Source organism: Amblyomma mixtum, chromosome 3, assembly GCF_055824585.1.
Source record: "Amblyomma mixtum isolate Tamu chromosome 3, ASM5582458v1, whole genome shotgun sequence".
NCBI lineage: Eukaryota > Metazoa > Arthropoda > Arachnida > Ixodida > Ixodidae > Amblyomma > Amblyomma mixtum.
Genome location: NC_143014.1, coordinates 434,321,373 through 434,465,551, shown reverse-complemented (window position 1 = coordinate 434,465,551; position 144,179 = coordinate 434,321,373). Strand labels below are relative to the sequence as shown.

The 144,179-nt window shown below is 47.1% G+C and overlaps 3 protein-coding genes and 1 long non-coding RNA gene across 4 annotated transcripts; 1 reads left to right on the top strand and 3 right to left on the bottom strand.

Annotated features, from left to right (window-relative positions):
- The first annotated feature begins 6,082 nt into the window (after positions 1–6,082).
- LOC149358178 (uncharacterized) lies at positions 6,083–6,872 on the top strand. Its single transcript, XR_016289950.1, has 2 exons — positions 6,083–6,211; positions 6,728–6,872. It is a non-coding gene; the product is annotated as an uncharacterized LOC149358178 (long non-coding RNA).
- Positions 6,873–39,587: 32,715 nt separating this feature from the next.
- On the bottom strand, positions 39,588–44,243 carry LOC149358177 (myb/SANT-like DNA-binding domain-containing protein 1). Its single transcript, XM_089576741.1, has 4 exons — positions 43,984–44,243; positions 43,077–43,203; positions 42,331–42,462; positions 39,588–39,593 (listed from the first exon to the last, which is right to left on the bottom strand). Exons 1-4 carry the CDS (start codon positions 44,241–44,243, stop codon positions 39,588–39,590), a joined length of 525 nt encoding a protein of 174 aa, XP_089432867.1.
- A 34,656-nt stretch (positions 44,244–78,899) lies between these two features.
- On the bottom strand, positions 78,900–110,799 carry LOC149358176 (tyrosine-protein kinase receptor torso-like). Its single transcript, XM_089576740.1, is given in 20 exon segments — positions 78,900–79,032; positions 81,966–82,103; positions 82,740–82,957; positions 83,651–83,715; positions 84,465–84,564; positions 85,507–85,703; positions 86,776–87,009; positions 87,092–87,213; positions 88,572–88,702; positions 89,571–89,791; positions 92,212–92,380; positions 93,429–93,505; positions 95,490–95,591; positions 97,135–97,261; positions 97,631–97,859; positions 98,820–98,830; positions 99,368–99,415; positions 101,471–101,527; positions 102,995–103,087; positions 110,635–110,799. Coding segments are annotated over 20 exon segments (2,637 nt in total).
- A 4,562-nt stretch (positions 110,800–115,361) lies between these two features.
- LOC149358175 (uncharacterized) lies at positions 115,362–140,550 on the bottom strand. The gene is made up of 14 exons (XM_089585094.1): positions 140,494–140,550; positions 140,247–140,308; positions 139,174–139,300; positions 137,193–137,310; positions 136,284–136,477; positions 134,835–135,154; positions 131,969–132,050; positions 129,666–129,959; positions 127,916–128,070; positions 126,573–126,642; positions 125,200–125,298; positions 124,944–125,020; positions 123,337–123,489; positions 115,362–122,165 (listed from the first exon to the last, which is right to left on the bottom strand). The coding sequence occupies exons 3-14, from the start codon at positions 139,288–139,290 to the stop codon at positions 122,081–122,083; spliced, it is 1,764 nt and encodes a 587-aa protein (XP_089441220.1). The 5' UTR covers positions 139,291–139,300; positions 140,247–140,308; positions 140,494–140,550; the 3' UTR covers positions 115,362–122,080.
- Between the last annotated feature and the right edge of the window lie 3,629 nt (positions 140,551–144,179).

Genomic DNA, 144,179 nt, shown 5'->3' with positions numbered 1-144,179 from the left:
ATGCATTGTCTGTTGCATCATTTGTTGCACCATTTGTTGCATCATCTGTTGTATTTCCGCTTTGAAGTTTGAGCGTTCCTCATCGCTCATCTGCAACGAGGAGTTCGTTTGTGTAGCGTTCGACAGCGGGTGGCAGTTGGATTTTAGGTCTTGAACTATCTTTGTGAGTTCCGCAATTTGGCGTTCCAACTCATTCTGTTTAACGCGAGCAAGTTCTAGTTCGCGCTTAAGTGCTGCTTTCTCTGCGTCTCCATGTTCAAGGTCACGGTTGTTTGTGTTGTTTGTATTGGTGTTGAGTTTGTTATCAGTCCCACCCGAATGTGGAGCAAACCCGGGAGCATCGGCTCTCCAGCTCACCTTGTTGCTGCTTTTCTGGGCGGACCCAGTGTCTTCGTTCTTCCGGTGCTGGTTCCCGGCATTCGTCCCCGCAGGGGGTGGCAGGGGGGGAAACGAATGGGACCGCGAGCGATGCCGTGATGAGCGGGATCCCGAGCGGCTCCGTGATGTCTCTCCCTCCGAGCTGAACCACCGCGGCCGTCTGCTGCGGTCACCGCGGCTGCGGCGTCTGCTGTCGCGTCCGCCGCTGTTGCTGGCGTTTTCACCTGTAGCGTTGCTGAGGGCGGTCTTGGTTTGCTGCCTTCTGACTTCGCGGCAGTCCTTCGACCCGGTAGGGTGGGCCTCACCACAAATCACGCACTTTGGAGTGCAGGAATGTCCAGTCGGCGGGTTTTGCGTTCCGCACTGGCTACACGCGCGCACATTAGGTGTGGGGCACACGTCGGAGCGGTGGCCTTGCTGGAAACACACATAACACACTTGTCTCGTGGGGCGGTACGAGTAGCATGCCGTCTCGCCCCAGTAGTAGATAACATATTTAGGGACAATGGGACCGTCAAAGGTGATGACGGCCGTCTTGGTTTTTCCTAACATCCGGGCGCTGAGTATGGTGACTCCTTGGGTGCGCACTCGTAAATGGGCCTTGAGTTCTTCCGGTGTCGTCCCGGGATCAATTCCATGTATCACGCCACGTTGGACATCGTCCGGCGCGGCCACGTAGGTGTTCATCTCAAATGCGCGTCCCGCAAAGGTGAGGCTGGTAATGCGTCTCACGAGTTGGGCAGCTGATTCATGTGGGGTGCTTACGATAATGATGTTAGATCCTGGCCGGAGCCGTATGATGAAATCTTCGTCTTTGCATTGTTGGTTGCACGCTGCAACTACAGCGCGGGCTACCTGGTGGGTGTGAAGCTGTCTGACAGCAAGTCCTTTCTTCGGTCGAATGATAATTTTGAAATCGTTCTTAGGGAGCGGAGGCAGCCTGCGCCTTGGCTGGTGTCCTGTTCCTTGTCCGTTGGCGTTTCTGCCGGCGGCGGCTGGCCCTCCGTCGGTTGGGGTGAGTTGAGTTGAGTTGTCTTCGCCGGGGTTGTTTTGGGTGGTCGAATTGTTCCCCGCAGCGATCCGTCTGCTTTTCCTCTGGAGTTTCTTCTGGCGTTTGGACAATGCCAATTCCCAGCTGGCGTCGTTGTTGTAAGGGTTGGGCGGCTCCTGTGTGGCGGACGCCGCGTCAGCGTTGCTCACCGGGCTCTCGGAGTCGTCCTCATCCATCTCCTGGGCGTCCGGTAAGTTTTGGGGCAATCCTTCCATGATCTGATCGAATGTGTCGTTCGCAGAGCGGGGTCGATTTCAGGCCGCACCACCGCTGCCTTGTCAGGCCTAGCGGCCCATGTATTCCCGTAGGCGAAGATGCCCTGCCGGTAGGCTCGGCGAGACGCCGTCCGAATCGCAGAGTCAAGTCCGATGAGGAGCCAAAATTTGGTCCTACCGTTCGGAACCTGGTGTCCAGGTGGGGCAGCTTGTGAGTTCTTTCAGCTCCAAATAAAATCTGGTGGCGCTGTGGATCGGTACGGTTCGGAGGCGTAAAACTTTATTTTTGTAATTAAGAAGTTTGTAAATTCGCTGTCGAAACCGCTCCAGCCGCACTCCTTTCTTGTTGCAGTTCATGGTCGCCCGTGTGGAAAGAACGAGGTATTCTTGAAAGGCCAGAGCGGCAACTGCGGCGAGAACATCTGCGGCTATAATCCACATGGCCGCTGCCATAAGGATTCCAACGCTGGATGCTTCTGGAAGAAACCCCACTACTGGAGAAAAGGAGGCGCGAACGGCCCCTGTGTCCTCAAAGAGCAGTGCGGCAATTAGCGCTGCTCACTCAGTGTCTTGCGTGCACTAAAATAAAGCGTGCTTGATAGCCTGCGCATGAATGCTGTTGTGTCTTTTCTTTTGTAGCGTGAGCTACATTGGCCATAGTCTCGCCGTTTCGCGTGCTTCCTCCGTCGACCATACTGCGCATGCGCGAGGAGCAAGTGACGTCACTACGCACAGCTACCGTTCCTCGCCGCGCGCGCTCTCCGCAGGGGGCTACTGCGCATGTGCGAAGAGATTGCGTATTCTCGCGTCGGCGAGCGCGGCTTCGGCCGCTTATCTGTTTTTTCAGCAGCGTCTGTTCCGGCGGACGCAGTTTTACTGCGACGCGCGTCTTCTCTTCTCTTTTCTTTTCTTTTTCTCTTTCCTCTGATCTTTTAACTCTCCTCTATCTGCACGTGGCAGCGGTGGTGGCTTGGCTCAAGCTAGTTGGCAGGCCCGTGCAATTTCCTTTTCATCTTTCTCTCAGTCACAACAACGGCTACAGCGCCGTGTTCCATGGAGGAAAAACGCCAACAGCACTGAACACAATGAACGCCGACGGCCTATGGCTTCAGCGACGCCGACGGCTTATGGCTTCAGCGACGCCGACGGCTTATGGCTTCACCAACGAGGAGAACAAGAGAAACCACAAGAAATAAATAAACGCTTCACAACTGATACTGCACATTGTGTCGTCTTTAATTTAGTCATAATTACACGTTCCGGAATTTCAAGGTTTTGCAGGGGAGAGACCAAGATTATAAAAACAAGCTTAACCAAGATACACCAGTACCTCACGCTACGTATATCCTGGCTTAGCACAGCTGAGCCACTGCTAATTTTTGTTTTTTTGTACACTCTGCTCTTGAAAGGGATTCACCATTGGAAGCAATATTTCATGCTGTTCACAGTTACCGTGCAGAGCTTGGTGCGTTGGAAAGCGAGAGCGCCAATGTGACTGAGTTGTGACAGAGAAACTTGCGCAGCTTTCGGCACAAGAACACTAATACTGTTAACGCCAGTATGCGCTAGCTAAAGAAACAGAGATATTGATGGAAAGACCATCGATTATTTCGCCTTGGCTTGAAAAGGGGGCCCCAGCGCTATGAGGTTCTATCGGCATTCAACGCACCCGCTTGAACGAATCGTTAGGCTGTACGCTTCGGCCGGTAGCACTGCGAAAACAGCACGCAAGGAAAATAATTTTTCTCGACACGTCGCTGATCCTGCTGCGAATTCGCTATTCCGATATTTGTCTCCACTCAGTTTATCGGCCTATTAAAAGCATTTCTTCAAGGGTTTCTACCGTAGCTTTTCCTACTGTTTTGTGAAAAGCAGGTAGATTAATTGTGCCCTGTTTTTTACGTGGGGTTCAGCTGATGAATGCTGTTTCTTTTTCGCTCGACGCTCATATGCTGCTCCTTTTTTGCCCAGGGAGAAAATTATCGACGGAGAAATAAAACCGCAGTATCTTAATGTTACGTTACAAACTAACCAGGTTAATGATCCATGTATAAATTACTAAACGTGGCACGTATTCTTGTGACCAGCACCCGCATATATTTATGAATGCTTAAGTGAGTCCTCAGATATGTGAGTCCTCAGATAGATTAATATCGCCAAATAGTCTATATTTAGTAAAAACAGTGTCTTTGTACTAAATATACTTCAGACTTTACCTCCGCAAAATACCCACGCTCGAAGCAATCTAAAGCATAGAAAAAAATATTTACTTTGAGAGTCGCGTGGCTGAAAAACGAAGCGTGAGCTTTGGAATGACGCTCCACATCACACGACTGCAATTCCCTAAATCTATCTCCAACCGGCCGTCATTTTGGTTTCATTTGGAGGCTTGTATCTTACCGGTATTCACCTATGGGGCAGAAACGTGGAGGCTAACATAGAGGGTTCAGCTTAAGTGAAGGACAACGCAGCGAGCTATGGAAAGGAAAATGATAGGTGTCACGTTAAAGGCGTAGATATAGTCCAACGTAACGCGCGCGCGCGCGCCGGCGGGCGACGTCGGCTACGTTACGCCGGCTACGACGGGCGCGTCGGGAAACCGGCCTGTCTTGAGTCTGGCGCGTCTGACGTACCGAGCGCCTCAGCGCATGCGGAGAACAGGTTTTAAGCATGAAATGCTTTTAGCTCCCGTTGTCGGCAGTGTGGTGACGTCACGCCGAGACCGAGAGCCATCATCCGGGCACTGAAATCCACTCATCCGGGCACTGAATTCCAGTCATCCGGGCACTGAAATCCACTCATCCGGGCACTGAATTCCAGTCATCCGGGCACTGAATTCCAGTCATCCGGGCACTGAAATCCACTCATACGGGCACTGAATTCCAGTCATCCGGGCACTGAAATCCGCTCATCCGGGCACTGAATTCCAGTCATCCGGGCTCTGAAACGAGAACATCCGGGCACCGTACGAGACTTAACGAGATTTAACGAGACTCTCTAAGCCCTCCTACGCGACCGGCATGCAAGCGCCGGTTGGTCTCCAAATGAGACAAAAAATAACTGCTGCCAGTGCCTTCTCAATGTTTATCAAGATATCAGTGGAGCTGTGGGTTTGATAATGCACGGAATTATAATTTCCGATTTCTAATAACGCGTGCAAAAAGCACATAAATGCCACGTTACACTTCGTTGTCATACGTGATCCGGGGGAGAAGCGCTGCGTTCAAAGGGCAAGGCATCGCGCCGAACGGGTGGTGGCGTTCCTCCCTTCCTTTACGGTGCGGTTCGGGTGTCCACCGAGATGGCAGAGAATTACTGCGCCATTTCCTTTCCTCAAAAAACTTTGCGTTCAAATGGCAAGGCATTGCGCTGAACGGGTGGTGGCGTTCCTCCCTTCCTGTACGATGCGGTTCGGGTGTCCACCGAGATGACATTAGGCCCGTAAACATTTCATGCTTACTCTACTCTCGTTTACGGGAGAGGCAGAGATTTTTTAAGCATGAAATGCTTTTAGCTCCCGTTGTCGGCAGTGTGGTGACGTCACGCCGAGACCGAGAGCCATCATCCGGGCACTGAAATCCACTCATCCGGGCACTGAATTCCAGTCATCCGGGCACTGAAATCCACTCATCCGGGCACTGAAATCCACTCATCCGGGCACTGAAATCCACTCATCCGGGCACTGAATTCCAGTCATCCGGGCACTGAATTCCAGTCATCCGGGCTCTGAAACGAGAACATCCGGGCACCGTACGAGACTTAACGAGATTTAACGAGACTCTCTAAGCCCTCCTACGCGACCGGCATGCAAGCGCCGGTTGGTCTCCAAATGAGACAAAAAATAACTGCTGCCAGTGCCTTCTGAATGTTTATCAAGATATCAGTGGAGCGGTGGGTTTGATAATGCACGGAATTATAATTTCCGATTTCTAATAACGCGTGCAAAAAGCACATAAATGCCACGTTACACTTCGTTGTCATACGTGATCCGGGGGAGAAGCGCTGCGTTCAAAGGGCAAGGCATCGCGCCGAACGGGTGGTGGCGTTCCTCCCTTCCTTTACGGTGCGGTTCGGGTGTCCACTGAGATGGCAGAGAATTACTGCGCCATTTCCTTTCCTCAAAAAACCTTGCGTTCAAATGGCAAGGCATTGCGCTGAACGGGTGGTGGCGTTCCTCCCTTCCTGTACGGTGCGGTTCGGGTGTCCACCGAGATGACATTAGGCCCGTAAACATTTCATGCTTACTCTACTCTCGTTTACGGGAGAGGCAGAGATTTTTCTCTTTTTCGCGCTCACCGCGGCCAGGCGAGCACGTTGTTTTTCTGCTGCTACCGCGCAAATTTCACTACTTGCAGAACGCGCAAATTTGTTCTCGCGGTATGCCGTTGACGCACGAGGCGAAAAAGAAACTTGCACCAGCACTGCTAGTGCAGCGTCTTCGGCGCAAACGTAGGCGATCAATGTACATCAGAGAGATATTCGACAAGAGGCCAGACCTTGGCGAGTACCACCACCTGGTACAGGAGCTCCGGCGAGTGGACCCGGAGTACCATTTCAAGTATTTCAGGTAACATAAATAATTTTATACTGCTCCCGCAATACATGTCGTGAAAACGTCAACGCAACAAACGAGGGACAGAGAAGACACATATCAAGTTCACGAGTGCTACTGTGTCATCTCTCCTCTCTCGCGTCCGTTTTTTGCGCTGACTTCTTCACGACATGCATCACCAACTAGTCCTGCAGCTTGCTCTCCTGTCCGCGATACAGTAGCGTTTTCTAAAAGTTCCACGTGTTATATTTACTTTATCGGGTTTCGCGGCAAAGTGATGTGTAGCGACACTTCAGCACTGAGTTTTTCGTCCGTACCCGTGGCGTGCGTCACAAGTAGCTTTATTCAATTTTTTTTTTGTGGTATACGTAGTGCTCAGGTACCAAAGTTACTGAGCGCGCTGTAGCCCTCTTCTGCCATAACCGAAACGGCTTATATGGCCTGACGCAAATTGAAGCAACACGGGCTGTGTGTAATTACCACTGTAAACCGGTAAAGTAGATTTTCAGTACAGTTTGTCTGTTCATGCAGAATGACCAAAGCATCTTTCGACCGCCTGCTGGACCTCATATACTTCAAAATTTTGCATCCTCCCAACCACCGCAGACCGATATCTCCAGGTGAAAGGCTGGCTGTTACACTGAGGTGAGTGTGGTGCTGAAATTAAGGCTGTGTATTTTGAACGGCATGTTACAACCAGAACTCACGAGGTCATCACTGCTTGAGGTGAAAAAAATTTGCTCTGCTTGCCTTGGTTCGCATATTTTGTATTGCTGTGAGCCTGTCACGAAGTCAAACAGCTACTAAAACAAGTCAAAATTCATTTTCTGCGAAACTATGCTCATCATATCGATTTTATGATTGCTGAACATTTATTTTATGACTGCTAAATGCTTACAGGTTCCTCGCCTCAGGCTGCAGCATACAAGACATTGGAATGTCTTACTGCATGCAGACTTCAACAGTGTCGCAAATACTAAGGGAAACTTTGCCAGCAATATGGGACTGCCTGTCACCAGTTGTTTTGAAGCGCCGAACAGCAGCACAGTGGCAGCACATCCAACAAGCTTACAGCACCAAATGGAATTTTCCCAACTCTGTTGGCAGCATAGACGGCAAGCACTTTGCCATGAGATGTCCGGACAACACTGGCTCTGATTACCACAACTACAAGGGATTTTTCTCAATTGTGCTTCTTGGAGTTGTAGATGCCGATTACCGCTTCGTGCTGGTTGACATCGGAGCCGAAGGACGATTTCCAGATGGTGCTATTTTTAGAGAGAGCATCATCAAAGAACAGCTTGAAGACGGAACACTGGGTCTACCTTCTTCAACGTCCAGGTGGCCTCTGTGTATCGTGGGTGACGCAGCTTTCCCTCTGAAGACGTACTTACTTAGGCCTTACCCTGGGAAAAACTTAGAAGAGAAAAAAAAAGTCTTCAACTATCGGTTGTCTAGGGCACGGAGGTGCGTTGAAAATGCCTTTGGCATTTTGGTTGCACGGTGGCGCTCCTTTCTTTCCACTGTGGATGGAGACCCCGAACTCCTAACCAATATGGTAAAAGCAGCAGTGTGCCTACATAATTTGTTAATGCAGGACTCTGCATACTGCCCATCTGGCTATAGTGATACTGTGTGTGGAGAAAATGTGCAAGATGGTGATTGGCACAGAACAGTTATGGAAGTCGGTAGCAGCAGCAACCACTCTACAGTAACAAGTAATCGGTCGACTTCATCGGCCATGGCCCTGAGGGATGAAATCGCTGAATATTTCATATCTCCAGCAGGCTCCCTTCCTTGGCAGCTGAATGTCGTTCGGAGGAGCTAAAAAGTAGCCTAAACCTTTACAAGACGTTGCATGAGCAACCATCTTGTGAATCTTTCTTAAACAGCGAAAGTAATGTAGACTTTCTGCAGTTTTATACCGTTCATTTTGTGTAAGCACCAGACAGACTTCGTTCTGTTCGAGCGCATCACTTCCAAGTCTGTTTTCCATGTCTTTTAGTAGTAATAATAACTCATTTTGTTGTCAAGTGATGCTAAGCCTGTTCTATTCCTTAAATGCTGTCTGTTTTTCAAACGTGCTATTAAACATGACTGACATTTTGTTCTGACTTTACAATTTATTTGCATCACTTGTTTCTACAAGCGCACTTCATACGTTCATATCATGCAGGTAACAGAAAGTTTCTTCTATAGGTGGAAGTAGCACATGGTTCATTTTGGTCTACTTGCGGGGTTTAAAGACTAGTGTTCTTTTGTTTCCTTCTTTCCCATGGAAAAAGCTTTAACAGTCTTCAGCAAGCATTGGCACTAAACCTCGGCCTTTTTGATGTCCTGGCGTGTTGGTCATTTCCAAATTACATGCTTAACAACCTTCCAGTTATTTGGATCTTTTGAAAGATTGAATGGTTAATTTTGCAGTATAACACCACCAAAAAAATGACCTTACATAAATATCTTTATACAATGAGGTGCATCAATAAGATACTGCTTTATTATGTACAAATTACAAAGTCGGTTCCTCACAGTCTCCCTTTATTTGTATACCCGTACAAGTACAGCAATTGAACACTGGTGTTCCATCACTAACATCATGTTTGACTTAAAATCACTTCATTTGGCACATAGCATAAAAAATACACACCTCAAGTCAAGAAATAAGAAAGTAGTGCACGCGAACAACAGCTGCCAATGAAATATAAAACTCTTAAATATCAAGAATCAGCTAAAAGCAGAAGTAATAAAGGTCAGCGATAAAAACATTGAGATATGCACAAGCATTGTTGGAGCTAACATCACAGTTGATTCAGAAATTATATTACAATGCCAAAAGCAGTAGCTAAAATGCACATCTGTGTTTACACTGCAGCAAAGTAATGTAGCTGAACAACAGCTACCAATCAAATATTAAACCTGTAAAACACAATCAGGTACTAGCTGTAGTAGCAATGGGTTGCAATAAAAACCATCCTTTAAATCTGCACAAGCACTGTGTATCCCATCAGTGTTGTAACTGGACTAAGCACAGCATAATTAATGAGCAGAGATGGCACAGGTCAAGCAAACTAAAAATAGGAACATGCTATCACATTTAAAATCACAGAACTAGAGCAGTTTCATATCTTGAGCGAAATAAAATATGAAAGATGCTATCAGATTTAAAATCACAGAACTGGAGCAGTTCCATATCAGAAGCGAAATAAAACATGGAATATGCAGAAGAACCGAAAACTGAGCGAGTTGGTGCATGTTGAAGATGTAAAAAACAGCGCAGCGACGACGGACAAGACAGCAGGAAGAAGAAGGACAAGCGGTGACTAACAACGGAGGTTTATTGAAAAAACACATGTATTAACACCAGGACCCATGCTACCCCGCAATCAGTTCTAATCATAGGAATCAAGATGCTTAATCTCACAGTCATGGAGAAGCACCGAGGCAGTGCTTACACACGTGTCACCATTCACGTGGATGCGATATGCCTCACACAGTTCCCTTGTTAATTTATCTCTATGCCTGCAAACAACTTTCGTCTCACAGAAAAGAGGAGTGCACATTTTCTTATCGGGGCAAACCGAGGTATTATTATTCAGGGGCAGTCTCTGTTATGTAACGCAAGGTTGGACGATGAGGGACCTTTTAACGAGGTATTATGCTGGCGTAGACGGGTGTTCACACAATTTCCGGTTTGGCCGATGTATTTCTTGCCACACGAAAACTCAACGTCATAGACTACCCTTTCAGCACATGGCACGAACTTATTTTGGTGTTTTATCTTGTAGGCTCTACTACCGGTTGTGTTTTGTTTTTTAGCCTTTGCTTTCTTATCTACTCTGGCACATATTTTTCCAATTTTTTTCGGGGCTGAGAACAGCACTTGAATGCCATATCTGAGGCCTACACTCTTTAGTATATGGGACAAAAGATGAACATATGGTATAATCGCATGCCTCTTCATACCAGTCTGCTCAGATGGATGGCAATTCTTAAAAGACTGTAGTTTCCTCAGAAGTTTATTGCATGCAGGCAAGATTATCTCTTCCGGAAAGGCTGCTGATTGTAATCTCCTAATCTGCTGACGAAAAGTATTTGCCATTCCATGCACACAAGATTTTGAAAGTGCTGATCCTAAACATGCAACGGCTATTCCACATTTAACTTGCTTGCATGTACTTGCTTGCATGCAATAAAATTCTGAGGAAACTAAAGTCTTTTAAGAACTGCCATCCATCTGAGCAGACCAGCATGAAGAGGCATGCTCGGTTCGGTTCATGGGGTTTAACGTCCCAAAGCGACTAAGGCTATGAGAGACGCCGTGGTGAAGTGCTCCGGAAATTTCGACCACCTGGGGTTCTTTAACGTGCACTGACAACGCACAGTACACGGGCCTCTAGAATTTCTCCTCCAAAGAAATTCCAGCCGCCGTGGCCGGGATCGAACCCGCGTCTTTCGGGTCCGCAGCCAAGCACCATAACCACTGAGCCACCGCGGCGGCGAAGAGGCATGCGGTTATACCGTATGTTCATCTTTCTTCATAAAGAGTCTAGGCGCCAAATATGGCATTCAAGTGCTGTTCTCAGCCCCGAAAAAACTTGGAAAAATATGTGCCATAGTAGATAGGAAAGCAAAGGCTAAAAAACAAAAAGCAACCGGTAGTAGAGCCTGCAAGATAAAACACCAAAATAAGTTCGTGCCATGTGCTGAGAGGGTAGTCTATGACGCTGAGTTTTCGTGTGGCAAGAAATACATCGGCCAAACCGGAAATTGTGTGAACACCCGTCTATGCCAGCATAATACCTCGTTAAGGGGGGATGAGGGTCTTAAAACTGACCTTTTTATTTGTGGCTAGAATCTGATGAAATTTTGCACACAGATGTGTTTTTCTCTTCTGATTTCAAAAATGTAGTGATAATGGTGGTCTTAGATCAAAAGTTATCTTAAATTCTAGAGTGTAATTAGGTAATTTCTTACGGAGCTTTAATGAACTTTCTCATTGCATTTTGTTGCTTTTAATTACATGAATTGATAGCGATCAAATTCCCATACCCGATGACATTCTTACTTTTTTTGTTTAGGCCATGTATAAATAGCAATTTACAATTAGCTTAACGAGTTGCAGTGTAAAATACTGCAACCCTCGACATAGTATATCAGGATGACACGCGTTTAGAGAGAAACGAAGAATGTCATCGGGTATAGGAACTCTCTGGCTATCAATTCATGTTAATAAAACAACAGAATGCAACGAGAAAGTTCATTAAAGCTGTGTAAGAAATAACTAATTACATTCTAGACTTTGTAAGATCTAAGACCACCAGCTCAATTATTTATTTATTTATTCAATAAACCTCTAAAGGCCCTCAATCGAGGGCATTACATAGGGGGGAGCAATGACACACAACGCAAAATAAGAATTAGCAAGCACCAAGGTGCAATACATAAATACAAAAAGCACATGTTGAAAACAAAACAAGAAACAAACAAAAGCCTGTAGTATGCATTGTAATTTACACGAAAAAGAACAGATAGCGTTTTAGAGGCAATAGCAATCGCAGGAACAAAACAAAATAATAAAACAGCTCAATGCAGCAAGTGGTGCAATCAATTAGTAAAGCTAAACAGACATTTGGGTTAGAAGGTCCTGAAACTTAAGATCCCTTTCAGAAGCGATGTGGGATGGTAGATTATTCCAGTCGACTATAGTATGTGGTACGAAAGAGTTAGCAAAAGAAGTGTGGCATGATATGCGTTTAACTTTCACCGGGTGGTCGCGACGTTGAAAAAAAGATTCAGGTGATTGAAAAAAATCGTTATGGAACAGAACATGATGGTAAAGTTTATGGAAGAGGGTCAAGCGTACATATTTAGAATCAGACGAGAAAAATTCATCTGTGTGCAAAATTTTATGATATTCTAGCCATAAATAAAAAAGTTAGTATTAAGACCCTCGTCCCCCCTTAAAAGGTCCCCCATCGTCCAACCTTGCGTTACATAACAGAGACTGCCCCTGAATAATAATACCTCGGTTTGCCCCGATAAGAAAATGTGCACTCCTCTTTTCTGTGAGACGAAAGTTGTTTGCAGGCATAGAGATAAATTAACAAGGGAACTGTGTGAGGCATATCGCATCCACGTGAATGGTGACACGTGTGTAAGCACTGCCTCGGTGCTTCTCCATGACTGTGAGATTAAGCATCTTGATTCCTATGATTAGAACTGATTGCGGGGTAGCATGGGTCCTGGTGTTAATACATGTGTTTTTTCAATAAACCTCCGTTGTTAGTCACCGCTTGTCCTTCTTCTTCCTGCTGTCTTGTCCGTCGTCGCTGCGCTGTTTTTTACATCTTCAACATGGAGCATGCTATCGCATTTGAATCGTTAAGCCCCCATAAAACATAAACCAAATGCCCTAGCAGCAGTACCAACGTGTGTTACCCGACAACAACAACAAAAAAAAAATCTGCTGCGATTTATCAGCCCTCGCATTCCTCCAGTATCTGCATGATCCGTACCTTGCACCTGGCTGCGGCCTGTCTCCCCATCCTTTCTAATGACAGCCCAACTGATAGGCCAAATGCCTCATTCTCTGACATTTTATGCTGCAGGTCGGACAGTAGCTGCTGTTCAAACACATCAGTACTCCCTTTCCTTTTTTTTGCCACCTGAGCTGATGGCTCTCTAGTTGGCTGGGAGAGGGGTGGTGCCATCCGGCCAGGAGCAGGCTCATTCTCAGGATTAGGCGACTCTGCGGGCACAGGTGCTGCTGGCACATCTCCTGGAATGCTCTCAGCAGGCGATGCTCTGCCGTGCATTATGTCGTTGAAGATAACCTCTGGTGAGGTATCTATGTCCCCTGCCACTGCCGGGAGCTTTTGGAGGTTGCACACAGTTCTGCAACAAAGGAACAAATATACATGTCACTAATTCGACACCATGTTTTAGGATGAAAGAGAAAAATGCAGTACCTGCTGTTAAAACAAAACTTTTCACTGTGCTTAGTGGCAAGTCAGCTTTCCTTCCCAACCCTGACAAGCTATAGACTCCATGCGAGCAAAGAAAAACACGTTAAAAACGCAGGCAGACAGAAGAAATGCCGAGAAGTGATGGGACCACCAAATAATTCTTCGGGAGAGAAAGACAAGTGACATAAGCTGCCGTGCACTTCCCAAGCTACTTCCTTTGATTGCCTCGAAAAGTGGTGCACCTAGTGAGGTCAAGTTAGCATGGCAAACTTTTCAAATGATACATGCATAGCATTTCATTCTGAACCTGAAAAACTTGCTCCTCCCACAACACAGACGTGCAACGAAGAGTGAATGCTATAAATTTTACTGAAGATCACATTTTTTTTCTGTAATGCACACCAGTAACAAGACCTAAACAACATATACAGCACAGCAGTGGAGCTTAGTAATTTTTGCGCACTTTCTAACTTCAACTGAAAACTATAAAAGCGTGATCCAGATCGAGTGCGCTTTTTGTGAGTATTTCTTTTTTTCGCTTGCATTCCCAAACATTTTTAAATTCTTTCCATGTTCCGTGCGGGTCGCGAAACTGTTAAAGTAAATCTAGACACCGCGTTCCAGTACATAAATAAAGTGGTAATCGAGCTATTTCTCGTTATCGCACATTCAGACATACGGTGCACGACTCAGCAGGTGTTTTTCTTGATCTCGCACTCTGATCAACTAATCTAGCTACAAGACATACCGTTCGGTCATTTCCCCCACTGCGTTAAGCACCCGCTAGAAGGCTCACTTTCTTGGACGGCCGCAATTACTGTAAAATTCCATCGCCTCCGAGAATTCCCAGGTGCTCCTTGACACGAAGCCGCTGCCGCTCCGCGTCGCCAGGTCCATTGCCTTCGCCTCCCGAGTGTATCTGTCCCGCAGGCGTTTCCATAGTTTTTGGCAATCTGCCACTGAAAGCAGCACGCATAAGGGAAACAATAAAGACATTACACGTCTTCGATCCGTGCATTAAGACAGGCAGTGCACAGTATGCACTGCAAATGTCGAGTCAATAAGACACTCACCTGTGTCGAGGCCGCAGAGCTTCCGGATCGCTTCCTACGCATCCAAGGGACACGTGGCCTCACTCCGCCACCGCCGATAAATAACGCCCACCAAACGGGCAGATAAGAAGGCTCGGACTTGAGCTGAAAAATAAAAGTTATCTCTCTCTCTCTCTCCCACGCATTTGCTTTCCTTTCCACATCCCTGTAATCCAATCGTTTTGTATCGTAGACGCAGGGATGTGCGCGGATTCCCTCAAGTAGCCGCTCCACAACACTACTTGACGGCTCGGCGCTGTCCATTGTATTCTCGATATACGAGGGCTCGCCGCTTCCCATTCCTCCAAGCCGCTTCCGCTGTAGCTGCACGCCGCCATTGCCTCTCTCTGCCACTGCGCGCAGAGAATGCTGGGATACGTGGCGGACGCTGCCTGCCGTGGTCGGCGAGAAATAGCCGAGAGGCTATTTGCGCGTCGGCGACGTTGGTCTGCGCCGGGTGGCGCTGGTTACGTCCACTGCGTCGTTGCGTTGAAGTATAGACGTCGGCTTTTTGCCAGCGTAACGTCGCGGAGACTGACGCGCGCACGCGCGCGCGCGTTACGTCGGACTATATCTACACCTTAAGAGATCGGAAGAGGGCGGAGTGGGTGAGGGAACAAACGCGGGTTAATGACATCCTAGTTGAAATCAAGAGGAAGAAATGGGCTTGGGCAGGGCATGTAATGCGAAGGCAAGATAACCGCTGGTACTTAAGGGTAACGGAGTGGATTCCCAGAGAAGGCAAGCGTAGCAGGGGGCGGTGAAAGTCAGGTGAGCGGATGAGATTAAGAAGTTTGCGGGGATACGGGGGCCGCGGCTGGTGAAGGACAGGGTTAATTGGAGGGACATGGGAGAGGCCTTTGCCCTGCAGTGGGCGTAGTCAGGCTGATGATGATGATGATGGAGGCTTGTTTCACGCCTTTCATTTGACGCCTTCAGAGGTGGCATCAGAGTAGGTGAGCCAACGCTACCGCCGTTTTCCGAACACACAATTTCCCGCTACTCATTAAGTGCGCACAGACTTCGCGTCTTTATCTTCGTTCGCGGCTTTACAAATGCAGCCTCTTACTGAAGGGCTTTTTCTCTGATTCGCCTCTGGAAATTAAAACAAGCTTGGTATAAATTTATTCGAGAGCAGTAGAACTGCACAGAGATGCTATTTGTACTGGTTTTTGCGTTATACCTATGTTTTAATTATTTGCTTTCCTCAAGATGGGTTTGAAGTAAAAAAGCAACTTTATTACCAAGTTTTCGTTTTACCAACCTTTGCTGACGAATTTCTTCCATAGGCACGACCTTCGTAGAGATTATTAAACTTATCTTATTGTTTTTCTAACTGTCGTTTAGTTTCCTAATGTAAGGTGGGCTTTATTTTGAGAAGCTGCCTAACGGGAGCATGGCCAAACAGTCCGAGATCAGCTAGTCCATCCGGGAGCGTGCACCAGGCGATGGCCGTGCGGCTCACGCGTTTGCCTGTCGTTCGTCGGCGCGCTACCGACGAACTAGGTGCGAGGCTAAGCCGGAAAAAGCTGTATACAAGTGTTTAACATTATGCTTGCATCTAACAGTCACATTGCAGCATATAAACTGTAATTACGCGCAGGAGGAGAAATCAAAGGTCAAACCTATTTATATAGAACATTTCTCGCTTCCAAGATAAAATATGATGGAGTCCCCGAGACAACTGTGTGCATGGCGACGCAGATGTGCCCGGTCATAAGTCTGTGCCTCCTGCTATCGAGTTTTATTAATATCTAGGTGTCGCTACGGCGGACCAATTGCCCCAGAATAATAGCAAGGCTTTAAACAGTATACGTGCACTGAATCAACGTCTAGAAGTTTAACTGAATTCAATCAATAAAAAAAATAATAATTGCTGTATGACCGATGATTTCAACTGATATACTCTAAATTCAGACACTGTACAGAGAATGTCAGGAAGACTGGATTCTTGGTGCCACGATGCCAAAAGGAGAGCCTCACTTTGCTAGCAAGCGTTCCGAAACGATTACTTATCTTCGTCTGAAAGACGTGTCCTCCAAGCGTTGACTAGCGAACTGAGGCTCTTCTCCCACCACTTCTTAAATGTGCTGTAAGTGCCGAAACCGCGCAAGCATATGGAACAAGTCATTCTGTCAGTTCTGCGAGGTGCTGTTAACTTATCATTTGGGAACTTTTTGTGCGGTGATATTGCTTCTTTCTTTGTGCTTTTGATGTTACTGTGTGTCCTACACGTTTACTTATTGCTTCTGTACAAGTGGCAGTGATGTTCTCAGACAGTGATGTTCTCTTAGAGCTTACAGTAGATGCTATCGTCTGCGATACTGAGCGGTAGTAATTTGCGAGCAATCAATTACCGCATTTAAAGATAGGCGGGACGAGTGCGCGATGCCAGTCTTGTGTGCAATGAGTGAGCGTGCCATGACTGCGCAAAAATTGCATTCAAGCAAAATAAAGCCCACTTGTATATTTAAGTAAATTATTTATTTATTTATTTAGCAGCTGATTGAACACTGCAGTCTGCATAGTTCGCAAACAGATCTCCTATTAGGGCTTGAGAGGGAAGAAGGTAGACAGGCGTCAGTGTAGTCGTTGCTAGGCTTTGAAAAAACTAGACTGGAGAAAATAATTGATATGGTTCACTATATTCGGTTTTCATGTCACTATTTGATTGCTAATTTGGATTGCCTTTATTTGCTCTTTCTCTTCACTTAGGTAAAGCCAAAATTTTTGCGGTGACGTTTCGTAAAGCTATTTGTTTGGTTAAAAAAACGGTCTTTCGACTCCTTTTCAGCCGTCTTTAACACCCTTCGTAATTTTCATACTTCAGCGGAGCTACCCGGCTTCTTGCGTATTCGATCTATAATGATTTAATGTGAGTGATAGGTCGATTAGTTTAGGGATTGCGTGATTTTGTCGTCTGTAGTCGAGTGGGAAAAAAGCGCTGCGACAGTTTCTCAGGCAATTGACAATCGCAGACAACTTCGAATTGAGCAAACGGCGACTCTTGAAAATCCAGAATGGACGTAAGATTCACCTGAGTAAGATTCAGGCTTTACTCTGGTGCCTTCTTTGGCGATTTTCTTAAGGTTGTTCCGCAACCTTATTGCATTAGTTTTCACAATTAGCCGTTTCTACGCGGCCAAAACCAAAGGTCCCAGTTAATATTTGGCAAATTAGAATTTTCGGTCATAACTAGTGCAGCGATACTGCCCAGGACGAGATTTGGAGGGATTTGGGGTAAGCTTTTGTCGTGCAGTGAGCCTAATCAGGGCAATCGTGCTGATACGGCCGAAATAATGCATAGGAATATATTCAGTTCATCTGAAAGCTGGGATAAGTTGCAGGTGGCCTTTATCTATTCCCACAAGATATACAGCTTGCAGGTAATTCTGCTCCAAACAATCTCAGGAACAGCACACACAGTCATTACAGCAGCGATGGATTTTTTAACAATAAAAGCAACGCCGCCACTGTCTACTTCTCTATCCCATCTAAAGATTTGGCAGTTTGGGGGCCGTTATACAGCGACTAGCAACAGCGTTGTTGAGCCATGTTTCGCTTATAACTTGCACATGAGGACATTAGCAATACGTAGTCTAACTTGGTTACTTAATTAAAAATACTGCGGGAATTTAGTTATAAGATTTGTAGCTACGACTGGGCTCATTTACAAGAGGAATCGCAGGGACTTTTCTTGGTAGCAGAATCATCATGCGCGCCACTTGTCCTGCGGGTTTTTATTTTTATCTCGATGGTTTCGAAGCGAGCGCCCACTGTTCTTGTGATGAATAGAAAAGCTTGTCGTCAATCCAAAACTCTATTTCGCCCTTCACCCTTTCAGCAGAAGTCCTTGCGCACAATTTTCTTCGTACCTTTGCCGTTTCCTGCTCAAAGCCATTGCTGATGCTAGCATATTTCCTATTGAATTTTCAGCAGTTTTTCAGTATGGGCTCATATAATCTGGGAGAATAAAATTTCATGGCGGATAAAATTTCAAGTCCAACTCTGAATCACTGCTTTCCTATGAAATGCCAGAAACGCACAGATTGTTGCTTCGGCTTCGGTTTTCATACTCGACTACTTTTTCGACCCTTTACCTGAATGTACCCTCAACGTACCCTCAAGAACTGTACCCTAAGGTCCATCTTAGGATCAATGTAAGGGGGGAAAGCAGCTGGTGAGGATCAGGTGAAAGCAGATTTGTTGAAGGATGGAGGGGAGATTGTGCTAAAAAAACTAGCCATCCTGTATACGCAGTGCCTTGTGAACTCGATCCCTCCTGAGGCTTGGAAGAACGTTACGAAGAACGTCTAAGACATCTATAGCGACTGCACAGCTACCATAGCCCTCCATAAAGTCAGCAATAAAATTCCGATAAAGAAGGGTGTCAGGCAGGAAGACGCGATCTCGCCAATGATATTCACCGCATGTTTACAGGAGGCATACTGTAGCCTGAATTGGGAAAAGTTGGTGATAAGCGTTAATGGAAGATACCTCAGTAATCTGCGATTCACTGATGACATTGCCTTGTTAAGCCACTCAGGACATGAACTGCAAAGCACAATCAATGAGTTTGGCGGGCAGAGCAGAACGGTGGGTCTAAAAGTTAACATGCAGAAAACCAAAGTAATGTTCAATAGCCTTCCAAAGGAGCAGCAGTTCGCACTTGGTAGCGAGGTGCTGGAAGTAGTAAGGGAATTCATCTGCTTTGGACAGGTAGTGGCCGCTGATCAGGACCGTGAGAGGAGAATAACTAGAAGAATAAGAATGGGGTGAAGGGCATATGGCAGGTTGTCTCAAATCATGAATAACACTTTATCAATATCCCTTAAGAGAAAAGTATACAACAGCTGTATCTTACCGGTGCTCACCTATGGGGCAGAAACATGGAGGCTAACGAAAAGCGTTCAGCTTAAGTTAAAGGTGCAGTGAAGAGGAATCTGAACTCGTCTTTCTGCCGCGGGAACTCAATCTACACGTTCCGAGCATTCTTAGAAGCTTCGATTTATTGCAATGTGTGGCCAATTTCCCTAATTAAATCGGACTAACGTCCGGCTCCTGCCTTTTTTTTTTTGGGGGGGGGGGGGGGGGAATTCTCCCCGTACGGTGGGCGAAGTCGACCAACGCGTGGAGTGCCTTTCAGCCAGCTCCGTGGAGGCTTGCCGCTCTGCCATCGGCGGAGTAATACGCAGTAATCCGTAGTAGCAAATATTCCGCGCGTATTTTTATTTCTGTGGGCTTATTTAGCGGCTATATTATCTGCGAATGAAACTATTTATTCACGGAAACCTAAAAAAACAAAATAAAGCGAAAGCAAAGCCTCCATGGAGCTGGCTGAAAGGCACTCCACGCGTTTGTCGACTCCGCCCACCGTACGGGGAGAATTAAAGAAAAAAAGGCGGTAGCCGGACGTTAATCCCATTTAATTAGAGGAATCGGCCACAGAGGGCAATAAGTCGAAGCTTCTAAGAATGCTCGGAACGTGCAGATCGAGTTCCCGCGGCAAAAAGACGAGTTCAGATTCCTCTTCAGTGCACCTTTAAGGACAACGCAGCGAGCTATGGAAAGAAAAACGATAGGTGTAACGTTTAGAGATCGAAGCGGGCGGTGTGAATGAGGAAGCAAACGCGGGTTAATGACATCCTAGTCGAACTCAAGAGGAAGAAATGGGCTTCGGCATGGCATGCAATGCGAAAAATACAGCCGCCGGTCCTTAAAGGTAACGGAGTGGATTCCAAGAGAAGGCGAGCGTAGCAGTGGGCGGCAGAAAGTTAGGTAGGCGATTGAAATTAACAATTCTGCCGGGATACGGGGGCCGCAACTGGCGAAGCACAGGGTCAGTTGTAGTGACATGGGAAAGGCCTTTGCCCTGCAGTGGGCGTAGTCAGACTGATGATGATGACCCTCAAGGTATTCAATTTTTTGTTCCTTTCCTGTAGCATCGCAAGAATTTAAATGAGCTTTTTAGTGTCTGTATTAACTGCAGTAACATCCCCGCTGATAGCAATTAATCGGTAATCAGAGGCCACTTGGTTGCTTACAATTGTCTTTAGCGGTTCAAAAGTTTTAGGCCCGCGATTCTCATCAATGCCCTCTGACGTTAACAATAACATCGTGGACAAGCAGTCAATAAGAATGCTACAAAACGTTAGCTCATTCTTTCATTCAAATAAACCAATGATTTGATGACTATGTGAATGAATAAATAAATTCCCGACCGGATGAACTTTCAACGAAAATTTTACAGGAAGCAGCAGATAGGATAACAAATTGCCGCTGGCTGCATCCGAAGCCATGAGCTCCACATGTCAAAAGCAGTACTCTACTTGCGGTACCTGGCGTTTGCCTCGCCTTTTAATTTGGATGCGTTAGTGTTACGTGCTGGCTAGCCTTTAGAATGTATATCAACGCCACCCTGACCAGAGCGGTAAGCGCGGAACGTTCTGCTATACAGTAAATACCGCCTAAACTTGATGGAACCTAGAGGGCAGATAATGTGCGAGAACCCTCGTTTCATACTAATTGCCAGAACCCACACCCTCGACTTGATTTTGAGTAGATCAGAAGGGCAGTGGTATGAGCTGCTCGTTACGATTATTTAAAGAAATAAACCCGCGAGCTTCACAAATCTGCCGACCGAAGAGCCGCGACATGTTGCCTTCAGGGATGCCACGAGTGCCGCCCTTCTAAAATGGTCTATAGGCAGTCTGTAGACTTCTTATTTACTCTGTTGACTTCATATAGATAATTATTTTTGTCTATTCATGTTCTATAGACTGTCTGTAGACAAAAGTCTACTAAAAGTGTGTGGCCATAAATCTATAGATTGTCTATAGACTGTCCTCTAGGATTTGTCTATAGACTGTCGATAGACTTTATAGACAGAAGTATATAGACACTCTATAGACTGTCTAAAACTTTTTTTGTAAGGGCGAAACAGTTATCGCACTCTATGGTAACTCCTCTCGAGGTCTTTGCTGCTTTGTGCGTGCCAGCAGGTCTCAGTAGACCTTCCCTGTTTACTCGAACCGTTTGATGGCGAAATGCCAAACTACTAACCACTCTAGCGATGCCGACAATGGACCGCATCGTATTATGCTGGAATATAGCGGTTTTCGTCTTCCTCGCCTCGAGCTCCCTGCTGCTTTATGCTTCCCGACACGTCTAAGTAAACCGCTTCTGTGTAAGTCAATCGTCTGTCGGCACAAATGCTATGAAATATTCTGCGAATAGCGCACAAAGAGCCCCAATGCCGTAGTTTGACTTCGGAACCCTCTCCTGTATACTTTTCCCGTTGTATTAACTCTGGAAACGTTAAACCTTGATTTAATTTGAACTGTCCGCCCGCAAGGGACGGACAAACACAGCATGTGCTTCTTGTAGTTGGCTTTACGCTGACAAATAACCCCAGGTTGTTTTTGAAACGACCAGAGCAGCTAAAATGCAATTGGATGGGGTATTTACATGGCAGCATTCAAAACTTTCATCGAACTTTATTTCATGCAGTACTCGAGAAGAATGGGTGACACGCAGGCTGATGCAAATAGACGGACGCCACACACCCACACAGATGCCTCCAGAAATGGGCATTTATGTGAAGCGATTTTAAGAAATGACTTGCTTAATGAGACCCCCTCTTCCCCGTTCATGCGCTCTTCACTGTCCGCAAAGTATGGAATTAACTTCTTCATTGCAGGAGGTTTAAATGGCTAGCGAAGAGCTCCGCAAGGAAAAGTGCGATGCTGAAGAGATGGTTAAAACATATATTGTACACAGTGCAGTTCAGGGCAAGCACACAATCGTCTGCGCTAAAACCATTTGCAGCGCTGGGGTTTCGTGGGCATGACGTATCTTTTTTTTTCAGATTTTTTTTTGTGTGGTCATGATGAAACAATTGGCATTAGTGGTCAGGTTTTTTTTTGTTTACTCAAGAGCAATCTATAAGGAAGGCCAAATGAGGAGGACGGGTCTTTATCCTGGAACTTTACCCTGGAATTACGCACTTAGTGAAACAAAAGCCATAAAATAGATTTTCAGTTTTTTGAGAGAGAAGATAGTTTCCATCAATTTAGCTTTATTTAAAAAAAGGCATTTTTTCTGTACCGATTTACTGTCAGGTTTTTATTCATTGCATAATCACTTGACTTTCAGGATAAATGCCAAACTGGAAACATTTGCACACCAGGACCGTTTACAAGTGATTGAATGCGAATTACGAATGGCAGGAAGAACAGCCAGCATTGTCGGCAGCCAGCATTGTCGGCAGACAAAATGTGAGGAGGAATGACCACACGTGCCCTCCATACTCTTTTATGTCTATTGCCTTTGAATGCTACGAACCGCGAGTACATTACAAGGCACCTATTTCTTCATTCTTCTACGGGACACAATGGAATGACAAACAGAAAACCTTTATTGCATGCTGCTCAGTGATGAAGTCGAATTCTTTGAAAACTTTGCGAAGCATGCGTTGCAGCAGACATTTGTGGGTGAGCACAGAAAATGAGGGCAATGGTACTGTATAAGGTTTCTTTTTTTTTTTTGCACAATTGAAAGCGCGCACGTGTTTACGCACTCTCAAATAATAGGAAGGCAGCTCATCCAAAATAAACGAAGTCGTGAAGGCAGCGAATTTTGGACATGTTTTTTCCGTTGGATTTTTGGCGTTGCATTGAGCGTTATGTAATAATGAAGCCAGTTGTGTAGGTGCGAGACTGTCTCGTTTCTTCACACCTGCTCTTGTATGAGCGACCGTATCTGTGAAATGCCCGCGAAACACAACCAGTATGAGAGTGCGGCTCGAAATTTCACATCGGTGTCATGGTGTATCTTGAAGAAGAAAAAGAAAGAGCATGTTCATGCTCGGCATAGGTGCAAGGAGACCTGCTCTGTGCAGAGCATAGCAAGAGGTCTCCACAGACGTTTAATAAAACCTCCAAACGTTCGTTCCTTAATTATTTGCCATTCGCCTCATAATGCTGCAGTCACCAAAACCGTGTCCAATGACGACAGTAATATAGAATCCGAAATAACCCTTTTAGATTTTGTGCCAGAAGGGCTGGCCGGCAGCACGGTAGTGGAGGCGGCGTCACTTTCTCCGTTCGGTCTGGTCCTAAGTCTGTTCTAGTTGACGCCCCTGCATTATAGTTGGCATTAAGTGCAAACTATTCTTCCAACTCTAAGCCACATTGTCTATCAATTGCATAAACTATTCTTACAACTCTAAGCGACATTGTCTATCAATTGCCAGGTTCTTCTGCAATCCAAATGCATTCTTTAAACAGCGTTTACATAAGCATCAGGTCTCCAGTCAAAACTTAGTTACCTCGGGGGATTCCAGTTTTTCCGGAATCTATTAGCCACCGTTATCGATACTAGCGATGACATTACAATACGCATGAAGTGGTAAACATTTATTTTTCATTTCGTTTATCAAAGAAAGTTGATGATTTCACAAGGCTCGCAAAAATACAAGTTGTGATGGTTTAAGCTCGTGTCCTTAAATTTGTCTTCTATCACCGCTTCAAATGTGTGTCCGTCGAAAGTATGTCCGAGTACAAAGCTTTTGTTGTTGCAGTAAATTTCTGTTCCTGAGTCACATTTCATTTATTCCAAGTTTCCTGATTTCAGTAGAGCTAATGAAGTGTGGCTGCATTAAGTTTATCAGACTCATTAGAATCGCTCCAACATAGTAATGTTGATGCTGATTTCATAGCTGCACTTTAAAAAATATTCTTAACGTCTGCATCCAACTTCCTTCCGCTAAAATAAAGCAAGAAGAATCCTAATATTACGTGGATAACAAAAAATACACTGCATTCTTCTTGACGTGTTTGCTGACTACGGGCATTTAAAGGAAATGGCGACCATTTATTTATTGCCCACTTTAACAATGCTAAATATTAACTCAGGGCTGAGGCCAACTCAGCACAATGTTTTTACTGAAGTTAGACTGTACAGGAATTATTAAAATATAACCGCAAATTATTAGGGCATTTATATTACCGCACTGCACTAGACCCAAAAGATTTATTGATGGTGATCCCACCTCTCACTCGCTGTTAGCTACAGCCGTTGCTTTGTGGACATATTTACGATCACTCTTTTATGCGATGAGCATAATTTTCGAGTAATTCGCATAATTCTAGTGAAGATGTTACCATAAGTTGGCAGGGTTTTCTTCATCTGATATTAAAACTGAGTGCAGGAAAAGCATTGGCCCTGGCGATATTCATGACTAATATTTACATTCCATATTAGAGAGAGGGCAGATATACGGGTTTCTTGACAACACGGTGTGATCAAGAGAGGATAGAGCCTCAGGGTGCTAGCCAATATTTCGAGAAAAAGGATTTGCCTTTGAGAAGCCCAGGCCAAGAGAAGTCCTCTTTTGAAACTTCAGCAAGCACCCTGAGGCTCGCCCTCTCTTGTTCACATTGTGGTTTTAATTTTGGCATTGTCACTCTCCTTGGACTTGCAATCATCTGGCTGTTATCTTCCTGAAAGTGCTGTCACCTGCCAGTGGCCTAATCTAGAGAGCTTGGAAAATTCATTCCCTTCTTAAACCTGGCAGCACACACCTTTAGACCAACTATCGACTATTTTTGTGAATATATCAATTGTGCATGTTATTGTAAGATAAAACTCACAAGCACTTGCAAGGTTTCTCGCACCTGATAATATATTTTTTTTTCATTTCCGCAAGTCTTCGGGCGAGGGCTGAGTACTATTTCCCGACTTACTGAATTTACGCCGAATGTTGTTGTTGTTGGTTTTATATCGTTTCCCAGTTTGACGCTTTATTAGCCGCTCGCGATTTGGTTTCTATTTTGCGAAACTAACTCAAATACAAATGCTGTAGTTATAAACCAAAGTGAATGCGAATCCAATGCTTTCTGGAATATTCGCTGTTCGCGCGAATATTCGTAGCAAACGAATATTCTTGTGAAATACTGTATTGCTAGGGGCGCCGCTATAAGTCGTGAGATTAAAGCTGAAAGTGACGAAAGGCGCAACGCCAATCCACGCAAGGGGACACACAGTAAGAAGTCGGTTAATTAACACTATGAGTCCCGCCGCGGTGGCTCAACGGTTACGGCGCTCGGCTGCTGGCCCGAAAGATGCGGGTTCGATCCCGGCCGCGGCGGTCGAATTTCGATGGAGGCGAAATTCTAGAGGCCCGTGTACTGTGCGATGTCAGTGCGCGTTAGAGAACCCCACGTGGTCGAAATTTCCGGAGCCCTTCGCTACGGCGTCTCTCATAGCCGGAGTCGCTTTCGGATTTTAAACCCCAATAAACCAAACCAATTAACACTATGGCGGTCTTGTCCAACAAATTTCCCTTTCCTAATGGTGGTGCCAACTAACTAGCGTCAAATCTCAGTTGATAAGAGAGATGGGAGTTTGATCCATGGTCACCAGCATCGGGCATGAAGGTATACGATTTGCAAATTCTTTCTGAACCCTGCCGTGTCTACCAACCCTAGCTACACAGGTAAACGGCCCAATATTGACAATGGCTGGTGTCACCGTGGTCCTTTGTACGACCAGCTTTTGCCAGTATATTTCCAATATTGGGACTCGGGGAGTCTTGAAGGCCACATGTTTGAGCATTAGGAACGTCGTCACACGAAACGACCGCGTCTCTGCGCCGAACACTGCTTCCCGCGCAATCGATTGGGGCAGCATGCTGTGCGGTGTTGTTCAGAATTTCAGACTGTAGTCGAAAAAAAAAAAGATTCTCTTGTGAACTTTTGACGTATTCGAGCATAGAGCGAATTGTTTGAAAACTGTTCGAAAACGTGAGAAGATATTCAACTCCTTTCGAATCATTTTGAATATGCACTGTTTGATTCTTTCATCGAGTTGAATAGAAGGGTATTCGAACGCTCTATTCAAGCGTTTTAAATATTTTAACACCCTTACGCTTCAGTAATAGACTCATTTAAAGCCTTTGATATTTTCCCTTTGCGAACTTTTCTGTAAGCTCAACGCGGCAGTCAAAAACCAACTTTTGATGAACTGGATATCCAGGTTGTTTTTTTTTCTATTCACCCAAGTACTTTACTTCCATCTCGTCTTCCTATGAAACTGTGTGTGTGTGATCCGATGTACTACAGGAATTAATTCATTACTTTCTACAATTGTAACTCTACATTGACGACATACAACATATTGACAATAAAGTAGTGCCATGGCCCCCAAAATTGAATTCTTCAAAATGAGATTGTTTTCTGCAAATGATGTACTGAATTTTTTCAGTAGTGAATTTAATTGCTTTCTATTTGATTTAAAAGAAAAAACAACTATTTGCGGCGGGGGTTTGCGCTTTCTTGAAATGTTTCCCAGGGCTCTAATAATAACACCGTTCTGAGGATATGTTTTCCAGGAATCCTAGTTTATTGCAGAGCAAAAGAAAAAAAATTCACCATCCATATAAACAACTGCTTCAGTGTAATGGCCAGTTCATGGAGTTCTGCCAAACCGATAAGCGTGTCTTTTGATCTGGAGGGTATGACAGTAAACCTTAGAATATTTTTGACAACAAAAATCATCACAGTCTATTCAGGTGGTTGAAGTTCCTGTGGCTGCTAATGAGATTTGTGGTCGGGACACCATATTACTATCGACAAAAAAATAAATAAATGTGCATGGAAGGGACGAAGCCGTATCGAAGCCAAACTTGATTTTCCTATGCGGCGCTCATTATTTATAATGAAACGCTTGAAAACTCACAGACTGTAATACAGATGACGCACATATGCAAGAACTCATTACCGGGCGCTGTGACCTCAACACCACCTGTGGGTCTCACTTCTTTCTCTCGTCCTCTCTTCACGCTTTTTCTTCACCGTCATACGCAGTCCATGTCAACACTTTATAACATTCTCCGCAAGCTGTTCCCAGAAATGTTGATTAACAAACCGTCCCGTCCACGTGCGTCACACGCAGCGCAGCAGAGTTTGTTGTATACTGTCGAAAGAGGAAAACAGAAGAGGGGACGGGATAGGAGTAAGAACAAGAAAATGCAGCTTCATTGTTGACATTCATTGTCGAACCTCTGTTATGTCACCGCCGAGTGATACAGCACGGCAGCGATATAGCAAGAACCAACACGTGCTGTGCTTTCTGATTGTTCATTCAAAATCTTCCTAGAATCACCTTTACTGACAATTTCAGCCATTCGAGTTGGCTGGTGCATGTCGTCAGGACGAGTGAATGGACCGAGAAAAACCGACCGACGAAAAGCGCCAGCGTAACACTGACAGCGCGATAATGTTGCTCTTTGCCCATTTTTTTTTGTTGATTCGCGTCAGCACTGATACACTTATGGCGTTGTTAACAGATATGCTAACTGAACCATACTTCATACGGGTGCACAAAAACTATGCTGATCGCTTCTCTTTTATTCGCCACCGGGTGACACGAAGAGCTACTCTGTGACCATTCGAGCATCACTCGATTGCGGCAGTTTATAGAGAGCGACCATGTAACATATGCCAGGCCTGAATGCCTTCAACGTATTTGCAGATAACACATAAGGTGCCTTGTAGCCATTGCAACCTTTTTACGCAACCTAAAAAAAAAATATATTTTCGGGTACTGAAACCTTATGAAATAGTTCCTTCACCTAAGGAGAAGAAAAATGAGCTCGGGTTGCTTTAAAAAAAATCATAACCTCTTTAAGGCGCTTTGTACAAAATGGTGTAAGCGGCAAACTTACAGCTTTTTCTGAGAAACTAGAGCACTTAACAGTGATTTCATTATTTCAGTCAAATTGAGCTCGATTCTTGTTGCAAATAATTTGCTTTTTTCTACCATGCAGCGAATGCAGTAAATAACATTTCACATCAAAGTGAGCTATTTAGCACTTTGTGCGCCGTTTTCGTGCAGACTGATTTTGCCCCGAGTAAAAACGTCGATTGTTTTTGCTCAATTTCGACCGTAATGTGAATCTTTAAAACACAAAGCGACTCCAGGATCCCTAGGGTGTTTACCTGACACACGAGGACATTTCGAAGTTATTATTTCTAACAAATCTGACACTTTGTTCGGAATTCTCCACATCGTTGTAAGAACTGACCTCCTGGTCTTTCACGTTCGAAAACTAATAAATTCCCTTTATTGAGACCTGAATATACTATTTAGGTAAAAAAATAATTGATTTCAGTGCAAAACGTAAAATGGCACCTGAAAGTGATATAAGGTCTCCACCATGACTCGACAATCGCCAAAGCAATAGCGCCTACTTGAGCTAAATTCAACGGCAGTTAGAGCTAGTCAAACTCATTCAGCCCAACGGGTCAGTTGGACTCTGACTGTCCGTCTCGGTGAGATAGTGGCCTTCTGGGACCCTGGTTTTGGCTAGCTCGGCACTTTTACGTAAAGAACGTGCTTTTTAATGTCTGTCTCAAGATTCTAACTGCAGATGAATTTGCATTCAGGGCAAATTAATCTGGTTGAAGAACACAAGTGTGGGTGAGCTAGGAAACGTTCATATTGTCCGAGAGCCACAAACACGATACGGACAGAAAATAAAGCCAAGCTATGCTAACACGGAGCGTATTTCTTTTAAAAATGTAAATTATACGAAAACCAGAAAATGGTCCATCTGAATTTCAGTGCAAAAGGCAAAATAAAAAATTATGAGGGCCGTGAAGTCTACTCCAGCGGAGAAATGCGAAAGCATTGCGTTTGGTGCTGCTGCTGCGATTGACCGCTGCACCACTTCGGCAATTTTCGGTTACGACATACTGCGATACTTCGTTATTTCTGGTCTTGCTCGCTACATCCGATTTTTGGTTGTGATATACTACGACTCGAAGAACCGTTGCGTCGCAATTTTAGTACGAAAATTGTTTTTTTTTTAGGAAAGGAAAGGAAGCAGTAATTCTCACATCTCGACGTACATCTCGGTGGGCACCTCAACCGCGCCATAAGAGAAAAGGTAACGTATTATAAAGCATGCAACTGAAGGTGCACATGTCATCGTTACGAACCCCTGCCACATGCTAGCTTCGAAAAATATATGAGCTATATTCAAAGAGAAACGTAAGAATACAACCAGGAACACTACGACTAACGGTTGCTGAAAATTTTGGTGCGAATGTAGTCAAGAATGCCGCCAACACACCCGAGGTCATCCTCCGCAAAATCATGAAACGAGCGCTGGAACTTCCGGTCTCTACCTCCACCAGCCACCTCATGTCATTGGGGGTGGTGAACACTTTCAGGGAGCTTCGGGACACCCACCTCAACAACCAATACACTCGTCTCACAAAGACAGGGTCGGGTCGCCCCGACTTCATATCCAGCACACCCAATTCACAGAGGAGAGATGCCGCCTTCCCGTACACTGGAGACGCGCCCTCCACGTGCGGCCTCTCCCCACCAACATCTCCAAAGAGGACCATAATGGCAGGCGCCTGGCGCGGGTGGAAGCCTTGGACCGCCATTTTGGGAGAAAACCACGAGTCTTCTACGTGGACGCCTCCGGCCCGGACCCCGGGGCCGCGGTCGTGGTACACGGCCGCGGTCGTCCACGAGGGCACAACAGTAGACGCCCTTACTTTCAAGGCCGAGTCAGCAATTCACGCAGAAGAGGTTGCCATCGCACTGACAACCTCCGATTCCTCCCCCAAATACATAATCACCGACTCGCGAGGGGTTTGTCGAAACGTCTAGCGAGGGTTGACTACTCCCCTGGCTTATCGCATCTGCTAAAATTGTAGCCGAGGCTCGGATCCCGCGCATCGATCTCTCGTTTGGGCTCCAGGTCACCAAGCCCTCCACGGAAACGAGGCAGCCTATGCCGCCGCCCGCGCGCTCTCTCTCCGGGCATTTCCCACGGGACCCGAGGCCGACCAGGACTCCGATTTCAATCCGGTTTACACTTATAAGGAAACATGCGGTTATTACAAATCCACGCACCATACTCTTCCCACCCCGTGCATAGGGCTGGGGAATGCCAACAAGCGTGTACTCCTGCGCCTGCTAACACGATGCTGTGCCCGGCAACACTAAAGCGTTTCCATGGGATAAAATGGGAAAACTTTTAATGTACAACAGACAGAAGGTAGCCAGAGGGCTACTTGCCTAGACGACGGCCGAAAGGCCTTGGATCTCGGCGGTGGCTTCGGCCAGTCGGACGAGTTGTAGCTCACTAGCCGGGTCGGAGCTCAGTAGTTAGGTCTCCCATTGGTCTTTCGTGTTTATACCTCGTCCCTGCCGGGGGGCATGAGGACATTCCCACAGTATGTGGTCCATTGTGGCCCTAAGTTTGCAGAGGTCGTCTTTACAGACAGGGATCGCATGGTGACATACAGAGAAATTACAGACCACTATCGTTTTTTAAAAGAACGGCAAATTTTTATGTCCACTCCAGACGGTCCAACACGCTTTCACGCAGTGGAGAGGGGCGTACCACAGGGAGCGGTGCTCAGCCCTCTCTTGTTCAATATTGTCCTTATTCACATAACAAGAAACCTTCCGCGAGGGGTCCGCATAACAATTTATGCTGATGATATCTGCATCTGGACCGCATCACGTTCGCGCTATATTACCCAGCAACGTCTTCAGAGAGCGCTATTGCACGTCTCGATGTACCTGGCTTCCAGAGGTATCCGTCTATCGCCAGAAAAGAGTGTTGCAATGGCGTTTACAAGAAAAACGATGACCCGATATCCGCTGCTCCTAGGCGGACGATCGCTGCCATATGTACGATCTCAGCGATTCCTGGGTGTTGTAATCGACTATAATCTGTCATGGTCACCTCAGATCAAAAAACTCCGCCAGAGGATTACTGCAGCATCGCAAGTGTTCAGGTTCATGGCGGGAACAAGGTGGGGTAGCAACTGCCGATCAATGCTTCTGCTTGAAAAAGCCTACGTTGAAGGAACCTTGCGCTACTGTCTACCAGTGCTTCAAAGATTACCTACATCTAGCAATAAGACTCTCAATGCCGCACGGAACAACTGCCTGCGAATATGTCTTGGCCTCCCAAAAGGTTCCTCTGCGTCAGGAACAGTAGCGGAGGCAGGATGTCTCCCACTAGAGGTGATTTCCGCCCAGGAAACTATGCGTACCCATCTCCGCCATGTCCTGCAAGGGAAGAAACACTTCCTACACCGTGTCCATCTAACTCACAGCAACTCTAGCTTTGGCCAGGCAGTACATCTCCTGCCCCTTCCTACTATTAATCAGCCACAGTAGCTACTACCTCTGGCCTTTCCTCCATGGACACTCTCTCCTCTAAAGGTGAAGAAGTTTGTTCCAGGTGTGAATGCAAAGAGCCGCATGCCACAGGCAGCGCTTCTGCAAACTACTCTCGCCTACTTAACGGAGGAATATACGCAGCACATCCATATCTTCACCGATGGTTCAACTACTAAAGAAACCTCTTCTTGTGGCCTTTATGTGCCCTCAACAAACCATGCCCTTTCTTACCGGCTGCAGCGGAGGACATGCTCTACGACAGCTGAGCTTCACGGCATTAAGGAAGCTGTTTCTTACATCCTGCGCCGAACCGCCGGCCGTTAGGTTATCTTCACCGATTCAAAAGCATCTCTGCAGATCCTGGCCAACCTGCTGAAGAAAACGAATAACCAGCCAGTTTCCCTCGACATCGGGTATATACATCATTTAGCTATTGCCGCAGGCCACTGCATAACATTTCAGTGGGTACCTGCTCACTGTGGCATTCTGGCTAATGAAAAAGCAGATGAAGCGGCCCGTAAGGGCCATCAACATCGGAGATACATTCGAACTTTTTTCACGAAATCGGATGCGTCCCAAATGGCTAAAAGTTTTGCTTACGAAGAAACGTATCGGCTTTGGAGTTTGCCGACACATCAGTACCAATTTCTTCACTCAATCGACCCACATCTCAGATCAAGACTCTCACCCAGAATTCCTCGACAACTGGAAACACTTTATCACCGACTTCGTCTGAATTCTGCATATACAAACGGCTTGCGATACCGTTTTGGACAAACGAACAGTCCGCATTGTGACAATTGTGCCTCTATAGAAACTGTGGAACATATCCTACTTGTGTGCCCTGCGTATGCTAACGAGCGTGCGTACTATGAACATTGCATGCAGAAGCTCTGCCCAGTGCCCCTAACAATGGACAAAGTTTTAGGTCCCTTAGCCTGCTTCAGGCAACAGAGACTTGCAATGAACTTTCTTTTTACATATTTAAAAGACATTGGACATCTTGATAAGCTCTAAATTCACTTGCACGTTACCTTCATGCATTCTTCATGCAGTGAACTTCGTCAGCCCATTTGTCGGACTATGCGCTCCATCATTCCATAGGTTACATCAATACTCGCCATTGCATCCTTAGTACCCATTTCATGGCCGCATTTTATCTTCGGGTTTTTTTTTTGCCTCTTCCACGCTGCTCTCCTTCTGTCTTTTTCTCCCAAATTCCCCTTCCTACGCAGAGTAGCATGCCAGCGATTTTTAAACGCCGGCTAAATTCTCTGCATTTCATTAAAGAGTCTCTCTCTCTCTCTCACTATCGTTTGCAACGAGCTAGACTTCCACCGGCGGATAGATCCTTGTCCAGATACCAAGCCATCAATTGACGCCTGTCACAAACTTACACAGTTCCAAACTCGGCCCTTTGGAGTCTTAGTACCCAGGGAAATTTTCAGACAAATGCGCAAACTGCGAACTTAAAGCGTTTCGATCCTCCATTCGACAGGCGGTGCTCGCACTGTGGGGAGGTGTCTGACACCTACCACATGGTGTGGGCCTGCAAGCACGTATCACTTGAGGATATATTCCAGCTTGGCACAGGCCGAGATATTTTGTTGTGGTCATTGAGGGCGTTCGCCTTTGATTCTAGCCTTATGGTAGGCTTGCTCTCCATGAGTGCACGATATAAACTTGGTGTACTGAAAGAGTAGATGGAGTATGTTTTACCGCTTCTCTAGTTATTTTCCTTTTCCACAAAGATCACCGATGTTGCTGCAGATTAGCTAGAAAAATAATTAGCGTAGTAACAGAATATGTACCCTAAGGTTCCAGAGCCCGCAGAATGTGATTTCGTAATAACGAATAAAACATGCCTTTATATCTATATATTCCGAACCAATTCTCGCTTATGTATCACAGAGTATTTCGAACGCAGTGCATGTGCCCCATACACGACACACAACGGTTGGCGTCTTAATTATTTGCGGAATAGTATAGCCGCTACTCCGCTATAGTATACACTAGGGCCAATTAAAAGTGTCACCGCATAAATAATTTCAGTCGTTCGCCCATTTCACAGATAAGGTCGGTCATACAAGAATTGGTGTGAAGAAACGAGACAGTCCGGCACCTACAGAACTGGCTTCATTGTTACTTAAAGGGACACTGAGGAGAAATTGAAGTTGGCTTGTATCGACAGAATACCAGCTCCTGATTACAAAAACGCCACTCATACTGACAACAAAGCTCTTGTAACGTAGAAAAGAGCAAGAACCAAAATACAGGTATCGCCGCCACAGGCCAAACTCGCAAGTACAAGCGTCATGACGTCATATAACAAAACAGTGTTGCTGGAACCAATGGTTCTAGCAACGCTAGGACACGAGAAGCACAAATCACTGAGGCGCAGCCAATGCATGCGCAAATCTCCTTGACGTCGCCAGATGGCGCCACGTGCCGGGCAGCTACGCGCTCGCCTGAAGCATCGGGACCAATCAGCGCCTGCTCGCCGGCGTTAGGCGGGCTCCCGGTATTCCGCTAGCGGTATCAAGGTACACGGTATGCTAAAGGTGTCTATTTGCGAGAACTTCGTTGACGACTTCGAGAACGAGATCCATCGTAACGCTCGCAAAACGCCGGTGCAAACGTAAGCGAAGCGACTGTAGCGACGGCCGCAATAGCCGATAGATGCCTTCAACGTGCGGCCGGCGGTAGCTTTCTTTTCGGCTGCTGCTAGGCCGCACTGCTGGCAGCCAGAAATCACGGAGTCTCCATCACGTCATGTTGCACGTCACTTAGTCCTCTGTCGTCATAGCCGAATCCCAAGTTTGAATCACAGCGGCGGGAAAAACCTTTTCAACTTCGAATCCAAATTTCTTAGAGATAAATGCATCTTTCGCTGCCGGCCAAGTGGCAACAAAGCCATGACATGCCGAACTATCGGATTTTGCTATAAAAAATATATTAATAGTGCTCTCCTCAGTGTCCCTTTAACGCTCGATGCAACGCCAAAACTCCAACGGAAAAAACATGTCCAGAAATCGCTGCTTTCATGACTTCGTTTATTTTGGGCGAACTGCCTTCCTATTATTTTGAGAATGCGTAAACGCGTCCGCGCTTTCACCGACGCGAAAAAAATGAAACGTTATACAGTACCATTGTCCTCATTTTCTGTGCTCACCCACACATGCCTGCTGCAACGAATGCTTCGCAAAGTTTTCAAAGAATTCGACTTCTTCACTGAGCAGCATACAGTAAAGGTCTTCTATATCTGGTTTTATAGTGTCCTGCAGAAGAATAAAGAAATACGAGTATTGTAACACATTCGTGGTTTGTAACATGCAAGCGCAATAGACACAAAAAGAGTCGGGAGGACACGTGCGGTCGTTCCTCCTCACATTTTCTCTGCTGACAATGCTGGCTGTAAGACGCTATTTTGTCCTTCCTGCGATAAGTATTTCTCACCTAATAACTTGTGTACGGTGCTGAATGGTTTGCGAAAGTTTCCGGTTTTGCATTTATTCTGAAAGACAGCCATTATGCAATCAATGAAATCTACACAGTAAATCGGGGCAGAAAAAAAATGCCTTTTTTAAAAACAGCTAAATTGATATAAACTCTCTTCTCTCTCTAAAAGCTGAAAATCCATTTTATGGCTTTTGTGCGCTGTGGGTGCGCTGCGCGACACCCCACTGTTGCCGTCCTCCCCTGGGCTGATAATCCGGCGCGCGGAGCAACGTCCGCGGCTGCTTAGCTACCGGTCAAGCGCGTGTTTGCGTCTGTACAACAAAAGCAGCAATGTTGTACGAAACACCAACGTCTTCTAGACATCATTGTTTTATTGTCGGTTGCGGAAATAGTCGACGAAAGTAGAAAAAAAAAACAAACGCCGCCAGTATGTACGCGCACCATGTTATGTGAAGGTCTCAGCACGTCTGCGGTGTCCATTTCTTCACCGCTTTTCCGCCGGTCTCGAGTTGCATGGGCAGTGGGCGTAGTTGAACAAAAAATACTTGCGCCAACAAAAAGCTTAATCGTTAGCGCACTTTGTGAGCGAAATGCAGACAGAAACAAACCCACTGCCTGTGCGTAATATCGGGCGCGGAACGAAGCGCAGCGCCTGGGTTACCAAACTATACTCTGTGCATAATTTTAAGAGATCAAGTATTGGGACGGCCTTGGCAGAGCTCTTTTAATTCAGCAGTACACTATGTGAGGACTTCACAAATTTGTCCACAACTTCGTTTCGCCGCCCCACATGATCGTGAATATCGGGAGGGTGTGGGGATCGCCACCTGAAAAAATAAACATGTCGTTAGTGCAAAAATACTATTTTAATTTGCACAGCATGGCATGAATAGAAGCGGCGACATGAACTTCTGCCCAACTGCAGAGTGAGGAAAAATGCAGCCGTGGCAACGTAAGATGAAAAAATACACGTCATGCACAGAACGGTAAACTCTGCCATGCATTGTAATAAATTATTCGACTGAAATCGCATCGAATGCACTATAAAAAGAAATCTACACTATGCATAACCGTGCCAGAGATACAACAGACGCAGCGACTTGAGCAGTGCCCCGATTCTATCTGTCAGTAAGTGGTAATAGCTTTCCATTAGCGTACCAACCTATTAGATCGTGTAATTGCACATTTTCTGGTATTTGTGCACCAGGTGAGTACTGGCGGGAGCGGAGAAGGCGAGAATGCGAATTGCTTTCAGTCAACTGGCTTGTATCGCTCATAGTACGAACAGCCCTACGCAAGCGGCAGGAGGGGCCGAATTTCAATTTCATCGCGCGTATCTCCACAAACAAACATTCTAATCATCAGAAGTGGATTCGTTTCGGTCATGTACTCGCTGTTTCCAAAATGTTCAGTTTCTAAACGGGGTACTCTGTCGCAAGCTCAGCATCTAAACTGTCACACTCGCCATGTCCAAGCAGGCAGCGAAAGCGTTGATGAAAAACTGCGCTTCATGAAAAACGAGATATTCATTGCTCTCCGCGATCTTGTGTTTCAGCGCATTTCGCTTTCGTTTTCTAACATGCAACACCGTGCCGCATTTGCCCTACAGGCAACCGGCGACAAAAACTACACGCGTGAACTGCGAGCCTGGCATTCACGGATGCTGATCGTTCGCTGCGTCGAGGAACGGTCGCTTGCTCCCAGTTGGTTATTGCAGGAGCTAATGGCATAGCACACACGAGGATGGACACGAGGCGAACGCCCACCCAAAATATCTAGGCTTGGCAGGAATAAAACGGCCGAATGACACTTTAAGAGATCGCACGCTGCTTCGGCTACAGCCCACGGGCTGCAAATTATCAGCCCACGATGGCGTCGGCGGTAGGCGGCGCTCGAGTAAAACAAACATGGCGGCGCCCAGGTATCGAAACTAAAATCATGTATACAACACTGTAACCAGCTCACCGGTGGCTTACAGTGTGGCTTATATCCTCTTTACACGGGTAGCCTAACTATAGTTAAGCTTAACTGCTGTTAGAGGGTTTAACCATAGTTAACGCAAACCACAGTTACCCGTGCTTACACGCAATTTGGGCATATCGGTTAGAGTAACGGAAACCGTCATGTGATTACCACCTTTGTGAATTTATGATTTCACCTAAAGCAGTGTATTATCAATCAAGATTACTTTAAAAAGATTATATGATCGAAAAAACGGTTGTTTCTCGTTCTTCTATCTGCGGGGCAGTTTTTTTCCTGCGCATGTGACGGACATTAGAGTAAAGCTGGAAAGGAGTCTACACACAATGATCGTAGTTGACTTTACAGTCAACATAATAGCCATATCTAGCCACTACTGTCCCAACGGGAGCCGCCATATCGCTCGTTCCGTTGTGCCCCATTTTTGACTGTGTTCGCAACGCTTGTGCGTCGTTAGTGCAGTCAAGTGCGGCGCTTCATTACCTCCTCACTTTCGTGACACGAGTGTGCGGTATCGTGTCCTGTGCTCTTCAGTGTGTGATTATTTTCATGTGTCGAGTGCCAGACGTGTGGTCGAAAATGCGTTTGGACGTGTGAAAGCACGCTTCAGAATCTTGCTGAAGGGTCTGGAGTGCAACATACACAATGTGAACACTGTGATTCGCGCTGCTTGTGTGCTGCACAATATCTGTGAGCAGCTCAATGATCAGTTTGATGCAGGCTGGTTTGGTGCAGTGCAAAGTGCAGATGAGAGGCGTCCTCAGCCAGTGTGCACAAGTAGCCGAGTAGAGCCGTCAGGGGTAGCTATACGGAATGCTCTGGCAAAGCATCTTTCAGGCAACTGAAACATCTTGCATGATCCGTGTTCCTTGCCCTTTTTACTAATAGATGACTCAAGTGTATTGAGCAACTAAAACCTTGGGCTAATTGGGTTCAGTTTTGTTAAGATGAATTAATAGGTGGTTCAGCTGCGTAGCAGCCAGAGAGATGGCACGATGTAACAGGAGCTAGCTCTGTGCATATAATGAGAATGAGAGCAAATGGCAACTGTAGGTTGGCACAGAAGGCGTTTTGCCCGAGGTTGCTTTGCTTTCACTGCAGCAAAGCTGATGCATTGCTGGTATAGCTGGTGCCATTTATGAGGACTTCATTTAGAGGCTTGAGTTTCTACTACTGCACCCATTCTGCCACTGCTCTCTTCTCACAGGAATTCCAAGAATACCAACCTACCTTTCTTTTAACCATTTCAACCGCTTGTCTTTCGTGCTGAGCTGCCATTTGCATCTCTTTGTAGGTGCCTCTTTGATTGTGTTGTATTTCATCTTATTCTGGAGACATATGCATGCCTGTGGTAATCAGCTTTTCCTCAAATGAATCTTAAGCTTCATCAAGGGATGTGATACTTTGGTGGGTATATGCTGCTTGCATACTTCTATTCAGATGATGACATTGTCTGCATATGCCATGAAGTGTACATCTTCGTGGTGGGCAAGACAGTGCTTTAACCTGTTCACGATTACATTAACACCAATATGTGGAAACCTCTATTGTCAAGCCTGTACCGTCCCTTTTTTTCAAATCTCGGACGCTGCATGAGAGTCTGCTCACTCTCATTCTAAAATAGAGCCTTATTGCATGGCGGTCATTTTGTCCTTCCTTTGAGTTGCTGTAATGGTTCCCTCTTTCCTCAAGCAGTTACGGTGACAAATATTAGTGCAGCCAGCGGCGACAGAGTGCGTGTGTGTATTGTGCAACAGGGGATGGAGGTACTATCTGGGATACCTAGGCATTGTGCCATTGGAATTAACCCCTTGTAACACCATGTCTTCAACAATATATTTGTAGTTGGTCACCGGTAAAACAAAATGTGAAAGTTTTATGCTGCGCACGTCCACCATTATGTACCATTGATAGGGAGATTTTTGTTTTTGTGTTACTTCGTCATGATTTATTGTTGCGAATGATTCTCCTAATGAACAGTACTGCCTGTGAACCAAACAGTCCATTAAAATTGATGCACGACTGTATACCCCTTGCTGTTACTTAGCATTTCAGGAATGCTAGGAGCCTCATCAAGGCATCATTTGCACAAATTTATTCCAGTAGAAATTCATCTGCCTCCAAGTTCAGATTTGTTTCCTTTATTAATGATTTAGACAACACTTGCGTAATTATTTCTCCATAAGAATAATTCTCATGTGCTTCTGCATTAACTCATGAACACAGGCTCTGGTAACCAAGCATCAATAAATCCAGTTCAATGTGTCAACATTCATGGCTTTTAAAATGACTGCTGCTAAAAAACAAGACATTGAAGAAAGTGTAGTGCAATATGTTTGCAATGAACTACTTGTAAGCAACGTATATCAGACATGTACAGTTTTATGTCAGAACTAATTTTTTTACATTTAAGTCCCCTAATCTCAGCTGGAACACTCACTTGCCATAAAGGAAACCCATTTAACTACAAAACCAAATGAAAGCCTTGTAGCGAGATTACTTGGTACAGAGGCTGCTGCTTTGCCAGGATGAGGCAGGTGGAATGATACTCGGAGGTTAACTGTTTTAAGCCGGAGGTTTCGGTGAGTGGGTCATATGTAAGGATGAAATGCAGCACAAAGCAAAGGAAGGACAAGAAAGAACTTCACGAAGCATACCGCTGACTGTTAAGCTCGTCTTTTACACCTGTGACAAAATATAGTTTGAGAAGGGGAACACTACTAGAAAATAATTTGTTTACACAGAGCTCACATACCTTACTAATATCCCACAAAACTTTCTTTCGAAAGCATGAAAATCTATCATTTGTACAGTTAGGCTCACGTTAAGCTGTAAAAAGCTGCGGTTTGTACCAACCACTAGCCCTTCTTGCGACAAACAGTCCTTCCCCTACACACTACTTTCGCTGACAAACCTGTTAAATCATGTAGATCTCAATCCTTCCAGTAAATAAACAATTTGCTGGTACACAATAATGAAAAGCTGGTTTACGCTCCCATTTTTATAGCTTGTTTCACATTTTATAGTATTCATTGTTGTTGAGTATTGCTATTTTTTTGCTGATTCACTGTCATTATGCTATTTCATTTTGTAATTTTATAGCATTTTCTGTGCATTGTCTGTTGCTCTCTATTGCTTGCTGTGTATTTCTTCGCAATATTTGTGTATTACTGGCCTATATGCTCCTGCTTTACCAGTTCAAAAAGCTTTTAGTCTCGCACTCACAGTTTTTGAAAGTGCAGTGTGATAGATACTATTGCATTTTCTGTTTGTTGAGCAAAAGTAAACTTTCTCTGTGCATTTTCATGTCAGTACTATTTTGCTATGATTAATATTCCCAAGAGTCTCCCCGCACGCTATCACTTACACTAAAGACAGCCCATTTGGTTGGAAGAAAGATGAACGCCCCTTGCAAATGATGATCAGTGAATAGGCAACAGCAGGAAGTTCACTGTGGAAAGGTATGTGGAGCGATACCCTAGGAGCAACAGCAGTATTTCTTGCCACAACCTTATTCGTTTATTGCAGCCACACCCATATTCTTCTGTAGTGTACACACACCCATTGTCAATACGTATACTGCACACTGCTGTGGTAGTCAACCCCCACAGTAATTTGCTGCTTAGACCACAGTATAAAATTCCAGACGTAAAAGAGCTTTGTTCATATCATCACATGCTGCTAAATACCTTTGCATCGGTCTGCATTGTCGAAACGCCTCCTCTTAGGAGTATCAGAAACTGATTCCATTGCCTCTTAAGGTATGTCGCCACCTTTGAAAAATCGTTTTTTTGTAAAATTGACATTTTTTCTTTTTTATATTTCGCGAATCCCCAAACATTCAAAAATCTTTTGCAGCAAGAATAATGTTCGTATCTTATTTTGTTCAAAAGATATAGCCAACTTTCGAACAGGTGGTGAACAGTTCTGAAACCGAAACTGATGTGGTTTGGTAACAGAACATGATAACTCAGCTTTAATCAGCGGCGTATATTGAAAATTTGTGTTTTGTTCTAGTCTGATATGTAAAAGATTATTCAAAGGGAATTTGTAATGCTTCCTTTTTTTTAAACATTGCTTTAAATTTCCGCAAGGGGGATGCAAGACGCTACAAGTATGGCTACAAGCGTCTCAGTTGTTTACTTTGCGCGCACTTGACGCTATCGCTCTGAATGCTACCGGATTCGTCCTTCAATGATGGCAGCAGAAGTACAGCAGATATTTTGAGGGAAGCCGGCATCGAATCTGGCCACCACACTCTCGTACCATGTTGCACCAGTGACCATTACGGTGTGATGAAGGCCCAGCGTCAATCAACGGGCGAGGCAAAACATCTCGGCAAGAAAAGACGGGCAGCAACAAATGCCAAAAGAGAGCTCGTGTCAGCTAAGGAGGGCCCTAGCTATGAACCTGGAGGATTTTAACTTTCTAGGGCATGATGACGTGTTTCTACAAGGATTGAAAAACTTTATTCTTGTTTTTCTCAAAACTTTATTTCTCGCACTTTCGTGTTGCGCAAACAGTGATAACTTCCAAATGAATACATATTTTTCAATGAAACTTTGCAAGCTAGTTCCTTTATTACTAGCCTGTGCAATGAACTAGGATAAATGAAATCGAATGGAGAGTTTTGATATAATCATGTTTTATGTCAAGGAAGGTAGGCAAAAATGACACATTTTTTTGTTTTCTTTCGCATTTTTGCATAACTTTTTTCTCAACTATAGGATGGCAAAGATCCTAGTTGGTTGCACAGTATGGTTAGTTGGCTAACTCTGTGCCGAAAAGTTTACAATTCCTGCTCTTCATTCACTAGTTATGAGTGTTTGCATAACAGCCATGTTAGGGCAATTTTTTGTGAATAATAATTGCCAGCATGGCTTTTTTCACTCTTATTTGCTTTTGAACATCATATAAAGTGGTGCTTTATAAGGTAAATGTGAAATAAAAATTTAGTGGTCAAAATTTTAAAAAATTTTGAGAAAGGTGGCCTCACACCTTAAGCCGTGCTAGGGTGAGGTGCACGTGACAGTCCAGTGAAAAATATGGCAGCACCCAGGAAGCCCTCAAAAGAATACATCACAAACTGCAAACCAACAAGCACTTGTGATCACTCTTTATTTTATGACTGACTGCTTCCTCTCTCAAGGAATCTTTCTAGAAGCCTGACCATGCTTGCGTTAATGTCGTTCGCTTCTCCTTGAAGGCGGACCATTTTTTTGCGCATTTTATGGGCTTTTCGTTCGGCCCGTACTGCTTCCTCTGCTTCTGTTTTGTGGAGGGCAATCAGCTGCTGCACAGTGGTTGCCGGTCTTTTGTGGCCACTCTTTTGAGTTCTGGGTCTGCTACCACTTGTGCCAGCAGTATCCGCACTGCTTCCTCCACCGCCATTGCTGCCACTTGCAATTGCCAGTGCATGTACCACAGGAGTGGTGCTGCAGCTGGCGGAACTGCCAGCATTTTGCACGTGGTCCTCTCTGCTTGCTTCTAGAAGCCCGTCCTCCCACGACATCACCACTTCTGCACCGTCAGGTGCCTCATTGACGACTGGCAGCTGCACATGACACAACACAGAAAACAGCATGCTTTTAAGATTTGAAAGGAGAGGTTAAAGGCATCCTAAAGAAATGCACTCACCAGCTGCTACAGTATATTGAGAAAAACAGAAGCTATTGACGGCCACGGTGAGGTGAGCATTTCAGCATGGCACTGAGGTTGAAGAGGTCTTTTTTTGGTCTATAAAGAAAGGGAATGGCGCAGTAAATGTCGCACATATTGGTTTACACCTTAACTGAAAAGAGGGAGTGAAAGAAAAAAAGGAGGATAGAGGTGCCATAGTGGAGAGCTCAAATAATTTCGACCACCTGGGTATCTTTAACGCGCACTGACGTCGCACAGCACACGAGGGCCTTTTGCGTTTTGCCTCCATCGAAACGCGGCCGTGTCTGTACATGGTTTAAAGAGACAAGTGCCATTTTTGCTCTGCTTTGCCGATGCTCAAGGTTGTGGGAGTGGTTTAGTCTGCACAACTCCCAAATGTGCTCTTTACTGTCTGCCACTGGCCAGCCTGTCGTAAATCGAAGTACACAGTGCACTGAGAAATGGCTAGTGATGGAATTGTGCAGTGATTTCATGAACTGATAGGCAATGTTACAAATAGCAAGTCACCTCCATATTTTCCTCGACTCGCCCATCATCGTTGATGGGCAGGCACCCAAGAAAACTGTGGAGCTGCCAGTAGAACAACCATGGCACACCGGGTGAGCCTGTAGCAGTGCCCGTCCGTCTCAGCTGCCTGAAAAAATGGAAATCATTTGAATAAATAATTGTACTGCTTAAATAAAAGACATTGAAGATTGCAATCCGAGCAGTTCGCAGTCTCAGCAGTTATCTTCAGTGCATTAAAGGCCACTGTGCATTCAGCACTGCGAGACTAATATTTCACAATTATGTGCCTAACCAGCAGGCACATGTGCTGGTGAAATTAGTGCAGTTTAAATTTACGATGTTGATTTAATCCTACCGGTTACAGTTTTGAAAGTGAAGCCGCAACTGTCGTATTATGGTTCTGCTAATGGCATTCAAGTATCTGTGAGGCAGTGCAGAATGGAACGCGGAAAATTATATGAAAGAAATAAATAAATCTGCTCAGTTACTGCCATAGCAGGAGGCCTGAAACGCTGACGCGTGCGTGCATAGCCGACGCGTACCGAAGATGAAATACCGACGCTGATGGCGATGCAGATCGTAGACAATAACAACACAAACGGAGGATGAAGTTGTCATGCAGTTCGATGCACGCGTGCACGATCGAAGTCAAATTAGAACGACTATACGCCGAGTGACGTGTTTGCTGTCTCTGTCATGTGTCCTTACTCTCGAAAACTTTACGACCTTTATAACATATCTGCAAGATCGTATCGGACACCAGTAATCGCTAGCGACATGTGCTACTGCCGCACATGGGGGGCTATAGCTCAGTTGCACCAGAGTTCTTCAATAGCTTGTTGTACTGAGTAAACAACACCAAGAAAGCGATATTGCACGAGTATTATTCGTTTAAGATCGCACTTACCGGTATTTCTTGTTGAGGTTGTCCATCTTCTGCTTGACTTGCTTGGCAGTGTATGGGCCTTCGCCCGGCGCAAACCCGGCGTTCAGCGCGTCCGCGATCGCTGCGTATATTCGCGCGTTGCGCGTGTTGCCTCGCAGCGCAGGGAGATGGTCCTCCCAGATGCGTATCAAGGCCGTTGTTGTTGCATCAGGCCAGTTGACACACCTCTGGGAGGACGACTCGCTTGACATCGGCGTTTCTGCTGCCGCGGGCGCCGCCATCTTGTCGCAAACAGTAGTTAGCCAGCTCGGCTACGTTAACTGCAGTTAGTGGCGTAACTATGGATTGGCTTGTCGTGTGGGCACGGCTAACAATAGTTACGGAGAACCGTAGTTACCTTAACTGTAGTTAAGGGCGCCCGTGTAAATACAGTATTACAGGCTTTTATTACAGGAGCTCTGCTCGTAATAAAAGAGATGCCAGCCCGGTTGAGGGTTAGATCGCTGCGTACGCTTTATTGCACCGATGATGCGATGCCCCGGCTCCTAGTGCGCCCGTGGTCCTCGTTTGGGGCACTGGTTCTTGGTGACGCACGGACTTCTCGGCCCTCTCGATCGATAATATCTGGGCTTTTTGCAGAAGCACCCGGACCGCGCATCAAAGGTGCAGCCGACCTCATGACGCCCGTCGCAGTGCTTCTCGCCGCATGAGCTGCTCTCGTCCTGTTTGTACACCTCGCGCGGCCCGCAGGGGTGGTGGTGGTGAAAACTTTTTAATAAACAACAGGAGAGTTTGCAGGCCAAAAATGGCCCTTTACATAGGTGGAGTCCTTAGTCCGGGACCCCGCTGGACGAGGCCGCTACTCGCGCCCGTTGGACTAGAGCCCTTTGAGACTCCAGCCCCGAGCAGTTGAGCAGGGCTGCCTCCCATGCCTCTCGGGAAGGGGAAGGATTGGGGGGAAGGGAAGGATTCTTTTGACAGGCCCAAACCATGTGGAAGGTATCGGAAACTTCCCCACAGTGAGGGCAGCGCCCATCAATTTTGGGGTCGAAATGTTTCACTATTGCAGGACACAACAGAGTGTTGGTCTGCAAGCGCCTCAGAGTTCGCTCATCAGCTTTACTCAGGCCCTTAGCAGGGACCGGGAAAAGACGATGGCGTTCGCAATAGTCGTCCAGAATTTCTCTGAACCGCAGAAGCGGTTGCACAATCTCCGAGCCGGAAGAGCCTGGGTGAGGTGCCCGGTAGGTAAGCGCTCGGGCAGCCGCGTCCGCAGCCTCATTACCTCTAACGCCCTGATGGCCTGGAGTCCAAACTATGCGTTTGGGCGAAGGGTCCGATTCCCTCACTGCGCGCTTTAATATACTCCAGGCTAAAGGTGAAATCTCGCCAGCCAGGTAGTGTTGACAGGCTCGACGCGAATCTGTCACGATTACCTTCGAATTCAAGTCCGAGGCGGCAAGCGCAATGGCTACTTCCTCAGCCTGTGCTGAATTTCGAGCTCGAAAGGAGAGCCCGTTAACGCATTGATCCTGGTGAACTACTGCGGCCGTGTAGAATCCATTGGGCGACGGCCCTGCCACGTCAACGTAGTATACACCCTGTTTGGATCCGTGTTGGTGTTCGAGGGCCCGAGCGCGCGCCTCTCGTCTGCCTTCGTGTGTATGTGTGTCCATGTTGCGCGGGAGTGGAGGGACCCAGAGCTTGTGACGCCATAGCTCCGGAATCCGACACGTCTCCTCTGGAGTGCACTCGTGTTGGATGTGCAAGCGGTCTAGCAGGCGGCGCCCGGATGCCGTCTGCGAGAGTCGCGTATATTGGTTCACGAGGTGGGCCTCTCGTAACTCCTGGTAGGAGTTGATCACCCCCAACGCCGACAACTTAGCATTGGAGGTGGCCACTGGAAGGCCCAGTGCTCGCTTTGTAGCCTTTCTAACGATGGTGTCGATTCTTATTTCTTGTTGTTTCGTAGTGCGAAGGTAGGGAGCGGAGTAGAGGATCCTGCTGGTCACGAAGGCATGGGCGAGCCGAAGCGCGTCCCTGCCTCGCAACCCGCCGCGCTTGTTAGAAACGCGATGGATCATGCGTCCGACCTGTTCGCCTACGCGCTTGAGTTTGGCAATAGTGGATTCCGGGCTGAGCCTGTTATGGATGAACAGACCTAGTATGCGGAGCTCCCCGACCTCTTTGATGGGGCCTCCCGTCAGAGAGATTTGCAAACTCGTGTTGTCCTTAGGATCGGATCTGATGTGCAGAAGTTCCGATTTTGCGGGAGCACATTGGAGACCACAGCCGATAGCGTAGCTGTCGGTTATGGTGGCGGCCCGCTGAAGGCGGTCCTCCATTTCCCCAAGGCTCCCTTCGGTAGTCCAAATTGTTATGTCGTCCGCGTATAGTGCGTGATGAATGCCTTCCACCCGGGCCAATTGGTGGGGAAGCTGCATCATGGCAATGTTGAAAAGAAGTGGCGACAAGACCGCCCCTTGGGGTGTACCCCGTGTACCCATCGTGTATGGTCCGTATTCGTCATCCTCAATCTTGAGGAAGGCCTGACGCTTGGAGAGAAAGTCTCTTACATATATGAATGCCTTGCGCCCACAATCAGTGGTACTCAAGTTAGCCAAGATGCTGCTATGACGAACGTTGTCAAAGGCCCCCTTAAGATCAAGGGCAAGGATGGCCTTGTCGTTGTGGCGCATGGCAGTGGGTCGTATTATGTAGCGGTGTAACTGGAGGAGGACGTCCTGCGCAGACATATGCGGTCGGAACCCGAACATAGTGTCTGCAAAGAGGCCCTTGGTCTCTATGTGTGGAGAGAGGCGATCCCTAACCATCGTCTCCATAAGCTTGCCCACACAAGAGGTTAGTGAGATGGGCCTCAGGTTGTCGGTATTCACTGGCTTGCCTGGCTTAGGGATGAAAGTGACCAAGGAGGTCTTCCATTCGGGAGGGAGTGGACGCCCGTCCCAAATCTGGTTAATGTACCCTAGCAGGTGGAGGTAGGCCGAATCTGGGAGGTTGGCCAACAGATTGACTGTTATGCGATCCCGACCCGGAGCCGTACCTCGCCGCATTTTAGCTAAAGCCGCCTTAAGGTCGTGTAACTCAAAAGGGGCATCAATGTCGGGATTCGGCTTTCCCGCGTACTCGTACTCGGGCCCAACTGGGTCCTCTATGCGGCAGAGATATCTGTCGCACAGGGTGTCCGCGAGTTGAGCCGTCGTACCTTGGTACCCGTGCAAAGCCCGCCGGAGCTGTCTTTGCGTCTCCCCTCTCGTTTGAGTGGGGTCGATGAGACTGCGAAAGAAGCGCCATGTTCCTCTCGAGCTCATCTGACGCGCTGCCGAATTACACTTCTCTATCCAGTTTGAATCGGTGAGCTGGGCAGCATACGCCGCAGCCTGCTCCGTGAGGTCAACAATGCGAGCTTTAAGTTTGCGATTCAGCTTTTGCTTCTTCCACCGTTTGGTAAGACTCCGGCGAGCCTCCCACAAGTGCAGGAGGTGATTGTCCACTGCAGGGATCTCTTCAGTGGTCTGAAGTGTCGTGACGTGTTGTCTTTGTATTGTGTCTAATTGCTTTGCCCACTCCGCATATCCGCCGGATAAGAGCACGGGAGGTATCTCTTTTGTTCGAAACTTATGCCAATCGGTCAATTTAGTGTGGCCCCACTTTTTGCGAGCCGCCTTCGCCAGAAGAGTGACCCGGAGAAGGCAGTGATCGCTACCAAGAGTCTCTCCCAGGTTCTCCCAGGTAGCGTCTCTGGTGTTCGTAACGAGAGTCAGGTCAGGGCATGTGTCTCGCGTAACCGAGTTGCCCACACGTGTGGGACAACACGGATCCGTGAGGAGTGTAAGACGAAGTGTGGAGATGAGCTCCGCCAGCTTGCGTCCTCTGGCCTTCTCAAAGTGGTAGCCCCAATGTAGGCTTGGAGCATTGAAGTCCCCAACGATCACTAGAGGTTCCTTGTCAGCCGATTTGAGCGCGCGGTAGAAGATTTCGTTGAAGGTCACGCGCGGCTTATGCGGGGGGCAGTAAATGTTAAGGACATGTATTGATGGGTCGCGGCGCTTGAGCGGCAGGACCTTGACCATACTGTATTCCTGTTCAGTCTCCAGTTCGAGGTCTACTGGGACTGCGGTGTACGCTTTGTTCACCAGGATGCACGTTGTAGGACCGCCTTGAAACGAGCTATACCCTGTGAATTTAGCATCTGCGCCGGGTTCCTGAAGAGCTAGGAGCGCCGGTGCGGTACCGAGAGACTGCAGGTAGAGCTGGAGGTGTGACCGTTTTTTCCAGCTCCGTAGACCCCTGCAGTTCCACTGTATGATCTCGAATTGCTCCGAATTGTTGTTGGCTTTCCGCTGGGGTCGGCTAGCCATCGTGAACGTGATTATTTAATTTTGGGGGCCAGGTCCCACCCCCGAAGGTGATGGGGCCTCAGGCAGAGGCACCAGCACGTCCGGAGAGAGAGCGGCCGGAATGTTTTCTAGTGAGCCTGTGGCCTGGCGAAGGACCACCTTCCGCCTGCGGAGGTCTGGTCGCGGAGACCGCGAGCGGGAGCGGCTTTGACTGAGTTGAGCTTCAATTTGGTCCTGAACGACAGAGAGAGCTGTCTCAGTAACCTGTGCCACTATAGCAGGCATGATTTTTGCCAATTCGGCCTGAAGAAGTTGCTGAATGGAGCCCCGGACCGCTTCCATGATTTTACCTGGCAGAGCATCAATTTCGCTCTCCAGGTTGTACAGGCGGCTCTCCACCATTGGCAGCCTACCAACCACTGTGCTGGCCGACTGCTGCGACACGCTTGTCAGCCCAGATGCGACCGAGGCATTCTCATCTCGGTCCTCCGGCTCGGCTAGTTCTATAGGCTCGGAAGGACCAGCGTGAGGTTCTTTACGTCCCTCTAACTTAGCCTCCAGCTCCTGAATTTTCCGCACTAGGAATTCTGTTTGGCGCCTAAGTTCAACATTTTGCCTCTGTAGGGCGGCTTCCGTAGGGGAGAGGGAGGGAGAAAGAGGCCCGGAGGCAGCCCTAGCCCAATCGCTCACCTTGTTTTGGGCGGTCGCTAGAGGCGGGAAATCCCCAGCGCTGAAGTTCGGCGACCTCGCCTGGGTCCCGGACTTCACAGCCGTCTTGACATGACCGGACTTGCCCGGCGCAGAAGTGGACTTGCTGTCCTTGGCATTGGTGGGCGGAGCTTGCTTCTGAGCCGACTTCCGCTTGCTTTGACTCCGTGATGGTCCCGGCTTGATGGTCCCGGCAGGGGGGAGCATGGACTGTGACAGAAAGGAGATTCAGAGAAAAGGCATGCTCATCAGTGTGTGATGAAGGGTAGCATTTATTCGAGGCTATTGCGAGGAAGCAGGCGTCATGTCAGAGTGAAATTGACTCTGCAACTTTTGAAAGTGCCGTCATGACACAGACTTTCAGGTCAAAAAAGCATTAAAGGCACACTCCAAAGAAAAAAAAAAAACAGCGCGCATCGGAAAAAATACTGCGAATTAGACCTGTCTTACACTGACGGCACTAAAAGTGAAGCCTATCAGCATTTGTGAACGTATTTCGTGATGCCCCCCACCTCTTTCTACCTGATTCTGTGTCCTCAAATTTGCAGCAAGTTCCGACTTGACCTTCAGACCCCTGCCCGGCATACCGGTACGCTGTAGCGGCACTGCCGCAATAAAATAAATTTCCTGCACCACAGCCAATGTTTCCATGCTTATATAGAACTCCATGGCTTCGCACACGAAAGCTTGTCTGAAAGCCCCAATTCGGTTGTCGTTTTCTCTCTTCACCCATTTCAGTTTCGACATTCGGAAAGCCGGATCCCCACACTTAAAGTGACTTCAGCTTAAACTGCTTAATGACGAGGCATTATTCGCGACAACTCCATTACGCAGACTTCGTTCGTCACTCCCATTACCGGTATCCCAAAGTTCTGCCTACTGTGTATGTAAAGAAACGGACCTAACTAAAAGCACCGAGAAGGCCATTTTCACTTCGACTTCTGCGATAAGTCTCATAATGGCAGCAGTGTGTCCAAACGAGTAACTGACATCTTCTTTTCAGGAATTGTGGAATGTTGCTAAAGAAACGCGATCGAAATGGCGGAAGAAAAGCATTACAGCCTGCGCCTTGTTCTTTTCTGATGAAAAAAAAAATCTACTCAGACAAATAGAAACGCTGTTTACGATTCGGAGCGACTTACAGGAAAGGGCCATTTCCAGCAAGATGAGTCCTAGAAAAGCGTAAAGAACAGCCTTCATTTTTCTTCCTTCTGCGCAGAGCTTGCTACAGTCCTTGGACGATTGACTTTCAGGATAAATAGGCTAGCAGTGCGGGGCTCCTTTATAGTGGCGTCGTTGCTGCAATTCGCCTGGGCAACCATTCATATGTCGGCAACTTGTTACACAAGACACAAGCAGTTTAGTGTTACACACGCAGCCCAAAGCGCATTGTTTTTTTTTTTGGCAACAAGCGTCATCACCTTTTTGTTCCTTTTTTTTTTGTTACCAGACGCAATGAATTAGCGTCCTGTGATGTGAAGATTTTCACATGGCAAAACTCCGGGAACGTTTACTGAGAACAAAGGGTGCCGAATAAATACTTAAATTTCAAGAACTGCCTTACGTATGCTCGCTCTCAAGAAGCTTCACTGCAGTAAACCAATTTATAATTTTGCGATGCATCACTCTGAGCACTAAGTTCATGCACTTTGCTTCGTGAATGAGGGAAATGTTCTTTCGTCCTCAGCAGTCAGGCAAGTAGCAGCTGTACAAAGCGTTCGGTTAGCCGTTTACATGAACCAATAATTATTTTGTCACCTTCAGGGTCACACACGTGTCTCTTGCGAAAATGAAGCTGCAACCGCATTGCGGTCGTTCCTTTCTTGTTCTGCCACCTTTCATGGATCATCAATTATTCACCCGGACGTCACGACGTCACTTGAATTCGGCTGCCGTACTACTCAATAGAGCATCAGAGGAAGCTAATGAACGGCGCATTGTAAAAAAAAAAAAAACAGCAGCACGAAGGTGACGACGCTAGTTCATTGCCTAAAGTACAATGCGCTTTGTGCTGCTTGTGTGACACTAAACTGCTTGTGTCACTTGCAACAAGTTGCAGACTTATGATTGGTTCAAGCCCAGGCGAAATGCAGCAACGACGCGATTATATAAGAGCCCCGCACTGCTAGCCTTTTTATCTTGGGAGTCAATCCTCCAAGGACTCTAGCAATCTCTGCGTCGAAGGAAGAAAAATGAAGGCTGTTCTTTACGCTTTTCTAGGACTCATCATGCTGGAAATGGTTCTTTCCTGTAAGTTGCTCCGAATCGTAAACAGCGTTTCTATATATGCCAGAGTAGATTTTTTGCCATCAGGAAAATGCTTTTGTCCGGCCGTTTCGATCGGGTTTCTATAATAGAATTCCAGATTTGCTGAAAATAAGATGTCTGTTGGTGTTTTTCAAATATTGTTGTCTTTATAGGAGTTATCGCGAGTGTGCGTGGCAAAGCGGCGTTCTCGCCGCCTTTTGTTTACGCCGCTCCTCGTAACAGTAGGCGGGATCTGTGAGTAGAAGAAGGAGAAGTTGAAGTTTATTTTCATTTCAGTAAGAAATGAGGGACTCGAGACAAAAAGTGAGCGTTAATTCGCTTTACGGCGCTCGGGCCCCATTCCATGGCAAAACAGCGAGGTGTCGGTGATAACATTTGTACCAGTGAATTTACCAGACATTGTAGCTCTTACTACACATAGTTAAGTTTTTGTGTGTGTGTGTGTGTGTGTGTGTGTGTGTGTGTGTGTGTGTGTGTGTGTGTGTGTGTGTGTGTGTGTGTGTGTGTGTGTGTGTGTGTGTGTGTGTGTGTGTGTGTGTGTGTGTGTGTTAAGGGCAAAGGCGCAATGTGAATGATAAACATGATGAGCGAATAAGAGCAATTGTGCATAGAAACAAACCCACAAAAATACAAAAAGACATAGGATGAACACACTGCAGGAAACCAGAAAAAAATTGCATTTGCGAGAGAAAGAATGAATGCATTGATTTCTAATTAACATTTTGAATATTAACTTTATTTTGGCGAAAATAGTTTAACAGAGTGGGAAGAATATGGACGAGCATTTGAATGCTGGCCAAACGTCGTTCGTAAGAAAGGTGCCGTCCAGTTATGAGCAGAACGCGAAGGATATGTTCGTGTGAGTGTTGTTAAATTGGCGATCGACCGCATTGCACTCTCAGAGGTAGTTATGTGCTGTTTGTAGCGAACTGCTAAGTTATACGAGTAGAGATGGTGTACTGACATTATTTTAAAATTCTTACAAAGCGGCGCGGTATGAGTGCAGTAGTGTTTTCCAGCTATATGGCGAATAGCCTTTTTTTTGTAGTGCATATATTCGATTTAGCGGTAAAGGAAGTGAGGAATGAGGTCCTCGTAGTGAAATTGTCAGGAATAAGGTTGTCCACGCCGAGAACATTGAGGTGAAGTGGCTGAAATTCTGAGGGTGCGGCTACTCGAATGTAGGAGCTGAAATACGCGCCGAAAAAAAAAAAAAGAGCGATTTAGCGTTGTTAGGGCAAGCGCGAATTAGGCACTGTAGCACTTCGGCGATAAAAACAAAACAACAACAACCGAGATGCGTCTTTCAGACAAGCTGTTGAGAATAAAGGGCCGCAAGAGTTACGTTGTGCGCATCGAGGACGTTCAATAATGAGGGTTCGACTCCTGTGCCCAGCTCGCTTTATAAACTGCCACGGAGTACCTGTGAAAGCATTGACAGTGTTACAGGAAATTCATTATCAGTCGCAGTGCCGCTAAAGCTCACCGCCACGCAGGGAAAGGAGCTTTTTGCTCTTTCAGTCACTATTTTCTTCCGTTATAGGTTACCCCTTTTTGATTTAGGGAACCAGCAGCTTTCAAACATTAGCAAACATCGCGAACAACAAAAACAAGGCCTTAGCTTAACATTCAACGTTTCCCGAGACGCATCTACAGAAGCGACTTTTCATAAACAGATTATAATTTCCATCCGGAAGCTACACAAATAAACATTATTAAGGCGCGACAGAACTACAGCTATATATCCAGTCATCTTCTTCAAGGAAATGTCCAGGCTTGAACATAAGTCTTACAATAACGGCACGCGCACAAAAAATCATTTCATCATTCCGCAAACCCGAACCAGCTGCGGACTACAGAGCATTAATTACAACCTGCTACTTCTTCTTCACTCAGTTGTACACTTACAGTGTACAGATTACGTTTATTTTTTGTAACCTTACTGAAATTGTGTTTCTGTAAAAATGTTTTCTACACTAAGTGTATGTTTTTTGTTGTTTGCCGCAATTGTACTATCATTACGAAAAGAAACACGAACAGGGCGGTACCTAGACACTAAGCTGTTCGCATTTCTGTTGAACACTCTTTTACTTCGGTGATAGCAAAAAGATGCTAGCGTTGTCTGTGATGCATTCTAGGACGGCTCTAATGTCTTTTTCTTAGGACCCAGGCAAAAGCGCCTCAAAAGGATTCGAACAGCGGAGCGCCTAGGTTCTGCTCTGTTCGCGTTTCTTTCCATCGTGCTAGTACCTCTTCCTTTTTTGCACTCTTTGTTCAACATTATATGGAAGTGCCGTTTCGCCCAGTTTTTCTTTTTGTAAATTTTTTTTTCAGAAGTTGCCAAGATTTGTAGGGGGGGGGGGGGGGGGGCGTGCAGCCTTTCGTCAAGCCTTTTAGGCTTTTTGGCTGCGCCCATAACAGCTGTGCGATTTTGAAATAAATATGACTTACGAGAGAAATTCTAGGCTACCGAAAACGATAGAACAAAGATGGGGGAACCCGCCGTGGTGGCTCAATGGTAAGGCGCTCGTCTACCGATCTGGAGTACCCGGGTTCTAACCCAACCGCGGCGGCCGTGCTTCGATGGAGGGGAAGCACAATAAGCGCCCGTCAGCTGTGCGATGCCAGTGCACGTTAAATATCCCCAGGTGGTCGAAATTATTCCGGAGACCTCCACTACGGCACCTCTTTCTCTCTTTATTCTTTCACTCCCGCCTTCCTCCCATCCCTTAGGGCGTGGTTCAGGTGTCCGCCGAGATATATGAGACAGATACTACGCCATTTTCCTTTCCTCAAAAACCAATTAGAAGGTGGGGGACATCACGAAAGGCATTCACAAATGCCGACAGGCTTCACTCTTATCACCGTCAATATAAGTCAGGTTTAATTCCGAATATTTTTCGAACCGCCCTCCTTTTTTGGAGTGTGCCTTTAATTGCTTTTTGACCTGAAACTCTGGGTCATGACGGCACTTTCAAAAGTTGCAGAGTCAGTTTCACTCTGACATGAAGCCTGCTTTCTTGCGATAGTCTCGAATAAATGTTGCCCTTTATCACACAATTCTGAGCATGCCTTTCCTCTAAATCTCCTTTCTGTAACAGTCCATGCTCCCCCTTGCCGGAGGCGCGAGGTGTTCCTAGAGGACGTGAGCAGCTCATGCGGCGAGCAGCACTGCGACGGGCGTCATGAGATCGGCTGCTCCTTGGATTTGCAGTTCGGGTGCTTCTGCAAGAGGCCCAGATATTATCGACTGGGAGGGCCAAGCGGTCCGTGTGTCACCAAGAACATGTGTCCCAAACGAGGACCATGGTCGCACTAGGAGCCAGGGCATCGCATCATGGGTGCAATAAAGCGTACGCAGCGATCTTACCCTCAACCGGGCTGGCATCTATTTTATTACGAGCAGAGCTCCTGCGAAGCCAACGGTGAGCAGGTTACAGTGTTGTATACCTCATCTTCGGATGAGGTCATTAGACTCCTGGAGCATTAACATAAGTAGCATGCTCGTTCGCAGACGTAGAGGGCGAATTCCATAATGTGCCACAGGAACGAGTTCTAGATGCAGTGAACTAAGCTGTGCCTCTGTATGAATATCTGAAATTAGTGCCTAAAAAGGCAGTCAGTTCCTGCGGTTCTGTGGCTCTCCTCAAGACATGCCTCTCTCCTTCGAATTCGCAGCTGAAGCGGTCGCCCAAATATCGGGGACATGCGCAGTTTCTGTCTTTTAAATTTGCTACGTGTCAGTAACTGCACTGCGCCGCTGCCCTTCGAATTGTGTTTGGCTTGAGGAGAGAGAACACGTGCTTGTTAAAAACAAGGAGCCGCTATTCTTGGCAGTGCAACGCTCCAGATATGTCCATGACTTTTAATCTGCGTACGCGAAGGAAGCGTCATGCATTAATCAGATTTTTCCACACGCCCTTTCTGCACATGTGCGCCTCTGCTCTACGACCTCCGCGGTTCCGAAAAAGAACGCCACCTTCTGCAGCACATGCGCAGATTATGTTAGTGACAAGAACAAACTACAGGTGGCGGCAGGTGTGCTGGAGGCACCTGCCGCTTCGCAGGTGCAGTTGGAGGCTCGGGGAACCGGATCGCACCACCGTCGCCCATGTGTGTTTATTTTCATTAATTTTCATTGATATTATTCTCTTATACTGACAGCTTTTAAAGGCTAGCAAAGGATTGGAAAAAATTCAGAAGACAAACACTTTCGTGACAGGCAAATTGCAACAACCGCAGCAATTCAACACAATATACAATGAATTACAGTGCCAAAAATATATGCAGCATAATGAACCAACAAGTAAACGCAACGCACAAGTTCCGACACAATCCTTTGCTTTTATAAAGAGCTATGTTACATATTTAAACGTAGTGGTGGCGGCAGTCCAGGAGTATTGAACTTAATGAAGAAGGCTTTCGAAAGAAATTATTTGGCGGGGTCTGTTAATTTGCCCCGGATGGTACTTCCGGGTGCGTGCGGCGCCGCTGTGGTGATGTCACTCCATCGGGGGCCACTTTGTAGTCAAGCGCTGACTACAGAGGGGCACTTCGGGGTCACTCTGTCGTAGAAGGATGTATTCCACGAAAACTTTGGCAACCTCAGCTGCTGCAGTGTTCGGTACGGTTTTCGCCTTGGCGTAACGCGTCAGGTTATCGGTCGCTACGATGATCGGCTTATTTCCAGACACTGACTTCGGGGAAGGGACAAGCATGTTCATGCCGATCTGCTAAAAGAGATGGATTTCAATAGCAGTAAAGTTGTGCCGGTGGGGTTGGTCCGGTGGTTTCCAGCAACTGGATGCACCGCTTGAAGGGCTTCTCGATGAAGTGACTTCCAGGCGAATCGATTTAGGGAGAAACGAAGAACTTTTATACAGGCTATTTACAGATGGGTACAAGATTCAGTACGGCCAAACTATCGCGGCCGGCCTAGCCGACCTCCTGCACAGAGGCGAGGAGCACCACGTCCCAACAGTCGAACTGGAGCGCCTTGCACCAGCTCCCAACGGCCGCTACCTCCGCACTCGGCCAGACCGAGCGCCTGCCAGCTAGGAGTAGCTAGAGATAAAAACCCTCGGGTGCGGGTCTCTTCACGAGTTCACCGATCTACCCGCGCCCCTTTCCATACGCAAAAATAAACTGTACTACAGCTTCCCGCCTGACATCAGTTTTAACGAATAGGAAAGCTCAGAACTGATGTCAGCGTCTTTCCCTCACCTAGAAATTCCTCCCTGCGCGGTTGCGCAATTCTCCGACAAGTGGACCGGATGCACGCTAGACGTCTGGGGCTATCGGACACTTACACCGTGCTGGCCTAGTACACAGCAAGTCGCGTAACGCGACGAAACCCACACCTATCTCGCTTGTTTATGGCCGGCGGCTTTTCCCCCCCGGGAGACAGGATTCCGGGAAGCCGTGGTACAGGAGCCCAAGGTCGATGGCGGCAGGGAGCCTCGCCGTCTGGAGTGGCAAGGGAAAACGCAAGAACGAACGGGGAGGCCCATCGAAGAGCATGGGCGTTCGAGCCGCTCCTCCCCTTCTAACGGCGCGCACTAAAACAAAACAAAATAAAACAAAACGGGACGCGCAGCCTAGGCCACTGCCCTCTCGCGGAATATTCGTAACACATGTACAAAAAGAGGCGGCAGCGTGCCGAACCCTACAATAGCGTTCAGAAATCCTACTCAACAAGTGGGTGGCTTCTTTCCTTGCTGACAATATCGGCAGTTTTTCACATAACTCGCGACATAGGGCGATAGTCGGGACCAGTAATACTTTTGAATACAGCGGACGGTGCGAGAAAATCCGAGATGCCCATCTGTCGACTTGTCGCGTGTAGTATGTTGTACTTCTTCGCACGCACATCAAGCAAGTAAGCGTATTTGTTTGGTGCGAAGTTCACGAGAACATCATTCTGCACGCAGAACGAAGGCGATCCCCCGTTTAACGAGGGTGGTGGTGAGGAAGACTAGCCTTCCAAGTTGAAGAGCAGATATTCGGCTTTAACTAAGGACGACGCCTTTAATGTTCTGGCATTGAACGATGATTTCACAGATATCATTGCGGAATGCGTAGTAGAAGTAGGCGGTAGGTTGGTTCGACAAGATACCGTCAAGCTACCTCAGGAGACGAAAGATCTGATTTAGAAACACCAAAGCATGCAGGCATCTAAGCCCACAGACAGAATAGAACAGGGAGAGCTATCAAAGTTAATAAGTGCAAGGTAGCCGACGTAACCAAGTTCAATATGGAGAGAATCGAGCATGCTCTAAAGAACGGAGGTAGACTAGAAGTGGTGAAGAAGAAACTAGGCCCAGGCAGAAGCCAGATGTATTCGTTAGGAAAGTGGACAGTGTCATTACGAATATGAATAAGGTAGTCGAATAGCCAAAGAGTAATGCTCCACCCTATACAGTAGCCAGTACATTTTACATTAATTTTACAGTAATTAGTACATTAATGAAAAAAGGCAGTAGTGCACAGCGCTGGCTTATCCCGTTGGTAACGAAGGATGAGGTAAAGAAAGCTTTAGGAGTAATTAAAAGAGGGAAAGCAGCTGGTGAGGATCAGGTAACAGCAGATGTCTTGAAGGATGGAGGGAAGATTGTGCTAGAAAAACTTGCCACCCTGTACACGCAATGCCTTATGACCTCGAGTGTACCAGAAGCCAGGACGAACGCTAACATAATCTTTACCCATAAGAGACGTCAACAACTTGAAAAATTACAGACCGATCAGCTAATTGTCCGTTGTCTATAAGGTACTTACTAAAGTAAACGCTAAATAGGACGTCCTTAGACTTCAATGAACCAAATGACCAGGCAGGCTTTCGTAAAGGGCATTCGACAATAGACCACATTCACACTATCATTCAAGGGATAGAGAAATGCGCAGAGTGCAACCAACTCCTATACCTGTCCTTTATAGATTACGAGAATGCATTTTACTCAGTCGAAACTTCAGCAGTATTGCAGGCATTGCACAATCAGGGTGCAGAAGACTGTTTGTGCAAATGTTTGAAGAGAGAGAGAGACTCTTTAATGAAATGCAGAGAATTTAGCCGGCGTTTAAAAATCGCTGGCATGCTACTCTGCGTAGGAAGGGGAATTTGGGAGAAAAAGAGAGAAGGAGAGCAGCGTGGAAGAGGTAAAAAAAAAACGAAGATAAAATGCGGCCATGAAATGGGTACTAAGGATGCAATGGCGAGTATTGATGTAACCTATGGAATGATGGAGCGCATAGTCCGACAAATGGGCTGACGAAGTTCACTGCATGAAGAATGCATGAAGGTAACGTGCAAGTGAATTTAGAGCTTATCAAGATGTCCAATGTCTTTTAAATATGTAAAAAGAAAGTTCATTGCAAGTCTCTGTTGCCTGAAGCAGGCTAAGGGACCTAAAACTTTGTCCATTGTTAGGGGCACTGGGCAGAGCTTCTGCATGCAATGTTCATAGTACGCACGCTCGTTAGCATACGCAGGGCACACAAGTAGGATATGTTCCACAGTTTCTATAGAGGCACAATTGTCACAATGCGGACTGTTCGTTTGTCCAAAACGGTATCGCAAGCCGTTTGTATATGCAGAATTCAGACGAAGTCGGTGATAAAGTGTTTCCAGTTGTCGAGGAATTCTGGGTGAGAGTCTTGATCTAAGATGTGGGTCGATTGAGTGAAGAAATTGGTACTGATGTGTCGGCAAACTCCAAAGCCGATACGTTTCTTCGTAAGCAAAACTTTTAGCCATTTGGGACGCATCCGATTTCGTGAAAAAAGTTCGAATGTATCTCCGATGTTGATGGCCCTTACGGGCCGCTTCATCTGCTTTTTCATTAGCCAGAATGCCACAGTGAGCAGGTACCCACTGAAATGTTATGCAGTGGCCTGCGGCAATAGCTAAATGATGTATATACCCGATGTCGAGGGAAACTGGCTGGTGATTCGTTTTCTTCAGCAGGTTGGCCAGGATCTGCAGAGATGCTTTTGAATCGATGAAGATAACCCAACGGCCGGCGGTTCGGCGCAGGATGTAAGAAACAGCTTCCTTAATGCCGTGAAGCTCAGCTGTCGTAGAGGATGTCCTCCGCTGCAGCCGGTAAGAAAGGGCATGGTTTGTTGAGGGCACATAAAGGCCACAAGAAGAGGTTTCTTTAGTAGTTGAACCATCGGTGAAGATATGGATGTGCTGCGTATATTCCTCCGTTAAGTAGGCGAGAGTAGTTTGCAGAAGCGCTGCCTGTGGCATGCGGCTCTTTGCATTCACACCTGGAACAGACTTCTTCACCTTTAGAGGAGAGAGTGTCCATGGAGGAAAGGCCAGAGGTAGTAGCTTCTGTGGCTGATTAATGTTTGAAGATATCTATAACGACTGCACAGCTGCCATAGCCCTCCATAAATTCACCAATAAAGTCCCAACAAGAAAAGGTGTCAGGCAGGAAGACATGATCCCACCAATGCCGTTCACCGCCTTTACTTTTTACAGGAGGTTTTCAGAGAGCCTGGATTGGGACCATTTGGGGATAAGAGAAATGTAGAATACCTTAGTAATCTGCGATTCGTGGACGATATTGTCTTGCTAACTCACACAAGAGAAGAACTGCAAAGCAGGGTCAATAAGTTAGACAGGTAGAGCAGTACTGCAGGTCTAAAAATAACTTTGAGAAAACCAAAGTAATGTTCAACAGTCTCCCAAGGGAGCCGCAGTTTAGAATTGGTAACGAGGTGCTGGAGGTAGTAAGAGGATACGTGTACTTTAGACAGGTAGTGACCACAGATACGAAACACAAGGGGGAAACAACTAGAAGAATAAGAATGGGGTGATACGCATTTGGCTGCTTTCCCAGATCATTAATACCAGTTCACCGCTATCGCTGAAGAGGAAAATATATAAAAGCTGTATCTTGCCGGAACTCACCTATGGGCCAGAAACGTGGAGGCTAACGAAGAGGGTTCGACTTAAGGACTTAAGTTTGAATGGAATGAAAAAATTATGGGTGTAACGTTAAGAGACAGCAAGGAGCTAGAGTGTATGAGAGAACGATTCGGTTCAATGACATCTTAGCCGAAATCAATAAGTAATGGGCTTGTGCAGGGCATGTAATTCGAAGGCAAGGTAACCTTTGTCCTTAAGGGTAACGGAGTGGATCCCAATAGAAGGCAGGCGTAGCAGGGGGCGGCAGAAAGCTAGGTGGGCGGATGGGATTAAGAAGTTTGCGGGGACAGGATTGTCGCAGCTGGCACAGGACACAGGACACCCCGTCCTGTGTCCTGTAACCCTTACTTGTAGAGATGTGAAAGAACCTTCGTCCTGCAGTGAACGTAGTCAGGCTACTGCTGCTGATGATGAAAACTGAAATAAGGAGAAAATGGAGGAAGACGATCAGGTTACAGCACGCATGAAGTAGTCAATAGGCGGCAAACACCAAGCCAGTTTGGTTTTACACGTCGCCTTCAGGAAAGTGGGTGTATCAAATTTCAATTCGTCATTCTGTGCTTTCCTTTCTGTTTAGATTCACTGGAAAAAGAATTCAGCGTACCGCGATCATTCTCTCTCCCCTCCACCTGGTATGGAAAAAAGAGAAAGAACTTTTATTGTGACCAAAGGCTGGATCCTAAACGGTGGAGCTTTAATACAGGGCCCCATTTGTCATAACTATCTCAGTGGCCCGGGCGATCAGGTCCCGCACGTCGTCCAGGGCTGAGCTAGACAGCACGGCGTCCCACTGGGACGGGGAGGGCTGGAATTTAGGGAGAGGGGGAGGGGGGGTACCGAGGAAGGAATGGGGCGTTCCTATGTGAATGCTGGAGTGTTAGGTGTGCTCCACAAAAATAGAACTTTGCGGGGTGTCGTGTGCGGTAAAACGTGTGTCTAAGCGCAGTGTGGGAGAAAGTGTCAGTCTGGATTTGGCGCCAGGAGTCCGCCTCCTCTCGTCGCTGTTTTTTTTTTTGTTTGGTGGTGGGTATGTTCTGCGGTAGAGTCGGTATCGTTTAAGTACGTGTGAAGAAGTAAGTGGGATGGACTCCGCCTCCTCTAGGTTGGCACTGCCTTCCACTGGCTGCTGGTGGATAAGTTCTCGGGGAGTCACATGAACGAGCTCATTGCCAAGGATAGACGATTGCAGAGGTGTCTAGACAAGGCGAGTTTTCACAATTTTATGTGTGTGATGTAGGATGCTATGCATAATAGGGAAAATGCGTGCTTGTGCGCAGTTGCGACCGGCAGTTCGCGAGTGAATGATGATAATTATTGATTAATTCGGTGGACTTGCTCGCATTGCCAGTGCTTTGGCGCATCCTTCCGCCTCTCAGTGCGCACTGTGGCTGTGATGACTTTGTCACCCTTACAGTTATCCACCACCAGGTTTGAAAGCTTCATAGCAGCCCTTAACTGACGTTCCCAGCACTGTAGCCACATTCATAGTGGTGCGGTTTCGCCTTCGCAAAGTCGCTCTTATAAATGATGAACTAAAATTTTCCGCAGTTGGCAGGACGAACTTCAGGAATAACGGGAAGAGGCACTGAACAGGTTAGATCTTTGAGCAGAATTAGGCCGTGGCAACCACGTTTCTTCCCAACACGGCGGTGCGAGGAAGTGGAACGTGCACTCTGAAAACTAATCCAGTGACTCTTCTACTGCTTACAAGTGAACGCCGTATTGTAGGAAAAGGTGAAAACAACAAATGCGAATTTAACTTGATTGTGCGAGCAGCTATGAGTTGCCGAGTGGTCTCGACGATACCTGCTCAGCGAATAGACAAAGCAGTGCGCGCTTGTTCGCGGACTGGATGCCGGCATATGCCACTGGGATAAAGCATCGCAGAAAAGCGACCCGCTGATTACCCTCGGGGAAGAAAGCGTGACACATGCGCGTGTTATGGCCTTCTTTTCGAACGCTGAGCGTCCCTCCTTGCAGCAAAGGCATCCATTATGCGACTGGTGAAAATCCAAGCAGACTTGTGCACATCACCAGATTCCTCGGAACATTTAGTGCGACAACTATACACTCTGTCTATCTCACCTAGTCTTTATTGCCGGTACTGGACTAGTGCGAGTGAGGGCAGGGAAAGTTGGTACTACGCTATGCTGACGGTAATAACAAAATTAGTGTCTGCGCTCTGAAAATCCGCACTTCGATTTTAAGCCTTCTTTACGATAGCCGAATCACCATGCAACAGCTTGTTTTATCCACAGTTGCGTGGTAGCAGCACTGCTCGCAAAGAAACACACGGCACAATTGTAGCGGCAGTGCGGAGTATTTCGAAGCGGAAGCTCTACTCCTCCCATGAAAAACATCAAGGTCATGTTGCTCCGATGAATGACCTTCAAGCGGTGGAGCGGGGTGTGTGGCTGTGATGTCATACCATGTGACTCACCGCGCCTCGGCGCAGCTTCGTTGAGCAACGTGATACAGCGCTCACCTCGCAGTTGCACTGAACCACGTGACTTGTCGTTTACCTATTGAGATAATAAAATACCGGAAGCGTTGCCTGACGTCCGCAGATAGCCACGGAGGAGTGGCGCGCTGGAACCAGTGCCTCGGCTGTGTATCGTAGACAGCTGATTGGATCTGATGATTCTTATGGTCAATAACGTCGACAGGGAGCGTTGGCGAAGGGTAGAGCGAGGAAACGTGCTACGATTGAAGCAAAACAAAAGAAGAAGGAGATGCTCATCGAGCTTCCACTCTGTAAACTAGGTCCAGCCGGGGTAAACCCAAGCTAATTTTTTATTTAGTCATGAATCCGGGAGTATGCTCATCGGCCGGCCCTTGGCTGCCCCTCCCCGCAGTCGTGCTGACGAACGCAGGGACCGTCACTGCCGTCCTTCTTGTATTTTCTGAAGAAGCCATCCTGGCAGAAGCATCCCTCCTGCACATCCTTCGTGCAGTACTTCTGTTTCTCTGGTGACAGACCACAGTGCTTCTCGCCGCAGCTGCCGCTCACACCCCTCTTGTACACCTCATTCTGCCAGCAGGGCCTACTGTGGTCTGCGAAAGAAGGCGAAATTGGCGTGGTTGCACATAGGGATCTCTGTCGCTCCTGCATTAAACAAACGCTAACGACAGCGGCGTGCATTTGAATGTCGCCTTACATTAAGACTTGCAGCACACTTTACAGAGGACGAAACAAAGAAGAATAAAGTGGACAGCAGCTTTCTGCAATGACACATTCCCATATTCGCATACATTAGTAAGCTCATTTTAGCTGGGCTGCACCTGACAAAATTAAGATTTGTGCGAAGTCTTTCCCCCGCTCCGTATGCTTTACAGCGCCTTTGATATTCGCGAGAAAAGGAAAGCCTAAAGTTTCCGTTGCAGGTGAGTGTGTAAAATGCTGTAGTCGGGTAGCAAAATGCTGTAGCGAAATGCTGTAAACCCTCAAATAACACTTCAAGCGCTTGCAGTACTGACAAATTCTTTACATATGCACTGCATCTCTACGAGACATTCGTAACGCTGACTGGCTAGGCTCTACATTGCCTGCGCCCATTTGTTCAGAATATCGTTTTGTGGATCAGAACCCTCTTGAGGTGCGGAATATAGCCCGTTGTCAGCGGGTCTATACTTACAGGCAAGGGCCAGTGGCAGCAGGACGAGGGCGGAAACGAAGGCTCTCATCTTACTCAGCTCAACTTCTTGGACCGGTCAGCCTCTGAGTTGACTCCCTACTTAAGCCCCGTTTTAAGCCCTGCAAGCGTTAGCGACAACCGCGCTTCACCGTTTTCGAACAATTGGAGAGAATAACGTTGCGCAACATTCGGAAGTCTGTTTCCCGGCTGACGTTAGATTCCTGCACTACTTCGCGAGAAATGTCGCGCTTTCTCCGGAGAGGAATACAACGACCGAAAATGTATCGATCTCTTCTAATGAAACCGTTAGACAAAGCGCTTTTTGCTCAATGTCGCGTCCGCTTCGGTTTCCTTTATGACGTCAGCAATATCGCGCGTACCCTGACAACATCGGTACTGTCGGATGGGGACAGTGTGCACCGCTCCAATTTTTTTTCACAACGGTTGCCGGTGACGAGGCGAGGCGGCCAAACACCTGAGAATACGCACGTGAGCAGCCTTTTTCATTCAGTTTTGCAGCTCCGCTTTGTCAGAGAACGCTGTACGGCGGTTTGTTTGACAGTCTTGCGATACTGTAATATAACTCGCTGGGTGTACGCCACGTGACATACTGCAAACCAACAGCAAACCTAGACTTATTGCCCAAGAAAGGTTGTGCGGGGATTAGTAACGTAATGTGACTGTATTAGGGCTGACTGTATTAGGGTCCCTACGGTAGCCAGAGTTGCGCGTTTGTTTTACACGTGCCGCTCTCGCCTCTACTGACGAAATGCCATCACGTGGCTTTAAAGCGGCCGTCCACTGCAGGGAAACCGACACCTGCGCGCCGTTAAGGACTCTACTGCTGCTGGAAGTCCATTGGTTAGCCTACTAGCTGTTATCATGCTTTGCGTGCTTTCTTTCTCCTTCAGCGCACATTTTCCTTTAATGACAGTTTTTGTATATAGAACACCCGATTTCATAAGTTTTTATTGGCCACTAGGGGGATCGTCGACCTACTGATAGGTTGAATGACGAGCGGCGCTGGTCTAATTGCTGGCTCCCGCCGAGGAGTCTGGCCTCTTGCACCGCCTCTATCATCCAACCTCTCTTTCCCCTTAACCTTTAGGCCTAAGGGTCACACCAGCCAATAAACACGCGTACACTTACTCACTCTCACTCTTGAAAAATGTTGAGGTGATAATACGATATGATGCAAGAAATCTTCATTAAACAGTATTGGTCGTTCATCACTTTTCGACAATGATCACCTGCCCTTGCGTCTTTGAATTTATTTTGTTGTTGCTTTTTCGTTCGAATGTTGCGTGGTTGCGTGCCCTTTCGAGAATGAATGCGTGTTGAAGTATGAAGTTTAGTTTTGGTTTTATACGGTTTAACGTCCAAAAGCGACTCAGGCTATTATACTCTGTTTCATACATAGCAGGCAACACTGCCAAAGCTAGATCACTTGTTCACACAGGCTAAGCCCGCGCCGAAAAAAGTAGTTCGCCATACAACCGCATTGAGCACAGACATATTTCGTTGCAGCTAATCTCAAGTCAAGTGCCGTGAATGACAACCTCCTGACTTCGTTTTACCACTTGCCACATTTTCGTCCTGTGACTCATCCAGACTTCGAGAATCAAGAAAGACACGTGGCGGTATGATACTCGGCAGGTAAGACAAATCGCTCTTCTTCCATCCGCGCCTAAAATGTAGTCCACACTTGGTAAAAATTATAGCCAGAGGGTTGGAACTCTGAGCATCTCACAGCTTTGACCGTGATCTTCAGCGCTACCGCTTCGTTCTTCTTCTTCTTCTTCATCCTCTTTAAAATGGCTTCGCGGACGAACTACTTCCACAGCCTCCGCATCGCTGCCTGCTATGTATGAAACAGAGTATAAGGACGCCGTAGTGAAGGGCTCCGGAAATTTCGACCACCTGGGGTTCCTTGGCGTAATGAAGTGTGTAATTTTCATATATGCAGAAGGTCATTACTCTCATTATTTATGTGGGTCTAATTTGCGGCTGTGTTGTCTGCGACAGAAACTATTTATTCATGGAAACGTAAAAACAAAAAAAGCGAAAGCTACTCCGACACGCGACTGGCTAAAAGGCACTGCATGCGTTGGATGACTCCCCCAACTTTCGGAGGTCAGTTCAAAAAAAAAAAAGGCGGGAGCCAGGAAGTTTAATCCGATTTAGTTATGGAAATCGTCCGCTTATGAGAATGCTTGATGCATGTAGATCGAGTTGCCGTAGTAAGTAAAACTCAGACTCCTCTTTAGTGCACCTTTAACGAAAAGCTGCATCAGTAGCAGGAGTAATACTCTGACAAGTACTGACCTCGCATCCAGCCCTCTTAGTAGTGTCGGTTCTTGATGGGTTCACCGCTATCTTTCCCAGTTTTGAACACGTGCTATCGCTTCTGCAGCAGCGTGATACTGTCACCGACAAACGGCCGACATACACAGGGCACGTTTACTTATACATGCAAGGCAGCAGGTAGCTCGAGAGAGGAAGACGACAAACTATCTAGCCCCTAGAATGCCCAAGGCTTGCCATGTGCCAGGCAATAGTTACAGCGGACGGCCGTTTCCTTGCTGGTCTTTTCTTGCTTCTTGGACTCATTCCCTTCTTGCCCGGTGTAAACTAGCTGATTTTAAACATGAGGGCATCGCCGAAGCATTGTTCATTGACGCTTCTTCTCAAAGAACTCAGTTCACTTTAAAATCCCCACAAGCGCAATCTGGCAGGATTTTTATTGGAAGCAATGATCCTAACCTAGGTGTGTTTTTTTTTTTTTGCGAGCATTGTCCTCATTTTCGCTTGTTTATTCCGATAATGTACACCTCATCTCGCATTTTACAAGCGCGGTCATTGATCGACAGAGTGTGATCAACAAAAGTCATTCCAAGACGTTCGGCTCTCTTTTAATTTCAGTTTCGAGTAACTTTGCTGCGCCAAAAACTAACCGGACGGGGCGGATTTTGTGCAGCGTTACAAAGCACACTGCCTGGTGCTCGCTGGTGGCATCGTAGGAGTTCTACTCGTAATAAAGGAGATGTCAGGTCAGTTAGGATCTATGGGTCACTGCGTGCGTTTTGTTACACTGGCACTACAAGGCCTGCCTTCTAGCCCGCAAGTGGCGGCCCGCAATTGTGGCTGCATTTGTACTGCATTACGCATGCGCTGTCTTCAGGTCCTTGCCGAAAAAGGCCCTTTTGGAGTATCACCAGAGCGCGAATCCCTGTTGCAGCCCTCGGTGTGACTCATGTCGAAGTAATGTTCGCCGCTGTTCCTGCACCTGTCCTGCCTCTGCCCCCCCCCCCCCCCCCCCCCCCCACTGGTACGTCTCCTTCCGACTGCGCAGAAAATCGTTGACTGCAACAGAAAAGACATTTAGCGGGCAAGACAGGCTCAGCAGGGGAACTAGCTTGTAAGGTTTGTCTAAAAAACAAGTGGCAGGTCTTAGCGCAAGTGACTCTTCAACACTTGAGGGTGCCGACATCACCCAGAGGTGAGAACAGCAATCCTTAAAGCCAAACTTCACCAAAAAAAAAAAAGAAAGGGCGGTAGTGCAGAAATCGTTTCTCAACTGAGCTATTTTTATTTATAGCGCCGATGTTGAAGCCTGTCGTACAAGTGTTCTTAGCCTCCTGGGCTTTGCAGCAATTGCCGCCTTAACCTTCAGCCCCCTGCAATAAGTGGCGTTGAACTTTAGCGGAAACGCAGCTAAACTACTCTTCCTGCAGCTGTACTAGTACAATGCGTTATGCAGTACTTCATGGCCCTCTATAAAGCGTGTGGGGGAGAGGATTACCGGCCTGCTGGTGGATATCTCTGAGGCGCAAAATAGAACGCGTGTTCCTCATAGTGAACAAAGGGCATTTACTTTGGGCGCTGCACTTGCGTCATCAAGTTTCGGTGGGTTTTAGGCTGTCATAGTTCTTATAAAAGACGAAAGCAAACGCACAGTATAGGTTCCGTGTATGAGATGCAGTACATTGTCTTTAAAGTCAGCGCCAAAAGCGCGATGTATTATTGTTGTCAACGCTCATCTGTGGTATTGCGTCAGCAATGATCGATAATCAATAGCATTATTGGAGATTATTGATATTAGTGTCCTTTTTCAGCGTCGAATTCTCGGAATTGAAATGCTTGGTCCTGCCGGTAGGAAACCTTTTAGAGTGGCTATAATTGGCGTCAGATGACCCTACCACCGCGCTTTAAAAATAATATAGAACTCGATGACGCATGCAGGTACAGCGCCTAAAGTACAATGCGTTCTGTGCACAGCCTGTGGGACTTAATTCCTTCTGCTTTGTCTCCCAAATTGCGAACTGACGACAGAATGTCGAAGCTCATTGTTCCAGCCGTGCCACTATAAAAGAGGCCCAAAGTGCCTACACATTAGACCTGGAAGTCAAGCGTCCAGCAACTGGCGGAAGCTCCCCGGCGAAAAAAAAAAATCAAACAATGAAGCCTCTTTTATGCCTTGTTCTCGGATTCATCCTGCTGGAAGTGTCCTTTTCCTCTCTGTAGTCCAAATCGTGAACAGGCACTCTTAATGCGCCTGAAGCTTTTGTTGCCAGCATGAAAGTATGTGCTTAAGAGAGGCTTTCTGACGGGCCAGTTGGTACATATTCATATTTGATAGGCTGTGCGCTAAAAGGACGTTCACAGGAGAATGGGGGAAAGAGACGATAGGAAACGACGACATAAGACGAGCTTTTCTTTCCTGTCGTCTCTACCCCATATTTTCCTGTGAAAGTCTTTTTAGCGCACAACCTCCAAACAAGAAAGTATGAGGCGGGGTCTAGAATGTTTCTCGCCCGTGAACCCTCGTTCACGTTGGTATTTGTTATTTTTGAATTTGGTTGTAGGGACAGCTCTGTTGCCAGTATTACTCCTATTATGCTACCTGAAGCGAATATATGAGAATGAAAACTGCCTTCTTCCATGCCTTTGAGCGAGTAATTTGCAGTTCCTCAGTTGATGGCAGAAGAGAACCCAGAAAGATTCCGTACCTTGGTCAGCTCGAGCTGAAGTAAACAGGAGCCTGACTGCGGCAGCGCAGCTTCTCGCGTGTAACAAGTGAAATTAACTGGACAGAACTAAACTACTATCTACAGGCAAGCTATCGAGAACTATGGGGAGCTGAGGAGCAAGAGGTACATTTTCCGCCTCAGAGATATCAACCAGCAGGTTTGTGATCCGCTCTCTCACACACTTTCTAGAATGTCATGAAGTTCTGCACACCATGTGGAACTAGTACCCCCGGTGCAGAAATGCTTTTTAGCTGCGTTTCCGCTAACGCTTACACTCATGCTTTACAGGGGGCTGAAGGTTAAGGTGGCACCTGCTGCAAAACCCAGGAGGCTGAGAACACTCGCAAAAGATGGCTAACAGCGTGAAACGTGGTTCGAACCACTGGCAGCAAAGCTTCACTCTTTGCGGCCTCAGTAAAAAGCAGCTTACTTTGAAACTGTTTCTGCTCCGGTGCCGAATTTTGGAGAGTGGTGTTAAGGATTTCTGTTCTCGATTCTGGGCGATGCCGGCACTTTCAAGAGACGAAAAGTCACTTGAACATTTCCCGCCATCGCCTCTGGTCAGCCTGCTTTTCCCGCCGAATCTCTTTTCTCTCACAGCCCACGATACCCCGTACAATCGGAATGAGACATACTACTATGGGGGCAAGAGCAGCAACTGTGGCCAGCAGTACTGCGACATGCGTCACACCAGGGGCTGATACAAGGATTCGCACTTTGGGTGCCTCTGCAAACCAGGTCTTTTTCGGCAAGGACCTGAAAACGGGGCATGCGTAATGCAACACCAATGCAACTTCAATTGTGGACCGCCACATTGGGGATAGAAACCGGGGCCTTGTTTCATTAGTGCAATAAAGCGCACGCAGGGATCCGTAGCTTGCAACATGCCTGGAATCTCATTTATTACTAGTTGAGCTCCAGCGGAGCTGTACCGAAATCCGCCTTGTTTTGTGAAGGAAATCGCCAAGCTTTTGGCGCAACGAACTTACTCGAAGCTTGTGAACTGGTCCAAATTGAACCGCACGTCTTGGACTGACGCTTCTATTTATTTGACACTTAGGAAGTCTGTTACTATTCCTTAAACGTTAAAGGGCAACTCCAGCGATTGTTTGATGTTCATCGATCGAAATGAAATTTTAAGTCTGTATTCTTTATGATAGTCTGATTTCTCATGTAAAATTTCGCACCTGAAAGCGGCGTTGCTTTTCCGCAATCGAATTTTGAAGACAAGTGCTCCTCGACGCGAGCGGCACCCATTGATCGAGCAACTTCTACAGGCCACCCTGTACTGTGATGTCATTGGCGTGTCGGCGTGTCCAGCTGGTCGGGCGCGCTGGCGTTTGCAGTGCAGGGGAAAGCTGAAAATTGGTTTTGAGGAAAGTAAATGGCACAGTAACGGACACCCGAACTGCGACGTAAGGGAGGAAGGAGTGAACGAAGGAAGAAGTGAAAGAAGAAAGGAAGGAAGAAGGAAGGAAGGAAGGAAAAACTTTATTCTACTCTAGTCCTTTTTCCTGCGGTTTGGGAGCATCTTCAGAGACGTTTTCTCCTTGATTTTACCCCCAGGAGTCTTCTCTGTCGAAGTCGTCCGCCTCTAATCAGTGGTCGGTTGCCCTCAGTCCAGGGCTCCGCTGGCCACTGCCGCCCGTTGAGCTCGCTGTACCAGACCTTCTTGGTCTTCACAGCGGTCGCTGGACAGCAGAGTCTCCCACTGCTCCGCACTCGGGTTTTGTATTTTGGGGACCACGTCTATCTTTTGGCAGGCCCATGTGATGTGATAGAGAGTAGGTTTTCCGTCGCACCAGGGACATTTGTCCGCGTATATGGTAGGGTGCATTTTGTTTAGTATATGTAGGTTTGGGAAAGAGCCTGTTTGTAATTGTCTCCAAGTGACAGCTTCCTCTCTGCTGAGAGATTTGTGCGGTGGGGGATACCGCAATCTTCTGCCTCTGTAGTTTTGTAGTATGGCCGAGTAATCCCTGGGTGCTGGCGCGAGTTCCGCGGGCTCATCGGATGCTCGGAAAGTAATGTATCCTCGAGCTATCCTGTCGGCCTCTTGGTTCCCTGCCACTCCCGTGTGCCCCGGTACCCACACAATTTTGTGTGGGATCTTGTCGCTTTGTTCTTCCTGGTTTTTAATTCTGTCGCTCGCTGCGAGGAGGATACGGAGCGCGTGACGACCTATCCTGCCATTCATGTAATTTCGGCAGGCTGTTTGAGAGTCGGTGAAATGCACCGGTGGCGGAAATAATTCCGGAGACAACCACTACGGCACCTCTTCCTTCCTTTGTACATCCAAGGAAGGAAGAGGTGCCGTAGTGGTTGTCTCCGGAATTATTTCCGCCACCGGTGCAATTTCGCGTCATCTCATCGTGCCTGATGTGATGTGTACGCCAGAGTGATGGGACACGGCAACTTCTGTTGTGCTGTGGGGTGCACAAATTCTTAATCTGTGACAACAGGCGTGATATTTCCTAGCGATAAGAACCTTCGCGACAAGTGGATGAAAGCTGTTCGCCTTGTCAATGCTCTCCGAGGAAGCATTCCCGCTTGTGCTCGCAACATTTCGGCCCGGATTGCTATGAAGACAGCCTGTACCTCAGAGAGAGCTTTGGACTCACTAAGGCTTCGCTCAACCACCGCTTGAAGGCAGATTTTGGGCCAATGTGATTCGAGTACCGCCCATCGCAGCGGCCAGCTGAACGAAGCGCGGCCGTCAAGAGGAAGCGGACCACGGTAAGCGTGCTCAAAGTATGTTGGATTGTAGAACTGTAGCTGGCGTGAATTCACTTCCGAAAGCTCACCGTCGAGACAAAGCTTCCCAAAGAGAGGACTGTTGGTGATGCATGCCGCTGTAAGGACATAGTGCACCGCGGCAACGTTCCGGCAGCAGATTCTTTCATCACACTGGGTCGGCCGGCCCATTAACTTTTGTTCTGACGATTGTGTCACAAATGCGTGCACGAGAAATGACTGAAGTACTTACTTCTCCGAGTTCAGATCGTCTCCATGTTGCAGGTGACGTGGCCTGTGGTGTGACGAGGCTGGCTCGCGCGGCGGTGGATCATACCTCAAAGGCGACTTATCCAGTCCAAAATCGTCGAATGAGTCGTTTTCTAAAGACTCGCTGGTCTCGGAAAAGCTGTTCTCCGCGCTTTCAGTCATGTCGACAGCGCGGCTCAGGGTAGTTGCGATATCTTCGGGGACTTCACAGCGCGGCGAACACACCAGTGACGTCACAGTCGCTACCGCACGAAGGCACCTCTCCGGTATCGGTTTTGCAGTTTCGGTTTCGAGTTTCGCGTTTTTTGCTGTTTAAAAATTATTTTAGGGTTGCTTTTGAAAACCTTGTATCATACACATTACAGGAGGTTCTTTGGAACACAAAACAGCCATTAATTTAAAATAGCTGAAAAATCGCCAGAGTTGGCCTTTAAGTAAACAGCGTTAACTTTCAGTCACCCGCGTGCAGCAATGTGGGCTTGTTTTAGGCTTTTATTATCATCGTCACCATCAGCCTTACTATGCCCACTTCGGGGAAAAGGCTTCGCCCATATGTCTCCATTTAAATCTGTCCTGTGTGCCGCCGCGGTGGCTCAGCGGTTATGGTGCTCGGCTGCTGACCCAAAAGACGCGGGTTCGATCCCGGCCGCGGCGGCAAGAATTTCTTTGGAGGAGAAATTCTAGAGGCCCGTGTACTGTGCGATGTCAGTGCACGTTAAAGAACCCCAGGTGGTCGAAATTTCCGGAGCCCTCCACTACGGCGTCTCTCATAGCCTTAGTCGCTTTGGGACGTTAAACCCCATAACCAAACCAAACCAAATCTGTCCTGTGTCAGCTGTGGCCACCTATACCCACCTAACTTTCTGCCGCTCCATGGTATGCTTGCCTTCCCTTGGAATCCAGTTCGCTTAGACTTAAGGAGCATCGGTTATCTTGCCTTCGCATTACATGTCCTGCCCAAGCCCATTTCTTCCTCTTGATTTCGACTAGGATGTCATTAATCCGTGTTCCTTCCCTCACCCACTCTTCCCTCTTCCTGTCTCTTAGCGTTACGCTTATGATTTTTTTTTTGTCCACCATAGCTCGCTCCGTTGCCCTCGATTTCAGCTGAACCCTTTTCGTTACCCTCCCCATTTTTGCCCCTTTGGCGAGTGCCGATAAGATAAAGTTGTTATATACTTGTGTTTTGAGGTATACTGATAAGCTGCAAGTCATGAGCTCAGAGTACCTGCCACATGCACTCCACCGCATACGTATTCTTCAGGTGATTTAACTATCATGATCTAGATCTGCGGTCACTACCTGCCCCAAGTAAACGTATTCCGTTACCTTTTCCAGCATCTCGCTACCAATTGTAAACTGCTGTTGACGTCCGAGACTGTTGAATACTACTTTGCTTTAATTACGGTTTTATGCGTTAGTTTTATTCAGTATGGTCTAATATTGGTCACTAAGGCTCATTACATGACATGAGAGGCAGTTAGAAATTGTAAAAAAAAAAGCTTTTTTAGGCAAATAGTTGACCGCTATCATAGGCATTGAACTTCAACGGTGTGTGCTGGAAAATTTGGAGTAAAATTTTACCGCATTGTTTTGGGCGTACACGATTTATTTTGGAATCTCAAAAGTATTTTTAGTTTGTGGATAGTGTTGCTTTAGCGGCATCTTTATTAAACCTGTCCAGGGGGGGCAGCCACCTCGCCAACGAAATTCAGGCGCCTAATTAGTTATTTCGGACGTCTACGCGGCATTGCAGACGAGAGGAATTCTCTGATGTTTGGTCCTATGTTGTGACTTAATGCGCTTAGTAGAGCAAATTGCTTAGTTTTAACGTATGCTTTATTATGTCTGTCACACTTCAGAGCTACTTGGATATTGGGGTATTTTTTTGTTTTAGTTGTTTTCTTCGAAACTATTTCCTTATGCCTTAACTACATGGTTTTGATGTCTGGGATGGTTCATGCGATATTAGTGCTGTCTAGCTGCGTCGCCCAGCCATTTGTCGTCACTTACTCTCTTGTTCAGACGTGCTTTGCAGATGCCTGTTCCTTTCAGTCTGCCGGCATATTAATTCACTCGCTTCCTACTGACCCGGCCTGGCCGATTGCACAGTCATTCCGATCATTTGTTTGCTCAGGTAATGAAACAAAAATTACTGGCGTCAACCTTTTGCCTAGCAGTATCCGTGAGTTGCGATTAGGGCCAAGGGGTTTCCCCTTAACCCATACCGCTTTAACAAGCTAGGCTAGGCTAATAATGAATGGTTAACTTTTTACTACTAATGCTAAGCTATTTTTTTAGAGGCTTGTAGCACCCCCCTTGTAATACCGATGTCAAAGCATCATTTAAAAACGCTATTCACATTGCCACAATGTGACGTTGTTGACAATGTGACATGTGACAATGTGACGTCAGGTAAGCACGTGGACAAGAGGGCGAGCACAAAGAAAACAGGCTTGGTTGTCATAAGCGGCCTTTCCAGTCGGTCTACCTGCTGTGCGGAGCGCCGCAAAGCTGTACGTTGACGTGTATTTTATGCCTGAAATTGTGTGTTAACGTTATTTAGATGAGGCCCAAGTACGCTGCACTGCAGAACCCGGACCCATTAACCACAGACAACTGGAAAAATTACTTCAAGTGTTCGGCACATGCGCACCTCGGAGATATTTTCGTGTACCTATAGCTAGAACCAGCCTGTCCTGTACAGCGCTCAGGCAATGAAGTCTGACCAGCCGCTTGAAAAGCATACGGCCTCACAATGGACAGGTATGCTGGCAAGGTAGTTATTTCAGACCTCGGTACCGGGTTCCTGCTTTCTAAAGGTCCTTCACAAAAGCTACTGCCGAGCCTTACGAAGTGTGTCTGACTGTCGGTGGTCCTGGGGCAGTAGAGTTTTCAAGAGAGGTTTCAATGCCAAGGCAGGGAGTATGAAGTGGTTCTGGAAATGTTAGTGTGAACCAGATTTGTACGTTGCGCAATTAACCTCATCTCTAAGGAAGTCTTTGAGTGCCTCGCGTGCACACTGTTCTCAAGACTGGCCTCAAAGCACGTCACGTCCTAAGCACTTGTCACGAGACACGTCCTCTGTCCCTTCACCAGAGCATCTTATTCACCATCGTTAAGGAACGAAAGATCGGTACTGGTTATAAAAAAGCTAATTTTGTTATACTTTCGGCCCACCAAAACTAAAAAAAGGACTTTTATCAACTGTCCCTACACACTATTTTAGAAGAAAGCAACCTCAGAGCACTGTGTCTCCACATCATCATCATCATCAGCCTGACTACGCCCACTGCAGGTCAAAGGCCTCTCCCATGTCTCTACAATTAACCCTAACCTTCACCAGTTGCGGCCACCGTATCCCCGCAAATTTCTTAATCTCATCTGCCCGCCTAACTTTCTGCCGCCCTCTGCTACGCTTGCCTTCTCTTGGAATCCACTCCGTTACCCCTAAGGACCAGCGGTTATCTTGCCTTCGCATTACATGCCCTGCTCAAGCCCATTTCTTCCTCTTGATTTCCACTAGGATGTCATTAACCCGCGTTTGTTCCCTCAGCCACTCTGCCCGCTTCCGATCTCTTAACGTTACACCTATCAATTTTCTTTCCATAGCTCGCTGCGTTGTCCACTAAAGAAAACTGAAAAAAAGGACGCCTTCCGGCTCTATTTTAAGCAGCTGACACGACTTTAAGAATAGCTTCGAATTATTGCGCTGTGCGAGGCCTAGGCAGCTTGCATTAAATAATTAAAGGCTCAAAGAAAAAGCACCCCAAAGCGAGATAAGTCCAAGCCCATTGTTAAGACTTTTGAAACGTGGTATTGTGCAAGTTGTGCGCAGCTGTTTACAAAAAGGGATCTCTTTCGAAGCGACAGAACTCTGTCCACAAAGGCGGCGCGCAGTGCTAAGCGGTTGTTCCTCGCAAGAACATGGCGAAGTGTGTCCCTTCTTTACGCTATCCACAGCAATCTTCACTTTCATAGCGATGGCGCTTGGACACCCTTTTGCAACGGCTACGAATAGTCGAGATGGTAAACAGAGAGAAGAGGTTTGGTGTTTGGTTAACCAATTGCTGAGTTCTGCCCTTCGGAGAATGACTTCTCAAAAAGGGAACAAAAGTGACTCACTGCTTCAAAAAGCGCAGAAGTCTTTTAAAGGGAATGTTTGTGACCTACGCTCTGCGACCTGGAAACGTTGCACATATGCTGTGCGGAACCAGTCCAGTTTTTGTTCTGAGTAAAAATTGTGCATGGCTCTTCCTGCCTATGTTGACGCTTTTCTGACTGCGAAAAACCCATTAATCGTTGAAAAAATTGTAGTAAAATTTTTCCGGTGTGAAGATCAACAAGGCCTGGTACAGTGAGCTCAACGCGTTGCAGTGGCCAGCGCAGCCCTGGACTGAGGACAACGACCATTGATTAGAGTTAGACGACGTTGGCAGAGAAGACTCCTGGGGATACAATCAAGGACAGAACGTCTCTGAAGATGCCACAAAACCGCAGAGAAAGGCACTAGAGTAAAATAATGTTTTCCCCCTTCCCTTCAGCGACTGCATTCACAGTTCTGACTACGCCAAAAAAAAAAATGGTAAATTGGTAAATTGACTTTGGCGCAGTATCTGTCTGAAAGGTCTCGGTGGACACCTGAACCACGCCGTAAGGGAAGGGAGGAAGGTGGGAGTGAAAGAAAAAAAGAGAAATAGGTACTGTTGCGGAGGTCTCCGGAACAATTCCGCTCAGCTGGGGATCTTTCACGTGCTCTGACATCGCACAGCACAAGGGCGCCTTTCGCTTTCCGCCTCCAAAAAAATACATCGTTTCATATTCTCCATGATCACCTTTTTAAAGTAAATGAACGCGTTTGAAGCTTTAATAACACGATTTGAGAGCGTCGCGTGGTCGCCATTGCAGTATCTCTTTCAGTTGTACCGGTTTTTGCAGTATCGCCTTGCTGACCATCCACAGTGCCGCGATGTTTTTGCAGAACTAAGCAATGCACAAGTTCTGCGAGAGGTATTAACATAACTTAATCGGAAAATTTGCGTCTTCTCAGTTTAAAAAAAAATTACCGACGATTACGTTCCTTCCTAATGCGAAATTTGAGCGCAGCAAATAAGCTGTTTCACCTTTTCGATAGATTGAGGCAAAGAAATCGAGCAACACATGTATGCGCTATCACAGAATTTTTTTTTTCACATGTATTCCTTTAACAGACTCCACTAACAACACGATAAAGGGAGGAGGGAAGAGATAGCAGCGACTGACTGATGCCGCTGACGCCGATAGTGAGTCAACCCCAGCTGCGGAGTTGGTTTCAGGGACAACGCCGCCGATGCCGACACAAACAATATGATACCCTCGCTTCCGCAGTGCTAAGAACCAGGTCTAGCCGTGGGAAGGTGGTCACGTATTCGTCGACGTGCCGGGGCCTACGTGAAATAACCGGCGCGTCGGCAACTGAAGAGCACCCTATCCGCCACACAAGAACGGGGGGGGGGGGGACCCTTTCCTCCTTTCTGCATGGCGGCGACGGTGTTCTATGCAGTCACGTTATCTTGACTCTCTAGCGGCGTCAGCGGCATCCAGCGGTATCAGTCGGTCGTTATCAGTCGGTCGCTGCTAGCGCTGGGGGGATGAAAGGGGGGCGGAGCTGGTTACGAGGCCGACAACGCCGTCGACGACGCGAAACCCAGGAACGGACGCCAAAGAGCTACGCTCTAAAAAGGGCGATCAGTGAGTCAGTGCGTTGTCTGTAACGCTATCGAGCGCCGACTTCTTTTCACTGCGCACTTTTACTTTTACTGCCCACTTTTTACTGCGCACCTTTTTATTGCGCAGTGATGAGTAAAGGGGGAATTTCACGGCATCACCTATTCAAAAAGACAACAAAAGAAACTATGGGGGCACTTTGGCAGCCTAAAGTGCGCTAGGCGAAAGCATTTGTCGCGCTACTTCGACTGACAATGACTGCCTGTCTGCAATGACTGCCTATGTTTGTTACGACTGCACCGCTTGGGAGCCATCCTCCTCCACTAGCTGCCGCACACTGACGACGGAACTGAGCTCGACGCCGCCGCGCCGACAGCTCCACCTGTCGACGAAGATGACGTCACCTTTTGGCAGCTGCGCTCGTCGATGAGTCAACCCAGGTGCTGCATGTAACGCCGGTCGGACGGACGGGAGAATGAGCCGTTAAAGGCTTTCGCCTTAATTAGTTTCGTCTCAGGCGCTCTAAAATTAATCATATCTAAGCTGTTCGCCCGCACTATCGTGCCCTGTTGCAGCCAAAGGCTACGCGGCTTGGTTGTCCCGCGTGTGTTTACAGTAATAAGCTTGGTAGCTGGTCTGGCGTTCAGATATCACATTTTATGATGCACGTACGTGCATCGTATCTAATCTGTTGGCAATTTTGCAGTAGTTCGGGGCTTAACATAAGTGGGCCGCTCAGTGCTCTTGGATAGCGCCATCAAGAAACGGATAACATTAAGGGCGCTAGATATGCCCATATGCTTTCACTTTGGAGAGTTCCAGAGGTTCGGAACAAATTTCAAACAATATAACTTAGAAAACGTCACTGTATTTGCAACATTTCGATCTAAATGAAGCCCGAAGGCGGACAACTTTGCATTCACCCGACGGCGGATGAGGCTAAGAGGACGCTGCTAGGTGGTCAGAGGGTCGTTCACAACAGATACAGAGAACGATCCGAGTTATCGATCGTTGTTTTTCACTACTTAACAAGGACGATTTCGATTTCACTCCCAGCGATTCACCATTAAGGGACAGAGCAATTGTAAATGTGGACCTGAAGCACATCATTAAATCGATTCGATCACTACCTGCAATATGGAAGAAAAATATTGGCAGGTAACAATGGAAAGAACATAAAAAAGAAAAACCAGAGATCATAAAAGAAACACTCTCCAATACTTGTAATCTACTTTAGTAATCTAGACCAGGAGTGCACTAGAGGACAGTGTTTGGAGTGTATGCCGCCTGGCTATTCCGACTCCGAAAGGAAACTGAAGTACTCCTGCGACTGTTCAAGGATTCCGTCCAGTCTCCGCACAATCTCCTGGAAGGTGGGCCGGCAGATGGGGCTGGCGTTCCAACACGAGGTCATGATGTCATACCTGGTAGTGACAGACGACCAAAGAAGAAATAAAGAAAGTGAATAAACGCAGACAACTGAGGATAAGGGTAATTTCCCTTCATACGGCCTGCCTGACATGGATCAAAAATAATTTTATTCGTTTCTGGTATTTTGAAACACCAGCGAGAAATGCTGTGCTTGCATTTTCCGTGGTCCTGCCATTATGGCACGTTTTGTCTAGATACATCATCAACATCATCATCATCATCATCAGCCTGACTGCGCCCACTGCAGGGCAAAGGCGTCTCCCATGTCCCTCCAATTAACCCTGTCCTTGGCCAGCCGCGGCCACAATATTCCCGCAAATTTCTTAATCTCATCCGCCCACCTAATTTTCTGCCGCCCCCTGCTACGCTTGCCTTCTCTTGGAATCCACTCCGTTACCCTTAAGGACCAGCGGTTATCTTGCCTTCACATTACATGCCCTGCCCAAGCCCACTTCTTCCCCTTGATTTCAAATAGGATATCATTAACGCGCGTTTGTTCTCTAACCCACTCCGCCCGATTCCGATCTCTTACGTTACACCTATCATTTTTCTTTCCATAGCTCGCTGCGTTGTCCTTAACTTAAGCTGAACCCTCTTTCTTAGCCTGCACGTTTCTGCCCCATAGGTGAGTACCGGCACGATACAGCTGGTGTATACTTTTCTCTTGAGGGATATTGGTAAACTGCCATTCATGATCTGAGATAACCTGCCATATATGCGCTCAACCCCATTCTTATTCTTCTAGTTATTTCCCTCTCATGCCTGATCTGGATCAGCTGTCACTACCTGCCCTAAACAGACATATTCTCTTACTACTTCCAGCACCTGGCTACCAATTGCGAACTGCAGTTTCAGAAATAAGAGTGATCAAGCTGACCAAAAATAGTAAGCTTATTTAGACTTTCGCTTGCCTATTTTCATTGCTGATAGACATTCCCTGCACAACGCGAAACTGCAATGTTAAAAAAATGTGCACAAGCAGACTAATGCTGATGCGAAAATCGTATTCCGAAGGAAAGTTCCAATAACCTCGAGCAGGAATGTTGCAGTCACTTGGGCGACGCGAAGTCGCGAGTGTTTGTTACCAGAAAAAACACGACTTCGTGCTTTGCTTCGCCGGGAGATTCTGTTTTGGCAGGGGCGAGCCATTGTGCAACGATTGTGAGCATAACACGCGCACAAACAAAAGCCTTCTACAGGCGAAAGAAAAAGCGCTGTGCTTCTCGATTGTGTAAAGCTGGCACATGTAAAATGTATCCATTCTTTGTTCAAACGCGTACGGCCGTTCAACAACTGCGAAATCACTTCCGTTACGCACTCAGACAAGATTACTTCGCATCGAGCCGTGGAATGGCTCATCCCATACCAGTTTGTGTAGTGCTGCAGGAGACATATATGATAAAAAAATAGCTTTTAATATGCCAGGAAGTGAACATCTATGAATGTAAGTACTGCGTGTATCATGTTCACATGTAAGCAAGTAAGCAGGACACAGAAAAGTATCATTACGTAACTGTTAGAATTCACTGGGGTTCTGATGGGCCAAAGAGGCGCTAGGTTTACCATAGACCCAGTCACCAGCCCGTTTTTCCCCCGTTATTAGATTGACAAAGACTGTGGAGACATATTAAAAGCGTTCTGCAAGCGCCAATGTGTGCGGTTGTCTTACTGGCATGTTGCACTAATAAAGCGACAAGACTGGTTTGCAGTACTTGAGACAGCGATAAGTAGTGCTTAAATGTTTTTTTTTTGTGTAGTTGGCTCAAAGGAAGCACTGAACTATACTGTCTCTAATGTAAAGAATCATGAAGCAGCGCTGACGGAAATCAATTAGTGCACTAAACACTCAACTGTGTGTTCTCGTTGGCGAACAGCCAGTCAATAAAAATGTTGCCCGAAGCGCCATAATTTAAATGCGGCAGCATTGATTAAAAAACGTGCACCATAGGACGAGGACGGTAAGAGGACAAAAATACGAACGCTTACTTTCCAGTTTTTTTTTTTTTTGCCGCAGTGGTGGCCTAGTAGTTGAGCATCTGCCTCGTATGCGGGAGGTGCGGGGTTCGATCCCCAGTGCCTCCCAGTACCCACCGATGATACAATGGTTACACGACTTCCCCTGCCCTGTTGCTCGGCTTCTTTAGGGTGAAATGCTTTGAACATGGGTCGTTTACCCCAACTTGAGCCATACGAAAAAAACCATGTGGCATGGCGCTCTTTGGCTGCAGATGCACTTGCCCCATAAAACTTCAATAACATCATCCTTACTTTCCAGTTGTTCTAAGTTACATCACTTTGCATCCTCGTATTCCCTCTCTAATATCTTGTTCCTCTTCCATAACCTGGAGCCAAAGCGCCAGAATCTAGGGATATTGGTGCCACCTTGGACCCTTTGTAGGAATTACCACTACCTAGGACATTTACTGCAAAAGAGTATGGCTGAAACATCCAACAGGAGCTGCAGGACTTCCTCTGGTTTCCTTATTGGCACCTGGAAGAAGGCGGTTGGCCGCAGGAATTCAGTGGTCGGGGCAGAAAAGCTTCCAAATCACACTGTTCACCTCTTTCGCTTAGCATGTTACTGCTGGACGAGTTGGTTTGATATAATTTACGAAAAGGCGCCAAAAGTAAACAGTAAACTGAGAAGAACACACGAGACACACACACACGGGCGCTGTTCTATGTATCGTGTGTTATTTTGGTGTTTTTTTTTTGTATAAAGAGAACACCTATGTTCGTCCTCGTCTTGTGTTTCGTGTTCGTTCACGAGCAGTAATAGGCAAATTAGCTGCCAAACGGTATGCTTTTCACGGCAGCAAAGTTGTCTTTGCCACCACCGTAATCTTCACAACAGATACGAGCATCAGAGCCATAAATGTCCCGTGCACTGCACAAGCCGCTATGAGAAGGGAGGCAGTTCTCTTACTCTTCTTGCGAGCAGTGCGTCGGCTTCTCCAGGCGGTTGCCCGCGGCGAGGAATTCCAGCAGCTCGTGGTTGCCTACGCCCGGGTAGGGAAATCCACCCAGGGTGGCCACCTCCCACATGAGCACTCCGAATGACCACCTGCGACACATATTCCCGAGTGAACCCGCAGGTGCCTATTCATTTGTTTCAGAACACAGGAGCCTTATGTGCAACTCAGGTCATGCTGCAGTCGATGTGGTCTACAGATTATCGGTGTCTCTTCTTCTCGCTGCTGAGTGCCCTTTTGTAACAATCAAGATTCGGAATTTTTTGAGGATTCTTCCAATAAAAAAACTTTGCGTTTGGGGGGGCAAGCACGCGAAAGTAGGTATACGCACAGGCGCTTGAGATATTAACAAAATATTTTCTTGGCATTTTATGAAGAATATGATAACATCTAACAAGGAAAGTGGTCAAGCATTGATTGAAACTCGTAAGCTCACTGGTTTCCTGTTATCAAGGATTGGCTCTTTCACTTGTTTGGTTTGGTCTTGCTCTGTTTATCTGACAACAAGTGTGCAACAAGGTTCTATCTTTTAATACCAAGTACTAAAAGATTTTACCGAATCGAATTAACGAGAAGTACCAGTGCCGTCGTGCGAAGACGCTGTAATAAAACAAAAACTGCTCGTGCCACCGAGAAATGCGGAAACCTGGTTTTACAGGTTTGAATGAAACAAAGTGAGGGAGGGCGCGCAAAAGCGTTCGAGGCAAAGCTCTCTACGCCCCACGCACACATCGCTCATGGAGGTGTAGGTCATATGAGACAGCGACTCCAGCGCCATCCACCGGGCCGGCAGTAGTCCGCTGCTCTGCTGCTTGCGGTAGAGTCCCTCCTCGTAGGTGTCCCTGGAGAGGCCCAGGTCGGCGATCTTGGCATGCTGTTCGCTCACCAGCAGCACGTTGCGGGCGGCCAGGTCACGGTGCACCACTCTCTTCGAGGACAGGAACTCCTGCGGGGCATTAGTGTAGCTGCAGAGCAAGCGAGACCTTTCAGTACGAGCTTTGGTTTTTCAGAAATTCCCCGTCTTTGACGCCAGCTGCAGCTTTATACCACCTTTATACTACAATGCGCACACTCTCCACGTTAATGCTTGCTGCCGTAGCCGCCATTGGTACCACATCTCGACGCGTTATCACTTTGGTTCCGACCAAGTTCAAGGTGTATTAAACCGGTAGCATCTACCTTTTCACATCGCGTGGTTCTGAGCGGTACCATTACGGCAGCTATTACCATGAGACCAACAAAACCACCCTTATGGCATTACAGAACTTCGAGATCAGGGCTCCCAGAAGTACAGATTTATTTCTTTTAAAGATATTTCCATGCTTACTGACGTAGCGAGTATTCAATCTGTTTTTTTTTTCGTGAGCAGGTAACCTGCTAAAAAACAAGTGACGCTGATCATGCCCCTGTGGCACACCATTATGGAACCATGATGTAAACATGATGGAAACATGGTGGAACCATGATGGAACCGTGAAGGCGCCACTCGGGGTTAGCTCACCCTCTCTTACACTTTTTAAGCCCTTAGAGGCTTGGGAACATTTCAGAACTGAATGGCCAGGGCAATGTTGCGAGACGCAAGTGCAGCGCGCATAAACGGCGGAAAGTCATGCCATCATGCATCGAACTCAGCTCTCACCATTCCTTGAGCCACTTGTCGAGCAAGCGGGAGAAGGTGCGGCAGCGAAGGCATTTCTCCAAGATCTGTGAAGAAACGGGTACAAACTAATACAGGGAAATAACAATGCAAGATAAAAAATGCGACTGTATGAGCACAAGTCCTTCAGTTTTCATGTTCGTTATGGGTGGGCGTGCGTGCGTGTGTATTAGGAAGGGAGGCGAGTTGGATGGGCGAGGAAAATGGTGCATGTTACTGAAAACAATCGTCTTTATTTATGATGGCCATGGTACTTCCGATATCGTTCACTTCCCAACGTCACCAGTTTCCCAAACTCCCGTTGAGCTTCTGTGGTGGTGCGGGCTGAAGTTAAAAAAAGAATGCATCTAGCTGTTTTTTGAAGTGCTACGCTTGCCAACGCCCATCCCTTGCTCGACCACGAATAGGTCACATTAAGGATGGATTGCGGTTGTGTTAGATTTAACATTTCTTGCAGCTTCAGTTGCAAATTCTGCGTCTGCTCGCTAGCTGCAGTAGCAGGTATCCCCTATGCTGTGACGATGCTGTTTCCATAGGTCACATTTTTTTCTGATTCTTATTTCGATTCACTATATAGGTTTGTGTCTAGGTTTCTCACAACTCGGCGGGCAGGTTGTGATGACGTCACAAGATCACGTGACCTCGCTCGACCAATCACTGCATTTCATGACACCGGACATCGACGACATTTTGGATTGAGCAAAAACGTAATGCTATCGCGTTCAAAAACTAAGTTTCTAGGCCATGGCGTAACTGCACGCCCTGCTCAACTGTACAGCGCTCCTCTGTCACGTACCTTCTGGGCAGCCGGAGTCAACGCTAGTCGTCGATGTCGCCCCCGATCCGTGGTCGTCACCCTCTTCCGATCCCTCCAGATGGCTCTGCGCCACAATGCCCTAGACAGCCAAGAAATGAGAGTCTCACACAAAATCATGCGCAAAATTGGTGCTGATTCCATTTCCGTTTTGATTCGTTTTCTTTTTAACATAATGTGATGCTCTTTGGAATAGGGCATGCTGTGAGGTTAACTAAATAAAAAAATAGTCAGTACTGCTCATTTCATACTGTTGTTAAAGCCGCTCCCCATGTCTGCGTTTCTTAATCATTCTTAGTAGTCCCCAATAGTTCTCAGCACAGTCGTGGCTCGAAATCACTGCTGTATGTTCTCTCACAAGAGGTCTTTCGACTTAATTATACTGAATCACCTGGCTCATCACTTCCCCCACCTTGCACGCAATTATGAAAAATGCTCTTTAGGTTCTCTGTAGACTTCTCACAAGACTTTATTGCCTTGCTATACATATTTCCTTTCGTCTATCGTCTATTTATCATCATAGACTGTACAGGCAACAGTGTAATAAACGTGTATGGCCGTAAGTCTACAGATTGTCTATAGAGTGCCTATAGGATTTCTTTATATTTAAAATCTATAGGTTTCATTGACAAAAATCTATGAACAATCAATACGCTGCCTAAAGGCATTTTTGTAAGTTCGGTGTGAGCAGCTACTCCTCTGGGGTCCCTCCCATCGGACAGCCGTGCTAATTGCCTAAGCCCTGATGTTGAAACACTACCTGTAAACAGTTAAGCAAGCAACCATTTGCACTTCTTGTTTTCTTGTTCTTCACGGTTTGTCATATCTCGCTCCCTCCGCCCAAGAATCTTAGATGACACAGAATTTCCATACATGGCAACCCTCTTCCTGCCCTCTCCCTATCCTTTTACGCACGCTACCGCCGCTCAGGTGCTTCAGGATTCGAAGGCAGATATCACGGCCAGCAACATGTTTTCTTTCCATCGTTATTTATTAACAAAGAATCACTAATAATAACGATTACCTCCCTCTCGAGCTGTTTCCTCTTCCTTCCGAGGTACGTCCTGAGGTCGCCCAGCGGGCAGTACTCGACCACCAGGGCGAGCACGGGTCCCATGGTGCAGTAAGCTCGCATGCTGACCACGTTCGCGTGCCGGCCGACCAGCTTGAGCAGGTCCATCTCCCGGAGCAGGTTTCTCCTCTCCTCCGGCGTCGGATCCTCTGCGGTGCAGGCAGCGTTGTTACTAAGCGACATCCGACCTTCATTAGTGCCAGCCCTGAATCTGATCTATCTGGGACTATTTTGCTTAGAAAAAAGAAAACAAATAAAAAAGAGTACACATAACAAAAACGCGCTCTCGCGGAAATACCGCAGGTGCTTCGGGCTGGCTATGTCCTGATTCCGTGTTGGTTTTCATCATCATCATTACCATTATCAGCCTGACTACGCCCACTGCAGGGAAAAGACCTCTCCCATGTCTCTCCAATTAACCCTGTCCTTTGTCAACTGCGGCCACCGTGTCCTCGCGAACTTCTTAATCTAATCCGCCCACCTAACTTTTTTTTCTTGATCACGCTAAGCTTGCAAATTCCATTCCTTCTATGTGTTCCTTCATGTTCATATTGTTATAAGAAAAGCTTGGTGGTTACTGAAGCTAGCTCAAATGGCTTACATCTTAAGGGCATGGAAGTTTAAAGCATATAAAAACCGAAGCAAAGCAAAGCTTGTTCTTTTGGACATCAGGCCTTCGTCTCGCTGTTGACGATTGAGGTTTGAGAGGCACTGGTTGCTTCCCCTCGCAAGTCTACGGGGACTTGATACTTGAACTGTTTCATTTATCAAATCTAGAGGAGTGTAGATCCTTGAGAGTGCAAAATCCGACTAATGGCTACTTGTCAGCATTTCATCGCGCGCCACTGTGTCCCTGAGTGTTGTTTCCAGGAAAATTATCTGTTAAAACATTAAGGGTATGGTAATGATATAAATTAAGGATGATAAACTTTTACGCCGCGGGAAAACTTTGGCCAAAGAGTGCCAAGGCACAATGTATTTTTGTCTGCATACGTTGGTCAAAGGCCAAGCGTTTCCCAAGCATTTCACCCTGAATAAGCCGAGCACCAAACCAGGGAAAAGCCATTGTTTCACCGGTGGGTACCCGGCGGCACTGGGGATCGAACCCTGCCCCTCCCACATGCGAGACAGATGCTCAAACGACTAGGCTACCGCTGCGGTAAATGAAATAGAATGAAATGAAATTTCCAGCAAGAACTTTGACGACGGATGTTTACATACCCTTCAGCATTTTGACGGCGACCGTCTCCCGGACCTTGCCGATCCAGGCTTGCGCCTTGTGGACCACACTGAAGGCTCCCCTGCCGATCTGCTCTTCCACCTCCAGCGCTCCGAAGGGGACCTCGAACGGGTCCGAGGACTTGCGCACGCGTCCGAAGGCGCGACTACGAAGGTGCAGGAACTCGCGCGGCGAGACCACGTCCGTCCCGGCCTCGGAAGAGTTGCTCCACTCTTCTATTTCCTGCGAGGCCAATGGCATGACGTTAAGCGCGCGAGAAATTGCGAAAAAAATGGTGCGAGGCGTGGCGCTGTGTACGCGGACGAACCTTTTCGATTTCCTTAAGACGACGGCGCCTGCGCTGAATGGCACACCACGAAGCCGTCGCCACAGATGCGGCCAGGAGCAGCACGAAGGTGGCGGTGCTCCCAACGAGGACGCTGCTCCATCCAGAATTTTCTGCAAATTGCAGATACGAGGAAAAGCAGCAGCCTCGCGCGCGACATTCTTAAACGTGAACAATTGAGTCAGTATTTTTATATTCATTTCCCGATGATTTCAAGGTGTAGTTGCAGTATTGCCGGGGAGTCGCCCTTACAAAAATTGCCTATAGACAGTCTATAGACTTCTTATAGCCTCCATTGCCTTCCTACAGATATTTCTTTGTCTGTCCATAATCTGTAGACTTCTTATAGACTCTATTGTCTTTCTATAGATATTTATTTTTATTTATACAGAGTCCATACACTATCTATGGACAAAAATCTACTAAAAGTGTACGGCCATAATCCATAAATCTGTAGATTGTATAGAGACTGTCTATATCATTTGTATTGCCTATAGACTGTTCTCTAGGATTTGTGTATGGAGAGTCTATAGACTTTAAAGACAGAATGCTATGGACAGTCTATAGACTGTCTAAATAAATTGTAAGTTGTAGTTGTCGCGTGAACTTGTCAGCTCTATCTCGGAATAGTCCCAGAAGATGCTCTGTCGAATTTCAGTTCCTCACAGGTTTTATGGGTACGAGTGAGGCATGCAGCCATATCTCATGTGCTGAAAACGTAGTAAAGGTTTTTTTTCCCCTTTCATTGTGTACAGTTTGTACATGCAGCTCAAACTAAGCCTAAGCGATACGATTGGTTCTTCGCGCACTTAAAAAGCACGTCATGCCTCCTTGGTGGCAAGTGGCCAGCGGTAATATTCAACGTGAACGCAAGATCATTCTCAAACCATCTGCTCAAGCTGCAGGGCCCGCAGCAAATTTGGCTAATACAAGAGTTTAAGCACATGAAGCCCATTAAAGCGGACTGCCGCTGTTGTTGGTCCGTATTGCGCACAGAGCATCACAGAACCCCATGGCCCGAAAAAAAAAATCAATGAATACAGCTGCTAAATAAACACGCACACTTTGAAATTTAAAATAGAATCAGCGTGAAGACATGATGACTATGCTCCAGAAAATATAAAAAGTTAAGAGAGCAAGAAGCGGTTCAAGGCCTGCATATTCCATAAAGGAGATGGAACAGAAATGACGTGAAAAGCGAGAAATATAGAATACTGTGCTACGACACTCACTGCATGACAAACACACGGAAAATAGGAAGGGGAAAAAGAGCGACGCAGCGCACATAGGGTAGTAAACTATAGGAGCACAAAACAAAGCACAAAATGTCCCCAAAGAAAAAATTAAGCATGCAGCTTCCAATACACAATATTGCAAAGCACGCCGCCTAGAAGGTCAAAAAATACCTAACGTTCTAAGCTGCTGCGGTGAGGTACCAAATACAGCGGTGACGAAGCATACTAACGGTGTACGCTGTACTGGGTGACGGCCGGTTGTCCGAGTCCTGCAGGGCTCTGGGCCTGCACCAGCACACGGTAGCGGGCGCCATCTCGGATCTCAGATACGTTCAGGTGCTCAGTCTCCTGGCAGAGGTGGTGCAGGGGCGGGCGATTGCAAAATGAGTGAGCTCACATGAAAAACACGCAGATGGCAGCAATCAGCGCTGCTCCGTGCTCAGCGAGGCTAGGCATGAACAAGTTTTGGCCCTTGAAAACATGGACTACAGTGCAACAGAGACCATAGGCGCTGAGGTCCTAATCTGCCGCAGGAATTAAGGGAAGCATGAACTTCACTTTCGCCTTGGTTTATGATTTGCGGAAGACGTGATTTACTTGTAAGATTACTACGACCTCTGTAAGGACAAACATCTTAGAAATGCTTCTCGAATTTCTACATGTGTCCTTCACTGCGGCATCCCTCGTAGCCTGAGCCGCTTTGGGACGTTAAACCCCCTTATACCATAAACCAATCTACATGTGTCTAAATCCAAACGTTTGCTTTAAGGAGAGTTATTGAAGTCATGAAAAATGTTCAAATTAAATAACTTAATCTACACCCAGTTGCGAGCATAATGGCGCAGCATGTTCTGGAAGACGAATTGAGGTTTGTGGCCTAAGCTAGCTAAGCCAAATAAGAACTTCACCGTTCCGGGAATTCCCTTGGTGCAGGAAGCGCTGCTTAGAAACTCGCACAGACGGAGACGCCTCTTTCTATGTAAAATAGAGAAAGCTTTTACGATAAAGGCCCACTTGGTTCCGAGATGACATTTACTGTTAGCATCCCCATTAAATGCCACTTTGTGTAGTTAATAAAAGTGGCTGTTTCATTTATGTAGCACTTTTTTCCCTTTTTTACTTTGAACCTTATTCTGTGTATTTTGCGCTTCTATATTTAGGACTAGTTTCCATGTTCTGAGCCGCGCTTCACAACCCTATGTGGAGGAGCCCTTACCGCGCTTACGCTTCGTCGTATCCTGGTTGCGGGCCCGTTGCTGATGTCGAAGAGGGACCTCCGCTCCTCCACGGTCACCTGGTACCCGAGCAGGGGGTTCTCCTCCGAGGCGTAGGCCGGCGGAGACCAGGCGATCTGGACGCCGCGAGGCGGCGGGGCCACCCAGGTCGAGGTCGGCTGCTGCACCTCGCGAACCTCTAGCTGGCTCGGGGGTCCCGGCGCTGAACATGCGAAGGGTTGTACGATGCTATAGATATCATGCGGACGACATTGAAGAATAGCTTTCAGCCAAAAGCCTAGCCTCTGCACTTGAGATAATATCGTAAGAGAGACTAATATCGGAAGTGGGATATACTATATTCAGATACAACTCAAGAACACAGCGGCTTTTACCCGTCAAAGGACCCCCTTTCCAGCCAATGGCGTCGGCCGATTCTCACGACGCTGCTAGTCTGACAAAGCATAGAGGTGTAGATGAAAGGGGAAATCCCTTCGCTGTATGGTACGGGGTAGACCAATCTCTCCAATGAGGCGCCGCTCCCTGCACTGTCACGTGAGCAGGGTCTTGAGAATCCGCCGACGCCATTGGCTGGAAGGGGCTCATTTGACGAGGGGAAAGGGCGCTGCGTTCTTGAGTTGTCTCCGACTATAGGCAGAAATTTATGATGGAGAAATGACGGGTAAATAAAACACGCACCAACCCTAACACTAGGCTAAATTTTGATAAATATATCTTATGCCAAAATAAAAGTACGAGAAAACTATGTATACAACCCACAAAGATCAACACATTGTCGGGTAGGTCTAGTCAATACGCGTAACGCCGCAGTTGACGTCAGGCTTGCGCGTGCATGCCTGTTTTTTTATGATGTAGTAAGCTTTAGCAGTGTCAGGCTTCATTGTAAATATTTTATTCGAAAGAATACACACATTACTTCACCATATTATAAGGCCACCTGTCCTGATAACTGTGCCGGGTTCCTGCACTGTCCTTAGTTCTGCGTTGAGTAATATTTTTATCATCGTTTAACGAGGATACTTTGCAAGAAACTTGAGTCAGGAATCTTCGAAAAATGGCTGACGCCATCGTAGTTGATCTGGGGTGGAGGGGATCGAGAGAAAGTTCGTACACTGTACAGATTATTTTTTATGTTCATCTTGCTCCTCAAGCATTTATGGCTAATACTTGTGAAGCTGAGAGCTAGCGAGCAGTGCGTTGGCTCTACAGTCAGAGGCGGTGCTGGTCGGGGCGTGGCCCCAAAAGATTGAGTCGGGTGAAGAAATTCCATATGCTGAAGCGGAAAGCCAATTATTTAATATTTAGGTACAGCTCACACTGACTTTCAGACTGCACTAAACAAAGCAGTTTTTAGGCTAATAAACAATACTTTAATGAAAAAATGAAAATAATTGCAGTAATAATAAAATTGACTCCAGGTAGATCTTTCTGCTATACAGAATGCATACCGTTAATGCAAAATCTCACTTGAACTCACAGATAATGAGATAGCGCACATTATTCGAAGCACCCGAACTGATGGGCGAGTTAGTCTAACCTAATGGTGAAACAGCGTAGCGGCATAAACAAAGAAAAAGGAAAGCGTTGTGTTACGCCTATTCCTTTCTTGAACCTTATGCCGTTAGCTATTTCACCGTCACCTAACACTAAGATTTAGCGGAGTCCACGAGGGGCAGCCCAATCTTCCACTGTTATCCGGTTTTTTGAAGCTGCTCTGCAATTAAACCAGTGTTTTCTTGACTTCGAACAAGAAATCGTAAACAGAGGCTGACATCAAAATAAAAGAACAAAAAATGCCTGCAATGAAAATCCGTACGTTCGTGTGCAGGTCAAGCACGGCAGGTGCAACGTGGTCGCCTCTTCCAAAACCGCCCCTGCCCGTAAGTGAGGGAGGCATGCCCATAGGCATAGAGTTTCTTACTATTACCTAGAGGGAAAGCTGGCAGCCCGTCTATGGGAGTTTGCATGGAGGCCCCTCGAGACCACTTCAGCCACCATGGGCGCTCAAAGCATCATGGGGCGGTCAGCTACTTGTTGCGGAACTGCAACTTTTGGCCAAAAAATAATAGAAAAATTAAGCTGTTTGATAACTACAAACGTCCTAATATTCAATATCTTGTCTAATGATTGCAACAAACGAGCAGAAAAGCATTTAAGTGCAAAGTTTGCCCAAAATAAGAGATGACTAGCTTTCCTATTGGCCAAGTGATGAACACTAAAAAAACTAATATTGCGTAATTAACAAGTGCACTTTTAAAAGTAAATATGTTTTCAAAAAAAATGTTGTTGCTTAGATACTTTAAGAGGTTTTTTAATGACATTTCGGAAGAGTAAAACCTTTTATTGGCGTCGTGTGTCGTCGCGTTTTCACTACTATGGCTTTTGCACACTGCGTTCGCGCGAATTCGTCTGCGCACACACGGACAGCGTTTTTGGAATGAAACATCTTAGTAATAACACTCCGTGTTCCCGAAAAACTACGACTGTGCCGCAACAAGTAGCTCACCGCCCCATGATGCTTTGAGCGTCCATGGTGGCTGAAGTGCAGCGCCACCAGCTTTCCCTCTAGGTAATAGTAAGAAACTCTATGCCCATAGGTATTCGAGCAACGTAGTGTCTCACCGCAGACGCTGAAGTTGAACTGGTAGCAGTCGAGACAGGTGGGCGTCTTGAACCACACGCTGACGGGGCTGCTGACGACCTTCTCCGAGGCGTCCGTGCTTCGCAGGATGACCGTGTAGTTGGTGTCGAAGCTCAGGCCGCGAATGTCGTAGTGGAACACGTCGTAAGGCTGAGCCATGGAGACAAAACAGTGAGGATCTGGATACATGAACTGTTGCAGCTCCTTCAGGGTATAAAGACTGCGCACTCTTCCAAAGAGGACTAGGAAGTTGTGATTTCACAGCCACCGTCATGTCCGCTAAAAAGAAAGGAAACTACAGCTGATGCACTGACGTGTTTAGCGTGGGTAAATAAGGATTATTTTTAAAGGGGTTGCAACCGGTGATGCCCGTTAAGGCCCAAGTGGCTGCGCTCACCCCGCCTTCTCCGCCAGCCTGTCGCATGGGTTTGACTCTTGGCAAACATTTCGAATAAAAAAAGTAAAAGAGCTTACAGGTTATGGCAGAAATCGGCATAATGCCATGGTAATACACTCAACTATGGTCTGAATCACCATCCTCTTCCACTTTCCATCTGGGCTCTAGCACCGCCCACTGAACCACGGACATAACAGAAACACGAACAGCCACACATGCAGATCTTATTGGACGGAGAGACTCGGCCACTGGCGCATTTAATTTTTATCTTCCAAGATGCGATGGCTGGATTTTGGAAAAGAAGTACTTACAAACTTCCCTCCTTTCCAATCAATCAATCAATCAATCAATCAATCAATCAATCAATCAATCAATCAATCAATCAATCAATCAATCAATCAATCAATCAATCAATCAATCAATCAATCAATCAATCAATCAAATGACTTCGACCAATCAGTTAGTTGTAGTCAATCAGTATTTTTATCTTCTTTAACGCAGGAAAAATAAAATAATATTTACTCGGGAGTTGCTGATATTTTTTAAGTTTTTGTGCTCGCATTTCGTCGAAGCAACATGCGTCCAAGTCCGCACAAACAGCCGACACTGCCCCTATTCCAATCGACGACGTTTTTTGGCACAATGGGTCGTGACCACTGCGTCCAGCAACATAAAATACGGCGGCATCGTAAGGTAAAAACCAGAAGGTACTTCTCCGCTGTGTCGAGAGAACGTTTTCTGCGGTGGTCCCAGGCCCTTGTGCCGGAGCTTCTGTTGTACCTATAACTGTGAGCAACGTACCTTAGAAAGTCGAAAATGCGAGGATGGCACGTCCAACTTGGCGGGAAGGAGGTCGAGCAGGTAATTGCAGGATGGGTCTGGAATAATGCGGAAGCAAGAATATTAGATACTCTTTTAGCTCGGCTTGTTCACGTTTCGCTTCATTCGCAATCCCCAGCACAGCATCGCGCGAGAAAAGAGCTTTAGCGCTGCATCTCCTCTAGTAAGGCTGAGATCTGGGCGAGTTGGTATGCATTCATACTGGTGAACAGCGCAAAAAAGGCGGGACAACAACAAGACAAGCGCTGACTATCAACTGGGTTTATTGAAGGACGGAAGGGTATATATACAAAAACATAACACAAAGAAGTAAGAGATAGTGTGAAAAGGGCCGTGAAAATCAAAACTTATGTCATGTGAAGTGATGTAAGCCAATTCCTTGTTGCTAAGTGCCACGGAAGGACTGCTGATGCATTCGACACCTTGCCTGTGGATGTGATGCGCTTCCATTATTTCGCGCGTGAGTTTATCTTTATGGCGGAACATAACTTCGGTTTTGTTGTACTCCGGTGCGCACTTGCACTTTTTGCAGCGGAACTTTGTGCGCGGAAGCCCGCCACGGAACAGGACGGCGGGCTTCCGCGCACAAAGTTCCGCTGCAAAAAGTGCAAGTGCGCACCGGAGTACAAGAAAACCGAAGTTCTGTTCCGCCATAAAGATAAACTCACGCGCGAAATAATGGAAGCGCATCACATCCACAGGCAAGGTGTCGAATGCATCAGCAGTCCTTCCGTGGCACTTAGCAACAAGGAATTGGCTTACATCACTTCACATGTGACATAAGTTTTGATTTTCACGGCCCTTTTCACACTATCTCTTACTTCTTTGAGTTATGTTTTTGTATATATACCCTTCCGTCCTTCAATAAACCCAGTTGATAGTCAGCGCTTGTCTTGTTGTTGTCCCGCCTTTTTTGCGCTGTTCACCAGTATGACTGCATCTCCTCCTCTAACTCGAGTGAGCGGACTGCCTTGCTGCCCCATCTAGTAGTGGACGTTGTCGTTACCATGTATTGAATATGAATCACATTTGCTTCTGTTATGCTGAAAATACTTAATGTACGTAAGATTTTGTGTTGCAGTATCATGTTTGATCAGAGTGGTACTTAGACTCTAGCAGTGAGGAGGTCGTGTTAGAAAAATTGGCAGCGGCTTAGCTCGGCTATGCCAGGATATACGTACCGAAAGCGAGCGCAAGGACGAGGCAAGCGGTGTGACGTCATACCAAATGGCGGCTCCGCGGCGAGGCGCGCGGTGTGACGTCATGCCAGATGGCGCGGCGAGCGCGCGGCGGACGCCAGCTGCGGCGGTTCGCCACAGCGAAATCGTAAGTTCGTGGCCAATGTAGCTTTCGCTACAAAAATAAAAAAATTAGCCACTGCGACAGAGAATTCAAGCCGAATATACATTAGACGGTACAGTGTGAATGAATGCGACTGCTATTCGCGCGTGACGACCGCAAGTTGCCTCCGCCACCGCCTACTTCTAAGTGAGCACGATGCCGAAAAACATTCTTACAAGCTGTGATTCAGTTGAAACTCAGGCAAGGCTATAGAACGCAAAATTCGACATAACATAAGGTTATGATTACGACCGCCTTTAAGTTTTCAATATAAGTATGCACGCAAACTACTCGCTAAAAATATTACGCATTCTTCCAGACAAATTAGGAACCTGACACCGGCAATTATCAACTACGCACACGTCTGGAATCATAGCCAAAATACAAAAACGGCTCTCGACTAAAAGACTTTAAAGCTTAATTTTCAACACCAGTCATGTGTTATCCAGAAACCAACTAGGTGAAATGATGGCGATATGTCTGGTGTAATCACCCTACCAGCGCATCAACATATGTTGAGCGTAACAGAGCGAGACCCGTACACGCGGGGAATTAGTCTTTTACTGGGTGATGTACTTGCCTGGTCGCATGTTACCGTACCCGGGCTTCCCGGTTTACTTACCAAAAATGCTTTGTTTAAAATGGATCGATTACAAACGATAGAGCTACTTTGATGCTTACGTTGGTCGCCAGTGGACCACGTCAGTCGAGAAATGACTGAGCCGCCGTCTGGTGTCGACCCGGACACCGTGACATTCACTGGTTCGCCCGGCATAGTGGCATCTGCGAGAAGAGAGGGAAAATGCAAAGTTTCGCACATGGTAGAAGCTCTGCAGACTCATTTCGCTGATTGCAGCGTTCACAAAGTGGGATTTGATGTATTTGTCAGTATGCGCTGTATGCATACGTTTGCTCGCCGGATAGAGAGCGTTCCAGTTCCTTGAGTATACATGTCCGTAGTTCTCCTTCCATTCATACTAAAGCAATACTAAAAAATTCCCGGGTGCACTTGAGCAACTTACGCGCGAATAAAGCAAAAAGAATGCAGTTGGGTTCCATTTCTATTCCAGTTCTATTCTAATTCTATTCCAATTCTCTTCTGTTATTTTTTTGTAGTTAGTGCAGTTGCAAGTACTTGGTTGTCGCTTCGTATTAACGCAGTAGCATTAAAGGTCCCGTTCACCAAAAACATACCCAACAATTCTCGAAAAAAGCATTTTTGAGCGAGAAACCGTTTATGAACGCCACTTAATGTAAGATTTCACTGTATCAATCCATATATCCGCAGATAATCCGACAGCAGTCTTACTTTCTTTTTTCCTTCATTGTTTTTGCTGTCGTCAAAAGCGTTCTCCATTGATTTTCTATGGCAGTCTTAACTGCTCGATGCGACCGATGGAAACCCCTTAAGAGAAAGATTTTGCTTAATTTCAGAAGAATTGGAAATTACCTTCAGTATTTCCTCAACGGTCTCTTACAATTTCCCAATTTTTAATTTCTTGCGCGAGAATGTTGGACATAATCCGGTGACGGCGTTGGCAGGCGTCGGTGTTGGTGTTGTGAGCGAAAAATCACGAGCATGACTCTGGCAGGTGGTCCCCAGAGAGCAACCAAGGAGGAAGGTGGGCTGCCTAGGTCATGTGACCTTGCGGCATCAGCACAATCTACCCACCGTATAGTAAGCAAAGTGCCCACCGTGGCGGGTGGCAGTTAAATTAATGATCGGTCACTCGGGGAGATCAACCTGGGCCACACAAGGCCCACCGCTGGGAGCATTTGCCATCGCAGGGCAGTGGCGCATCGCTTAACCACTGCACCACTGCGCCAGGAGGGGCAAGAGGATTCTGTGGTACCTATGAATGCAAAATAGAGAATGGCTTTCTGCCTATGTGGGAATCGACTTATTGCGGTATCGCGTCATGCTCTTAAGGCGGAGCTTAATTGTACCATCCAATTTTTTCCCACCTTTGATGAAGCCTAGCCGTTTCCATAAGTCGCAAGTTCTGTTTATGGAAGCGAAGAACAACAGCGCATAAGCACTAAGATTCGGATACACAATTACAACTTCAAATTAGTTGAAATTAGTTGCAGCTCACGAAATAAGTTCGGCACGCAAAAATATGCAAATCAGTTCCACAGGAGTACGTGCTGAAGGCCTAAGTGTCCCCCAGCTCCGCTGTAGTTTTTAACAATTACAGTCAACTTTGTCAGTTACGGTTATGCTTCGACATAAATATTCCGTCACAATTTCGCGCTTCAATTGTTCCAAGAACGGTGTAACGGTCACAGAAAGGACAAAGAGAAATAAGACGCCAGTAACGCTTACTCTCCGAGTAATAGGTCCAAGGACTTGTTCTGGAGGGGCTGAGCGGTCCGCTCTTGGACACGGCTGTCACGCGGAACTGGTGCCGCTGATCAATGAGATCCACCACGGGTATCAGCCCCTGGTAGCGCTGCGAGGAAGTACACACTGTTACAGTCACTGTGTGGATTTTCTAAGACTGCAAACTTTCAATGGTTACAACCGCAACGTGAAAAACATGAAATGTCCGATGGCCGGCTATGGGTAACTGGCCTAAATAGCAATAAACCTTTCCTGTTGCCGTCTAGAGCCGTAGTTTCAGGCGGATATACTTTTCTATAAACAGCTGAAGACAGTTGTATGGTTCCGAGGCTATAGCTCTTGTGGCATAAATTTTTTCAATAGCTGGCAATAAGCACCACTTGCGGTGTGTATAGACGGTCATATAAGGCCTTAAACGCACATGGATTTTGCGATAGACGCCCATAGGCCGTTTTTTAGGGGTAGGACGCGTGCTCACCGTTCCCAGCGTTATCCACAACTCTGGATCCCTGGCAGCCATGCTCTCTGTTCGCATTTCAGTCACGAACACCGCTGCCAGAGGCCGTGTCCTTGTCGTCTGAACGCCGGAGTCGCCATCTTCCAGCAGACGCCACTTGAGGGCGACACCGTTCACGCGGGCTCCTTCCAGTCGGTAGCAGACGATTTCCGGCGCAGAAAGTGTCCACGCAATGTCGTCTGCACTGCTGCTCTCTGGAAAGACCCGAGCAGCTCACTGTGCGAAGACGCCGTCTTTTTGTGCTTCATATAAGAAGCACGAAATTGTCATTACTACTCTGGGTAGCCACTGGTTGTACCTCAGAACGACAACAGAAAAACTAAAGTAATGACACCTCACACCCCCCTCCCCTTTTCCTAGCCTGCTCCCATGAACAGATGCGTATTTTTTATAGCGCTGCTCTTAGGCGCCCGCTCATGCGTTCCACGTGGTTGTCGTTGTCGGCGTAGTCGGTGCAACACGCCTCCTGAAAGGTGACAGATAGTGTGTGTAGGCGTGTGGCAGGTGGCAGGTGGCGTCTTACCGAGTACTATCACAGCGAAACGACACCTGCCACGGCGAGACCGGTGGAATGGACAACAGGAAAGAGTTGCTGCCGCGGGAAGTTCCCGGAGGGTGGCTATAGCAGCGTAATACGCCACCTTCCAGGGGTGGCAGGTGTCGTGTGAAGAGATGCGCTTAAATTTCTCATTACTGACTGTCGTAATCGTCTGTCAATTTTTATTCTTTTTTTTTGCTATATGTGGCGACAACTAGTGGGGCGTTTCTTGTTAGAGATCTCGCGCGCTGGTTATGGTGATGCCCAGTTTGCTGCTAACGCTAGAGTGGAAAGATACGTCAGCGGTGGAAATGAGGCGGGTAGGCGAGAAGACAGCCGCGAAAGGGAAATTGGCATTCTTCGGAAGATGTTATTTTAGTCTTTCTTTTTTCGCCGGTATTTTGGGTTCTGTAGTAGCAGAGCTTCTACGAATTTGCCCAACATTCAACGAACCACTTTCAGCCTACTGCATGTGCTTGAAGAAGAAATTTCGTCCTAAGAAAGTAAATGCAAGTGGTACCACATGTATTCATCTTCTATTCCTCGTTTCTTAACTGCAGAATGTTAATCAAGAATTTTTTCATATCTACATCACGGATTGTAAACTGAGGCCTGTGGATACTCTACCAGTCGCTGTTATTATTCATAGCAGTGCGAGCTATCAACTGTAATGTGCGTTGCTCGAAAAGCCTCAAGTACTGTGTAAGAAAAACAGGTTCATGGCAAATTTCTAGTCTTCCTGGACATGCAGCTGTCATCGCATACCTTACTTTACCAATGATTTGAAAATATTGTAACGTGGCGGCCAGCCGAAGAATGGGGCGTGGTGAACCATGAGCCGGCAGTGGTTCGATTGAGCTGCTGTCAGCATCCCTCAGTGACTACTCCTTGTGTGCCTACATTTACGTGACAATATATGAAGTAATTGCTCTAACGATTGCAGCATGGATTGCAGCATCAACACCACTATCCTCAATGATGAGCACTTTGCTAGAAACGCGTCTCATTCCTCTCTGAATAATATTAATGGCTGCTACTAAGTACCCGACGCATGAAGGCATGGTACCGTCTTTGGACCAACACGAGAGCACCGCTAAACCTAGAAAGATATAAGCACGAACAGGGCGGCCTGATTCATGGGGAAAAAAGTACTCACCAACGCTTGTTTCGTTGAAGAACAGGCAGCCACTGTTACACTGTTGTGTTCTCTGCAATTAAAGAGTCAAGTGGCGCAGCGACCTTCGTCAAACCATGCTCTTTGTCAAGGGTGGGGCGCGCTGAATAGCAAGACATACCCTCATTAGAGGGCACTTGTAGTATTCCTTCCCAAGGCTTGGATTGCATATTTTCGCACGCATTGAAACGTGCTCCGACCCCTCGCGTTTTCCTCGCTAGTTTCGATCATTGAAAACATGCACAAGTGCACCTCAAAGGGTGCTCTAGACAAATCTTGTCGCCAGCTCCATTTTCTTAAATCGTAATCGCACATGGGACGGGTGTTTATGCCCTTCGATTCGATTGAAATACAGCTCCCACAGTTGGGATCTGACGGCCGCATTTCGGTGGAGACGACAAGCGCTGCGCCAACACCAGGTTGCAAAGGCCGCTACCGGGAGAATGATAATTTACTCAGCTGTAAATTGTTTTACCGGGTTAAGGAGCGGTTAACTGATAAGATATTGAAGAGGGTTTTGCCCTGCAATGGGCGTAGGAAGACTGCTGCTTGTGGTGATAAATTTATTTTACAGCGACAGCTATTAGTGCCCCGTTTTCTGAAGAATGCGTCGGTGTCCTACGTTCGCAGAGAGGGGGAAAACGCAGGCGGAAGACGAACTAGGGAGAGGAAGGAGACAAGGTAGGGAACACGCTGGCCATTGGTCAGCACCAGGCACATGATGATGATGATGTCCTCGGGCTGAATGGCACATACCCACGGCGGGGGATTGGCCAGGGTGCATGTGCGAATGAGAGCCTCTTCAGCTTTCTTTTCTCTATCGCCTAGCGCATCGTTGGGTGTCATGGCACACTGGTTCATAAATAATAAACGTTTTATTGCGTAAGCAATATTACGACAGGTTTCAGCCCTTCGCGTCGGGGCGGCCACGAGGCACGTTTGACCTTGAAGGGCGGCGCCAGGCGCGGCGCACTACAGCTGTAGCCGCGCCGCTGCCGAGTGGAGGCGCTGCCGTCGTCGCGCTCTCGCCAGCTGCGGTGTGTGGAGAGGAGGCTGGAGAACGGGGGGGGAGGGTACAAAATGCGTTCGCTCGCTTGCCGGCTGCGTCGAAGCATATTTGTGGCATTCGGCCGCAGCCTTCGGGCTGCGGTCGTGTATCTGTTTTTGCAGCTAGCGTCCGTCCCGGCGGACGCGGTTGTTGCGACGCGCGTCTTTACTCTCTGTTAATCTGTCCACTTATCTTTGAACTCTCTTCTATCTGCACGTGGCAGCGGTGGTGGCTCGGCTTGAGCCAGGTGGCAGGCCCGTGCACTTTGCTTTTCATCCTTCTCTCAGTCGCACCCAAACAACCAACCGGCTCCGTCGTTATGCCGCCTTATAAAAAGAAAGGGAGGCTACGTCGGCTTGACGAAGCCAGGAAACGACAACGGGCTTCGGAGACACATGAAAAACGCGAACAGCGCCTTGCTAAGCGGCTCGCTCAAGACGCTGCTAGACGGGCGCACCGCGCATCTATCGAAACCGAATCGTCTACAACCGGCGATGATCCTGAATGGAACGCTATGGATGCTTACGCAACCTACAAGGTTTAACCAAAGCTAAACCCCAACAAATTTTTTTGTCTAATTAATCCCTTCACTGACTACTTCAGACGCCAAGGCGATACTGTGGACTCGAAAATTTACGGCGAGCGCGAGACTAAGAAAGGAAACGCAGGGTTCCCGGATACCCAACTGGTCATGCAGCCCAGGCAAGAAGAAAGGGAGGGCGGAAACTAGATCCAGATGTACGTGCCGCCGATATCGAGGCTGAACGACATAGAGTCGAATACCTAGCGGTGCGTGTCGTCAAAGCAAAGGCAAGGTGTAGTGAGTGGTAATACCTTATAGTATGTGCCACTGTGGCGCCGTTGGGGAGAATATTCAACAGGGCGTGCTGCCGAAGTGGAGGTAAGCAAAAGTCAAAGAAGCAGTGGGGGGCTTTAATTACGAAATTCAGGGAGAATCCCCCCCTAGGAGTGTAGCTGCTCATTCTGCTGTCGGTTAATTTCACTTTGCAGATGATAACCATCCAGTGAAGCTATACTTACGCACGTACTTTCGCAGCTTCCGTTTCCTCGGGTGCCAGCAAGGCAACCTGCAAAGCACTGAAAACAACCCCACAAAATTGTTCTGATAGTGTGTAAAGGTAAAGCCACTTAAGTTGCACTGAAATTTAAACAAAGCTCACCGCGCCTGTGCATCTATGGGAGGGGCTCCGCCGTACAGCTATAGGCAGCTCTCCTGTTCATGCGCTGTTCGAAAAATCGCGGTTGACGGAATGTGTCCAGCTGAAGCATTATGTGAGGTATACCACAGTAACTAACAGCGCCATGATGTGTATCGACCAGATTTGCTGGTAGCAAAAATCAAGAAGTAGTAATCTCAGTAATGGCACAGCACGATCAGTTTCCTGGATGCGTAGACTGCGCACGCACCGCCTTACTGCGAGAAGGTGGAACGTGGGCCAATTACGGTAGGTGCATGCGGCATGCGCAACCGCACAGCTTCCATTTAGCACTCGTAGATGGTTAATTTCGTACACGTGGATCGCGGCAGCGAATTCAGCATCACGTACGCTACGCTAAAAGTGCCTATTAGCATCGCATGTTCACCAGTAATTCATAATATTCATAATAACGATGCTTACATACGGTAAGCAGTCAGTGACATATAGTCTACCACACTACCTCAATATTCTGCACAAGAACAACATCATACTTGAAAAGACTTCACGGCATAAATTAATAGCACTTATTCCTTTGTTTGAATGTGTTCCTTTGTTTGAATGTGCATCATTTTGACATCATGATTAGAACATATATACATAGCTTTGTGTATCTTCTTTCTACTTGATTTGTATCTCGGTTGATTATAAATGCGTTTCCTGTACATAAAAATTTTGAACAGTTTCTTTTGTCCAATAATGTCGAGTGATAACAGAGGCATAACGTCATGCAAATGTTGATGTATATATTTTGTGGCTGTATTTTCTTTTGTGCTTGTGAGTGCGCTCTTCCACTGCTGTTGTGATTAGCTGCCAGGCGATACCGCCGGCAGGGGGCGCAGGGTGGCCCTCAAGCTGCACCAACGCAGCTTTTTGCCTTGCGTCCTCTCTCCTCTGTTACTGATGTAACCTTGTGAGAGTTAATAAAGATGTATGTATGTAGGTGAGTGCCAAAGTTTAGAAGTAAAAAAACTTAGAGATCACTGCGGTGACCCACAATGGAGCAATGCGAAAGCAAAACGTCCACATACTATATCGATGTCCGCGACTGTTCTGATGTCCATGAAATATATCGACGTCCATGGCTATTTTGACGTCTAAGTGTATTCTTTCGCGTTTAATTATTCAGCTAATTGCACCTCATCAGCCGAATTTTTCCCGAGGCAACATTTTATGATCACACCCTATCTGTCAAAATCACACTTGCACATATTTATCATAAGAGCACGACGTAATCGTGCGGACAAAATTTGCGGACACGTTTTGCGGACCCTTTTTTCTGACGCGACAGAGCCATATAATGATTTCGCATTAATAATCACGTTTCTTTTTCCGTTCAAGCGCATACCTCTCGGCAGGGCTCCTTTTCGCAAGTTGGAGGCAGTAGGTACTCATCGGACATGTCGATCGCCGTCGTGGTTTCCGCCCGGAGCTCCATGAACTGTTGACGACGTACGGCGATTCAGAACAGTGGGATGGAAAAGAAAAAAATAACGGTCTGTTCCAACACACGAGAGCAGGTAAGAACACAAGATGCTTTGAAAAAGTGGTCTCATTGCCTGCTATTGAGCTGTACTGGGTTGGCAGTCACGGTAAAGGAGGTGCAACTTCCTTTACCAAATGGCTTTCCTTATTGCTTAGACTATGTGACTGCAGCTCAGTGATATATGCCACAGAAGTAAAAGTATGCGATCGACTTGGAGGCTGTGAAAACGGTCAATTAAGGCGGAGTGCATCGCATCCATATTCTACGTATTGCGCTGGAGTTGTGTACCGAATCTAAAAAATTTGACGAGAAAAATATATACCCTTCCACTGGTAGACATGCGGCGGCGCGGTTCAGAGAAAAATCGCATAATGACGATGCCGATGAGGAAGAATAAAAAAAGAAGCTCCAGGAGAGCACGTTCCGCTATCACGGTGTGATCTCAATGCGATGACGCTACTGGAGAGCAGACGTGAGGAGACAAAGGCCAGATTTCTTTCATGCTCATGTTCAAGTTCAGTTCAAGTTCATTTGTTTTCCTTTCTTACAAAGGAGGAGTTGGGACTAAAAGCTGTGGTAACAGTTTGACTGAAGGTCCCGACTCCCAGAGATAGTGGCAGTGCAGAAGGAAAGCGAGGATCACATCATTCAAAAGCATGGCGGATCGGACTAGTTGGTGCACGTTTGACATTTTCGTAAGCGCCAAAACAAGGTGGACAGAAAATGAATAGCCAGGGAGGAGCGCTCGTCCCTTCCTGTTCCTGTTGTGTTGCACGCGCACCGTTATGCTTTACACGAGGTAGAAAAGAACAGATAAAAAAATCTACTGCCGCTAAAATACAAACAGGGCAATGTCATCAGCAATATGGATAAGATAGTTGAATTAGCCGAAGAGTTCTACACAAATATATACAGTAGCGAACGTAATCATCAAGTTACTGAGGGAGGCAGTCGAGCACAGCAATGGGACATCCCGCCAGTAACGAAGGAGGAAGTAAAGAAAGCCTTAGGAGGAATGCAGAGAGGGAAAGCAGCTGGTGGGGATCAGGTAACAGCAGATTTGCTGAAGGACGGAGGAGAGATTGTGCTACAAACACTAGCCACCCTGTATACGCAATGCCTTGTGACCTCGAGAGTACCAGAAGCTTGGAAGAACGCTAACATTATCTTAATTCATAAGAAAGGAGATGTCAAGGACTTGAAGAATTACAGACTGATCAGCTTATTGTCCGTTGCCTACAAGGTATTTACTAAGGTAATCGTTAATAGAGTCAGGACAACCTTGGACTTTAGTCAAACAAATGATCAGGCAGGCTTTCGTAAAGGATACTCGACAATAGACCACATTCACACTATCAATCAGGTGATAGAGAAATGCGCCGAATACAACCAACCCCTATATATAGCCTTCATTGATTACGAGAAAGCATTCGACTCAGTGGAAACCTCAGCTGTCATGCAGGCATTGCGGAATCAGGGTGTGGAAGAGTGCTATGTGAAAATATTGGAAGATATTTATAACGATTGCACAGCTACTATAGTTCTCCATAAAGTCAGCAATAAAATTCCAATACGGAAAGGTGTCAGGCAGGGAGACACGATCTCGCCAATGCTCTTCACTGCCTGCTTACAGGAGGTATTCCGGGGACTGGAATGGGAAGAGTTGGGGATAAGAGTTAATGTAGAATACCTGAGTAATTTGCGATTCGCTGATGACATTGCCTTGCTAAGCCACTCAGTACAAGAATTGCAAAGCATGATCAATCAGCCAGACAGGCACAGTAGAACGGTGGGGCTAAGAATTAACATGCAGAAAACCAAAGTAATGTTCAATAGCCTTGCAAGGGAACAGCAGTTCGCAATTGGTAGCGAGGTGCTGGAAGTAGTAAGAGAATATGTCTACTTAGGGCAGGTAGTGACCGGAGATCCGGATCATGAGAGGGAAATAACTAGAAGAATAAGAATGGGGTGGAGCGCGTATGGCAGGTTCTCTCAGATCATGAATGGTAGCTTACCAATATCCCTGAAGAGAAAAGTATATAACAGCTGTATCCTACCGGTACTCACCTATGGGGCAGAAACGTGGAGGCTAACAAAGAGGGTTCAGCTTAAGTTAAGAACAACGCAGCGAGCTATGGAAAGGAAAATGATAGGTGTAACGTTAAGAGATTGGAAGAGGGCAGAGTGGGTGAGGGAACAAACGCGGGTTAATGACATCCTAGTTGAAATCAAGAGGAAGAAGTGGGCTTGGGCAGGGCATGTAATGCGAAGGCAAGATAACCGCTGGTCCTTAAGGGTAACGGAGTGGATTCCAAGAGAAAGCAAACGTAGCAGGGGACGGCAGAAAGTTAGGTGGGCGGATGAGATTAAGAAGTTTGCAGGGATACAGTGGCGGCAACTAGCAAAGGAGAGGCTTAATTGGAGAGACATGGGAGAGGCCTTCGCCCTGCAGTGGGTGTAGTCAGGCTGATGATGATGATGATGATGATGACTGCCGATCATACGATGTGATGAGACACACCTTCGCTAGCAGTACTGGTTGTACCTTTCGATTCTACTTGATCGCCTTCTCATCAAGTCTTTGAATTTGCTTTCGTCATGGGCTCTCGGTGAGGTGGAAGCTTCTGGGTGGTAGATGGTAGGTGGAGGTGTGTGGTTCGGTGATGAGTGAAGACCTTCCAGAAGGTGCAGGTAGGCGGAGGCTCGTAAGTGGGAGATGCATTTTTACCGGTACTTATTCCGGTGCCTCCATCGGAGGAGCCGTTTTATGGTGCCTCCTACGGGCATCCAACTGAGGGGGCCCTGGAGGAGGGTGCTTGGAAGGTGGAGGCTTATCATGGACGGACGGGCGGGCGGACGGACGGACGGACGGACGGGTTTTCGCCGGAAGAACTTTGCAGGTAACAATGCAAAATATGCAGTAATGGCATGGAGGGTGAAAAGGCCTGCGAGTGCGCTTACGTAACCAGACGTTCTCTTTGTGTTTATTTTCTTTTTGTCATCTCGGTGTACATGACATGTTCATTCCAGGTAGCAGGAAAATAAATCATCTATGAGCTATTTTCTGGTTATTGCCTGCACAGCCTGGCATGCGTGCTCTGCAAGGTCTGGCGCACAAATGCAGATAGCACAATCCCATGAAAGGAGAAAAAAATTGTCAGTGGTTTAGCTCTGATTAAACCTGGCGGATTGCGAAAGAAACGGGGAGAGAGAGAGAGGCGATGGAGAGCGCGCGGCAGCGGCCCCGGCGCGCTAGCTATGAGCCGCTACTGCTCATGCGCAACTGGCGAGCGCGGCGGCGGCACCTCTGAGTCACTCGCGCAGCGACGGCGGCGGCGCGCCAGCTGTGCGCCGTGTGAGGTCACTGCTCCTCGCGCATGCGCAGTATGGCCTTTCGTCAGCTACGCGAAATGGCTCCGCGACACGCGTAGTGTTGCTTTCGCAACAAAATTGAACCAACAAGCTTTCACCGCATCTTTTCGAAGGAGGGATCTTAGGCAAAGACTGAGCTGAACCGCCGCCCTGTTCACGCAACGCCCTCCTGTGGAGGATGTACGAACCAAGGGGTACAGCTTGAGAGGAGCAAAGCCCGCGCGCGCCCGCCTCCAATTCGGCCTAAAAATAAAACTGCCTCTATGAACGAGGAGGTAGTCTTCAGTTGCTCGAATCCGACGTTCCAGGCTGCGATCAACGACTATGCGTTCATTGTGCGCCAAGCCAAGCACGAAAACGAACACAGTGACAGAATTTAGGATATATACAGTTAAAAAATAAGATAGGCACACATAAATAAATGTACAGTTTTTGCCAAAATTAACCAGGCTGCACGGTTTGCTTGTCAGTCGTATATTAAAGCCATTATGCCAGCCCTCAAGCTTCGAATCTCTGCATGGTAAGGAGAACCCCTGTCCTCACCTTCCAAAACATTTTGATTTTTAGGGAAGCCGTGAGGGCTCTACTATACGAGTGAGAAGCAAACCATGCAGCCTGGTTACTTTTGACAAAGGCTGTACCTCACAGCATCCAGCCCTACGTTCCCATCAGAAGGAAACGGGCTAGCAGTATCTCCAGGGCCAGCACAACCCAATTTCGATATCGGAAAGCACATAACGCCGAGGTCATCACCAGGCGAGGAAGCCTCGGAACTGCAGCTCAACAACAAGCGCAGGCGATAACTCTCACAGTGTCTTCCTCGAGATGCGGAGACGACAAATTGAAAGCCTCGCAAAGCGTTTTCCATGCTGGGGCAGGCTGAAGTGCCTGCTAATAAAATTTCGGGGACACTTTGGCAAGTAAAGTGTTGAGAGGCGAAAGCCGAGGACACTATGTCGTGACGACTTCCGGTGGAAGGGACGTCACACCGTTCCCGTGGTTACATCGATACCCAAATTATACATATTTCGGGGAACTTAAGTGTTAACTACGCTTAATTACATATTTTTCCATCTAATTTGACAAAAATCCGACGTTTTTCCGACCATTCCATGACAATGTAAATGCTCCAACAGGACACATGTGGTGTGCATTTGTCATTGCCTGTTTTTTTTTCATTGCAAACTTTGTTTTATTGCATTTATTTTTTACAATTTCACTATGGGCATTTTCTAATACCTATTTTTTATGTTTATTTACTATTTTATTTTTTTTACTTCATTGTAAACGTTTTTTTTTTACTGATTGCAGTTCAACCATGTATTTGTTTGCTTCACTGGCTTGTACATTTGTTGCTGATGCTCTGCTCTTGTATAGGCGATGGGAGCCTAGTCAAGCTGCATTATAGCGGCTTTTTCTCCAATCTCCTCATGTATGTGTATTACGTGAAATAAATCAATTCAATTCAATTTTCACTATGCCGTGACGGCTTCCGGTTGGTGTGATGTCACACCGTTCCCGTGGCCATATCGACGTCTGCGTTATTTCGACGCAATTTTGAGAGTTTTGCCTATAATTAATGAACTAATTAATCTACAGCAATCAAACTTCGTTTCTAGGTTTATTTTTTCCTCCTCTGTCTGAAGCAGCCATTCGTTTTCTCCTATCTTTTTCAGTTCCCGAGTTAACACGCTGCCAAAGGTGTGACACCCTCTGCTAACGGACGACAGTTTGAGCCATTAATGAATTTAATTTTATGAGCCATTAAGCGTTTTCGCCTTAATACAACCACAACACTGAAACTAGCCTTGCCGTCGTCCACCCGCACAGTTTGCCTCGTGAATGGGCCGACGTGCTACGCGCAGTTGCCCACCATTATCGCAACACTGTCGTCCACGAACTGCAGGCCCGAAGTCGGGGTGAGCCTGTGTGCATTCTTGACGAGAAAATAGCGTCCAGTCCAGCGCGTTCGCTTCAAGCCACACCACAGCATTTTCTTTTCTTGAAGTTTAAAAAGCGCTACATTTTTAGAAGAAAAGAAAATGCTTGACCAACTAGCACCGCAACGTGTTTTATTGACCGCCCCACAGCAGTAAAGGATTTGCGAGAGAGGTCAGTTTCCGGCGTAAAGAAAATAGTTGCTAGATATTGAACACCTGGAAGGAAGGAAAAAACTGGGCACTGACAACGGTTCATCTAAAAACGGCGCACAGAAAAACACGCAGAACACAGGGAGAACGGACAGGACAAGAGCGCACTAGCAACTGAAGCTTGGTCGAAAAACACTTCTCACTCGGTAAGCATGCGCCAGGAAATTGAGCACATGTCAACAAGATAAAAACCCAAATGAAAACGTGACGTTGCTGTACGATAGACAAACAGACTAAACGAAGATAAAAATATTTTTAAAAATATGTAAGACAAGAATTAAGACAAGAACCTAAACCCCTGGGATGACCGAAGCCCATAAACAACACATGCGAAAGGCGAAACCTGCATGAGAGCGCTGCCACTCCTGCTAACGGATACCGAAGAACTTGCGCTCTTTTTTCAGCAAAAACACTGACGTGGAACTGACACACAAGTCGTCACCTGCGGCGATTATGTTCGAGGCCTCCACTGTCTCTCTATCCACTCTTTTTTTATCGCGCCCGATGACCACGCACGCAACGAACACGCAGCGTCGCTATGGACGGGTCATGGTTCGAACCTTCCCCTGCACTGCAAAAAATGTAAGGATTGCGAGGGCGGCTGTCTGCCCAACTTGGGTGCGACAAGTATCATCGGGCGCGGTAAAATAAAGTGGATAGAGAGATATTGGAGGCCTCGAACATAATCGCCGCAGGTGATGACTTGTGTATCAGTTCCATGTCAGTGTTTTTGCTGAAAAAAGAGCGCAAGTTCCTCGGTATCTGTTAGCAGGAGTGGCAGCGCTTTCATGCAGGTTTCGCCTTTCGCATGTGCTGTTTATGTGCTTCGGTCATCCCAGGGGTTTAGGTTCTTGTCTTAATTCTTGTCTTACATATTTTTTAAAAATATTTTTATCTTGGTTCAGTCAGTTTGTCTATTGTACAGCAACGTCACGTTTTTATTTGGTTTTTTATCTTGTTGACACGTGCTGAATTTCCTGGCGCATGCTTACCGAGTGAGAAGTGTCTTTCGACCAAGCTTCAGTTGCTAGTGCGCTCTTGTCCTGTCCGTTCTCCCTGTGTACTGCGTGTTTTTCTGTGCGCCATTTTTAGATGGATCGATACCAACTAGCCCAACTTTCTTCTTTACTGGACAACGGTTCAATACTCATGTTCTGTAGTGATGTTCCCTTCACACCTCATCACTGCAAAGTCGCCGCAGTACAGAAACCGAAACAAACGACCGAGGGACATGCCTGCCTTGCCCCTCCTGGCCTGGCGATAAATATAGGACTTCAGACTGCGGCTTTAGTTAGGCTCGTTGGGCGCGAAAAAAAGAAGCATGATATCTTCAATGAATACCAAACAGCGATGAAAAAAAATAACAGAATGAAATGCGCAAATTTTTAAAAGTGTCAATAATGAGTGAGACCGGAAATCGCATTGCAGTTCTCATCACCCCCCTAACCCTGACCCTAACATGCAGGCCGACAGGCTGAACTATGTTGAAAATCCTGAATGGTACATCATTGGCTAGATCAAAGTCATTTGTTTCTTTATAGACAAGTAATAAATGATAACATAAGCATCTATCAATGCAGACTTCAAGAAACAAAAGTTGACTACCCCTTCGAAATCTAATGTACAAATGAAGATCGCGAGGGCAGAAATAAAGGCAAGGAAGATAAGAACTTGACGAAAAATGAATGCCACCGACCAAAAAAGAAAGATGGAATGACGTTTCGGCTTAGAAAGATTGTGAACAAGGCTCCCGTGTTGGAGCAGAAACGCCATTCCATCTTTCTTTTTTGGTCGGTGCCATTCATTTTTCGTCATGTCCCATCCCGACCAGACGGGCTTCCGTCAAACTCTTGACTTCAAAGATAAGAACTAAAATTGATTTCTTCGGCTTGTAAGCGATGCCAACAAAAGTTATGAAGACCAGTAGGCATCGCTCATGCCGCCTTACAGCTCTATGATAAGAACGAAATATAAACTCACTCGGTCCAGGCACTGTGCTTGGCACTGAGCAACGCGGAGGGCATCCTCGTACGTTGCCGAATCCGGGGCGTCCCACGATGTGCCGTCCGACGCGGAAGTAGTGACACACCGCCGGATCAAAGACAAAGGGATCACTGTTGCAATCAGCACGCATCGCAACCACATCTCCGATGATGAATCGTGATCAAAAGATCAAAGGGCACCGCCAGCCACTTCAAAGGACGCCGACAAGGGGCAGACGACGAGATACACGAGACCGAGCAACCGCAGCCGACACAAGCACAGAAGCGCTCGACTTAGGCGTGCACTCGCTGTGCTTCGTGGCAGACGACGCCATCTGAAGGGAGACGAGCCCCGGGCAAGACATTCCTGGAAAGGACACTAAACAAGCCCTGCATCCACTCACGCTGCGCTTGTTTCCGGTGAATGAGTTAAGATAGTATAGTAGCCCCTCCTACGAGGACGCCAGACAAGGAGGGGTCTAAGAATTCAAAGGAAACAAGTTGGGATGCAAAGAGCGCCTCTTTGCCCAAGCGACATTGTTTCCTCTGTGAAAAGGAAAGGGTATAGGGTTGGGTTCGATGGCCTGAAAGCGGTTCAGTGAGTGAGTGAGTGAAAACTTTATTAGCTCTAGATTCGGTTGTATTCGGCGGTTTTGAGATGGCTTCGTCCATCTTGCTCAAAGGTCGGTTGCCCTTAGTCCAGGGCTCCGCTGGATGCTGCTGCCAGTCTTGCTCGCCGAATCAGACCTTCTTGGTCGACCCGGCGATCTCTGGAGAGCACTCCCTCCCATTGCTCCGCACTCGGGTTTGTTATCACTGGTACCACGCTTATCCTCTGGCATGCCCACGTTATGTGGTACAGCGTGGGTGGTTCTTGGCACCAAGGGCATTTGTCATTGTATTGTGTTGGATACATTTTGTTGAGTACGTGTAGGTTCGGGTAGGAGCCCGTCTGTAGCTTCCTCCACGCGACAGAGTCCTCTCTGCTAAGGGAGTTGTCCGGTGGTGGAAAAAGGAGTCCGCCTTTGACCATCTCTCCGAAGGCAAAGATAGAGAGAGAATCTGCAGCGACGTCTTTCACTGGTCGGAAATGAAAAGGAAAATGGCGCACTGCTTGAGAATGCACTGTATCGGCGCGACGCTTGAAGGACAGAAAGGATGGCAGTAAGGGGACAAAAGTTAAGAAAGCAGAGCATCTTTGTAGAGCCAGCGGTTTTCCGACCTTTACCCTTGTGATGCCGCAGACGAAAGGCTTCTCATGATGAACGTTAATGGGAAAGAATTAGATGGCTCCTTGAATTGAAAAGCCGGCGTCGTCGAAAAAGTGCCGGCGTTATGAAACTCGCGATTGGTCGAAACGGTGTGACGTCATCAAAGGCGGGAAAATCAGCGTGTTAAATAGTTCTAGTTACAACTGCACCATCTACAAAGTAATAGAATATTACTAAAATAGATTGCATTTGAATGGTTTGAGGCGACTTCAACCACGATTGGTTGTAGACTATAGGCGAACACTGTGTGGGATAACAGGTGAGGGGGAAAGGAAAGGGGGGACTTCTCGGACGGAATGCGCTCGGCGGGTTTTGGAAAGTGGCCACCTCGCTGACCACGTGACGGCTCGTCTTGCCGGAGCAAGCACGCAGCTATCAGTCATCCGTGGCGGTTTCACAAGCGCGCCACAGCCGCTGGATGTGCGCATTAACAGACCTTTTCGAGCAGAATTCATATGTCTCTGCTACGAGTGGATGCCAATGGTCGATCACGGACTGTCGTCAACTGGGTGACCAAAAAAAGGCCATCGCTCCAGCTCGTGTGCTCCTGGATTTTGAATGCTCGGCGGGCTTTGCCCCCAGATATCGTTGTTTAGAGGTTTAATATTACAGACATTTCGAATACAATGCACGGGACAGGAGATGACTGCATTTATGAGGGTGATTACGAGGGTGGTGCTGACAGCACGAGTAGCGGCCCAAGATGCAGCGATACAAAATATTAAAGCTACCTCGAACTTAGTGCTAGATATAACTTCAAACAGTAATGGACAATAAAGTATTTTCGCATGAATATCGCTTGAAAATCGAGCTGAAAAATTCCACTTTAAGGTAACAGCCGCACCCCGAGAGAGAGAAAAAACTTTATTAGAAGAGGAATTCGGAACACGCCCCAGGGTCCCCGCACGACCCCACTGCACACAAGTGTTTATGTTCCTGAGGTCCATAGCACTGGCAGCCCGGCCGGTGGCGATGGTCTGCACGGCCGGTGGCGATGGTCTGCACGGCCGGGTCCTCCGAGCGCAGCAGGGTCTCCCAGTCCTCCCAGGTCTTGAGGTTCTCTAGGTCCCGCGGGGAAAGGGCCCGCCGGGCAGAGGGAAAGGATGTGGAGGGAAGAGGCGAAGGGTGCTGGGCATAGGGTGCAAGCAGGAGGGGGGAAGGAGGGATGATAGTGGGCTAGGGTAAGGGGTGAGGGGAGAGAGTGTTTGAGCCTCGAATACTCCTCTGCTCTAAACTTTCTTCAGTTGCGTTTTGTCTCTTGTGAACGTCTCGAATGCGCATACCGCCTCGCTGAATTCGACATGCAACGGTTGGCCCATTAACGCATCGTGCTGAACCGCCAAAGCAGCATAGGGATTGTGAGCGCGTTTATTCTGTAGGCGCGCCCGCTCCGGACGACTAGCGGCGGCTGCGGACAGACGAACGAACCTTGGATACTACGTGCTCTACCTGGATTTCAAGGCGAAGCATCTGAGAGATCGTCAAGGCGAGCTGACGAATGCGCACGCAGATGCACGCGAGAAGACAGAACAAAGGAGGGTGTAAACGTATAGAATTGTGCATAAAGCTAGTTCTAATCTCATTCCAATCTTGGTTAAGCTGTTCCGATGTTCGGTCCGACATCTAACACGAGAATTCATACTGTAATTGTACATACATGTCTTGTTCGAATCTTCAATCGATCGAAAAGTTGGAACAGCTGATGAGCTGCGCTCAAATTTCGCATTAGGAAGTAGCGTAATCGTCGGCAAGTTTTTACTAACGACTACGCCCAGTTTGCTTCACAATTCCTAAACCTCAGGGCTCCAAACCCCAGGTCGGGCTGCAATCGTGTTGTGCCAACTGGTCGAGCGCCGTGAATTCGCAGCCACGGTGGAAGAAACAGTATATTCTTGCACCGTGTTCACAGCGAGGGGTTCTGTGCCATCTGTGGAGCGCTCGCTCGTACCCTCACGGCTATTTTGGTGAATGCATCTATGCGTTGCAGGCAAGCCAGCGCCACCATATCATTTAGCAAATGTCTTCAGCTAAAAAGTTCATTGGTTCACCCATCGTGTATAGACACTTTATAAACGGTGGGTTCACCCACTACGGCACCTCTTTATTTCTTCGTTTACTCCCTTTTTTATCCCTTCCCGTTGCGGCGCAGTTCGGGTGTCCATCGAGATACGCGAGGCAGTTACAGCGCCATTTCCTTTCCCCAAAAAACAATTTCGAGTTTTCACCTACTGTTCTGGTGCTTTGCGGGTATTTTATTTTGCCTTCAAGCAGATGGTTCACCGACAGCTTGTGTTTGTACCAAGAAAACACGCAGTTTTATTGCAAACGCTCCTCAATGGTTGAAAGAAAACGAATAAAGCGCGTGTAACTTGCGGCTTTTACAGCAGATGGCGCCACCAACCCAGAGGCAAGTGCTTTGTTGAAGACTCGTTGAGATAGGTCTGGGTGCAGCCGGTGGGCACTGAGCTTGCTATCACACCGTGGCTGCTTTAAGGCGGTAACTTGAGCTAGTTTGAAATAACGGTTGTGTACCGACAAAAAAGATTCGAACAGTTATAGTACTGCGCCACCTAACTGCTCGGTTACTGCAGGCTACAAAGGTATTTTATGAAATTGTTAATCAAGTAGTTCAGCTCTCGTTAGAGAGCGAGATCATAAACTTTTAGCGCAATCTCGGGCTCCGGTGTTGATTGTCCTAAGAATAGCTCTCGCAGTAAAAAAGGACATAAAAGCACCCGCACGTCGTTTTTCAGACCTCAGACTTGGGGTGTTTCACGCCGGCTGTATTGTGGCGTTGAGAACTTGTTCGACTGCGCCAGCAGCTGAACTTCATGCTTCAACTTTCCAACCGGGTTTCCACCTGATGCCGCTCAAAAAACTCGCCAGGTGGGAGCGAGGCCCACCTTCTGCGCCGCTCGCCGAAGCAGACTTACTGTTTCGGGACTCCATCAGGGCGCACAGAATTTCTGAAAAGAAGCACGGCTTGTGGTTCTAGAACACGGCAGAATGGTGGTGCATGGCGCCAGTGGCAAGCTGTGGGCATCCGTACTTCCCATCCCTACTGAAAGTTTCCATATGACGATTTTCATGATTCCATACGTTTCCATATGAAATTTTTGGAGTCAATATGGGGCATGTCACTGACTTATGGAAGCACGCAATTGTTATCTTACGGACTCCCTATCACTTCTTGTACATCGTATGGAAATCATATAGAAATTATGCGGATTGCTTATGGACTCTATGCATTAGAGATGAATTTCCATATATTTCTCCATATTTTATGGTCTCTATATTCCCATAATGCCGTACGAGTGGCTTATATGGAAACGTTTCAGCAGGGATGCGCAAGCTCTGTCAAGCACGTTCAAAACAAAGGAAGAAAGATGCCTGCTTTAAAGAGAGACACACGGAGGCAGCCGTGTAACGTTCCAGTTCTTTATTGTCTCGACAACTTCATCAAAAAATAACGAAGCGATAAGTGCTTATGTACAGATTACAAAGATTGCTGTGTTGGTGCATGTCTATAGGTTCGGCTATATTCTCAACGTCTGCATAAAATCTTGATTGAATCGAACGTCGGATGCCCGGAGGGCATACTGGAAGAACCGGCGACGGAAAGGCAACCTGTAAGGTCTTCTAAACCACGTAGTCCACTCTAAAGAGACTACTCGCACATGTTGCAGAAACACTCCACTGTACGCTTTTGGTGTGCGCAAACGAGCTTTCGTGAACATCGTTTGGAATCTAGTCCCCCCAAACTTGCAACCGGGCTCACTGCTTGAACGAAAAGTGCTAATAACATTGGAGCTGAGTCAAAAGTAAATTTAAGGTGGAGGGGACTGCCTCTCCCACTTCTCAAGCAAGAATAAGAGCATACTGAAGCCCATTTTTCGACCTAAAAATTGAAAGAAATACAAATAGGAACCCCTCCCCCTTTCTCACAACAAGAGCACCCCACAAATACGCCCCTGAGCTCGATAATGTGATAAAAGGATGCATTTTATGACCTCTGGTGTTTACCATCAAGCGTCGCCTGCAGTCAGAATCAGTATAAAGGTGATCGGCTTGGCGTCAGCCAGTAAAAGCCGACTACCTTTCCCTGCTATGTCGCTCGCTTGTTCTGCAATAAAAAGTCACGAGGCTGGATCCAAGAGTACAGTTATGCTCACGTATTAGAGCTACTCGTCTAGTATGCTCATTAGCTCACATATGTGCTGTGTCCATGTATTATATATATCACGTATCAATACTTGGCTACAGCAGCTGACGCTGCAAAAAAAAAAATTGTGAGGACACTTTGGCAACTAAAGTGTTGAGAGGCGAAAGCTGAGGACACTATGCCGTGACGACTTCCGGCGGATGTGACGTCACACCGTTTCCGTGGCTGTATCGATACCCAAATTATACATAATTTGGGGGATCTTAAGTGTTAATTATGCTTAATTACACATTTTTACATCTAATTTGGCACAAATCCGACATTTTTCCGCCCATTCTGTGACAATTTTCACTATGCCATGACGACTTCCGGTGGATGTGACGTCACATCGTTCCCGTGGCTATATCGACGTCCTCGCTATTTCGACGCAATTTCGACATTTTTGCCTATAATTAATTAACTAATTAATTTAGTCATAAAACTTGGCTTCTAGTTTCATTTTTTCCTCCTCTCTCTGAAGCAACCATTGGTTTACTTCTTTAGTTCCCGAGTTGCGTGTGACCCGCTTTGTTAACGGACGACAGTATGAGCCATTAAAGGCTTTCGCCTTAATACACGGTTGAATGTCGCACCCATGCCATATTGTGGAGTGAAGTTGCTACGCTGTCAGCGTAGTACCGATCTTAGTAAATTTCTCCCCCTCTATTCTCAATACATGCAGTCGATGTGGCGACCCATTGCTCAGAGTTTTTCCGTTTCCGATTCTTCCAGTCTGCCTCCGCGGTCCGAACGGCGAGACATGTTCCCGTCGCATGCATCTATACATCGGCAGCGCGGGTGGGCATGTCGTCTTAGTAATAACTGTACAATGGTGATAGCGCCATTCTGGGGGGCATCGACGCTTGTATATATATAAAACCCTCTAGAAAGTATAGTATGTATGAGGCAAGAAGGCACGTATGAGATGTCTGAACGGGTTGAACGCGCGAGTGATGAGATTGCGCACCGGGCTTGGGCGGTTGCTGTGACTGGCGCGCGCTGTGTGTGTGTGTGTGTGTGTGTACAAGTACCGCAACTTGCGCTTGTCAACCTTATAGCTGGCCTGTGCGTGCATTCTTTTGCAGGGTGACGCGATCGTGGCGCAAAGCTTCACTAGAATGAACCGCGTATCGGGACATCGGCACCTCCCGCGCTCGCACTGCACACCATTTAGTAAAAAAAAAAGAAAGGATAGCCTTTAAAGCGACACTCGGGACACATTGGGGTTCGTTTATACCGACGAATTATACCTGGTATCGAAAAACAGGATATTTTTGCTGAAAGTGTAAATTTCATAAGCAAGAAAACACCATAATAAGCGAGTGACACATATCGTCGTCACAGGTAGTTTTCACAAGCTAGCTGCGGTGTCGTCGAATACACTTTATTTTCTTTTTTAATTTTTATGGGGCCCGTAAGGTAGATCACTCTTCCAGCCACCTACGGTGAGTAATTATGCTGAGTCTCCGATGCACTCGACCCCAAAGATGACGTCATTATTCGGCTCGAGTTGCGGGAAAAAATATTCGAAGTGAACTACACATACCCGAGAAACAAATTCGTTTACGAACATAGCTACAAAAATCTAAACTATCGAATTTTTACCGACAACGAAAACTTTATGGGAGTTGACCTTGTGACCCTCTAAAGCTGGCTCTGTACAGCGAGTTTAACTTTGCTTTGTTATTATTCGGATTGACAGATCTCCCTCATGCCACGTTGAATTTCCTCGGTGTTAACTTACCTGCGTATCAGACAGCGCAAAGGCGAGGGCCATATCGGACGATACCAGGAAATCGAGAATTTCACTTGCGCTCTAGAAAACAAATATTACTGTCGACAAGGGCGCAAAGTTTGCATGTTTTTTTTCTTTTTGTCAGCATGCAGTCGAACGGGACAACGGCCGAAAGGCCGCTACTATTATATATTCCCCATTTATTGCTCTCTCCAAAGCGGTATATCACCGTCTCACTACCGGGAAACGCGCTGAACAACAACACCTTCTTTCCTTCCTTCCTGTGCCGTTGGTCCCAACCCGTTCATAGAAGTGAAGTTTTACGCTGCAACCAGCACTATAGGCTTGTGATTTGAGTGAGTGAAACGAAGCAGTGGGAAGGTTGTCAACATATTCTGTGAACTTCTTTTCTTACCAGCACACGTTTTATTATTTTTCTGTCCTAGTAGTGGTTCGTAACCTAGACAAGGATTTAAATTCTTTACTGGGATAACTACCGAATGTCGCCTAATAACGAGTCATTGTTTCAGTTCTAGTTTACCTTTGCACTTAATCTTTGATGCCGTTAGAATGTAGGGCAGTAAAACAATTACCTTGATGACTGTCCTCAACCGTAGCGTCCCGGACGCACAAATCAATCAATCAATCAATCGATCAATCAATCAATCAATCAATCAATCAAACAAACAATCAATAAGGATTTAAATTTTTTTAAAGACAACTACCGAATCTCATCTAATAACGACTGATTGTTTTACTTCTAGCTTACCTTTGCCCTTAATCTTAGACGCTGTTCGGACGTAGACAGCTAAAAACAGTCATCTTGATGATTATTCTCAGCCATAGCGTCCAGGACGCAGCAATCAATCGATCAATTCGATCGATCGATCGAGCAATCAATCAATCAATCAATCAATCAATCAATCAATCAATCAATCAATCAATTCGTGCTGATACTTTCTCATGAATACAAAAAAGTTTAGACAAAAATATGTGGACAACCTTCCCAGGGCTTTGCTCTGTCTAATTAAATTATTCTGTTCAGTTTGGAGTGGCAAGCTGCGCAGTGGGCAACGAAAACTGAACGGCCTCGCGCATCTAAAGCCTAAGCAGCCTTCGAGCGAATGCCCTAGAGTGTGCTTGTGCTGGTGAGAGTGACGATATAAGCTGGAATAAAATAGTGACGCTATAAGCAACGCTGCGAAAGGATATAAGTATGCATATTTGCTTGGACCTGTGAGCACGAGAACTGTAAAATGGGACTGTGCTAGGTGACGTGCATATGTGGAATGCAGGCTATATTGCTGCTCGGGCGTCGAGTGGTGCGTGGCTTTAAAAATTGCGTGTGCCTTGAGGAGTGGAGGTGGTTAAGTTAGTGGGCACTATGGTGGTCGGAAACGGCTCTCAAGTGAGCCTCGTGAGGGCACCATTCTGAATTTTTGCTCCCTGTTAGCATCACTCGAGCTCACAACAAAGTGAGACAGTTTGTGTGGTTGCATGCAGATAAGTTATTGCAGTATTCGCGAAGCGCTTGCATGTTTAGGCTACATTCACTAATTCGGCTTGTACTTTAACCTGGATGATGTTTCTTACATGCAGCTTTTCTTTCGTGCAGTAAAGCTGTCTTATTTCATTCAGTTTTTGGTACACAAGTTGTGCGTATTATACTTTTCTAGCTCCATCGCATTATAAGACGCTGTTTTGAGTTGTTTAGATGGCGCATGATTTGGTTTGAAAGCAACTGCGCCGCATAATGCAGCGCTCTGTAAGCCACGGAAGCGGTTAGATACCTAGTATATCCCACGTGACTTCAGTCAAACAAGCTCTGTGGGTAAGCTGCGATGGACCACTGCTGAAATCCTGCATTGAATTACGAGCATTCGAACTACCTTCCCTTCCAACTTCTCATCCTCGACGGTATGTAAGCGTGCAAGAGGGAAACGAAAAGCGCGAAGCCACACCCTTCTAGCGAAGACACTCAAAAACATTCTCGCCTCAGCCGAAGCACGAGCCCTAAAGATGAGCAGCTCACCCGGCAAGCGAAACGATACTGTGATCCCATTCGCCCGCTTTGTTCGAAACGTGCCCAGTGGGCGTTGCAAGTTTCTACATCTACCGCGCGGCTTGGCCGACAGACAGCGTGGCGCTGCTGTCTCCAACGCCGAAACGAGTGTCTTCCCGCTTGCATAGGGGGCGCTACCCGTCCTAGTCAGCGGCGCCTCAACGTTTTGCGCCCCAGCGACACTGGAATCGAGGCACCTTGCCCTAACTCTACTCACAGCTCTTTGCTCATACTAGTTCCGAAACATACGCCCCATGTATCGAAATGTGATGGCCTGATTTGGCCAAAATTTGCAGGAAAGCAGACTGTCGCGACGCCTGCTGGCAGTAATGTTGACTGTTCAAGTTATAAACTGCCAATTGGTTAATTACTGCGGTAGCTCCTGGAAACGAAATAATTAAACAGATACTATAACAAAAATTCAGCGATATGATAGTCTGACAGGGAAATTAGGCTAGAAAATCAGTACATTTAAGCATTGGACTTAATGATGGGGGACGACGGCAGCTCTTGTTTGAAACTCATAGATGGCGCCACAATCTGCTAATTACCGTATGAGTTCAGGATTTCAAACTGGTACAGCGTAGAAGTCTATATAATTTATATTTTGAATAACAGACAGCCTCTAACTGCTACCTTCAAATATGACAGATTGGTTAGAGAAATACAAGTAAAAAACTTTCCCGCCACGGTGGCTTTCACCACAGCCCTAATTCAAAGAACGATCTTCTGACATCGATACATTCTGCTTCAAATGCCCGCAGACAAGCCAGATTTTGAAGCGGAGTTTTGAAACTGGTAGGAGCAAGGACCTGCGGCTCTACCTACAGCTTCTTTGCTTCGCTGTCCGTGCTACGGCGAACAACTAGACGATCACAGTATCTCTTAGTGACCACCGGACGCGATTCCCACGCCCGTGCACTCTGCAGAGGTTTGTCCAGTGGGGCTATTTCGCGACATGTTCGAGCGGAGTTGCGGTGGAAAAAGTGCGTAGTGCTGCACCCCGGCCATTGCTTCCCATTAGCTGGCGCCGGCTTAGTGGTCCCTTTGAGTCTTAACCGCAGCAACCGGGCTTCCCTATGAGACACTCTTCACGCAAGCTCAGAGTGCGGTTGTGATTGCGGTTCCACCGCAGAAATCGTTCATAAGCAATTGACTTCACTGCGTTCGCGATGCACTGGATAAAGTTATCGCATGCGAGAATGCAAGAAAAACGCCGCATCACTCAAAGCACTTGACACCCGTGAGGAGTCAGCCAAGGGCAGGCAGGCTTCAAAGTGCACAACGTAAACGGCCCGCGTTTTGGGAAAATAACCTTGGGGGACACTTAATGCCTATTAAAGTGGAATGCGATAGCATTATAGAACCCCACTGCGGCTACTTTGGCGTAACCAAAGCCAAGAACTGATCCTAACCGGATTTTACAGCCATTTTTTCTTGCTCATCTTTCTTCCTCCATCTGCCTTCTGTTTCTCCTTTCTTCAGTGGCTAGCTGTGGTGACGTCACCAGGTCATGCGACCTCTCTCTACCAATGTTTACATTAATTCTCACCTACCCGGATAGGCAGGTTAAAAAAGCGTCACGAGATCACATGACGTCTCTCGACCAATCAGCGGATTTCGTGAAACACGCCGCCATTTTTTCTGAATGTGGGCTCTAAGGCTACCGCATCAGAAACAGCCTATTCAAGGCTCCGGACTAACACAGAGCGAGGATAGGGAATGCGCCAGTGCCTGTGCATTGGCCTGAGCCGGCGTAAGAAAGGCAATGGAAAATATTTGTGAGAGTTCCTTGAATACGAAACTATGTCGCATGCGCTTTCATCATACAGTGAAACCCAAGGCGGGTTGTAATATTTTCTCCAGTCTGAACACGATTGCACCGACCACGTTCCGCGCCTCGCTCTTAACATGTCGCGTTCTGCGATGTGAACTCATTGCTCAGAGCACATCTTTTGGGTATCAAAAGAGGGAAAGAGTGAAAGTGCGCAAGCTGCACTCAGTGCGGCGGCGCGTTGCGTTAAGAACAGCGCCACGCTTGTGCGCTTTTCCTTTCAGCCTGGCCCGCGTCTGGGTTGGTTCTGCGCGGCGGTGTCGATAGATGAGCCCGAGCGGGACCCGCAATGGCTGAGCTGGGAGACAAGAAGGCACGAAGAGTCTGCTGTTCCGCCTCGGTCACAGTTTTCCCAAGGCCGCCGCCGCTATCTGCACCAGCTTGCGACTGGAGCGCCGCCTACCGCTGCTTCCGGACTGGCCGTTCCTGCGGAAAGACATGCGGACGGAAGTAAATTGGTGTCCGGCAAAGTGTCGCTTGAATCCGAAATCTATCTGAATAATGTTTGCACACATAACAATGAACCTTCCTTGAGAGGTAGTTTAGAGCGGGAACGAAAAACCAGTTAAGAACCAGTTAAGAACCAGTTAAGAAGAGATAGGCCAGTAGTAAAACGGAAAGTTGAGCTAGTTAGTACAGGTGCGCACATAAGTAAAGGGGGCATGTGATTCCGTTCTAAGAGGAATCACGTCTTTTCTGTCGGGAATGAAGAAACATTGTTTGCCCATGTGCAACGCCTGAAAGGTGTCACAAGGCAATAGCCTGTTCCGTTCACTTTTGTCTTCGCCTGTTCATCTATAAACACAAAAACAGCGCTGAGAGAAGAGACGAAGAAGGAAGGGCAAGCACTTGTCCTTTTTTCTGTCGCAGCGCTGTTGTTGTATTCGAAGAGAGAACAGATAAGACAGGCGCTGTGCCGAGTACGGACGCACCTAGGAATGGTTTTTAGCAAGCTTCTTTCCTCTCGTTTCATTTACGCTGTTAAATTACCGTTCGCACGAACGAAGTAACCCAGAAGCCTGTTTTTCTGAGCGAATAGTTCATGATAGAATAAATCGACGCAACCCCACAAACTTCCCTTCATCTTCAGTAGAAAAAATGGCTGAGGCTTAACTTCGTTAAGCCTGCAGAATGCGAAGCATCATCGTGTCGCGTAATTTGGAGGCGCACAACCACAGCGACGGCGCGAGGTGGGCCCCCGTTTCTCCACTGTCGTGACGTCATCAAGTCACGTGGTGTGACGTCATGTATCACGTGATTTGGAGGCGCATAACCACGGTGAAGGGCTGAAGTGGTAGCTAAAGAGTATGCTTCGCATAAAACGGTATGCTGTGATTTATGGCGATAGACAAAACTCTCGCAGGGACACCTAATTCCATTATGAGATGCTGTCCCAAAGGTCGGGATTCGATCCCATGACCTCAGACTCAGCAGCCGAACGCCGTAGCCACTAAGCCACCACAGCGGGCTGGCTGGAGAACTGAAATTGCGTCGTTAAACAAGCTGGGCCAACGACCTAGGCAATCTAACAGCGACAAAGGCTATTCTCCCCGCGTCGCGTGCGTGCGGAGAGACGTACTGCTGCCTGAGCGCGTACTTGTCGACGTGCGTCCAGATGGCGGAGAGCAGAGCCGACACGTCGTCCAGGGCGTACTCCTCCACCATGTCCTGCACGGTGCGGCCCAGCGCGTCCTCCACGGCAAGGTTGGCGCCCCACGACAGCAGAGTGCGGACGCAGTCCGCGTAGTTGCTGCACACAAAAGACGCGCAAGAAGTCAGCGCTTCGGGACTGAAGCAATGAGCTTTTGTATCATCATATGATTATGATCATCAACCTAACTGCATACACTACATGAACAACGTATTTTCCAGTATTCCTCCCAATTAGCCGAGCCGTGTGCCATCTATAGATATACGTCCCTGTAAACTTTCTAATCTCATTCACTCAGCTGACTTCCTGCCACACCCTGCTACACTTGCCTTCTCTTAGAATCCATTCGGCTAGCCGATGGAGCCATACATTATCCTGCCTCTGCATTACATGTCCCGCCCATGCCCATTTCTTCTTCATTTCGACTAGAATGTCAGTAATGCATTCCCCTTTGGGGCCTTTACGGCCGGCAGTAGTGCAAAAATAAGCAACAAAAAACTAACTCGCTTTACTACTTTTTTACCAATTAAAGGTTGAAAGAGAACACATCCCAGTTCTGTGATTTAGAAGCGCAGGCTAACAGGCTTTCCAAAATTAGGGGGCAAGGTATGCTAGTGCAAATATGGACGTCCCCTGAAACGCGAACACTCTAATACACCGTTGTTTCGGTCAGTTTCAGTCCGTGCACTTCTGAAACTATCTGCATGCGTCCGCTAGCGTTGAGACACGTTTTCTTTCTTTCTTTATTTTTTTACGAGCTGTCCCAACCCTCGCCCTTATGGCTGAAGCACTGTTTCATAGCGATCTGAAATCGGATTATGATAGGAATAGCATTACTGGATTATTCACCGAGAAGAAGAAAGAAAATACGAAAGAAAAAAATTTCACTGTCCACCGAGAAGAGAGAGTGTGATGGTGACTTTTCTTCCCTCGAAAAAAGTTCAGGGGGGCACTTTGTTGACCTAAAGTGCGGTGAGGCGGAAGCCTCTAGCGCGGTGTTGCTGCTTGTGTCACTGATGGTTGGTTAAAATGTTAATTAGGTACACAATTGTTTGTGAATCTTAAATGCTGGAGACACTGGAGGGCGTTTGGGAGGCATCCGTCTGATTCGACGCCTTTCTGCGTACACTCTCCAGCGTCCTAGACAAGGAGAACTACATACGCGTTGGCAGGAAGTAGCGTAGCCATTAGCACGCTAGGCTGCGGAACGGAAGAATGGTGGTTCGAATTCCATCGTGCGCAAAGATTCTTCTTTTCTGGTCTGACTAGAAAAAGCGTGACACCTTTGCTGACAACCTTCTGTCGACAACGATAAGGCAGTACAGGCTTTCGCCTTAAAAGTGATTTTCTCTTATGTATTTAATTCCCTCCATCATCCCTTCCCTCACGACGTGGTTTACATGTCCACCAAAAGGTGAGATATTAACTGCCCCCTTCTATCCTCCCCTCAGCTCTGACCCCGATGCTTCACACTGACACTGCCGAAGCCTACTTTTTGCGAAGTTGGCAACACTAATGCGAACACATTAAAAAAAAGTGACAGCGGGGCTCACTTGAGTGCCGCCAAGTGCAGCGGAGTGAATCCGTCGGCAGTGACGTTGTCCACGTCGGCGCCCACCTTCAGCAGAACCTGCAGGAAACGAACGAGAATGGGGCGCACATAAGTCCTCCACGGGGTTCCCTTTATCATACTATGTTGACGGCTGCAGGTCAGCTGGTGTGCATGAAAGTTCACGTCTTGATGACCGACAGCCAAGTGTCAAGTGCATGCACTCTAAGATCAGAATTACGAAATACACGCATCTTTACCTCAAGGCATCCGTTGTGACCGTTCATGGCAGCCAAGTGCATCGCCGTGTAGCTTGTGGGATCGAGAGCAGCCACGTCCGCGCCTTCGGTCGCCAAGTACTGAGCGGTAAAAAGAAATACGCCGTTAGAATTCAACAATAATGCCTTCTTGCGGAATACATTATCCTAATACAAGTTTTTGACTCGCCTTTGCGTTATAATGTCTTTTTTCATTTACGAGTGAACCCTCAGCGGAGCTCAGCTAAACGGCTTAGAGTCGTGGTTTAGCGTTTGCAACGCTTTGAGCTAAAATTTCTGATTTGCGTCGTTCTGCAAATTGAATTTACAGGTTCGCCTTATGGGACAGACAATTTTAGTCTAACGAAGCGCTGAACTAAACTGAGGAGAGTGCAGCGAGCTGTAGGAAGGAAAACGATTGGTGTAACGTTAAGAGACCGCAAGCGAGCAGAGTGGGTGAGGGAAAAAACGTGGGTTAATGACATCCTAGTCGAAATCAAAGAGGGAGAAGTGGGCTTGGGCAGGGCTAAATCTTTATTTATGCCGATCGAGGTTTTCGATAACCAACCTTCGTGAGTCTTGTGGTGAAATTGAGTCTATAGAACACTTTTTCCTTTCCTGCCGGCGGTTCGCTGCTCTCCGTAGAATTTACTTGGAGATCCCTCCGCTCGACTCGGGCTTCCTCTATCTATTCCGATACTCCTATCCTTCGGGGCAAGCGCGAAGGGATATGCCCTGAAAACAGTGTGCGATTATATTCAAGGTTATATAATTTCATCTGGTAGATTCCTCTGCTAAAATGTGAATTCACTACTTTTCCTTTTCCGTATTTTTTGTTTTGTACAAATTCTAGCTCTACGTCCCAAAATTATCAAAATACTCCACTTCTTGTACATGAGTGCGTTTGTATTCGCTAAGCACCCTGGCAGTCTCCCGCCGGTAGGTATGTGCCATTAAGCCTGAGGACATCATCAGCAGCAGCAGCATGCATTGCAAAGGCAACGTAACGGATGATTGTTAAGGGTAATGGAGTTGATTCCAAGAGCAGGCAAGGTTAGGAGAGGACGATAGAAAGTAAGGTGGTCGGATGAGATTAGGAAGTTTGTAGGGATAAGGTGACTGCAGCTGGTACAAGACAGGGCTAATTAGAGATGTAAGAGAGGACTTTGTCCTATAGAGGCGCAGTTAGGCTGATTATGATGATAAACATGCGTCGTGTGTCATATAACCTAAACGCAAACAGATGAAATTCACGCTTGAGTACGCGGTTGACCATGACTTGCACAACACTCCTGTGGATAATAGTGAGTAGTACTGAATTCTCGTAGGTCGATATAAAGATAAGAAATGCGCGACGGCGGACAAGCTGCCCTCACCTTCACAATTTCTGTGTGGCCGTTAGCTGCAGCCAGGTGTATGGGTGTCCAGCCTCTTTCGTCGACAGTTCTGCAAACGAGGAGGAAGCGAACTCTTCTCGCACCACTTTGTTTTCGGGCACTACACGCCACCTTTAACACAGGCGACTGCTATAAGAAAAACTTTGGCGATCTGGTATGCCGTTGAGATAAACAGTCTGAACTAGACTGACCCACGTGTTGTTTACTGGAAACTAGTGGGATGGTGCACAAAACACCTTGTTCGCATGTGACGAAATGACTGACATGCTTTATCGTTCAATAAACCACGAGAATCTTCAAGGAACGTGCAAGAGGGAAAGTTACTTAAACGATTGCCTGAAAGAACATCACGATTACCGATGTGAACAGTTCGGTGAAATTGCACCTCGGTATACTCCGCACAGGCTATGATTCTGAGTCCAGCATGCCCTACATCACAGAAAGAAACACGATAAGCAAGAGCTGCAATAAGGTAACGGGGAAAACTATTGAAGCCGCAGACTTCGCAGCCGTTTTTTGGCAATGCAAACAAAGGAACCAGGGTTCTTAGATCAGGGAAGTGACGCCACTGTTGTCGCCATCGTAGATTGATTGTGTGATTTATAGTGATTTTGTTTGTTTCTTTGTTTGTTTGTTGTCTGTACAATTCATTTCCGTGGCTCAAGCAATAAAATATCAGTTGAACCGCGCGTCTCTTCATTTTGTCACAACCGCCGGTTCGCGCCGTTCATCTCAAAGAGTGCACACTATTAGTAAAGCGGAGCAGACACTGAATGAAGAGCATGCATAGTGACGCTTGCGAAGCGCTCGTTACAGCATACGCATGCCGTGCACTGCGTTCACTATGAGCTTCACCTGACATTCAGAGGTCACGTAACAACCTGCTCAACGTCTGGTGTTCTGACGCGTTTTAAATATTAGTACGGGGTTTTAGCATCATCTGCACAGCATTACCAGCAAATGTAAGGATTGGCTGCCTCGCAGTGCAATTGTAGGATTTGAGTAGAATTTCATTCCCAATGGACGTACGTGTCCTTGCACATGGACTTTGCGTGAAATGAATGCACTGCAGCCGGCTCATTAACTCTAATTTTTGGAAGGTGCTTATTGCTGGACTACTTTCAGCTATAAATGCCCACACAAACTTTGGCTTGCATGTTTAACAGAAGAGGAATCTGTATTATGTACCGACAAAGAGTGAGTGCTGTGTCTAGAGCAATCTTAGCAGACCTGAAAACTCAACGTTACATGCGCATATTCGTACCACAACCACCCTTAAGTAAAGCTTAAAGCCAATTACGATAATATGCAAAAGTACTCACTCCATTCGCTTGGGGTCGCTCTTGAGCAGAAGCTTGATGACGTGGAGGTCCCCCGTTCGCGCCGCCTCGTGGATGCTGAGCCGCGCCACGAATTCGGCCTCGGTCATCTTCGTGTACGAGGGCCCCACGCCGAAGTCTCCTTCGTCGATCTCGGGCTGCGAGGTACGAAGAAAAGCACGCCAACGCATACTGGGTCAGCTTAATTACGCCTTTTCCTCGGGAAAAGGAAACCACTGAGGTGGTACCCATCGCTGGTTGTACTACTTGGACTATGTGTTGAAATTACTATATATTGTCAATTACTCTATATTGTATTGATCTTGTAACGTTGGTGGGACATCAGACCAGTTCGTTTCAAATGTTGAATGTTGTTGAGTCTTTTGTTGGGGAATCAAATTTCAGTTCAATTCAATTCAGTTTGAGTCACACGTTCATTATAACCGGTGGTGCGCTTTGACCATACCAGTCCCGTCTGTCTTCTTTCCCAGAAATAGTGGTAATATACGATGAGATTTTTTTTATACAGTGACACCCTCCCTCCTCTGGATTCATTCTATCGGCCAGCAAGCACTGAACCTAAAGACTTGGCAAAGACCTAACGAACCCAAAGAAGTAAATTTAAGATAATCTCACTCGTGCTGTAAGTCACGCTTTGAGGTCAGGAGCCTTGTGTGAAGCTAACCGTTCGCACATACTCTTGTCTCTTGTCATCACATCGCAGAATACAAAGTATTGCTACGAATCTTACCGGCTTGAGCGGCACTGTTCGCTAGGTTACCCATAGGGAAATGTAAGGAAACTGTTATCAGCTCATTCCGGACGCTGTGAAAGTGGGCCAAGCAAATGTTTCACCCTGCAGGCTGTACATTTCATTACGAACAAAGCATGCATCTTCACCTATGCCTTACTACGGAATAGGCTACATGTCAACTACAACCAGGCAAAGAGGTACGGTTAGCATCTCTATTAAAAAATATCGGCTATGATTTAGGCCTTCCCTCCAATTCTGATCTCTTTAAGGTATTTTCTCTACCTGATTTTGATCGCCTTTTGATGGAAACGATCGTCCTGAAACATTTTTGGCTTAGTGACTATAAGATTCCGTATGTTCCCACACGGTCTCTTCGGCCGAAGGAACCTTTTTGTATTCCCCGACGGTCTACAAGATATGGAAGGCGTTTAAGAGATTATTACGTTCCCTTTCACTTTAACAGGTTACCTCCAAGTGTTCGCCGGGCAAAAACTAAATACAAAATAAAAAAGATGCTGCGATACATTAATTAGAGGGTTTACGACATCATGCATGTGCTTTACCACCTGTCAAGTAAATCTTGTGATTTCATTGGTTACTGCTGTATTTATTGCACTGATCTGAGGTATTGTCATGCCACTTTGGTTTTTCTTCCTTGCGAATTAATCTGATGAGGATTTTTTTTTTCTCGTTCATGTAACATGAGTCTTGTGTCTATTTTGTTCTCACCGTCATACTAATTTGATGTCCGTTATTTTGAATGTGTTATTTTTTTGCCTGTGTGTATGTCTGCGCGGTTCCGCTGCCTGTCGGGCTCTGCCGCTCAAGCCCTATGAGGCTTTGGCAGGCCGGATTTCTGTACATTTTTTTAAATATTTGGCGCAATAAAGTATTATTATTATTATTATTATTATTATTATTATTATTATTATTATTATTATTATTATTATTATTATTATTATTATTATTATTATTATTATTATCTGACAGACCATTTACCTTGGCCGTATGGAGGATGTCGCTGCTGTCGATCTCGATGGTGGGCCTGAGGAACTGGGGTGTCGGCGGCAAGGGTGGTTCGGCAGGCTGTGTGGCTTGAGCTTGGGTTTCGGATTGGCTGCTGCTGCCTTCGGCGAATTCCTCGGGTTCCGCCCCTGCGGCGTCCTCCGCCGTGCACTCGCTGGCTGCGGTCGTCTGCGAAACGTCCTCCGTGTCCAGGGAGCGGAGCTGCTCTTCCGTCTCCGTGGACGTCACCTGCTCGCTCGTCCCGAGCTCGGTCTCCTGCTCTTCCCCCTGTGAATGGATTCCACGTAAAAATGTAAACGGACAAGCTAGTTTCGAAGAAGGTGTAACCTTCAGAATAATGCTATGGGTCACACCCGCTAAGAGATGGGAAGCGGGCGGAATGGGTGAGGGAACAAACGCGGGTTAATGACATCCTAGTCAAAATCGAGAGAAAGAAGTTGGCTTGGGCAGGGCATGTAATGCGACCGTACACTGCAGGGACTGTACACTGCAGCATATTTATCCCTAGCACACGTTTAGTCGGTGATTTGGCAAACTGGGCACAGGCACACACCGTACATATTAACTGTAATTCACGGTGACGAGAAAATTCAAACAGCGCCAGACAACACGACCAGAAAGAGCAGGAGGCAAACACGGCGCTCCTCTTTCTGGTCATGTTGTCTAGCGCTGTTTGAATTTTCTTGTCACCATGGAACAGCCCCGTCCTTCTAGTGTAATTCACGTTCAAATAAGTTCTCTATTCCTCTTGAAACCGGTAACTACAAATCCCGCTTTTCTTTTCTTCAGCTTCGAAATTCTACTTCACTAGCAAAGCTGAAAGTCCCGGGGCATAAGTGAAGACTCAACCTTTGACCTTCGGTCTTGACCTTTCACCTCGAACTTTGACCTTGATCTTGCATGCGGTTCCCTTCGAGGCGGTGCTGCCTCGAGTGCTTTCGCACATCCTACTCGGTTTAACTACGTTGAAACTCTACCGTATTTTATTGGTCCTCATGACGACCGAAGCTTTGTTTCTTTTTTTTCGAAGGCTTCCATCTTACTACGATCCCGCGCGTACCGCACCGTCTAAGGCTCGCGCCTTGACAGTAATCCCACCCCAACGTAGCTAAGTGTATGGAAGCAAACATTAAGAGGAGCAGTACATTTGGATGCCTTACCTAGCTGCGGTAATAAAAAAGAAAGAAGCAATGCTGCACTGAAAATAACCGCAAAAATCGTTTTATGAAGCAGGCAGTACTGTGCGGCCACTTGATGAGACTCGTCTACGACTACGCTCGCCAGCGAGCGTGGTTCGCCTTTCACGCGCTCTGGTCGATGGGTAGCCGGGAGCTCTCGGGAGAAAATCACGCATCTGTTGCGCCAGACCTTGGTCATTACCTAACTCGTATTTCTTGCGCAGCCGCCAGAAGAAGAGAAAATATAGTTCCTACGGTAGGCACCCGAGCGCAGGTTCCGGCCCGGTGGATGACTTCGCATCTCCACTCGTGTGGCTTGCGGTGCAATCCTCAAGATACGACGCATAAAACTTGGTATTCGGGGTATATGAGAAGTCTGGCTGCAGAGTATCTGCCTGTTTCTGTCGTAAAATAGTGGATGGTGTTCCGACAGTTAGTGTGATTAAACTCTTTGACTGTGTAGCGATATCTTGTCCCTTCAGACGTCCGCCTTATTCGTGCCCAGTGCCTCATCTCTGCTGGTTTGCAGTGGACTAGTTCTGTGGCAGGTCTTTTTCATCCTCTCTCCTCCCTCCTGCATCCCAGTGCTTCTTCGTTCCCATTTGATTACCTTCGGCTACGTGATTAGTTTGCAGGACATGGAACTGCACGTGTGTTTTGAGGTGTCCATCCTGTGTTACGCCTTTTCCTAAGCATCAATTCAGGCAAGTTTTATTCCACTACATCGAGGGGAAATCTCGAGATGAAGTAATAAATAACGTGCTTTCAAAACATGAGAATATTGGTGACCATTTTCTCGAGGAAACTAGATAGATTAATGGTCGCGCTAGTAATAAGAATCATATTCGCAAGCATTCATGTTACCTCGAAACTAGTGACCTGAGGGGTACGCCGACCCAGCTAAACTCTAGTTCATTGTACAACCCGATCTATCGCCTCCAACGAGTGTGAAGCTAGGAAAATATATTTTTTTCATCTCACTGAGGGAGTTTCTGTGCCCGTATGTTGCCTGGTTTTTCCAGCCAAATAAATTTAGGTTATTGTTTTCCAAAAGGTGGGTGAGACATCGTGCTCATGCTGGTCCCCATCGTAGCTTACCTCTGCTTCTAGCATCTGAACGTGGGGGATGCTTGTCGGCGGCCAGCTGAACGATGCTGCCTCGGTCTTTGTTTCCAGCTTACTGCGGAAGAAGAAATCACAACCAAGAGGAAATCACAACGCTAAACTACAATCACTAAAACAACAATCACCAAAGCAGCGCGCACTAAAAAAGCACCCACTGTACACTACAGGGAATAAATATGCGCATGAGCACTTGTCAGAATGGTAACACAACGTTTGGAGGCTGCGCCATCATCCTCCCTGGTTAGGTTCACTACAAGAAAAAGGCACTTCCTCACGGTCTCGAATATTAGCCCGATTTTGGGCGAATTTCGGCTGTGTTTCTGTTCCTTTGGAATTCACTCAGTCTGCCCGAAACACTTTGGTTGTCGGTTCTCGACGTTACTTGATGCCGCTCTTAAATTCATTTCCTTCTGTATATTTCACCTATGATATCGTAACAAGACTACGTAAGGGACACCCATTAAAACAAGGCGAACCGCGAGACCACTATTTCTGACCATATCAACAAGATATTAAATGTTTATTTCTGTATTTTCTGAAAAGTATGGGGACAGCAGTCGTTTGTGTACCATAACGTCCACAGGACGTTATGGTCAGGTTAAGTTCAGGGCTTCCGTTAATTAGAATTAATTTTCAGACTTACTGAACGGCCTGAAAAGATCTCACTCAGCGTCAGCACATTTCCAGGCTTTCTCTTAATGGGATCTTTCTGACAAATCAGTCGTCAAGGCCACACAGTGCGGCAGAAGTAGACAGAGCCATGAGCTTGCAGAACAACGTCTGCAGTTCTTTCATGCGTGATGAAAAAATATGCACTACAGTTATTTGCTTTTGACTACAGAGAAACACTGCCTTGTTGTGTTCTGAAATTGAATCAGCGGCCTTTGACTTTCCAGAACAAGCAGCAGCTTAACACGGGGCAGCCAGTAGACATTCGCGAAACAGTTATCAGCGAAGCCGTTGCGCTCTGAATAGAAAAAAAAGCATAGCATTAACCAGGCCAGGCATAGCATGCCGTGGGTTATCTTCTCTCATATATGGCCGTGTTTTCAGTGCATCAAGCCGGAGTGAAGTGCAACGTTTCAATAACAAACACACCCTTCTCTTCCCAGCAATTTCTTTGTGCTTTGTGTCTGCCTTGTGTGGTCTGGCTTGCGTCTGGTGCTTCTCAATATGGTTGTTTTGCTCGCTCATTTGCATGAAGCAGCTGCACAGGAAGTTGTTATTCCGTGTAAAACTAAGATAACCCAGCACAATCTCCCAGTGCTGCCCCTTTTATTTTCTTCTTTCCATGCAAGCAGAAAGCGGCGAAAAAGCCCCACCCTCCTCATACAATCAGGCTTAGAAAATTCCTAGCAAAAGCCCTCCAAGCCATTGGAAAATATGATTGAAATAATGGCTGGAAATTAGGACTGCAGGGCTGCGCACTAAATGATTTCAGAGGGAAGCTAAATTAGGCATTTGCATTAAAGGAAGCAAAGGAAAGCCTATATCATTGGAGCCGCCGCGGTAATCTAGTGTTTATGGTGTTCGGCTGCTGACCTGAAGGACACGGGTTCGATCCCGGCAGCGGCGGTCGCAAATGCTAGAGGCGTGTGTACTGTGTGATGACAGTACACGTTAAATAAAGCTACGTGGTCCAAATTATCCTGAGGTCCCCACTACGGTGTCCCTCATAACCCGAATCACTTTGGGACGTTAAATCCCAGAAACCAACGAAACGAACCAACCTATGTATTGGGATTGGTGGTAAATAACTACGCTTACGCCGCAGGTACTCGGGCTCCGACGATTTCCTTATCCTGCCTGCAAAACGTTGATAATAGAGCCTACAGTGAAGGCCCGACGCCGAGCTGCAGATACAATGCACGCTATCATCGCCCTCGTCCCGGTAACTCGACCCATCTCCGTTACAGCCTATACCTCTGAATCTGGTTTGCTTTCTTTTCGTATAAGAAAACCGACCAATGCCAACATCTTGTCTGCACTTATGTAACACAATCCACCGTGGAGCTACCAAAGCCAGCACGGATGGCGAGCGATAGAGGGAAGCGCAGGAAAGTACCAAGAGCCCTCTACTTCTTTCTTTCTACCTTCTTTCACTCTTTCCTTCATTGATTGTCTTTTTCCTTTGCTTTCTTTGGGCAGTGATAGCGTATATGTCGCCGCTGTTTGAGCTATGGCCTCAGGCTAGTTTCAAGCCCAAATAGACGTATTTATGAAGCCTATATTAAGGGTTCATCATAACTATACTTTTTCATAAAGTATACACCGATTTCCCTCACAGAATACAACGGGTCCCGGAGAAGTCCAAAGAAAATACTCGCAGTGTCACCCCATATCAAATCATGTCCAATATTCTCGGCCAAAAACATTGAAAATTGGAAAATTATTATAGAAATATTAAAGTTAATAGACCATTCTTCTGATATTCAGCGAAATCAATCTTTTAGAGGCTTTTTTTTCTTTATTCGAGTTGTTTGCCATCAGGCATAATGAAAAAGGAAAGAGAGTTATAAAAAGGAGTGCAAACAAGCCTCGCTTAAAAAGCGGCAAAAGTTCGTGATATAGCGATCATCAAACACTTAAGACTGCCATAGAAAACCAATAGGGCACGCTTTTGAAGATAACAAAAACGTTAATAGAAAAAAAATCAAGGCTGCCGTAGGGTGATCTGCGGATGGATTGATTGTTGTAGTGAAATCTTATATGAAAAACTGGCGTTCATAAAAGGTTTCCCGCTCAAAAATGCTTTTGACCAGAATTGTTGGGTACGACTCAGGTGCAGAAAGAGAGCCCCTGAATGCTTCTTCTAGAGCTTCTGTAGGCAGAAACTGACCTGAGATCGACCTCGCCATCGTCCTCCTCCTCGTCGTCGTCTTCGGCCTGCGTCTCGTCCGGGTCGTCCTGGTCGTCGGACACCGAGGCCAGTGCCCCAGACGCCGTAGTGGCTGTGCCTCCGGACGACGATGACGACGACGAGGAAGAAGAAGGCGCGGCGGAAGACGCCTCCGAGCTCTTGCCGCTCCAGCTCGAGTCCTGCTCCTCGGACGACGATGTCTCGCCGTAACCCGTGTCACCGCCTTGGGCGGCCCCGTCTCCCGCTCCGCCGCCCCGGCATCGAGCCGAGGGGCTCCGCGACTTGCCGGGGCTTTGATCCTGTAAGCGAGAGGCCAAGTCTTTGAGAAACAGAGTCGAGAAGGGGTTACCTTCCGCTATGCCACTGTTCTTGCTGGTCAAGATTTATAGCGACAGCTCTATATCAAAAAATCGGTAAAATCATGTCGTTGTCGTCACCGTCGTCCGCTCTTTCCTCCTCTATCTCTTCCCCCTTTCTTTTCTTTCTTGCCCTCTCTCGCCGTCGTCATAGCCCGTCTCCCGCGCTGCTCCTGCCGGGCCGAACACCCCCCTTATATGGATGAATGAGCGATCTTGTGTGACAAAGACCGACGCTACACCCTTACCCTGAGCTACTAGACACTCAGCATGGCATCACCGCTCCTGCGTCGCTGTAATGCGCATTACCACACGGGGTAAGCGTCAAATGCGGTTTTTTTTTTGTTCAAATAGTCGAACATGCATATTTGCTTAAGAAGACGCAAAACATGAGAAGAGCGTGGGTTGTTACTCGTTCTGTCCTCATGTGCGGGACAGTAGGCATTTCTCAGCAAAGATAAAGCAATCTCCGCGAAAACGTCGCCTCATTACGGAAGCCTAGCGCGAATACAACCACTTCGGAAGGGCCAGCCATGAAGAGTAGACTTTTTTGCGAAAGCGTTATAGTTGTCACATCGAAGCCCCGCCGATGTCTTGTGTCATGAACTTCGCGGGGTAGTCAGGTTACGTGATTCTGTGACGTCATTCGGATAAAAACAAGCAACACTCTGGCGCAGATTACAGACTCACACTCTCCCCTCACTCCTTACCCTAGCCCACTATCATCCCTCCTTCCCCAATCCATCATGCGCCCTATGCCCAGAACCCTTCGCCTCCTCCCTCCACATCCTTTCCCTCTGCCCGGCGGACCCTCCCCCGCGGGACCTAGAGAACCTGAAGACCCGGGAGGACTGGGAGCCCCTGCTGCGCTCGGAGGACCCGGCCGTGCATACCATCGCCACCGGCCGGGCTGCCAGTGTTTTGGACCTTAGGAACACAAACACTTGAGTGCAGTGGGGTCGTGCGGGGACCCTGGGGCGTGTCCCGAATTCCTTGTACAATAAAGTTTTTCTCTCTCTCTCTCTGAGGAGCTCCTGAGCAGCGCCCCACGAAAGAGCCCCAGAGTAGTCACCTGTCCTCCCCGTCCCGGCGCCGCCTGGAGTGGCTGGTAGGCAGTGCTGGTGCTGCTGCATCGCAGGGCGAGTCCCCCCGATCCGCTGCTGCTGCTCACCAGGCTGGAGTCTAGGTCCGAGGTGCGGGGGTCCCGCGCGAAGCGCACCGCGTCGCTGCTTGTTCGTCTCCTCGCCAGAGGAGGGCTCGGCTGATCTGCACACGGCAACCCGCGGCAAAGCCTTGAGGATTAGTGGATTCAGCAAACGAATTCGCGTCAAAAAATTAAGCGATTCACGGTACAGTCTCGACATATTAATGCGATAGCATCGTAAGCCTCATCGGGAAAAAAAATGTACCGCCGATCATAAAGTTCGCTGATTTGCAGAACGGAAGTAACGTCACGAGACCGGAAGTGGCGTCACTTCCGGTAAAGCCATCAACAGCTTCTAATGCTATCATTGCCAACACATATTGTAATTAGGCATCCCTGTGAATATTTTGTTCATTTATTTATCTGATAGCCGATACGCCTAAATTAACCCAGTTGTCAGGCTCATTGAAGCTTCTTTTGACATTGCAATTACACGATGAGTCCATCGCCCGTGCTGTTTACATTAGAATGGTGCTAGAGAGATGGCAAGACACGATTCCGTCCCGTATTTTGTACCGATTCTTTTGTAACGATTCATTAACGATGCAAGCAGGTGGCATTGCGAGTATGTTGCTACCCCGATCAGAGCGACGTCAACCCGCGCTGCTTACGTCACCGGGAGCTGCGGCCAATGGTATAGAGGACTAAACTAAGTGAAAGCGAAATGTATCGTTACATAATACGGCGCCTGCTGCTAAGCTATGGCAGCTAGCGCATGCTGAAGTGTACGACTGCAGTGTACAATAACGGAGCTGCCTCGTTTCCATCGCTGCTCACATTTTTGTAGGGGGGATCCGCAGCTTCCCTGCGTTGAGTCGGTTTCGGTGCAAGGGTCTTCCTCCGTCTGCGACGAGTGGTGCCGCAGCAGCCGCCGCCTCAGGTAGTACACCGAGGGCTGCAGACATACATGGTTAATTCATCCAGTCAATCAGTCAAGCGAGAGAGAGGGGGAGAAAAACGGAGAGCGGAATTACAAGGAGGTTAACCAGACATACACGTCCTGTTGTCTACCCTGCACAGTAGGCAGATGATTTAGGGGTGAAAAAAAAAGTACCGGACGATCAGACATCTGATGCGGCAATTCTGCAAAACCTATTAATTACCCTCGATGTTTACTTAGATGCCTTCATTCTAACGAATGTTTTTATTCCAAGTTGAGGCGTCGCACATGGGACAGAATTACGGAGAGTAAAGGTGGGTGGAGTTGGCTCGAGGGTGCCGATGGGCGGGTGGGAAGCCCTCTTAGCTGGGGGGTTGAGTGGTGAGTTTGCTGCAGGGTGGCCCTTCTGGATGCAAGCTGGCTCTCCTACTGCGACTTTGAATTCGATTTTGACGTCGCTTTTTCGTTCCGCTTCTCCGTGGGCTTCTAGTTTATGGAGGCCTTGTGGAGGAGGGAGGTGTACCGGGCGCTTCTGGAGTGTTCAGGTGGGCGGGTAGGTGCTGGGTGGCACTTCTGGAAGGCGAAGGGATGGCGTGAGCGTTGGATCGACGGTGGCGGTGGGTTGTTGGACAGCCATCTGGCTAGGAGTGTGTGGTGCAGACGTGGCTAGAGCGGAGGCTTCTGGAAGGCAGAGGCTACAGAGACACAGAGAGACGTCGGCTTCTTTACATTGCAAGGTTCTCGATGTGTCGAACTGCTCTCACTGCACGAAGAGCAGGTTACCTCTGCACTTAGCTAGCGTCATGGGTAGAATTTTATATTTCATCTTAACTTGTCATATACGTGACGACGACTCCTACGAGGCTGCTATAGGGAAACAGAGCCATGACTATAAAAATGCGAATAGTGTTTGTATGCATCATGCAGGAGCGATGCGTAGTGAGATCTAAGCTTAGTGGCGTCTTGTCGGTCTTCGCCGTTACTGGAACAGGTATGCACACACCATGGAGTTGAAGATGCCAAAACAGCGCCGGTGGTATCTTCAGCTGCATGTGTATAATTGAGCTGAAAAGACAGCTGTCGAGAAACAAAGTGCGGTAGACCAATACAGTCTTTACAATCATAGGGGGCGCTGCCGGACGCCGGAGGTTATCGTGGGTATCATCTGTGCCGTCGTCTGCTGCGATGCACGCTTCGCTTATCGTGCCGTTTGAGAAGTTATTTCATGAAGATGTCTAGGATGTTTAGGTTGAACGTTTTGCGAGAAAATAAAGCCCACGTAGCAGCATGTCGGACTACAAGAGGTTCGGAGTGATTCGGAGCGACACCCAGGTGACTGAGTTCCTGTTAGAAGTATGTCCAGCGTCACAGCCTTTAGTTATCGTGACGTTTTAACAAGATATCGGCTTCGAAATTACTTTAAATATTTTCTATGCTTTTCTCTTCTAAGTGCTCGCGCATGATTACCAAACGACCTCATCCATAGCTGTCCGACGAAATGAGGAAGTAATTTTGGAATGTTTTATTTCCATATGCTTCCATAGGCAAAGCTCCAACCCGGTACTCCAACCTGGGATTCACTCCGGCACGCACATGTTGTTGTGTGTAAGAAATAGATTGGCTTTTAAATTATGGTTATGTTATGGGATGTACTTGGCTCTTGTCAACGAACAACCTCAAATGCCCACTATGAAGTCAAAAAACTACTTTTAGAGTTTCTACTTTTATACACTCCTTTCGGCTGCATCCTGCGCGTTTGCACGCAGCAAACGACATCACGCCACCACATCCTGCTTACGTCACAGATTGGTGTTGGACTTAACGTCACGGCGCGATCTGTTAAAACTTTCGCGTTCGAATTCGGCGAGCAGCACCTACCATGGCGTAGCCGGTGGTTGTCACTGGCGGGTTGGTCGTGGATTCGAACTCCTTCCTACTCGTCTCCGGCAGTGGCTGGTGAGCTCTGGCCGCTGAGCTGGCCCACTCCGACCTCATCGCCCTGTTTCTGCACAGGACAATTAAGGTGGTCTTTGAGTGGGCTTTTGACGAGTGTAGCTCGTCAGCCGTATTGGCAGCGACGCATGGGCACGTCGTGGACTAAAACTGTGGCTACTTTAGATACGGCAAGCACTCGCGAAATTTTCTCGAAACCAATCACGGGTGATCTTGTATGCGGTGGTCCGCTAATGAAATGAATTCTGAGTTGGTGGAATACAGCAGTTCTATTTTGTTTTATTCGACGTGCCTTTCTTTTTTTGACCCTCTTCGTGATTGCCTGAAGCAACGGCACCCTCAGTGTTCTTTTCTCTGCAAAGGCTCAAGCCCGGCAGTGGTCGCGGCGTCGAGTCACTTGAACAGATAGCAAAAAAAAGGGAAAAAACGACGAATAGAATAAAAATGGAATGGTTGTATAACACACCACGTATGGTGAGTTTGTTCAGTTCAGTGATATGCAATTTTTTTTTCGGATGCACGTTAAAAGGAATTTGTGAAGAAAAATCTATCGGAATAACCTTCACCGGTCCCATGATGGATCATGACCTTGAGTTAGATAATAATGAAGTCAGGGAAAGAAGATTCAAAGAGCGGCAACAGAATTGTGAACTTGTCCCTGCGTGGCCACCGTGCATTTTATTTTTGGTTCACCTTTTTTGAATGTGGTTTTCACTAACCAGTCTTATTTTAATTTAATTTGTGTTAGGAGTCATGTGCAACATGTCTCTTTTTTAGTTCCTGCTTTGCACAAAAGGGTATATCGTCATCGCCATTCACAGAGCGTTAAGTGCAGGACAAAGGCATGTCCTATTTATCTACTTGTTATCCCCTGAAAATTCCTAATGTAATCTATCTGTGTGAATTTCTTCCTTCACGGCTTCGTTTTACATACTTTGGTGTCCTCTCTGTTACCCTATCAGACCTATCCGCAGCGCTGGATATAGTCCACAAATTACCTTCTTCTAGAGGAAGAGGTGCTGCTTGCGGACTCGGACGAGTCTCGACTCGACTCATGGTTCTGCGAGAGAAAGGAAATAGTTTAGAACAACTAATGGCGCCATTTCTCGTGATTTTTTAAAAATATGGACTGCGCTGATGATTAACCAGCTGGACAATCAAGCAAGAAGAGGGAATGGTGTTTACTCTAAGCTCATTCGATGGACCACATTAAGCCTAAGCAAAGTTGCGACCACAGGTGCTCACCCTTCCGGAGATCGGCGATCTCCTGGCGGTGCGTATCTTGAGGCGGGGCACGCTGTTGCTTCTCTGGAAAGGGGCGAGAAAGGCAAAGATTAGATAAGAGAAAAAAACTAGCAGTGGTTTAGCTCTGGTTAAACCTGGAGGATTGCGAAAGCAACGAGGAGAGAGAGAGAGGCGATGGAGAGCGCGCGGCAGCGGCCCCGGCACGCTAGCTATGCGCCGCTACTACGCATGCGCAACTGGCGAGTGCGGCGGCGACACCTCTGAGTCACCCGCGCAGCGACGGCGGCGGCGCGCCAGTTGTGCGCCGTGTGACGTCACTGCTCCTCGCGCATGCGCAGTATGGCCTTTCCTCGGCTCCGCGACATGGCTCGGCGACTAGCGTAGTGTTGCTTTCGCAACAAAAAGCGTCGGCTCGGAGAAGCGCTGCTTACGAGAAATGGTATCCTGGAAATTTCACTCTTACGCGGCATTTCTCTAGTGGCGCGAACCAGGTCGTGTCTCCCATTTCAGGCTCTACTCTTACAGGTTTCCTAAAAGAATGCACTTTATTTTTGTTTATTTGTTTATTTATTTATTCAATTATTGTTGAGAAAGGTGCAGCTTATGCTCTAAACTATATGCAACCTGTATAGGCCTTCTTCTTTTGAGTCTTAAACGCTAAAACAACTATTTAAACTTAACCCCAAAAGCACTCATGTCAAGCAACGTGACAAAAGTAATCCGCGTTGCAAGTCTAAAGGTTGCGACCTGCTTAGGATTTTCATACAAACCCGTGCATGGCGCGAAGGTCGGGAGTGACTTGTGTGCTTTGCATTATCGTGCAGGATGTGTTGAAATGACTAAATGTCGATATCGACGCATGAAACTGCCTTTGCTGCACATGATCCACCAAAGGGCACTCGATGCACGACTGGCTTAGGGACCGCATCAGATACTGCAGTTTGAGTTTGTACACAAAACATTCCACAGACGCTCTTGAAGAGCAGTGAAGGTCACTTTGGTGCATATTTTTCTTATAAGTGTCGCTGTAAAATTTTGGGGGGCATTTTGTTGACCTAAAGTGCGGTGAGGCGAAAGCCTTAAGCGCGATGTTGCTGCTTGTGTGACTGAGGTGAGGTTAAGATGTTAAGCTTTGCCTCTAAGAGTGGAAGGCGAAAGCGTCTTGCAACGCTGCCAGGGAGTCCACGGAACGCCAGCGCCCGTTCGGCTCTACGCCTTGCCCGTCCGTAAATTCGTTTTTGAGGAAAGGAAATGTATTTGGCTCTCATATCTTAGTGGACACCTGAACCTGGCAGTAAGGGAAGAGAGGGAGATGGGAGCGAACGAAGACACCGTATTCACTAGACGCGCCTTTGTTCATTCCAAACCATCGAGCTGGCATGGCGGAGGGGTTAGCGTGATCTCTCGCACTCCGGAGACCCTGGTTCGATTCCCCAACTGGACCAACTTCCCACTCGGTTTTATTTATTTGTCTGGTGTGACTAGGAAGGTTAATTAGGTTAATCGGTTAATTAAGTAATTAACTAAACTCAGTCCCACTTTCTTCGAGCATCACTATACTATCTCTTTAATCGGTTGCATGGCTACTAGCCAAAGTACAATTGGCTGCGTTTGAAATTCGCGTACTGTGACGTCACTACCATTTCGACCAATCGAAAAGCGTGACATTTCTGTCGACAACTGCTGCTTACATCGATGAGGCATTAAAGGCTTCCGCCTTAATAAGCACAAGTGCCTTGAAAGCAGTACCGTCTCTGTCACATCATTCGACGACCATTTCCTGACCATTGCTGTTGTATGTGCATCGGTAGGCTTAGTGCTATCGCGCTGCTATGCAAGACTACGGCTGAGTGGGTTCATGCACCATACCTTTACTGAGGCTTTAATGGATAGGAACCTTCTGGGACATCAATTCCAATGAAAGTGCGTTTAATTCTGGCGCATTAATAATAAATTCTAGTCCAGCAGTACCTTATAGAAATAGACAAACCTGACTACACTCTCGGAACTGAGAAAACAGAAAAACGGTCTCGGTGTGGATTTTTCTAATAGCGATCAGAATTCCGGTCACAGTACCCCCTTCATGTCAGATATCAATGCCCGTTTGAAAGGTCCATGAATTCGGTCTTCTGAACTGCCGAGTCGTTGTTGCGCATCGTTGGGACGAGGAAGTCACAGCGGCGGGTTGCATTGCACTCTAAGTCAAAATTCGGCAATATGAAGCTAACTACAGCATTTAGTCCTGAAGACGAGCTGTTATTCTGGGGAGAGCCCTTGACTTGTGAATGCTTTGCATTTAATCCCTGGGGAAGTAATGGTTACTCGTTTAGGGACTAATAGCTTGTTCTACACTCTAAAGATAAAGGAGTAAAAAGGGAGTAAGCTCTCATCTAGCTAACACCCTGTTATAAAGGAGAATGCGCTAGAGGACAGTTTCCTCCCTTTGTACTCCCATATAGGTGTATTCGTATTCAGAGTGATAGTGCAGTTAGCTTCCCAATAACCATCCCCTATACCCTCGTGGAGTCCTTTCTGGCTCATATTGCTATTAGATAATTGTTAAGTCGCCACTCACGATGGCCAGCACGAGTGTCGCTGCCGGCGTCGTGTCTGCCCTGCAGCGCCTCGCCGCGGATGCGTCGGTGGCGGCCAGCCAGAGCGGTGTCGCCGGCGGGGACCAGGTGGAGCCACCGCCGCACCAGCCGCCGGCCGCCCCCCCTGGCCGCCTGCGCAAGAGTCATGAACACCAAACCATTGAGCAGATCAAAGCAGAGAAATGAGGGCCTCGTTATGAGATACGTATGTACGAAGCCAACAGTCACCGAAAAAGACAAAAAGTTCAAACGAAAAATTGGGTGGAAGGCGACTGCACTTAATTTCATTATGTGTATGGTGCCATAGCATAGCACAACTGGTGCCTGAGTGCGACGAATTTCGCGCCTGGTGGCGTCACTTCCGGGTTAGTCGATGTCACTGCCGGTTTTGTCGACGTCATTTCCTGTCGGACGACGTCACTTTGAGGTTAGTTGACGCTGCTTCCCATTTGGGGACGTCAATTGCGATTTACGTCATGAATCATGACTCATAAAATGACATACATGCATGGACAGTTGCTGCACACAGCATCACGGCGTCTCCACATACCAAAACGACCCGAGATACTGCCCAGGTTTCGTGTGATATCACGGCGTCAACTCAAAATGCTCCGAAGAGCTCGCTGGGGGAGGTGAAGGGGGCGCTGAGTTATATTGTTCATTAATGCGAGAGCATTATATGGCTTTGTCGCGTCAGCAAAAAGTGTATGCAATTTTCTCCGCACGATTACGTCGCTCTCTGAAGATAAATATGTGAAAGTATGTTATGTGACAGATTTTATGCGGGATAAAATGTTGCCGTGGGAAAAATTTGGCTCATGAGGTGCAGTTAGTTAATTAGTTAAAGGCGAAAAAAAAGCGAAAAATACACTTAGACGTCAAAATAGCCATGGAAGTCGGTATAGAACAAGGACGTCAGAACAGACACGGACGTTGATATAGTATGTGGACGTTTTGCTTTCGTATTGCTCCAGTGGGGGTCGCTGCAGTGATCTCAAAGTTTTTCCTTGATTATTTGAATTACCTAGTAGTGTGCGCGTAACGTCGCTATATCACTCGTTACGTCACTCTGTTCGGGCGACCTAGCATGGC

What these genes read in the sequence shown, in the direction of transcription:
- LOC149358177 (XM_089576741.1), bottom strand. Translation starts at nt 44,243, where the DNA reads ATGGCGGCGCCCGCGGCAGCAGAAACGCCGATGTCAAGCGAGTCGTCC. An exon ending in AACCTCAACAAGAAATACCG is followed by an intron (nt 43,204 to 43,983) that starts GTAAGTGCGATC and finishes CCATTTTTTCAG; the next exon opens with GCAGCTGAGACGGACGGGCA. An exon ending in GAGTCGAGGAAAATATGGAG is followed by an intron (nt 42,463 to 43,076) that starts GTGACTTGCTAT and finishes TGTCATGTGCAG; the next exon opens with CTGCCAGTCGTCAATGAGGC.
- LOC149358175 (XM_089585094.1), bottom strand. Translation starts at nt 139,290, where the DNA reads ATGAGGTCGGAGTGGGCCAGCTCAGCGGCCAGAGCTCACCAGCCACTG. An exon ending in GATGGCGAGGTCGATCTCAG is followed by an intron (nt 132,051 to 134,834) that starts GTCAGTTTCTGC and finishes CTTCTTCCGCAG; the next exon opens with TAAGCTGGAAACAAAGACCG. An exon ending in CTGCACTTGGCGGCACTCAA is followed by an intron (nt 123,490 to 124,943) that starts GTGAGCCCCGCT and finishes TTTTGTGTGCAG; the next exon opens with CAACTACGCGGACTGCGTCC.